Source organism: Semicossyphus pulcher, unplaced genomic scaffold, assembly GCF_022749685.1.
Source record: "Semicossyphus pulcher isolate SPU_LCO1_2020_fin unplaced genomic scaffold, fSemPul1.0.p SCAF_3, whole genome shotgun sequence".
NCBI classification, from domain to species: domain Eukaryota; kingdom Metazoa; phylum Chordata; class Actinopteri; order Labriformes; family Labridae; genus Semicossyphus; species Semicossyphus pulcher.
In genome coordinates, this window is record NW_027211704.1 from 33,084,198 (window position 1) to 33,228,376 (window position 144,179).

Consider the following 144,179-nt stretch of genomic DNA (forward strand, 5'->3'; position numbering starts at 1 on the left):
AAACTGTTGGAATGCTGCAAATTAGACGCAGATGCCGAATTCCTATAGCTCCTCTGTTGGAGTAAACACATAATTGGAAATGATGTTTAGATTTATAGATCAAATTTCTTATAAATCATGCATGCAATAAATCTGGTGATTATTATCTGGAGTAATTGATGAGTTGTTTTGACCAGAAAATGATGAGAATGTCGATTAGTGTCAACCAAAGCCCAAGACGACGGCCTCAACTGTCTTCTTTTGTGCACGAGATATTCAGTTTCCTGCCACAGAGAAATAAAGAACATCCACATTTAGGAAGCTGAAAACAGAGAATTAATCAAATATAAAAAATAAATCATATTTGTTTAACAGCTGAAAACGAATGATTCAGCGAGTATTTGTTGCAGTTCTGATTTTAATGTCAGAAGAAAGTCAAGAACTTGATGTTCAGACTAAATATTTCTCGTATTATATTATAAATATTTCTCATATTATCATATTTTACTTCTACGACGTCAGTTTTTCCGATGAACTCTGATGTGGCTGCAGTCAGGTCGGTCAGGGATGCTGCCAGACTTTCTGCCAGAGCTCAGCACAGAACCAGATGTTCTCTGTGCGCTGTGAGAAACATCTGCCAGCTGATACACACCAGGTTATCCCCTCACACACACACACACACACACACACACACACACACACAGGCGCACACACACTCTATCCATATTGTGTGTGTGACCTGTAAAAGCGTAGGTGCTGGCGTTGTGTTATAACGTGTCAGGTGGTGATAATCAGAAATATGAGACACAGAGCAGACGGGCGTGTGACAGCTGAGGAATCCTGCTTTAATCTAATCACTGTGTTTTTATCTGTGAGAGATAACGCGCACACACACACACACACAGACACTAACCCTCCCTCAGCATGGGTGAGGTCTCTTTCACTCACATAGTCGTTGGTTTAATTGCTGACTTATAGCTTGAGGGAGTGTTACAACCAATGGAGTGACAGGCGAGGACTCAAATGCACGACTTGACACAAAGCAGCTCAGGTAAAAGCCAATCTGGGATCCCGTCAGGTACAGTCTGAGACGATATAGCCTCTGGGGACACCGGTGAACGTGAACGCGGTAAGCGATAAACAACTTCCCGTCAAGACTTCCTTTTCCGCGTGCTGCATTGTTACAGAAAGAGAAACCGTGTTCTTGTGATGTACTTGTTATCAAGCTTTGTCAGGTCTGTCCTCAAGAGGAGAAGAAAACTTTTAAAATGCTCGTTTGTTGAGCGGAGGTCAGATCGATCTGATGCTGAACGGCTTTATGACACATCGTCAAGAGAATTCATCTCAAGTTAAGATTTAGATCTAGAACAGATTGTTAGCTGTTAGCTGTTAGCATGCAGATGTCTGTTTATAGAGATTATTAAGAAGATACTCATAGTCAGATCACGCTGATGGGAGCTGGGATGTCATTACGGTGGATTACGTTCCGCCTGCTTTTGTTCTCCTCACCGACTTTTTTTCTTGCATACGTCGCAGCCTACTGATACGTGGTCAATATTACTCGGACTACAAGCATCCCTGCGTCCCCTAAATAGAGATTAGGTAAAAGCAGATGTACTCTTTAATGTTCAGTCCAATGTTCGGTACAGTCAATCAGTTCCACAAGCAAACTAATCCACAGCAGCAGGCAGAGGCAGAGCGTACTGCAAAATACATTTGAACAGCTCCGGACGCAGTATGTAGTATGTAGTATACAGTATATATTAACTACAGGTCCCTCCCTACCTTTCTAAAGGAAATATTTTACTCTGCTGGCTGTTTTATGGGAACATTAAAGTTATAATTACTTACAGTGACAACTTTGGATGATTACATAAACCACTTAATCCAACTGAGAATGTTTCTCACATCGTGTAAATATTTGACCTGAAATTATTAAGCATCGACTCAATCAACAGTTAACTAATCAGTCATAATCAGCTGAAGGGGAACTCCAACAGTGAAGTCTGTTAAAGGTCCTCAGGTGATGTCACCTGAGTCAGCGTTGGTTCGGGCCAAGGCCACGAGTTTGAAAATGAAAACAATCTGTTTGTGAGGCAAAGAAGAGACCGGACCTCTGTACCCATCTCTGCTGCAGGCCCGGAGCTCAAGGCTACATGAGCTGCAGATCTCTGACTGAACAGGTAGTTCATGTGTTGCATTGTGGGTAATGTAAGCGCCAGATTTCACTAAATAGAAGACTGTGTGGAATATTACTTCATATGCATTTATGTCTTTCGTTCAGTTGCATCAAATTCGATCCCTTTGTTAACTGCTCATCATGAGTCACACGACAGAGTCGGAGCAGTTTACACTTCAAACCTTTAAAGTCACTTTTTGCCAACATCTGTCCTGAATTTAGTGAAATTTCTTCTTTCCGAGTCTAATATGATATTAAAAAGAATATTTTTGTACTGTGATTCAAGTGTGAATTTTCACCACTTCAAAAATGAGAAATCAGTGACGATAGCGGTTTGAATGCGTTAGCGGGACGAGCTCCAGCAGTTGTTAAGCTGCTCTGAAGCTTCTGTCAAACCAGAGACGTGAATCACATTTTAATGTCCTCATCATTCACTCAAACTAAACCTTTTATATGAGACAATAAGCAGCGTTTGAAGCTTGAATAAATAGCAGGCCGTGTTTTCTCGAGCTGTCCGTACATGTTTTATAACAAAGTTTTAATTTGAAGGAGCTTTGGAGGAAGTGCTTTCAGTATGAAAGCTCTGCTGCTGTTCTCTGTCTGCTTGGACTCTGATCAAACGCGCTTCACTGAAGTCAGTTACACTGAACAGACTCAGGCGCTGCGAGCAGACGTACTGTAACTGCTTTCTTCTGCTAAATGTTTGAGAAGAGAGTGTTTGCTTTACAATATGTAGAGCACATAAATCTGTGCGTGCATTAAACGTGTGTATGCTTTTGTGATTTCTGTTTACAATTATGTGCATGTTTGTGTGTGTGTCTGTGCCAATGTGTGTGTGTGTTCAAGAGTTTAAGAGCTGTGAAAGAAGAGATCATATCGACCGGCTTACCTAAAACACACACACAATCACACACACAAGGATACAAACTGAGCAGAGGTAGAAATAACCAAATATGGAGTTAGATTGAGTCTTATTGTTGACTTTTTAATGATATAATAAAAACATGTAACAGTGCTGGCAGAGAGTGAAGCCACACATGCAGTGATTTAATCCAACCTGGCTCACAGTGCAGCTCCCTCAGGCCTTTCATTTAATGATCAGGGTTTTCCTTCACTGAATGACTCATTTACTGCAATAAAAAGACCAAATCTGTATTTAAGTACAGTATGTGTAGTTTGTTTGACAAGAGAAGTCTGGTTTGAACTGCAGCTAAGAACAAGGAAATGCTGGCAGCACACAAACTGTACAAACAGGGCAGTTTAAGGAGGGAAATCTTCCACATCATTACGTCCCAATAAAGATTCTCTTTTACTCAATTTGTGCTGCAACAAGCAGTCAATCAAGGAAAAGACATCTTGCACTGGTGACATTTAGAGCCAGAGTCTGTGCAGTAGAGATCAGCGTGTGGAGCCGCGGGAACAAAACACACATTTAACTTACAGATAAGATGTCAAAGATCCCACACGTCGGCGTGTTTAACAGCAGAACAGCTTCTTGTGTCGGTCTGAAGCAGATATTCACGCTGATGGAAAGTTCAATGACTGTAGTGTTAGTGTTAGTTACGTCTCCTCTCGCCGTTCCTCCTCTACTCTGCTACTCGGGAACAGAACGCTGCAGGAGTCCCATTTGTCAACAGAGCTGTCAATCATGAGGCCACACCCCCTTTTTATAGCATCAAATAATTAATAAAAAAAGTAAACCTGTCAGAAAAATGAACACTTGGACATAAATCAGCATGATAAGAACTAACTATAATGACAGAAACCATGTTTGAGAAAAGTTTATTTGACGTGTATTTTTATTTTATAGTTAGACTCATGTCCCATCTGTTAACATGGAGGAGGCGGGCTTTATGAGCTATACTGCAGCCAGTCAGCAGGGGGCGATAGAGAGGGTTTGGCTTCACTTTTAGGGAGCTGTCATGTCGGCCATCTTTTTATATAGAGTATGTTTAGTAGTGGTAGAGTCATTCCAACTGGACACTAGATTGACAGGAAATGGAAATTGGGAAGCGTGCTCCCACATTTTCCGTTTATCACCATGGGTGGCGCCCAAGAGAACGGAACTGAAATCTTTAAGATTGTCAGTTTAAGAGAATAAAGTTTTCTATAAGTTGTTTTCCTCCTTCTTGCGTTTTTGGCGTGAAAAAGAAACCTTCTACCTGTCACCTCCAAAACACACACAGACACGCAAACTGTTTGAAGCAAATCCAGCTTTAATCACCTTCGTGATTGCAGCCAATCAGTGTTCATCACAGGGAACAATAACACACACACACACACACACACGCACAGATGCAAGACAGACTTGTATTCCCTCCTCTGCACTTTCACACTCGCATACCTCACACACAGTCAAGGTCTTTATATGGCTCCCTCTATATTCTCTTACATTTGCAGTCTCTCTCTCGCATTTACACACACATACACACACACACACACACACACACACACACACACACACACACACACACACACACACACTTATGCGTGTGCTGTACAGGTGTTCGGCACGCACCCAGCTCTCCCGGAGCATTTGTTCTGCCTCAAGTCTTTACCAAATGTTTGCCATTATCCAAAGCTGTCTCCTTACACACACACACACACACACACACACATTTAGACATTCACGCTCAGTTTAGTCTCCGCTCTCTGAGTGGCTGGTGGAAATGATCCTGTTGATTAGACTGTAACAAGTCGTGACTGAGTAAACGAGCTGTCAGTCCTCAGGCTGCATTCAGATCGCTGTGAGGAGACAAAGATCACAGTTAGCGTGCCACCGGTCGTTAGACAGGAATAAATACTGATGATTTTACTCTCCGTGTTCTCAGATCTCTACTGTTCTTTCGTAACGAACAAAGAGACAGACTGTAAGTTTGTTAATTCCTTTTATGGATGTCTGACTTGATGCTGGAGGACGGGGAGCAGCTCGTTCTTCAGCTCGGCCTTCACACACTAATCATGCTGCACTTTGTGATGTTTTTTCAGCTGCTTCAACAAGTTAGCCGTGTTGCTTTGTGACGCAGACGCAGGTTTCATGACCTCTTTGCTGATTTTTTTTCTTCTAAATATCACTCGCCCTAAACCTGAAATACCTCCAAACAAAGGTTGACGAGCCACTTCAGGGGGACCGGTGTTAAACGAGTGACTCGCTCTCTTCCTGTTTTAGCGTAACAACAAGCAACATTCAAAACGCGACTGAGCGTTAGCAGCCTACATGACACGTTTGCACAAACAACACTTCAATGACGTAACAGAGAAGTATATTTTAACAACAAAGAGACATTCACGAGGACAGCTACGTATTCTACAGCTGCTGTAACCACGACAACCACAGACGCATTCGGCTGAAAGTCACCAGTTAACATGGTCACTCGTTGAGCCGAAACACCGTCTCTGTTGTTTACTCTTCCACTCTAAACTGCTGCTGCAAGGTAGGTGCTCATCACATGACATGCCAGCTGCCCTACAAGTGAAGCCCAAACCCTCTCCATCGCCCCCTGGAGGTGGGGCTGTTAGTCTAGGGAGCGCTTGATTTGATATGCAGCAGAGTTTTCTACGGGCGGACCATTTTCAACGTCAATTTTACCATCAATCATATTGATTAATCGTGAGAAGCTAAATTGTCGATTAATTGTGCAGCCCTTCCCTTAAAGACATAATCTCAAAGTTCTCAGTTTTGTTCTCTTCGGCGGCCCCTAATGGTGATAAAAAGGAATTACTGGAGAATACGTCCTAGATAACCAGACGCCCACGGTTGGCTCCCTTTGCTCCGGTTGTAACTCTTGATTTTCCTGGCTGACGGTCGCTTTCCTTTTCAGACTGTTTGCTTCATCTGAGCGTCGAGTTTGTTTCTTCTTCTTTGGATTTTCACTTCTTGTTGAAGTTTACTCACAACACTTGCAGAGAGCGGAAAAGCAGCCGCTTAGCTCCGCCTACCCTCTCTGGCACAGACACACAGTCTGTAATACTGCAAATGCAAAGGCTTTCATCAGTGGGCCATAGGCTCAGTCACCACTGTGTTACCTCATTCGGTGATAAATTTAACAGATATTTATTTACATGAAAATCTTTGAGATTCTTACTTTAACTAATTTCAGCCTGTATGGACGTCTCTGGACAATCTGTTCTCAATCACTGTTCATACTTATACCTACAACATGTAATGCACTATAATTGGTACATAATTCACATAATCTCCTCATATGTCAGTGTCAAATACAAACGCACAATGCACCCCTTTGCGTCTGCACGACACGCACCAGGCTTTAAACTAACTCCAATGTAAACACAGCCTGCGCTAAATGAGACGCTCAGATCAGCAGCTCCAGCTTGCAATGTACACGATATCATATGAACGACTGCATGAAGGCATGTTAAATAAAATAACCAAAACGTACAGGAAATATGTGCAACAAGGGGAAATATGACAATCTGATGGAGTGACCGCTCTGTCGGGGGTTTTAACGGGGTAGAAACTGAACCTAAACTATTGAACAGTTTTTTATTCTTAAACTGTGAGAACGTGAAGAGCAGACTCACTGACCTGTAATCAGTTCCTCTTCCACTGCTGACCTCTGGACCTGACTAACCCTGACCTCACTGACCTCACTCCTAAAAGCTGTACCTGAATCGTCACTGATCAATCAGCAGAAATCCAGATCCCCCCTGACCAATCAGAAGCAATCAACATCAGCTCCACGCTGTGACGGAGAGGAAGCGCAACATTTAGCCGTGTAACTGAAGTACATCCAGACGCCCTGCAGCTTTGACCAATCAAAAGATCATCACGAGGCCGACTGCACCCCCGATTAAACGCATTTTATCTTCGAATACTCTCCTCCCCGCGGTCAGAATTGATTCTCCTGTGGAAAGTTTGATGCTTAAGCACATTTTTAATGCTTATTTCTAAAGGACTGCTTGCTTCAGATATGTGGGAGTGTGTGCAGGCTATCAGGAAAACTAATGGAAAAGTTGAGAGCAGAAACATTTGAACACACAATGGTTCTGTGTGACGTAAAGCACTACGTCTCCTCTCATCTTTAGGGCTTCATGTCATACATTTCAGCGCGTCCCCCTCAGGGCGAGCACTCTGAGATATCTCCTGCTAAGTTTTCTTTCATCGCGTGCTCTATTTCCCGTCGTTGGATAACATGACGGATGGGATCTATAGGGATCAGCGAGGCAGAGCCAAGTGCAGCAGGTCCATAAAATGAAATCCAGCTTACTTTTATTGCCCCCAGCTCTATCCCACCCAGAGCTCACGCTAATACCCTGATATGTAAGTGTACATGCGCTGGAACAAGGGTCCAGAACCTGAACGTTTCCCACTGTATTCTAAGAGAAGTGATTTTTTAAGTCGTGCAAAGAGACACATATATTTTTAAGTGCAAACATACAATAATATAACAAAACTAATTCTGACTGCCATTAAGCTACGGCTCTAACTCTAACTGAGGTAATGCTATGAGGATTTAAACCTGCTCTCGTTGATCATGTTCTCAGAGGTCTTCATGGGTGGACAGGATCCCAGTGGACCTGGGGAAAGGCTCCCTAAACCTTCTATTCAAACCTGATCTGAATGGGACCCGAGCACAGTCACACCTGATTTGAACCTAGCGCTTCAAAATATGACTATCGAGGTATCTCTCTACCATCATTTCTGGACACTCTCCTCTCGTCTACGGGCCGCTGTTTGAGTCCCATGGGACACCATTCACTGCTTTTAAAAAATAGAGTTAACTTTAAGTTACTAAACATGTTAATCGGGGTACAGACTGCAAGATAACCAAGCCGAGGATTCCCTCCTTCAGACAAAAGTAAGCAAAGTGTTTTGATGGTTGTAAAGACGATCTCTCCAGATGTTCCTGTGGTGTGAGGGATGTTAAGAGTGATTTTACTTCCCCCGATCTGCTCGGATGAACGTCATGGCTGCACAGATTTCAAATCGTAAATATTAAAGGAGAAGTTCTCCCCTGTAAAAAGCCACTGTCAGTCAAACCTGGTGTTCTCTGTGAACGATGGAAGCAATAATGTTTGAAATTGGCGCCATAGCCATGGAGAAAGTTGTACAAACAGCTTGTGGTTTTGCCCATTCCTACAACACCCAGCATGCATTGCGCCCCTCCCTCTCAAAGGAAAGGCCCAGCGAGAGACGCTGGAGTGAAATACTTACGTTTTCACTGCAGGCAACGGCTCAGAGCGGGACAGAATCTGAAATACGACGAAAATATACCGGTGGATCCTCTGACAATTCTGACCGAGTCATGACATCAGAGGCGGCGTCATAGATTGAGGAAGTGTAGTTTAGCGAGCTCCCCGGCCTCCACCAGATGGCGCGTTTTACGTAGTCTGGCGGAGGTTTTCCAGGGCCCACTGGAGAAGCGGATAGCGTCCTCTAAAGGCACAGATTCTTTTTTCTTCCATCATGACATTAGCTCCCCATCATAGCATGATAGGACTGAGGTTGAAAATCGGCAAACTTGCCCTTTAAACATGTTCAATATTTATGATCCGATATCCTGTCGTGTAGGGGGAACCACGTGGTCAGCCGAGCACGCACTCTGTTGATTGACATGTGGAACAAAACAATTTTCAGCCAATTAGGAAGCGAGCTGACTGAAGAAGCAATTCTTCCTGCCCGTCGTCCGCCATGTTCACTCTAAAGTCTCGTTTGACCGCGTGAGATTTAGTGAGATTTCCAGCTGTGAGAGTCGGACTCTGGTTGTTGGAGAATGACTCTGTTAGTGTGTGGTGTGCTGTTTGGGTCACATTGTTGCTCTTCACACACTATAGGAACAAAACTGTTCAATCTGTCGTTAATAGTCGTCATGTTTTCAACATCTGACTCTAGCTACATATCTAATGTCTCAGCCACCAGTCTCCAGAGTTAGGTGTTTCCTGGAAGTGATTCGGTGAGGGGATTGCATTTTAAGAAGTTTATCAGGGAAAAAGGTCAAGAAAAACTGTGTAGCCTGAGCAATAATAGATAAACATGAAGGAAAGAGTGGCAGGTGTGCAGAAGAAAGTCTAAGTTACAGGTTACAGACCGGCATAATTTGTGTGTGTGTGTGTGTGTGAGAGAGTAGGTTGTCTCCATGAGAAATGAGCTGTGAAGATCTCATAACTGCACCATGAAACAGGAGAGGCAGCAGCTGTTTGATCTGATTTCAGAGGAAGAGCTGGAGGATTGACCTACACTGCGGCTGTGTGCTGTGGGATTTCATGTACAGTAAAACATTTGGAACAGTTTACAGCTACACCTCAGGGTACACGTCAGCAGAGGAAGTCACAGTGATGACAGTGAAGCTGCTCTGTCTTTCATTTCGAAGGAGAACAGTTGATGTGGTCTCTGAACAGGTAGTGATCTCCTGTGCAGAGCTGTTACTAAATATTAGCCTTGTTTTTAAGTGATGCACCGAATGAGGTAACACAGTGGTGACTCAGCCGATGGCCCACTGATGAAAGCCTTTGCATTTGCAGTATCACAGACTGGGTGTCTGGTGCGACTTTTGCGGAACGAATCCCAAGCAGCGCCCAGTTAGTGACGCGTTTTCCATCAGCCAGCAGTGGTTGGTCTGCCAGAGAGGGTAGGCGGAGCTAAGCGGCTGCTTTTCCGCTCTCTGCAAGTGTTGCGAGTAAACAGTAATCTACTATGGCTGAACAAACAAAGAAAAGATGGATGACTACAGATACAACTTCAACAAGAAGTGAAAATCCAAAGAAAAAGAAACAAACTCGACGCTCAGATGAAGCAAACAGTCTGAAAAGGAAAGCACATATGCAGCACTGTCTGGATATCTGGGAAGTGTGCTCCTGTAATTACCGTTTATCACCGCAGGTGCCGCCAAAGAGAACGAAAGATCTTCGAGGTGACCACTTTAAAGCAGTCCATCTTCTCTGAAAATGCTGTCTCAGTGTATCATGCAGCGTTGTGATTTGTGTGTGGTTTGGGTTTCCGCGCACATCACTGCATCTTGTATGAGAACGTTGGCTTGTTTTTATTATATAATTGTAGGATGGAACTTTGGTACGTCTTTCTTTACAAGGCGATACTCCATGAACTGCCTTCTTACTCGTGTTCTCTACTGTCTCCTAAAACTTTCAGCGGCTGCAGCCTTCGGTCACATGGACACATCATGTCCGTCATTCCTCGAGCTCAGTCTGTCTTCGGTAAAAGTGCTTTTAATGTTTGTGCTCCTTCATCTTGGTCTGAGCTACAGGGTCACCTCAAACTGGAACAGTTGTAAATATAGAGTGTGCAAGTGATCAACAATGTGTGGGATACTTTTGTGTTCAGATTTTAACTCCCTTAAATGATCATGAATACGGGAATTCTAAATGAAAGTTGAAATTAAGTTTAAAAATGCGAGAAAAAAAGCCTGTGTTGCTTTAGGGCGGACAGTTTTAAACTCCCACTCTTAATTTCTGGTCATGTTAGTCAGCAAGAGGTAGAAGCCCAAAGATAACCCAAAGATGTGTTCGAGGAGTCACTTCACTCGTGTCTTCAGGTTTTGTGTTAAAGCATGTGATAAGTATGATTAATGAGCGCTCACATAAACCTGACCACATCGCTCTGCAGCTGAGGTTTCCCATGTTTCCTTGCTGTGTTTCCCTCGGCTGTTGGCGAGCAGAGCCTCTGGTGTCAGCTCTGATGAAAGCGGTGAGATCGACAGAGCTGCTATGATTTATTCCTTTTTAAGTGTTTTTTCGCTTGTGGTGAGTTGTAACAAATGCACCGTGCTGCATTCAAAGACACGACTTATTTTAAAGCCACCATGCAGGACACACAGCGGCGTCTCTGTAACCATTAAACCAGAGACGCACAGTGTGGGGTCGGCCTCCTCAGAGCTGAGCTTCATGACAGTCTCTTGGAGCTTCACGGTTAATTTCCTTCGCTCATTCAGGTGATTATTCGCAGCACTGGCGGGTCAACTGAGCTGACTCACGGGGCAGTTCCAGCGGCAGGACGACTTCGAGAGCTTCAAGGTTAATTAGTTGCTTCTGCTCAAGTTAACATTTACAGCTGGAGTTCATGGTTTTACCTTCAGTCGACCCAGATTCAAGTAATCTTTTGCAGATGGAGGACGTATATTTTTGCATAATGGTGACCAAGATCAGACCAAGTTTAAAAACTGTTTTATATTTAAGACATCCCAACAGAGATATATATATATACAGTTATATTATTCTGCTTTTTCAGTTTACTGTCACATCAAACAAAGAAAAGCAACAACTCATAACTAGGGCTGCAACTAACGACTACTTCTATGGTCAACGAGTCGTCGATTGTTGAAACGATTAATCGACTAATCAGATAATGAATTGCACAGTGACTTAATGGCTCTTATTTATCAGCTTTTAAATGTAGTTGGAGGTTCTCTGAAACATGTGCTAACTAACAATAAAGACAATACATGTGAGTACTTCAAACAAAAATATCTTTTAATAAACTTTGCTGCTGATTTGGCTCCGACTGATACAGGAGGGAAATTAAAGTTTTTGTCTGTTTTAAACCAACGACAGACAAAGTGCTGATAGAAAAAGAAATCAAATCAAGAACATTACCACGCATTACAGACGTGCTCACATGTTAAGTAAAGTCCGCTCTACAAATCCTGCAGGCGTGAAATGCTCCAGCTTCAGGATGCGATGGCGTTGCATCGACTGCTGCCATTTTGCGATGCTTTGTTTACCTGTCGCTTACCAATCGCTGTTTTGCATGAACAACTCTCAGCAGAGATAGTAAGGATGTGCGATAACAATAACAATAACTTTATTGATCCCATAGGGAAATTCACTTATCTGGCATCTCATCTACCACTTACTGAAGAATTAAACAGTAGGATGGCTGTGGGTACAAAAGATATTTTATATCTCTCCGTCCTGCAGCGAAGAGAGAGGAGCCGTCCACCACTGTTGTTTCTTTGGTCCATCAAGGTGCATCTCTCCACCACATCCCCCAGTGAGTCCAACCTGACTCTGATCACAGAGCCAGCTTTTGGCTCACCCCTCAGTAACTCAGCTCCGGAAAACAATGTCATGTCTGTGCACAGCATGAAAAACACGCACAATGACGTAACCAACTACTTATTGGCAATTAAATTTGTTGGCAACTAATTTTGTCATCGATTTTTGCCAAGAATGTCGACTTGTCGTTGCTCCCCTAATAACACCTAAAAAGTTTGGACCAGAGAAATTTGAGTGTTTTTGTTCCCATGATGACTTTGAAAGTGTCAATTATAATTATGGCCGACCGACTTTGAAAAATATCTTGCGATTATTTTGACTTATATTTAAATTTTGATATGATATGGGATATTAAAGGGAATGATCATGTTTACATCATTATTCCCATTTTTATTGAAAAACATATTAAAAGGATTAAGGTGTGATTTTTGCAGGGATCTGTACCAAACAAGGATATCTGATACTTACATCTGTGTCTGATGTGTATGCTACAAATACTCTGCTGCACAATATTTACTGGTGACAGAATTTATTGACAAACATTTTACCTTTAACAAATGTTGCGCCTCCTGCGATTAGAAAATTGCAGTAAGCCATATTGTGATTTTGATAAAATGTTTATGAATTTTTCTTTTCTACACTGTGGATATGTTACAGAATTCAAGTGAAGTGTTTCATCTTGAATCTATAATTTGAATTTGACTCAGAACTAGCAGATGAGGCTTCAAGTAACCAGAAAAACTTAGGGCATACAGTACAATTTACAGTACAATTTTGATTACTTGTTCAGCCCTATTTACAATTTTGAATTACTTATATCAAAATAGTTGCAGATTATTTTTGGCATTCAACTAATGATCAATCAAATCATTTCACCTCTAAAGTGGACAGCAGTGAGGGGAGAAGGTGAGGTCAGGAAGAAAATGTGAAATGAGTCAATAGTAAGAAAACATTAAACTTCATCTCTGCAGGAGACTTTTGCCAGGAAAAACATTTTTTGGAAATACATTGATGGTATTATTATTTTATAAAACGATACATCTTCTCAGTTGAGATGTGTTGCATATTGGAAAGAAACCCGGCCATTTTCCCTCCTCGCTCCAGTTACCGTTCACAGCCCTGGGAGGCCGAGCTGACAGCGTTACAGAGTAAACAGAGCGGCGGGCGAGCAGCAGGGCCGAGGCAGAGCTGCAGGGTTAATGTGCTCTGCTTGTTCAGGTCGTTTTCTGCCTGCTTTAACACCAGCTCCCCAGAGAGGCAAACGCTCTGCAGCCCGACTGATGAACTGTGGCTGGTGTGTGTGTGTGCACAATGGACAAAGTGTTACTCATGGTATAGCTGGATCAGTATAATTGATGGATTAAAAGATCAGACTGCTTTAAAGTTGTAGTGAGTCGTCATCTTATTTTAGATACTTATTGCTTGTTCAGTACTTAATCTGAAATAATGCATCATATTTATATCAGTGTCAAATTACTGAAGTTGGCCCACAGACTGTATAAAAAGATGGCTGACATGACAGCTCCCTAAAAGTGAAGCCAAACCCTCTCTATCGCCCCCTGCTGACTGGCTGCAGTATAGGTCATAAAGCCCGCCTCCTCCATGTTAACAGATGGGACATGAGTCAAACTATAAAATCAAAATACACGTCAAATACATTTTTCTCAAACATGGTTTCTGTCATTATAGTTAGCTCTTATCATGCTGATTTACATCCAAGTGTTCATTTTTCTGACAAGTTTACTTTTAAAAAGTTATTTGATGCTGTAAAAAGGGGGTGTGGCCTCATGATTGACAGCTGTTCTGTTCCCAAGTAGCAGAGTAGAGGAGGAACGGCGAGAGGAGACTTAACTAACACTAAATCCACAGTCATTGAACTTTCCATAAGTGTGAATATCTGCTTCAGACCAACACAAGAAGCTGTTCTGCTGTTAAACACGCCGACGTGCCGTCTCTGCTGTTTTATCTGTAAGTTCGATGTGTGTTTTGGGTAGAGGATGGGATTGGACATCAATACCACGGCTCCACCAGCCGATCTCTACTGCACAGACTGAAGCAAATAAATGCCGATTCTTTTTCTGTTCGACTTATGTCTCGTCTCTTTTCCTCTCAGATCTGAAGAACAGTTCAGCCATCTTCTGGGAGGGCGGAGTCAGCGGAGGATACCAGGTCCTGCTATTGGACGAGGATCAGGGATGGCTGTTGGTCGGAGGAAAAGACCACATCTACCTGCTGAGGCCCGACAGCTTGGACTCACCTACCAGCACGGTGAGGCGATAGATCACACAGCTGATTGGAGCTCATCACTGTTTGCTGTACTTGTAGTAAATCTTCCAATAAAATACAGTTAAGCAATCAAACACACAATTAACCTTTTTCTTCTATGTTTTATCTGCCTATCAGATCCACTGGCCCGCTGCCAGAGAAAATGTGAAGCACTGCCAGATGACGGGGAGAAATCTGGAGGTAAGAGCCTTTAAATCAGGATCGTAGAAGCAAAATATAAAACATTTTCCTTTCCTGTTTTGTTCACGATTGTTCATATTGTACCCACAACATTTGTATGCAGGCTGTTAACCTTTGTTTTCATCTTCCATGAAGGAAAATGAGGAAATGCACTTATATTCCTTTTTGCTTGGAGTTAGATGACTGATACCACATGCATGTCTGTTTACTGAGAATGAAGATACAGCTAGCTTAGCTTAGCATTAAGATTGGAAACAGAGGCAAACCAGCTAGCCTGTCTTTGTGCAAAGTTTAACATGTTATATCTTGTGTGTAATCCATAGTAAAAATGTAAAACGTTTTAAGAGGGGGATATGGTCCATGACTATTTCTTGGCTGCTCCCCATATTCGCCTGAAGTGTTCACTTGTCAAGACTTAGTTCTGCACGTAATCCATGAAGAATCATGTTGCCTTTGTTGGGCTGAGCCAGGATATCGGTTTACCCTTCTTTTCCGTTTTTCCTCAAGCTAAGTTAGGCTGTAGGAAGTAGCTTTATACTGTACAAACATGAAAGTGGTGCTGAACCTCTCGTCTAACAAAGAAACATGACTGTGTTTCTGCATTATTTCTGTTTCATGATGAAGTAATGTAAAAATAGCACATTAAAACAAAATGTTTTATTTATTGTGTTTTACTCTACTTACAGACAGAGTGTGCAAACTTTGTGAGACTGCTGCAGCCTTTTAACAAGACCCACGTCTACGCTTGTGGAACTGGTGCCTTCTATCCACAGTGCACATACCTGCAGATAGGACACAACACAGAGGTAACAGAGCACGAATATGTTCATTTATACTTTTGATAATACCACAACCTGAGTTTACACATGCTCAATCGTAGAGCATTTTATCTTATTCCTGTGGATTTCTGTTAAAACAGAAATGTTTTGACAAAATCCAGATGTAAAGGTAAAAGAAGAGAGAACTCCTGCAATGTGTCCTTTTACCTGCAATAAATTGACCATCATTAGGTAAAGCTTAAACTCAGGTAGAGCTTTGTCTGATGAAGGTGTTGCAAGTAAGGACAGAGAGCTCTATTCTCTTGCCTTTAGATATTTCCTTTAATGCACTTTTCTGCTACAAACTGAAGCTGTGCATCAGCCTTTGCAGAAGAAATGCAGATATTTCAAATGCACCTACAGCGAGGATTGATCACAGAGAGTTCTGCAGACATCTCGAACTTCAGTGTCCTTTAGAATAAATCAATCCCTCTTTGTGGAGCGTCCACTGTGCAGAGACAATAAACAATTATACATGAAGGAATCTGTCAGAAAGGTTCAAACAGAGGGTCAGTTTCTTCTTTGGCCTTCTGTTTATGAGTCATTTTCTGTCTGTGTGTGGTCTCTCTCTCTCTCTCTCTCTCTCTCTCTCTCTCTCTCTCTCTCTGTATGTCACTCAATCTCGATTTCTCTTCTCTTTAGGAGACGGAGTTCATGCTGTCTCATGAAGTGGAGTCCGGCAGAGGAAAATGTCCCTACAGTCCGAGGGAGCCTTTCACTGCTAGACTGACTGGTAGGTCTCATCCAGTCCACCCACACAAACTCACACATGCACACTCACACACACACACACACACACACACACACTCACATAAACACAAGAGGATATATTAAATCACTGTGTGTCGTTCTCTAACAGCCATATTCATATTTCTGGTGACACTAATGTTCTGCAGCGTACAATCCCTCCTCTGTCTCGTTCCTCGCAGCAGATCGTGTGCTCAGCTGTGGTGTGTGTGGTCCCCTCACTTATTTGACATGCTGACGTCAGCTGCTGCCCTATGCGGCACTACAGACATAAAACACATCAACTTCATGCGCCGTAGATCCCCCATAAAGTCTGCTTTAAGATTTCAAACTTAGATTTTTAAATCTGATAGTTTTGCCAGTGTTAGCAGCTAGGGAGATGACAGCAAACTCACAAATCTTAACTGGAGATGTGAAGATCTAAGGATCTTTTTATCCATGGAAGTTGCAATTTGTGTACAAGTATTAGTGGTTTGAGGTGAAAGTAGTTAGCTAGCTGAGACGCTGACTTTATGCTAGCTACTTAGCAAGGAGGAGATTTTTACCAAGCACCAAATGTTAAAAATAAAACATAGAGCCCCTTAATTGTTGAGGTAATGTAAGCTAACATAAATCTGTTTGCTAATGAGTACAGTTAATGTTTGGAAAACAACCTTAAAAATTAGCTAACTGTTTGCTTGCTTAAATATTAACATTTTGCTAGCTAATATCAAGCTTGACTGTAAAAATAATGTTAGCCATTGTTTGCTAATAAGAAGGTAATAAAACTAATGACAGTTGTTAGCTAGGTAAGAAACAGACCTCATGCTAGTTTATTAGCAAGACATGGAATTTAGCCAAAAACATCAGATTACAACTAAAATCTGCTTGATTTTAAAGGTAATGTTTGCTATTATTATACAGTATGTTTGCCATGGAGGAAAGAAAATACATGTGTACAAAAATACTGTTAAAATAAGCGAACTAATAACAATTGTTAGCTAGTTAGCTGACATTATCCTAGCTTATTAGCAAGCCTAAGAATTGAGCCTAGTATTGAGTAATATAAATAAACAATAGCTGCTTAATTCGTAACGGTTACCATTAACTATTCTCTCTGCTGGTGAATAAAGGAAGTATTTTAGTTTTAGTTTTTAAGACAGTAAACACAAGCTAACTAATGCCTGTCAGCTAGCTTAGAAGTCAAGTCAGAACATTTAAGTTTAACAGTTAAAGATGTCTAAGGAAGTGTTTTTATTCATGAAAGTGGTAAATTATGTAGGCTACAAGTTAGCAGTGGTTTAGTTTGTCCATTTGTTATTGGCAGAACTAACTAATAAACATATTGTGGTACTTGTTATTCTGATTTAGTTTGTGTTTTGGGGTGAAATACCTTCAAACAAACTGTGTTGCAAAGTGTCATTAAAGGGACAGAACAAAAAAAAAACATGTTTAAAAAGCTCACAAGATCACAAGTCATATTTTGAAAATAGTGAGGAGGCGTATTCAGCATTAAAGAGGGGATTCAGACAGTGACATCGCAATTGCAACATGGATGTAAAGTATGTTTTCCTGTTCAAATCAATATAGTATTCTTCCAAAGTAACTGTAGACATAAAAACATAGCCATGGTTGAAATAAGATAACTGTAAAATTCTTTCTCCTGTATATTATTTTCATCAGCAAACAGAACTGAGCCCTCTGATACCAGCAGAAAATGAATCCTCGATTAATTGTTTCGGTATTATTTTAAACATAAATGACAAAACATTTGCTCGTAGCATTCAACTTTTGTGGGAAAGAAAACATTACTATGGAGAAAGGGGGTTTTGAGTTATTGAGTGTGATTTATGACACATTAGACTTTTAATATGAAGTAATCATAACTTGATGTGCAGGACGGTTGGCTGTCAGCTCCCACAGAAAAGCTCTGAAATCTGTGTACGTATAAGTTAAGATATCGTGTAGCTACATGTTTCTATGATGTTTACAGCCTTTACAGCCTCACTGTTGTTTTCTTGGACTCAGAGTTTAATGAGAAAAGTCTGCTGTTCAGTCACTGTACAAGTTAATAAGAGCTGTGGAGCTGCTTTCAGGGAACATGCTGCACTGTATGTGCTGTAATTGGATGTGTTTAAATGTCTCAGAGGCAATATGATCTGTGTTGTGGGATGTTATATTGGATGCAAAAATATAATCAAACAAAGATGTTGTCGTTTTAGCTTTAAAAAGAGGAAAATAGGCATAAATGTACACAGGAGAAGTTTAACATTAATACATTTAGTATAAAAATGGGCTAAACATAACACCATACATTTATTAACAAGTTCTTTGGAATCAATTTATCATCGTGACAGAGGCAGTACAAACATGTGTTACCTGTGTAGGAGATGATGTTTTTGACAAATAGAGCATCACCTTATAAATGAGTGGGTTCTGGGATCCCTCCATATTTACAGTGATTTTTCTTCATGGTGTGAAAACAGTGAAGGAGGAAAAGAGAGAAAAATGTGCGTTCATTTTCATTAATCACCTTGTACAACTGACTGCTTTACTGTGGACCATTGTGAGGAATAATGCAGGGAATAAATCCGACCATTGTGCTGTGAATATTGCAACACTCTCTGCTTTGGCCGACTAATGAAATGACTCCCTGTAGGAATATATATATATATCCCACAAAAAGATTTATTGTTCTGTTCAATGCAAACATTGTGATTGTCTGCAAGAAGTTATTGTTTTTAATAGTGAGAACGAATTCACAAAGTATGTTGTCTGTTCTTTTTTTCCTTCTAGATGGTGAACTGTATTCCGGTACCTCCGTTGATTTCATGGGAGCCAATGCAGCGATCTTCCGAACATCCGTCCAAGGCAGCAGTCAACATTACATCCGGACTGAAGCTTATGATCAAAACTGGCTCAATGGTGAGAAGCTTCAGTCCAATTCAAGAGTTAATGTTTCACCTCAGTCCAGCATTGAATTATTTCAACATGATGCACCTTTGTCCACTACGTTGACTCGAAATCCATCAAAGTTTATTTTTTATAATACCTCTCCCTCTCAGAACCAGAGTTTGTGGGCTCCTTCTCCATCCCCGACACTCACAGTCCGGACGACGACAAAGTGTACTTCTTCTTCAAGGAGAGGGCGGTGGAGGCCGGACAGTGGGACAAGAGGGTGTACAGCCGCGTGGCTCGAGTCTGCAAGGTAAATGTGTTTGTGGTGTGCTCTATACACGTCTTGATATGTTCAAATCTAGGTATCATAACGTCAGAAAGAATATGCTAAGGGTGGCAAGTTATTGTTTTCCTTGAGAGTATACTATGTTTGAATAGCGGTTTAGTTTTTTTAATGTGTTTACCATGTTGTTCATGTGGCATGTTAATGTGCTCCATCGAAGGTTGTTTCACGAAGAGTCAGGTATTTCAACCTAACCTAATAGGGCTAATTTGCAAGCTAGAGATTTTCGCTACGCAACTTAAATTAAAGTTAAAAATAGTTAACCAATAACCACTTCACTGAAAGGTGATACTAGCTTTGATTATATTTCGACACACTCTGGCCTCGTCGCCTTCATCAGAGAACTAGGCTGAAACATTAGCCTTTTGTTTGACAGGGCAAGTCAACTATGTCCTGAAGATCTGTGTGTGTGCCAATCTTTACCTTTTGGTATTCAATGGTTGAATTATATAACTTTAAATTAGTACAAAAAAGGGACTGTGATCCTTCTATTCAACTATTATTATATCTGTTTGAGGACAAGTAAAGACATTTAAGATAAAAAAGAACACAGTAAACCTAAGCTAACTAATGAAAGTGGTTAGCTAGCTGAGACGCTGACTTTATGCTACCAAATTAGCTGGAGAATCACTCAAGCAGTAAATGTTAAAAATAAAACCAATAGCCGCTAAATTGTTGAGGTAATGTTAGCTAATACAAATCTGTTTTACTAATGAGTGTATATAGTTAATGTTTGAAAAACAACCTTAAAAATTAGCTAACTAATGACAGTTATTTGTTCACTACATTATCAACATATAGCTAGCAAATTAATAGGTTCCAGAATTGAGCAAAGCAGCAATTGTTAAACATGTGAAAAAAATATTAGCTATTATTTGCTAATAAGGTAATGTTTAAAAAAGTTAGTAAACATAAGCAAACTACTGACAGTTGTTAGCTAAGTAGGAAGCAGACGTAACGCTAGCTTGATGCTAGCAAGACAGAACATTTTGCCAGAAACAGCAAATGAATACAATTAAAATCTTCTTGATTATAAAGGTAATGTTAGCTATTTTATGTTTGCCATTGAGGAAAGAAAATGAACGTGTAGAAAAAGATTATAAGAATGAGCTAACTTGTGACAATTTTTTAGATAGCTAAGAAGCTGACATTATGCTAGCTAATTAGCAAGCCTGAGAATTGAGCCTAGTGTAGAATAATATAAATGTAACCAATAGCTTCTTAATTTTAAACTGTTAGCTATAACTATCTGAAAGAACAGAACATGAAAGAACATGTTTTCAAGACAGTACGCTAACTAATGACAGTCAGCTAGCTAAGAATTCAACATTATTAATAAAAAAATAATAGCACAAGTAAAACAGCGCCTTATTTGATTTATTTAAAATGATTAATATTGACATTTTTCAAGGCTTTGCAGACGATTAACATGTCAATGAGAAAGCGATAAATACAATTTATTTATGACTAAGGTATTATGTGGCCTACAAGCAAGCAAGTTATTATAATAAACCCATATATGGTGTTGCAGGACCCTGTAGTCAAGCGAAGTTGTCCTCTGTCTCATTGTACTCCACCCATCTCTATCTTTTAAACCATCTTATTTCTCTCATCCATCCAGAATGACGTAGGAGGGAAGAGGAGTCTGATCAACCGTTGGACCACCTTCCTCAAAGCCAGGCTGGTCTGTTCTGTCCCCGGTCCGTCTGGAGTTGACACACAGTTTGATGAGCTAGGTAATACTCGTCCCGCTCCCTCCTTTTCCTTCCTTTTTTGCGCCCTCTTCACACCCTTTATTTAACTCATAGACCTTCACTGATTAAATGTCCCAGATGTCCTCCCTAATGCTTTCTAACTTTATCTTCCTCTGCCTGAACATTGAAAGAAGTGCAACGTTTTATGAACAAGAACCGTCCCCTCCTTTCCTTTCCCCTGTCGTCCCTTCTTCTCCACAGTCCCCTTGAAACAATGCACAATTGACTGAGCTATAAACTCTGTTTGAATAATTCTTTGTGCTCTACTTGTGACAAGTTATTTTTATTCTGTGCTAAGTTTTCTAAAGTAATGCATGCATGTGCAACAATGTAGAATGAATGCCATGTACTTCCTGTTATTATGGCTCTGTTTTATGATGGTTTGACAGTGTCTACTCCACGCTAATGATAACATTGTAAAAAACTAAAAACTACTGAAGAAAAAATGGCTTATAAGTGTGTAACTTAGACACAGACCTGATATTGATATTGAAATATAAAGCTTTCACTGTGTTTTTCTAGAGGACATCTTTGTTCTGGAGACTAAGGACCCTCAAAACCCGACCATCTATGGCGTCTTCAGTACATCCAGGTGAGAAAACAATCATACCAGTATGCATACTTTGCAGAAGCCACTCATGATAAAAAACCTTTTGATTGAAAACAATTGATTGATTTATTGATTGATATCTTTATATTGAAGATGTTAAATAAATAGATCATTAATTAAACATAAATAACGATAAAAATGAACACCCAGCGTCAATAGCAAAGAAAAGACAAAGAAAAAACTTGATATCACAACTTTTCCCCCTCTCTGTACCTATTAAAAATGTATATATATATGTATATTTTTACACTTTAATCAATGCAACTTATAGTTTAGCAAAACAATAATTCCCAGCTTGGGTTGAAGAACCAAGGATTAAACCCTTAGGAGCAGTCTGGTATAAACCTGTTCATTGTGTTTTCATTTCGCTGAGTAATTGTTGCACCTGTATCTTTTTTTAAATCTATTTTTTAGGCCTTTTATGTCTTTAGAGAGAGGTCAGGGGATAGTGTCGGAAACAGGGGAAGAGAGAGTGGGGATGATACGCGGCAAGGGGCCAAGGGTGGGAGTCGTCCCCGGGGCCGCTGCATCAACGACTGTAGCCTCTGTATATGAGACACGCGATTTCAACGCTGCGCTAAACCGGTGCCCCCAAACTGTATTTTTTTACCTAGTTTAATTGTCAGGTCCTGCTAGCATAACGTTTGGTTAATGCATAACAATATTACCAATTTAATTTGCTTATTTAAATAACATAAATTAATAATAATTATTCAATAATCTTAATTTTCAATTCCCCCTTTTGGGATTAATAAAGTTTTTGGACTGAATAAGAACAAAACATGACAAACTTTAAGACCAACCTGCCATTATTAATCTAAATTTGATCGTAATTAATAAATTAATTCAAACTTATTAGTTAGTTAGTTTGATTGCATCGTCAAGTCTTAAAAAAGGTAAAAAGTTAACTTTTTATGACTCAAAGAAGGATGTGAAGTTTGAGAAAGGCCACTGGAAGGCTCCTGTCCAACATGCACACTAATAGCAGGGCCGGCACGTGCACGCCCAGCGGGATGGAGGGTCAGAGGTCAGGTGAGGGTGGCTGTCAGGGCTAAAGGTGAAGAGGCCCAGCTGGTTGTGTTATTATAGCCCTGATGCAACAAGGCAAACCCACCTCTGTCTTCTCTTCTGTCCTCCCATCCCTCCTTCCTTCCTTCCCTTCCATATTATCCCTCCTTCCTGTCCTGTTCACCTGACAAACTTCTCACCCTTCAACCTTTTCGTGTCTTTCACTCCCATTCTGTCTTGTTTTTGAGAACAGCATCACTGTACAACATGAACAGAATACTGAACATTGTGGAGAAACTTTACTCTTGCCTCCTTTGCTTTTATTTGTCTCTTCCTCCCTCAAGCCCTCTTCTTTTCCTTCTGCACTTTTCAACCTCGACCAGCATCATAAAATTTCTCTCTTTCTCCTGCAGCTCCATATTTCGTGGTTCAGCAGTGTGTGAGTTCACAATGGCGTCTATACGAGCGGCTTTCAATGGACCGTTTGCCCATAAAGAAGGTCCTGACTATCGCTGGGTGGAGTACAAGGGCCGCATCCCCTACCCCAGACCTGGAACTGTAAGTACATGCTTTAGCTATCCTGCGTGTGGGGAGTCAGGTTGTAACACAGGACTTTTACCCAAAAGACCAAGGTTTTTGTCCTATGTGAACCAAAAATCATTGTTGAGTTATCTAATCAATTACTTTTGGTGCCTCAGTCTAACAAAGAGCTTGAAAGTCAAAATGTAAACCATGTGTTAGAAATGTTTTCTGGCAGAAAGAGGCAGAAAATAACAGCTTAAGGGTATCATATACTGTATAAGCGAAAGATACCTTAATAGTCATTGAAGATGACTGAAAACACACACTAAAGGGTAGCATAAAACGGGCGCTATGACCTACCTTAAAAGAGACGGTAAAAAGAAAGCTAAAGGGTGCAACAGTAGCCAAAGTGGACCTTATCACAGACTCTAAGGGGTACCATAAAACCGATGCTAAAGACTATCTTTAAAAGATGCTATAGATGCTTTAGGCTACCTTCAAACACAAGCTAGAGGGCATCTTTAAACAGCAGTAAATACCTTATAAAGTAATTAAAGGGTACCTTAAAACACACTTAGGGTACCACTAAATGGATCCTATGGCCTGTCTGACAAAATGAGACTTTAGAAATTGAGCTGAAGGGTACAACTGTAGCTAAAAATGACCTTATATCGGTATCCAAGGGGTCCTTAAAAACAGACGCTTAAGAGTACCTTTAAAATAATCTATAGATGCTTTAGGCTACCTTAAAACAGATGGTCAAGGACCCTTTAAAACACAAGCAAGAGAGGATCCTAAAACGGGACAAACACCTTAAAGAGTAATTAAAGGGTACCTAATAACACACACCACAGGGTACCATAACACAGACGCTATGGCCTACCTTAGGTATATAGTAGATAGTAATGGAAACTTTAGAAAGAAAGCTACAGGGTACAACTGTGGCCAAAGGGAACCTTATAACAGACTCCCAAGATGTCCCGTAACAGATGCTTAAGAGTACCTTAAAAAGACGCCATAGATGCTTTAGACTACCTTGAAACAGATGGAAAAGGGTACCTTAAAACACAAGCTTAAGGGTATCTTAAAACAGATACTAAAGGCAACCATTAAACAGACATGTAAGGGAATCTCAAAACAATCACCATTTTAAAAAAGATGCTTAAAGTTACACTATTGGCTACCTTTTAAAGTGTACCTCTAACAAGACACGAAAGAGTGTCATAAAAAGATGCTAAAGGTTAATTTAATGCAGATTCCAGAGGGTACTTTTTGAGTCTTTATCAGATGTCAAAGAGGCGTAACAACCTGGAAAAAAACATGAAAATAAGTAGGTGTTACATATTTAAGATTTAACAGACTTATTGTTCTGACAATACTAATACGTTTTGTCTTTGGTAGCTAGCTGGTTTCCTTACCGAGTGACAGGTTCTTTTTGTGCTTTAGGTGAACTGATCCTTAAAATTGAGGGGTAAGGTGTTGGCCACTTGCTTATTAAAGGTATCATGGTTCTCTGTAAATAAAGTGATGACAGGAGGGTATTTCTATTTGTGTGAATAACTAAGAGTTTCCTGTGAGATCAGACTCCAAACACTCATAACCCTCGTAATGAAAACAAGCTGATGAAGCTGTGAGAGGGTTAAACCCGGGTGATTTAACACCTCAGCAGTGAACTCCTCTGGGAAACCTCAACTTGTCAGGAAGGCGGAGGTTTTAGTGTTTGAGTGTGTCAGGTGTTATTTCATTCTCCCTGCAGGGGAATTCACCCCTCTGAGCAGCGGTTCTGCATCATGTGGTTGATTGCAGAAGAGGTCAGCCACGTCAGTGTTTGTGCATGTGTGTGTGGAGGGCGGGGGGACAGGTTTGGGGCAGGCTGAATGATTAAAGGCAAAGTGAAACAGTCACAGAGATGAGGTGGTCACAACCTCTGATCGCTGACTAACATTAGTACGCCCTTCAAAAATCAACGATTCCTTTCATCGCTCAAAGGGCCCAACCTGCTCATTGCCTTTTTTCTCATAATATCTCTCTGACTCTCTGTCCCACAGTGTCCCAGTGAGACCTACGACGCTCTCCACAAGTCCACCAAGGACTTCCCAGACGAGGTGGTGAGCTTCATGCGGCAGCACCAGCTGATGTGGGATCCCGTCCTGCCTGTGGGCGGCAGACCCATCCTAACCCAGGTCAACGCGTCCTACATGTTGAAGAAGGTGGTAGTGGACAGGGTGGACGCCGAGGATGGAACTTATGACGTCTTGCACTTGGGCACAGGTGAGGAAGGGGAGGGGTTGGAGATTAAGGGCCTGTGTCCACTAACAGCGTTTTTTGTGCAGGCAGCGCTCACAACCTCATTTTCGGAGCGCCTCTCACTGGCGTGTACTGTTGCTAGGTTACAAAAGCTGTTATTGCTCTGCTTGCTTAATATTTGATTTTATTCAAGGAAATTTTACAAAGAAAACATAAAAACAATGGAAAGGAATCATCGCGATAGGAGCAGCTCTACACCTGGAAATTTGAAAAAACAAAAGGATTAGCTTCTCCTCCACCGACAAAGTTGATGAGAAGAAGAAGTCCCGCCCCTTCTTAATGATGATTGGTCGGTGCGGGAGAAGTGACATGGACAAACGCTGCGGTGTTCCAAAAGCTTAACTATTTTCAACTGAGAGCAGTGTGAGTGCAGCGACAAACAACAGCTGACAGCTTTCCTCTGCATTGGTTTTGTATAGAAAATAGCTGCCAGCACAGAAAAATACTGTTGGTGGAGACAGGCCCTAAAGAGAAAACAAGAGGCGAGAAAAGGAAAGGTGAACTGCATGAGGAAAGATATTCTGTCGAAGTTGCAAGTGTGCTTGCTAATGAAGAAAACTGAAGGTGTACATTCTGTGAAAGGCAAAAAATAGTTTTAAACTATAAAAAACAACAACAAAGAAATATTGAGACAAAAAGGAAAAGTAATAATAAGACACACAGCCACTGTTGATGTGTCGAACACTGATCACCCTAAACACAAATATCAGGAACCAAAAGTCCGACTCACTTTGGTTAAACAAACAACTCACACTGTTTTAGGTCTCAGGCTGGCAGTTTAGAGGATAAGAGATACTGATGTTTATAGAGTGTTTAGCCCCAGTTTTCACCTCTTGTATATTAAAATTATTCAAGTAACCACCTGAATGATGTAACACTTAGTTAATTAACTGCAAAATAAAAACAGAAAAGGTTTTATGCATTAATCACAAGCTTGCAATTATTATTTGGTAGCCAGAAATTACATTCATCCAGAGTTGAGCCAGACATAATGAACACAAACATTTTTTTCAGTTAAACCGTTAAATTTTTTTTTAGGAATTCAGGAAATATCTTCAAATCTGTGATAAGTTTTATTTTAAAAATCACCCTATAAATAATTATTTTGAGTTTTGTAACTCTGGTTGAAAAGTAATTCATGAGAGGCAGAAACCAGAGCAGGACAGCAGGGAGGTTCAGCTGACAAGAAGAGAAGGTTAAGGCATCTTTCCACAGCTTCACATTAAACCAAACTGTTCACATCACATCCCAGATGACTGTGGTTCATGTGTTCATCTGTTGTTTGTGTACTTTGTGCGTTCATTAATTATCTCTTTGAAGACGCTCTGAAGGTGAAAAATAGAGTTTACTGTTTTATCCCAAAGCAATACTGACAGGGTGAATGGGTTCTCCAGTGTGTCTGGTCTTTCTACGTGTATGTGTGTGTGTGTGTGTGTGTGTGTGTTAGGTTGTGTGTGTTTGATAAATGGTGGAGATAATTTAGCTGCTGCTGACAGGCTGAGGGTTCAGAGGTGCTCGCTCGGCCCCATACGTCTCCTCTAAGTGGATTCCTCTCCAACATCTCTCATCCCCCCCTCAGCTGCACATTTACCTGCATGATAAATGCTCCTCTGCTCTTTCAAGTGCTCACATTTTCACTTTGTTATACCAAGATGAATATCTGGACTCATCTACCTGTCTGAGGCACACCTTCTCGTCTGATGGATCATCATTTTTTAGTGTTGTTAGTAAGGGTGGATAATGTGCTCAGCTACGTGCTAGTGACAAGGTGGTTTATTTTTAATGTAAAATATACTTTTAAAAAGTGGGCATGTTACTCAGAGGTCACGCTCTGAGTTGAGTTGTAGCTTGCTAATGCAGCTTAAAGCACGTGTTAATGTTGCTTATTTAACCCCACATTTTGTCCCTGTCGAAATGTTTCGCAGCTCTTAAAGGTTTAAGCAGATGATATTAAATTTAACATCTCGTTCAGACCGACAATTGTCTTGTTTAAAGTGGAATCTCTTACAGACAAGACTAGCATGTTCAAACCCTTTAGAATTTGTCGAGCCGCAACGGCTGTGATGGCTGCAACAAATTCCTCATGTGCAAATGAGCAGATCAAAGTTCATCTGCTAAGGTGCTTGTTTTTGCCATTGTTTGCTGCAGAAAGAATTAAGAGAGCACTCCAAACGTTCCTTAAATCAGCATCTCTCTCTACATGTCACGGCCGCTCAATCCAGATCTGAACCATTGAAAACCTCCTGACTGTGATCAGGAGGAAGCTTGATGTCCACAAGCCATCGAACAAAGCCGAGCTGCTCCAAGAGCGGCCGAACGTCACCCAGCAGCACGGTGACAGACTGGAGGAGAGCATGCAGAGATGCATGAGAGCTGTGATTAAAAACCAGGTTATTCCAGCAGATACTGATTAGTGAACTCTTCCTGAGTTAAAACATTATTCTGTTGTTTAAACATGAACTTGTTGACTTAACCTGTCGTCACTTTCTGCAAATTAAAGACAAACATTTGATGTGGAAGTAGGAGAAATGTTGTTTACAATAAAACAAAAGTTCACTTTACATAAACACAAACCTATAAATTGCAGAACCAGAGAAAGACATGTTTTTGCAGAGGTTTCTTATTTTTTTCGGCGCCGTGTGTAGGACCTTTAATATTAGATCCTTAAACCAGAAACAGCTGTGACTTTGCTGTCGTAATAGAAACCAGTCTCTGTTTACAAAACCAGTTTTAACTGAAGTTTAAGCTCCCAGAACATGAAGCTGATTGTCGACCACTGCCTCATTAATTATCTGTTTGTGTGTTACACAAATATTGTGTTAGAATTTAGCTAAAAATACAAAACACAAATATCACACAATAACAGAAACAAACGTACCTATTGAGGCAGAGGTGGAGAAGCAACTTTATCAAGTCTTTGGACAACAGGTGACCTTTATGGCACGAGGGAAACAAGACTGTTTCAAAATGTCAGGTAGAGATGTCTTTTCCTGCAGAGCACCAGATTAGTCTTCCTGAGGTTCCCAGAGCAATGAAGCCTGACCTCTTCTAACTTAAGGTCCTAAATATTAGCCAAAGAGTCACGAAGGTCGTGCTAATTAGAATTCAAATGTGGAACCTGATGGCCTCCACGCTGGAGTAGTTTCACCTAAACAGAGAGTTCAAACTGAACGTTAAGGAAACGATTCAAAGCAGGAAGCTGGAGGATTACTGATCACTCAACCATTAACATTACTGCGCTCGTGAGAGAAGGACGTTCACCTCATGTGACTCCTATGTAATATGCATATAAACAAGGGGAGCTAGTATGGCTGGCCGTCTAACAACAACAGTCCATGAGGTTTTTACAGATTCTTATCAAACACTTAACCTCTGACACTGTCCTTGAACTCTCCACAGCCAGGCCTCATCCCTTCTTCTCTGCTGCTTGGAGTATTTTGTCATGCAGTTATAAAACCAGAATATAAACAAACTGTATTTCCTCTCTCTCAAACCGGCCGGACACTGGAGAGCCTCTGCTCTCACGGAACTGATCGGCTGCAGGAGCCGAATTTGTCAACAGAGCTGTCAATCCTCATTTTGACAGCATCAAATAACTAATTAAAAATAAACTTGTCAGAAAAATGAACACTTGGATGTGAATCAGCATGATAAGAACTAACTATAATGACAAAAACCATGTTTGAGAAACATTTATTTGACGTGTATTTTGAATTTACAGTTTGACTCACAGGCTTTATGAGCTATACTGCAGCCAGTCAGCAGGGGGAGATAGAGAGGGTTTGGCTTCACTTTTAGGGAGCTGTCATGTCGTCCATCTTTTTGTACAGGCTATGGTTTAGACTCAGAGAAGAAGAAATGCTGGCCTGCTGCTGGAGAGAGCAGAAACAGAAAGCTAGAAGATTTTATCTTGAGTCTTGAGTGAAGTATTGCAAAGGTCTCTGCTGGCCACAGACATCTACATATATCATTAGTCCATGTAGGGTTGGCTTGTTTGACAGACTCATCTGTAGACACGCACATGCATAAACACACAGGGAAACATGTACACTACACACACACACAGCATTCTGGTACCCACATACAGCTGCAAACACACACAAAGGAGGTTTCCCACAGAGAGATCTCTGAGGTTTATGAGGTTCCTTGGGAGCATCATAGTGTTCTACGTGTGTGTGTGCGTGCATGTGTGTTTGTGCTCCTGTGTATGGTTGTAGTCCATCACATGCTTACATACAGTGTGTAACAGCTGGTATCTGTTGTAGTTGTAGTCGGCCTAAATCCTTCCTGAGGTTACTTACATTGTGCGCATTTAGTTTCTGGATTCCTCCCTTACTACTGTTACCAATATAATGTGTTCTCTGTCACTATGGAAACAGTGCACACACCAAAGTTTCTTTTATTTCTTTAGTGAAAAGATTAAATAGTGTGTGTTACAATGTGTGGTACATTATGTGTCTACAGACATATAATTAAATGTTTGTCTGTTTTTTATCAGATGATGGGAAGGTGATAAAGGCCGTGTCAGTCAGAAAAGGCAACGAGGAAACTGAGGAGATCATTCTGGAGGAGCTGACTGTGTTCAAGGTGAGACTCAGCTGTCAATCAAGTTATTATAAGGAAGCTACTGTTCTTCAAGTCACAGTGAACACTTTCAATCTGGAACGTCTTTAGTTTATTTCTGCGCATTATCCCACAAATCCTTAAAGCTTCTGTCCCACAGACAAACACACACATGAAGCTTCTCAGGACTTTTATGGCTAAAATCACAGAGCTTCTTTTGGTGTCTCCCCGTGCCCTTCTGCCAGCCCCAGCACCATGTGATGTGCTGCACTTGGCCTTTGCATGTAGTTTCCAATGGAACATTACTCAACTAAACAGAAAAACAGATAGCAGGGCACATATTTCCCAAGGTCCTCTATGAAAATAAGCTAATGTGAAAGACAAGAGGGAGGAGGAAGAAAAAAGATGAAGGCCAAAATACAGAAATACAGCTGGTCAAGAAATAGAAAGAACAGAGGAGAAGACACATAAATAGAAGTGAACATGTGGAGGAGAGGACTTCCAGTATTTTTAAACCTGGGCCCTATTTTTACACAATTCTGAGCGTATATGACTTATATGTTAAAAAGTTTTGGAATGGCTCCAGTTGATTGTTTAAGCTGGCAGCTTCGAGACGGGCTGTAATGGCTACAATGTTATCCTTAGGGGTAACTGTACGTCCACTAGAAGTTGTTGTTTTGCCACTGACAGGCTCAGATTGTTATAGAATCCTTTAAGGTGGCTGCACACCGCCCAGACAAACAGTGTACGCCGACAGTCTGTGTTTGTCGGATGGAGTTGTTCGAGTTTGACATGTCTTTGGTGGAGTCGTGGAAAGTTGGTCCGATGTGCGTCCTTTCCCAACAAACCGCAACATTCTGAGAGTGCGTTCCCTTGACAACTAGCCTATACTCATGTGCAGAACATCAGTACGCACGACCTTTGTCCTTGTAAAATAAAGCACAAAGTTAAATAAGAAAAAGAAGGCAACAAAAGTCCGTCCTGTCAGCTAATGTCTGGACAGTTAAGTGACGGGTGGTTTTCGGAACATTCTAAAGACTGCAAACAGCAACTGCCAACTTAAGAATGCTGAGGTGAGTTGGGCACTGTCTGGGCTGTGTGCAGTCACCTTTAGACAAAACCAGTTGCTATGTGGCTCTCTTCAAAGCTACCAGACTCCAATGACAAAAACAGTCATTTCCCTTTAAGAACATGGGAGTTGCTGGTCTACCGCTGCCTCGATAGGTTGGGTTGTTTGTGTTATTGTGTGACTTGTGTTGTAAACGGTTAGTAAAGATTCAACACAATACTTGGGTGCTGGTTAAGGTCAGTCAGTAGAGCAGGCGCCCCATATTCAGAGGCGACAGTCCTCGATGCAGCGGCCCAAGGTTTGACTCATTCCCCACTCTCTTCTCTCGATATTTCCTGCCGCTCTTCAGCTGTCCTCTCAATATAGGAAAAAAAGGTTCAACACAATATTTGTGTTATATTTCAGCAGCTCCAGTGTTCTACAAGGTTAAATTACTTTTTTTTTTAAATGGAGTCTGGTTGTTTTTTAAGGAAAAGAAGTGACAACTGGTGCAGCATCTTGCTGCAGCAGTGTTGGGTAAAAAGTAACTTGTTACGTTGCTGCGTTACCTCCTGAGAAAATGTGTTAGATTACTTTTGTGCTACCAGAAATGAACACCCTCTGCGACTCGTTCCACACGTGTTATATCATCAGGGCGGCGTGTAGCCTGCTGCACGTCTACCTTCTAATGTATCGACTCTACCGTCTCTGCGTCGCCTCGTTTACGGCCCATAATCTGTAACTCTGCAGCCTGATAACAGGACTGACAGACGCAGTATAATCTTTACAGCTCTTTATTATGCTAACAGTCTGACAGTGAACTGGACAGAGGCACACAGTATTAGGCACAGCTGTTTCCATGACAACAATACAACACAGGTTCTTAGTCCCACCAGTGTTGTGGAGCTGTGTTTAGCTGCAGATGCTTCTTCACGTTTGAAGTCGAGCTCTTCACAGCTGACGAGCACTTCTCCTCCAGACACAGCTTACATTTCACCGTCATGTTATTCTAACAGATAACTTTATAACGCGTCACCCCCAACACTGGTTGTCAGACATTTCAAATCAATCTGAGCCTGTCATTTGTAAAAAATAGAAACTATTGTATTGAAAGACTTTGAGTGGGAGCATCTGCCCCCAAGGTTTACATTGCAATCAACAGGTGTCTTTTAGACCTCAAAACATATAAAGAGAGGGCCCTGGTTTAAAAATAGTTGTATCAATCTTTAAAATAAGTGAGAGAAAAGGAAACTGCAGGAGGAACTCAGACTGAGGGAGCTATAAAACAGAGCACAGGCGATGGGAAGGAAGAAAGACAGAAAACCATAACATGTGGATCAGCCACAAACAAACAGGAAACCAGGTGCACAATGTTTACATATAACTGAGTTTAAAACAGGAACCAATCCATGTCCACCAGCTTGACACAAATACCTGACAGGGGTAAAACAGCAGACATAAAAATCACATCAGTGTTTATTTCATTTCTTAATGCTGAGCTTGAGCCAGAGGAGGCAGCTGTGCACCTCACTGGGTTTTAAAGAAGACTCACTTGAATGGTTGTCCTTCATCATATTCCCTGTCTCCTTTATCTCCTCCTCCTCCTTTTCGACCCCTCCGCTCAGAGCGGTCAGGGGTCATTTACTCCCTTTGTGAAATGCTGAAACAAGTCAGTGAGCCAGAAAAACGGAGCTGTGGGGTAATTTAGCCCTCTGAGGGAAGAAAGAGACTCATTAGATTTGTAATCTCAGTAGCTGCTGTGACCTCAGAGTCAACCACAGTGTTAGGCGTAACTCTGAGGCATTCCTCCTCAACCTCTGCCGGCCTGAAATATCACTTCTGTTAGAGAGCAACACTAATGGTTTTTAAAGCATCCTGTCTGCCTTACATTATCTTTCTGCACACCAGTTTGAAAAGTTTGGTGCTTCAGGGTAGAAGCAGTTGTTGCTCATTTCCCATTTTCAATCAGAGTAGAAAAAACCGAAATATTCATGATTTACTAATCAGATTTATTTGCACATTATGTGAACATATGTATTAGAATATTGTTCTATTGTGGATTTTCTGTTAAAAACCACCTCTTAAGCATGTACAGGACAAAATCAGTCCACAGGGGGCGCCAAAATCAACACAAGGAAAACGTTCCTCACAGAAGCCTTAATAAACAAAGAGGCAAAAGGCAAAAAACAAAGGACTTACTGTAGTTCAGGCAAACAAACACACAATACACTTAAATCCAATCAAAACAGGTGAGAACACAAGGTTAAAAAACACCGAGAGCCATGAGGACAATCTAGAAACACTAGGAACAGGGTTGCAGGAAGAGAATAGGTCGACGAAGGTTTCATGAAGATAGGCGCTTGTTTCAGACACAGGTGACACTAACAAGACACAGGTGAAAAATATAAGGGCGGGGCACACAATTACAAAGGTGGGTAAACACACGGAGGCAGAAGTCAAGCAATATAAGGGAAGAGAATAATAAAATAAAACAGGAAATGACTCTAAACAATCAAATCAAAGGATCATACATGACGTGTGTTTAAAAAATAGATGCATATATAGATATATAGAGTGAGAGAAACTTTAATAACATACAAACCTTTTCAGAAAATGTCAAACTAAAATAAACTTGTGAACTGTTTCACTTTCATGGATTGCTGAGCGCAGTATGCAGATTGAGTCAGATTAAGTTGCTGTTAGATAAAAACAAAGGTTGTGTCTGACTCTCTTCACCATTCTTCTTCTTTTCATTACAATGCATCTATAAATTTCAATATGTGCTCTCAGACCAAATGTTTACATGCTGTTGTATGTTTTTATGTAATGCATTTTGTCTTTTCTCCCTGCAGAGTCCCACTCCAATCCTGAGCATGGAGCTGTCAACCAAACGAGTACGTCCATCTGTCTGCCTGTCTGTCTCTGACCTTTCTGACCTGTGTACACCAGATATACATCAATTCATGATATGCGCTTAAAGATCTTTTCAAAAAAATGTTTTTCAAAAAGACAAACACAGACTATGGGCTTTTTTCAATTCATTAAGACATATAAAGTAGATCAGATGGGCAAAAATACCATAGTAACTGTGGTTATGACTTAATCATTAAAAAAGATAACATTAATCGTAAAATCTGGTAGATAAAAGTAAGTAAAAATAATGAAAAGGCATCAAAATGTCTAAAGAATTAACTAGCTAACTAAGAAACATCAAAATCAAAGGGGAAATTGTTTAAAATGTAATTGTTTTGTTGAGAAACTCATCTAATATCTCAAGAGCCGAACACCTAAACGTCAGAGACGGACTGTCTGTCATCTCTTCTCATCTCCCTCAGCTTTCTGTAACATTTGAAGGAGCTGTAATGAAACAGTCTTTCTCCCTCTCCTCCACAGCAACAACTGTACGTGTCCAGTGAGCTCGGTGTGGCCCAGCTGGGGTTGCAGAGGTGTGAGTTATACGGGACGGACTGTGCTGGGTGCTGCCTGGCCAGAGACCCCTACTGCTCCTGGGACGGACAGACCTGCTCCAGATACTTCCCCACCAGCAAGAGGTAAAAACAGGCACAGGGGGAGGGGGGAGGGCTATCAGGAGGAGCTACCGTTTTGGTTTGTGCATCTGCTTCCTCCTCAAAAGCAGATGTCACCATGATAGTGTTATGATCCTGGGGTTTGGGTTCCAGCCTATTGTTTTGTGTTGGCTGTGGTGGGGCCTCACCGGAGGTCTGTGCTAGAACGTCACCTGCATCACGGAGGGATTCCCTGCTCGGCTCCGCCTCCGGACCGCCCAACTGCGGCTGTCGTCCAGCCTTCCCCAGTTACGCCTTCCTCCAGCCCTGCGCCTTCATCCTCCAATCATCAGTCATCTGTCCAATTCGTCAACTCGTCCTTAAAAGAGCCACAGTGTGCGCTCGCCGGGGCAGCTGTGATTTTGACTTACGCCCCTGTGTCTCTCATGTATTACATTAACTCTGTTTGATAGTAAGTCGACATGAGGCCTCTAGATTTTGGGAACTAGGCATTAGGTTTAGGCTGTTAATTCTTTTCACCACGAAAGGCAATTTCAGTTGTTGTGCTGACACTAGTTTATGAGTGGCCAATACTTAAGGTAAGCTTAGAGTAACCAGAAGGATTTTAATTTCATTCATTAAGCTAAGCTAATTATTAAGCTAATTCTTTTATTGCAGTGAGAGGACATAGGAAGAGGTTCTGTCTTGTTTTTTTATGATTTGGCGCCATCTGCAGCCCTTCCCTCGTTTCCTGCCTCAACTGACTCCTCCTTATGTTGTATCTGTGTGTCAGTGAAGCTTTTAAACTTTCTGCACTTTTCATTTACGTTTTTTTTTCTTTTTTAAGATAATTTTTTTGGCCTTTGGCTTTATTTATAGGACAGCTTGAAGATAGACAGGAAATGTTGGGAGTAGAGAGTGGGGGATGACATGCACCAAATGATCGGCAGACCGGGAGTCGAACCTGCGATCAGTGTGACGAGGACTGCAGCCTCTGTACACCGGGGGAACCGCTCCGCCGACCGAGCCAAACAGCGCCCCAAAAAGCACTCATTTATGGTTTTTCAACATTAAAACATTCAAACAAATGTCTTTGTTTGCATGAGTACACCGGCAGAGTGTTGCTTCCCTTATCCGTAGTCCTTTACTGGGTAGTACGAGAAAAAAGGGACTCATTCGGGATATAATTCACTCCATGAAGCTAAAATCATGAGTCTTATTGATTATTAGCCGACTGTTTTTTCTTAGATGCGCAAATGTCCTAATTTAATTTGGATCAGCTCACTGAATCCCCCACCTTTGAACAAATTCATTCTAGTCGGAAAGATGTTCTCTTAATGATTGCTGGCCACTTCAGCGTCTCAGTTTCTAAACCGCTTGTAAAAAGGAGCTTAAAGCTCTGACTTGTGTTGTCACTGCATGTAGAGTCTATTACACAGAATGCCAGCGCACTGGTTGAGGGTAGCCACGTAGCCATGTGATGTCACCCATTGGTTTGCGACTGTAAATGAAGCCTTGAGTTCAATATTTGGCTGCCGGGAAGTTGTTTTTCTGGAGCCAGAAATGAGCATATTTGGGCGAGAGGGTGGCGCTGAAGAGGAGAGAGGGTTTGTGAGCGCTGAGCTCCTTTTGTAGGTGTATGAGCTTACCCTCTTATTTATCACAGAGGAGATTCTTATTGTCACTCAAGGAACCCTGCCCCTGTTATTTAAGGCTTAATATATTCATAACAGGCCTGTTACATATATACATTCACCCCCTGTACAGTTCTTATGAAGAGAGAAATGAGCTATATGAGTTGTTTTCACCAGGCTGTAAACATGTTTAATTGTGCTGTAACAAAAGTTGTTTAACTTGGGGCTTTAAGGGTTTTTCTTGGCTGCTGGAGCCTCAAGTGGACACTCCAGGAACTGCAGTTTTTGCACTTCCACATTGGCTTCATTTTTCAACACTCAAGGTTGCCGCTTGTTGGAAATGCTGGTGACACTTCCTCAGCATGATCCCTTCTCTCCTACTTCCTAAGGGTCTCGAGAAGAGGCTCAGGAAAATCACATGATCGCCAAACCCAGCTTGAGTTCTGCCTACAAGTGACGAAGCTGTATAGAGGCAGACAAAGCTGTGACGCTGCCTCAGCTTAAGCTTAATTAGTTCATATTTCCAACCCAAATATATGATATAATAAGTTGGAAGGAAACTTCAGTTTGTAGACTAGCGTACCGATTAAATTAGGTTCTGTTTTTAGCCACACGTCAGGCATGTCTCTACTGTTATGGTCCTGACAGAAGTTTGAGAAGATCTGGTGATAAAGGATAGAAAGAGAGAGAGTTAGTGAAGAACTTAACATAAATAAGTGACTCCAGAGACCTTCAGATACGTAACAGTCTTAAGGACACACTGCAAAGAAAGGCAGGGGGAGCAGGGTGAGGAAACAACAGAGGAAGGTCAAGCCTGAAGGAGAAGGAGACATGAGCACACTCTTTACCCTGGCTGAAACAACAATCTGTATTTTCATAGCCTGTTCTTGCTCCGGGGCTCCTCATTCATAATCGCAGTAGCTTCATATTTTCACCTCGGAGGAGCCGGCAGACACCCAGCAACAACAGAGAGGAGGAGGGTTTGATGCTGTCATACGACTTTATCTTAAGACAACTGCATTATCTGCTGCTGTCAGCTGCTGTTTAACTGATGAGTCTACTGTCTGCGAGTGCACGCACACACATCAGTCACAGACAATCACCTACTGTACAATATCAATACCTTTAGCATGTTTTGAGAACTATATGTTTTATTGCAAGTATACACAGGAAACATATTCTTACGATGTGTACGTGTGTGTGTTTTAGGCGGGCGCGGAGACAGGATGTAAAGTACGGAGACCCCTCGAGTCAGTGCCCGATCACAGAGGACGGTAAGGATTTCCTCCCTCTGATATATACTGTCTCTGTTTTAAAGTTTTTCCTGTTGTTACATAATGGACAACCTGTGTGGTTAGTATGTACTTAAAACAGAGGATTTCCACTAACATATACACCCTGTTCTTGATTACATCTTTAAGTGGACCGTCGCAGGGTTGAAATGTAAACACAGTAGAAGAGCGCCTGAAGAAATCTTCATGAATCCCCTTTATGAACTCAGAAACGTGATGAGGATGTTGACAGGATGTACGCAGAGATTCAGCTTCAAGATTTTCTCCATCTTTTCTTTTTTAAAGTTTTAGTTAATTGAATCTAGAGTATTAAAGGTGGAGTTTTATTACAGGTGAATTGCTTATAACAGTCTTAATAGTACACTGGCTCCTGGACCTTGAGTCTCTTCAGCTCTACTGCAGTGCCTACAGTGCTAAAATTAGCTTAGAAATGGAGGCTGCTTACCTTAGCACACCACGGGCAGCATAATACAGAGCTCAATATAAAGCACAAAAACACCTGTCTGGTCAAGTGTGAATGTTACCAACAGAAGGAAACGCTTGGGTCAACACTGGTAACTTACCTCTGTGTGGTTTTGTTAGCTACTGCTAGCTTACATGCTAATTTGGACAAATTGATAGTTATCCATCTATTGTATAACAACAGCTAATTCATCAACGTACCAGGGACATGCTTAGTAAATTGGCTACCTTTTTCACATTACTTTAACAGCTATCAATACGAAGCAGCTAACACCACATCCATGTTATGTTAGCGTATAAGTAATTCAGCTTGCTTTCCAATAACTTAGCTAAGGTTCAACTATACGTTAAAAATAGGTCTGTGTTTAGAAATTACGGGAGCACCAAAGCGGACATGCTTCCATACATTTTATTCACTCAGTTTTCCTGTGATAACGAGTAATATCAGTAGTTTTCTCGCTATCTAAGGCCATTATAAAAAAGTCGAGATCTCGAGAAAACAACCACAAATGAATCGTTATCATAAGAAAACAGAGTACATAAAATGTATGGATGTATGTCCGCTTAGGGCTGCCGTAAGAGATTACACTTTAAGATAATGAGTATACAGTATAGTACACTGTTTTCTTTCTTCCTCCTCTTGAATATCTTCAATGCTCTCATTTTAACATCATTTACATTTGTTCTTCTATTATCACTTTTCGTTCATCCTTTATTTTATGCAAGATAGAATCATTTACCATTTCTGAACTACCCTTATATTGAGAACATAGTAAAGACTAAAGAGTAAAATGCCTTATATGACCCCTCTGGTCTGCATGCAGAAGTAGGGCGCACTCTAGAGGTCAAACTATGCACCTGCAATTTCTGCTGCTTTCCTTAAATCCCTTCCTTTATTAGATTCACATCAACACAAAGACAATTTCATGTTTTTTTCTCTCCCCTGTTGCTCCGTCAGATTCAGCCTCTGTGGAGGTGAAGTCGGTGTACGGGGTGGAGGGAAACACGACCTTCCTGGAGTGCGTTCCTCGGTCGCCGCAGGCTGAGCTCAGGTGGACGGTGCAGCACGCAGAGAGCCAGCAGCAAAGTCTCAGTCAGACACAAGAAACCAGAGAGGTTAGTTCTCTAAGCAAACATCATATCACTCGCCTTCATCCTGTGTGAGTATAAGGGAAAAGTCTGAGTGTTACATATTGATTACTATAGCAACAGTGATTTTTGGCTTTATGACAAAAAAATCTTCTTTAAGGACAGAGATATCATTAAAACTTGGTGACTTACTGTGTGAGGGAAACTGCTGTGATTATCCGCGATTATCTACAACAGAATCAGAGCCGTGATGATATTCAGAACATCACTCCCTCTCATGTGATATTGCTTAAGTAAACTAAAAGCTTGAGCATCATCCTCTTGTCTGTGTTCTTGTCACCTTTTCCCCTGTCCCAGATCCCCCATAGCGATGACAACCGCTCCCTTCACATGAAGCGTGGGTTGCTGATTCAACGCCTGGAGCTGTCTGACACCGGCCTCTACACCTGCTCCAGCCATGAGCACTCCTACAGCCAGGTCCTGGCACGATACCGTGTTCACATCATCCCCAACAACAGCCTGTACCCGACACGCTACCAGCAGAACCACAGCCCAAACCACCACGTGGCCCTCGGGCAGATTGGCCAATCTCAGGTCGGGGTTGCTGGGTTTCTTGGCCGCTCAGTGGCCCATCATCCACCACCTGCACTTCTGCCTGGACACAGGAACTCGTGGCTGCCCCAGCATCCTCAGCAGCTTCCTCTGAGGAGCTACAAAGACCTGCAAATGGCGGGGACCAACAGTCTGAGCGTGGACGAGTACTGCGAGCAGCTGTGGTACCGCGAGAAACGCCGCCAGCAGAAACTGCGCACTCTGAAGCTGAAACAGGAGAGCAGGAAAGCCCGGGTGAGGAGGAACAACCCTCCTGAGATTCCCCTTTAGTCACATGCAGAATAAAAAAGACTGAGTATGGACAACAGATCCTGTACAAGCAGAGGAGAAGGAAAGGTTCCATCAAGAAGAATTGCTTCTGGAGCAGATTATGCCAGCTGGGAAAGTGACAAGAACCACATGTGCCATTAAAGACTGACAGTATTTTTTATCCTGAATATTTTAACATTTAGACACAACACAAACACAGAAATCGATGTGTAGAAAAACTAACTTGTCTCTGAATTTATATCAAGAGCAATATTCGTTATTGTTTATGACATAAGTGTCTCCAAGCTGCAGCGAAAATTAAATATGTCAATTTGTAACATAAAATTTAGACTAGCATGTCGGCATCAGTTGTTTTTAAGATACAGCCGCCCATTACAGCACCGCAGACTCACCAGTGTGCCAAGTATTACCTGTGTAAAACATAAAAGTATTCACATTTGTGGATGACATTTTAAAACACAATAAACTATATTTTTCCATCATACACAAACAGACACGGTGAGCATATATTACTTACTTTTGCTGTCAGTGCAGGTCTCTTTGGGAGCTCAGTTAGTTAGCTATGGAAAGCCAGTTCATGGTTCATTGACAGGCTGAGTTTTTGAGTCAATGGGAGACATTGGTTTTGGATTAAATATACATACAGTCATCATCCTGTTTCTGCAGCAGCCATTTGTTTGAATTATCAAGTAGCGTCTCTGCTAAGGGTGCTAAGACAGTTATGCTAGGCTAGCTTGTGACTCCACATAATTATTCACCTTCAAGTACAAGCTACCATTTGTTGTGGCTCCTACCTTAACATTAGCATTTGATGCTTTTAGCAATAAATCAACTAAGCTAATTAGCTTAGCGATGCCAATAACTGTTTAAATGGGAGGGGGGGGTATTATGCTAACTTCAAGCTTCATATTTCACTCTGTGATACCTGTGGAGTAGCTTAGCATAATTTACAGTTTAAAAAACTCACACTGGTGCTCAGTGCAGGCCCTCATACAGCCTCTGCCTGAAACGACTCAGTCAGCTCTGTCCCTTTAAGAAACCCCGCCCCTACAAGCCCACTTCCTTCTGATTGGCCAGCTCTCTGAAGCCTGCTGAGGCCTGTAAAAATAACGGTGTGAAACCTGTCGTTCACAGCAGACTGAGCTGAGCAGCCTGGGGATTACTCCAACATACTTTTACCTAGAGATTTTAAACCTCACCCACGTTTAGTCTGGACATCCAACATTGTAACATTACATATATGTCTTAAAATGTGAAACAGCATAATAGTCCCTCTTTAAGCTAAGTGATCTGAACTTTAGAGAGACTTGTCCGCTAAATTCAGAAACTATATCAGACTATTAACTTTAATTTAGCTGTTATGGATTTACAAATATCAACATTTAATACCCCCTTTTCTAGTATTTTAACATATTCTGTCCATGTAATCTATTTAGACGACACTAATTCTGCAGTGCACCTGCAAAATGGCACCAGAAAGCTGACATGAACTTGTTGTATAACAGCAGATAACAGACTGGCATACAGGTGAAATGTCTCAGGATCTCACACACAAAGTACACAGAAATACACATACTATATATACACTATAAATTAATGACAGAAGACTAAAGAAGCAAAGTGTTTGCCCATTATACTGCTACACATTAACATGTATTTATGTTTGTTCTGTGATGTCATGGATGAGGCTTCACACACACACCTGGTGGAGTGAACAAAGGCCTCAGTGGAAAACGCACACATGCCATGGACTTGCTTGAAAACACATCATGTATAGCTCATTAATTCTGCCATGTAACTAATAATTATTATGTTTCACATCATTGTATATTAAAGAACTCTATTTTTGATAGTTTTCTTTCTCTGTAAACTAGAATTTAGTTCATTTCCTCAATGTTTATAGAAAGGTGTTTTTTATAAGCAAATGAAAACTTTTTAAACTAACTCTAATAAGCTTTGAGAACAAAAACTGACTATGATATTGTGTCATACTGTATGTGAACAAGCCACTAAATGATGTTAAATAAACTCATAAAATATTCAAAGGTTTTAATTATTTGTGCAAAATATATCACTCAGTCAGTATTCATATTTTCAGAAAGTTGAATGACACAAACTAATTTCATTAAGTTTGATTTATCTTAAGAGGTTATCCTACTCTTAGGGTGATTACCTAGTTTTCTGGGAACACACTCAGGGATCTGTAAAAGTGGTTTTTTATTGTTGAATATGGATTGGCAGGAAAGAGGACATTAAGTTGTTTATAAGTTGCAGTTTTTGAGTTGTTGTAGCATATTATATCTTTGATATACAAACTCTTAAGATACTCTTAGGTTTTGAGTTAATTCAAGTTCAGTTGAGACAATGCTAATTTATTAGTCAGTATAAAGAGAAGGGCTTTTTATGTTGATTCAAGTTATAAGTAGTTTTAGTTCAAAGTCAGAAGATGATCTTTGTTAGGCACGAACAAACCTGGTCATATAACTTGTGGGGCTTCATATATAGAATCATTTTATATCTGAATAAAAAGGCTACACTGAAGTAACATCAGTATTCTGGTTAAGTTAAAAAAGAAAATGTAGATATAAGGGCTGAATATACATTTTTTTATGAGGATATTAAAATAACATGTTGACACAGGTGCCTTTTACAAGGCAGGGCCTCAAGATTTAGTTGAACTAAAGAAGCTGCATTAGAAATGTAATTAATAATTGTATTATTGGTGTAAACTCCCAACAAATGTGCAGTACATAACATTATTGAAGTTCCATTCTTTGCACGGTTGGTAATATTAAATATGTAAATATTATATAAAAGGTGCACATTTAACTTCTTACTGAGGAAGTAATTTTACTCAATATTCAGACATGGTCATTGGAACCTTACACTGGATATTATAGAAAAGTTAGGTGATGATAGCATGCAGAAATTGTGTGCTATTATTATTATTATTATTATTATTACAGACAGTTGGAATGAATCTACAGTGAGCATGTTCATTGAAGGACTTAAATTACGCCAGAAGGTGGCGGTAATCTGCTACAACATGACTACCGACCAAACCACCAAAGAAGAAGAAGCTAACGGCTGCTGCACGCTCGTTCGTGTTTGAATCACACTAATGGAAACGGAATTGGTTGGAAAGTAGTTGGATTTTTTTTTATTTTTGTCAACGGCAAAGGTAAGGTCTTGATAGTGTGAAAGTTTAATCAAACTTAGTAGTTCATGTTTATAAGGAACACCTGGTATGGCTGTCCGTTAAGGTCTCTTTTCTGGCTAAGTTAGTTAGCCATCGCTAGCTTGCCCGCTCCTGCTGACTTGCATGGTTCACTGACTGACTGACTGTCTGCTTACTGAGTTTTCCAGTCAATGGGGGACATTGTTGTCGGATTAACAGTACATACAGTTATCATCCTGTTTCTACAGCATCCATTTGTGTAAATGATGAACTAAGTTTTTTGCTGACAGGGGTAATGAAGTGCTGCTAGGCTAGTTTTTGTTGCCAGCTAACTCCAACTGAAGAAATACTGCAAAAAAGTTTTGTGTGTGTTTACAACATTCAGATAGCATCCAAGTGGACTGTACATAGGAAGAAATCAACATAAAGGTCCTCGATGGCTGCTCCAATATTGCAACAGCCCAGTTTCCTACTGGTGAGTTTCTTAAAACGCCACTGTTTCTATTTACTTTGCAGTTTACAAACTTTACACTGTGATTAACCAAAATATGCTCATCTATGTGTTGTTATTGTTGCTTCAGGCCAATCTTAAAGCTGATTCGACCACCAAACCTCTCCTCCAGCGATGCCAAGATCTGGTGAAGATCATTGATGATTATCCCGCAAAGGTACCGTTAACTCTCGCACATTTAGTCTTTGCAGTCTTTTTAAAGCCATATTTGCTAAAATGACCGATCACTGTTAAGTTGTTGGATGAAGATAAGTATTAGAAATCGGCTAAATTGATTGTCCTCCCAGTGCAGTGCAACATGTTCTGTGTACTTAATAGTAGATGTGTTTGAATACTTTGTTTACTGTGTTTTAATTAACGGACATCCTTGTTAGTCAGCACGTTTTGTTTGGACAAGCTTATTGGCCAGAAATATTTGGAGAGGAATGTCACTGGATTAGCACATCATCACACAACATTGCAGACTCAGTCAGCTGCTTGTCTCTTGACTGGATACACATGGCAGGGCTGACCTAACCTTCCATGTTAAGTGCAGAGACAGCTGCTGGTACTTTGACCTCCGAGTTTCACTTTGAGTATCTTCACTTTCCTTTACTGGGAAAATTGTACTTGTACACTGCTATTTGTGCTCTGCATACAGGAGAAGGTGCACAGAATCAATCAAGCAGCTAAATGTGCGCTGTATTAGAGAAACTCAAAGTGATATTGTTCCTTCTGGACTTTTTGTGTTCACATGTCAATTTGTACAATGAATCATTCACTTATGTTAGAGATATTTGTGCACCAAAATAGCACAGTTCTGTTGTAGAGCAGCTGCTGTTGCTTCAGTGAGTGACACAAAGGATGGGCAGCAGATATGCATTCTGTGTGAGGAGCATTGTTCAGTGTCTACCATGTAGACTGTGGCCGCAGAGACACTACAGCACTGACCCATAATAATCTGTGATAAACTTCCTCTGCTCACGCTGCTGACCAGACATTTCAGACATCCTGTCACTGATGTATCTGATATCTGGTTTTCCTGTTAGAAATTAAAACTTTGCTATTTTAACAACTAATAGTCCTTATTTTGGCCGCTACAGAAATGTCTAGTTTTTTTTGTTGCAGACAGTTCTGCTAAAATGCCTGGCCATGACTCACTGCTTTCTAAACGTGTTGTATTGTCTCTTATCTTATGTGTCTTATCTCCAAAAAGTCAGAGGCTCCTGTCACATTCAACACTAAGTATAATGTGTTTTCAGTGCAGCTCTGTAATATTTTCCACTGCTGGTCATTAGCACTGAGGAGCGTTCCACAACAGTCTAAATCAGAGGCTCCAACCTATTTTTTTTTATCTGAGAGCTACTTTGAAAAAGTGAAAGTGGCCGAGAGCTGCTTGCGTCACATCACTGTAATCGCTGGTGGCGCCTCATGTTGGTTCTTTTGTCGACTGAAACGTTGGTACCACAGATGAGACACACGCTTCACTCCTTCACTCGTGAATAAAAGCTCGCTGTCACACTCCCCGTGGAAATACAGTTTTCTGCTCTTTCTTAGCGTGGCCGCCTTCACTGTCCATCATAGATCTGACTAAACAGGCTAACAGCACCAAACTCCTCACTTTAGCTCAACTAGCGTACAGCATAACTGACCCGACAGCTGCTCCTATTATTTTGTATTTGAGGGGGTGGGACATCTGTGTATTTGATTAAAGTGAAGTGAGAAGAGGCTTTCAAGGTGCATTTATTGTCGTCACATTTTCTGTCTGTGAACCTCTTGGCGAGCTACTGAAATCCAGGCCACGAGCTACCTGAGACCCCTGCTCTAAATATTGTGTTGAAATGTGTATTTACTCCATAATTACTGTTTGTGTGCGTTTCCCTTCAGGAGCTGCACTTGATCTTCCCCTGGCTGGTGGAGTGTGTGTTTGGCAGTCTGGACGGCATCATCGCTGGCTGGAACCTGCGGCTCCTGCATTCACGGAGCAACGAGTACAACATCGCTATGGAGTTTCTAAACCCCAGGTACTTACAGTTTATCAGAGTGAAAAAGTGTTCATTCATCGAAGAACAAAATCAGACCTCGATCTTTTTCTTTTGTTTCAGCGGGCCAATGATGAAGCTTGTGTATAAACTTCAAGCTGAAGAGTACAAATATGAAATACCCGTCAATTATCTCCCGGTAAGAACATTTTTCACCTTCATCGTTTCCACTGGATATTAGTTCACGCTTGGTGTGTGTTTTAAGAGCAAGTCCCATCAGCAGCCTGATTGATTATACTGTATAAAGCAGAAGTTCTGAGGAGGATTAATGGCTTTATCTAAAGTTACAGTGAAGCACAGTCAGCACTGAGATGCTGTGAGATGATTAGAGCCTTTGCTGCACACACAGTTTCTGTTCTATTTACCACAGTATTTAGGCGTGTGTGTTTTGGTGTTTCCTACATATAAATGTCATATACGTTACAATACGTCTTCTCTCTAAAAGATTCACCCGTCACATTCTCCTAATAAACTTTTACTCATACACATCTATAATTTAAGATTATAAATGTCAAAGTACATCATTTCATTTGTGTGTTTTATGTAGGATGTAGTGCAGGACAGAAGTGACTAGTGCGTCATAAAGCTTCTCAGATATACAGATATCTGTTTTGACTAAATGTTAGCCGTGTCCAACTCAGATTGGATGTTCAACATGTGAGCTTATATGTTCATGCCTGGCCTGTGTTTCAGGGTCCTGTGAAGGCCTGCATCCAGGAGGGAGTTCTCCCCGACTGTCCTCTGTTCCACAACAAGCTGCAGTTCCCCCTGTCGGGTCTGCTGACTCTGAACCTTGCCCTCAGTATCCTTCCCAACACAAACACTTGTCTGTCTGACTTCTCTGTATGGTGTTAGTGAGGGATTCCTCATCATGACTCAGCCTGCATTACTGTTTTCCCCTGAGCAGTGGTCAGGTCTCAGTGTTCTTTATGTTGAAGAGACACTCAGCTCTTTAGTCTTTGATTACAAGTCCAACTAATGCCAGTCCCAGTTTAAAAATGTAAAGCTGCTGCCGATGACTTTCATAATCACTTAACTTGCATAATTTTAGGATTAATTTACTGTTTTCTCTGATGAATCATCATAATTTGCTGTTACTCTCAAAGATAATTAGTTTATCAATGCATGTGATGAAGAAAACCAGCAAGTCATCACGTTGGAGAAGCAGGAACATGAGGTTATCTTGCTTTTTTCTCAGTTTCTGCCTGAAAAATAGAACATCCAAATGGAACAGTTGACCTGAAATCATCAATTCTTATTATTTCCATCACAATCTAAAAAGTAGCATGTAACCACGTTGATATGTCAGACAACAGTAGGGTTCATAAGGCGTGGTAGGGAACACTTTACATCACTGTGCTGTTCGGCTTTGTCCTTAACGTTCTGCAGATCCATTTGAATTCTTCATGTTCAACTTCGCCTACTGTCTCATCACGCCAAAGGTGAGTTTACCTGCCATCCTAGCAGCCATATTTGGAGTTAAGTGCTGCTTGAAAATTGGGGGGATAAGTCCTTATTGTCTGCTAAAGCTTGGGCCAAGTGGTGATGATGGTGATTTTGGTGAAGTTGTAAAGTCATGACATTTTCCCTGTGCTTGTATGATTTACAAAAAACATTGTTTAAAGGAATTAATGTGATGTAAGTTGTCTGCCTGCCTTTTCTTCAGAATAAGCACAACCACTCTGTCTGTGTTTAGATCCACCCTCCAGGCTATCATGGGAGCTCCACTGACAGCGCCTACTTTGTGCTAGTAGACACCTACCTCAAGTACTTCCTCCCTAGTGAAGGAGTTGTACCCCCGTCCCCTTTCACAGACTCCAGAGGGTCTGTCACTGCACCTTCACCAAGGTATATAAGGTCATATCTGCTACATTAGTATTATTTTAACTTTTAAACGAACCTACTGATGAGGAAAATCCTGGTGCAGGTTGATAAATGGAATGTTTGACACTTGTACTTCCTCAGATCTTCCAGTGTTTCTTTCGCTGGTTATGGCGTCCACAGCCCCAGCCTCCTCAAACATCACATCTTCCATCAGCCGTCAGTGAACGCAGACCCTGCAGCCCAGGAAATCTGGAGGTCTGAAACACTTCTACAGGTGAGACACAAACATCTAAATGTAACAAAATACAAATCTACTGAATATATTTCAACAGATTCAAGTTATTTTGTTTTGGCTTTGTGCTTCTTTTTAGATGTTTGTAGAGATCTGGCTCCATCACTACTCCCTGGATATGTACCAGAAGCTGCAGTCTCCTCAGGTGAAGGTAAGAGAAAAATCCCCCCACCTCCCCTCTTCACTCCTTTGCTCTGCAGCACCGCACAGCAGGCTGTTAACTGGCTGACCACGACCCACCCCTGCCCCCCCCCACACACCTCCACCATCCCAGGTTCTTCTCTAAAACTAGGTTGTTGTTTTATTTCATTATGAGTGTGCTCAGTTTTAGGATGTACATGCTGAAGTGGTTGGTATAGAAGAGAACTGTGTTCACACTGCAAGCAGCCACATCTTTTCCATCCATCAGGAGTGTTCAAGATAAGAAACATATTGTTAAATATCACATGTTTGCACAAGCTTAAGTTCAAAAGTCTTAAGTAGCTTGCAGTGTAAATGCACAACAGACAACCCTGTTCCTACCTTTGGATATATTACACTTTCTTTAGTTCTTAAGAACCCTTTAGATTTTATGGCAGTTGCAGAGTAAAGCTACTGCATTAAGGACTCTGGCATGTGCTCCTGGTAGTAGTGCTTTTGCTGCCTCTCACACCCTTTGCATGCTGCATGTCCATAACACTACGTTTTTGTTTTGTCCACTCACTCTGCGTGTTTGGGTGCACATCAAACACCAACATAAAGCCACAACACGGTGAAGGTTTCTGGGGGATCTGTAGAGTGTGCACAGTGAATTGGATCTCTCTCAATGCAGAGGGTGCAAACGTTTTCATGTCAATTACCCCCAAGCAGAGATGCTCTACACTACCGCCTGTGTGAATATCTTTATCTAAGGTAAATGAAATTAAAATTGAGATTTTATCTGTGGAAACGCCCTCGGACAAATGCCATTTCCTTTTGAGTTGTGTGCAAGAAAGTATAACCAGTGAGATGTTCTGGATGCAGATTTTTAATGCACTTAGCAATTGCTGCAAATTCCAGCTTTATGTTATGTTTCTGCAGGGACAATGTACAAAAAACATTAACCTCATACAAAACAAGGAAAGATGTATTGTTCCGGGTTTTAGCAAATTGCTATTTTCCGCCCGTAGTGCCTGGACATTGACTTTCAGTAAGACTCAGAGCAAAGTCTTTGTTTTGCATGAATCCTGTGAATCTTTTTTTTCTCATTGAGTCACATAACGCATGTTTGAAATAAACCTTAAATCTGAAACAATTTCAAAGAAACACATTAGCCCTTTATTCATTGCGGTTCTAGCACAGCGCTCTAATGAAGCTCCGCCGCTGCTGCCTTTGTTATTTTACATCGGACCAAACCACGCCGGCGTAAAGCCGCCCTAATGTGTGTTTTTACTTCTGGTAGCAAAACATGCGCGAGCTGTAAACAAACAGTGCATGCTTCACATACACACTGGGCTCTGTTCCGCCCTGCCAGCTCTGGTGCACAGACGCCTTTTCGCCTTGGTTTCACCTCTGCTACTACCTCTGATGCTCAGAGGCGGAACGACTTCGCCCCACCATTGTGCCTTTTACTTAAAAGACATAGGGTAACAGAGGCGTAGTAATCCCGCCTTGAGCTGTCAGTGTAAAAGGGGCTACAGACTGCACATGAAGATGACATAAACCACCTCAAATTTTTCAACTGGCCTTGAAGGTGCCTTCAGAAAGGCATGTAAACACCATGGTGCTGAAATACAGATGCAGCTCAAATCAGGCCTAAAGCTTAAAGCAACTTTGAGTCATGAGTCGAACGTGTCGTACTGCACTACTTTCTCCCTCTAAACCTGTCCACCTGTTACAGCTGTACCTGATAATATGCAGATTACCCACTCTGAATATGTTGAACCAAGTGTTGGTGTGATATTGAATACAGGTTAGATTGCCTCCTATTAAAAGCAGTCACAGTGAGACTTTATGCTGGTGTTGATGGCCTCTTTAACCTGCAGAGTACATACAGTGTTTAATGTTTAAAGCCCTTCAGTCATTCAAACGCTTTCGCCCACAGCTTTAGTCGATTGCACGGTTAGTGTGATGCCAGGATGCAGAACACACCTGCTCATCCACCTGACAGCACTGTTTCCTCAGTGTCTTATGAAGCAGTATTGTTGTCTGTTTAATATCTGCAGAACTAAAGTGCTTTTCATTTGTTGAGCTTGGGGCTGAGAGTTGTTGCAGTTACTCCCTAATCTGACAGTGAATTTCTCAGTTTTTTGCGTTATAAAACATCAAAATAACAGCAGCCCAAATCCTAAACACTGCAATGTTAATGTTTTAAGGGTTTAAGGTTGTTGTGTGTCCTTCACTTTAGTGTGAAAATAGATTAACTAAAAAATGTGACAGTTGCAAATCTGTCTCGGTTTACAAGCTGAAAGTGTTAATAATCAAAACAGCTGCTGATTGAGTTTCTGTCAGAAGAATTAACTAGCTGTTGCAGCTTTAATAAGAGATGTTCCAGGAGTCATTATAAACACTTAGGCTCCATTACTGCTCCATAAGGCTGCACAGGAAACAGTGAAGTAGCCCTTTAACCCCTTGTGTAACACACTGACCATTGTCCTGCATTATTAACTTTAGGCAAGTGTACCTATCTTATGCTAAATGTTCATCCTTCAAATATATTAACAACTGTGTTTAGTTATCGTGTTGTGTTTGTGTCCATTCTATTAAGAGTGAATTTAAACTGCAAGATTATTGCCAAGACAAGCACAGCATAGATTTTACAAAGGATATCATTACTTCACATTTATTCACAGTATAAAAATGTATTTTGAAATTTCAAAAACTCTGTAAATCATCTGCTGTGCTTCAGTTAACACTCGAGACCGTGACAGTTTTATTAGCACAATAAAGTCTTGCAGTTTTGGGTCACTCTGTGTTAAAGATGTTAAACATTAGGGATGGGAATGATTCAAAGCTGGCCTGCAAAATTACATTTAAATGTTGCACTTTTGTAAAACACACAAACAGGCCCATCGCTTGAAGTTCTAATCATTGTTTTTTACTTTTTAAACGTTTTTCAGTTACTCATGTTCTAGCTGGTATTGCTTATAGCTAATTGTAATTTATTAATACAATAGTTAGAGTTTAAGTATTTCTAATATGCCAACAGATAAATATTGCCATTGAAAACAAATTGTAAGCAGTTATATTTTTTCATAGGTGTGAAATGATTCCCATCCCTACAGCCATGTAATCCTCTTTGTCTGGGGTGTAGGACAGGCCTCTGCATCGACCCCTGCATTTGCAGCGTTGTGTTCCCACAGTCAATATTCTTTTTGTGTTTGTCTCCTCCACTCTCTCTGCTCCTTTCCTCCTCAACATGTTTTGGCCAAATGTTTCTGTCTGGTTGCACTCTCCTGTTTCGCTGTCTCCTTTTCTCCTGTTCTCATGTAAACCTTCCTCCTGCCACCTTTTCTTTTCTGTCCTTCTCTTCCTCACCCTCCCTGCTTCCTCTCTCTTCACTCTTCCTCCTCCTCCACCTTTTGTCATGTCCTTCCTCTTCCTCTCCCTCCTGGTGGTTACGGGTGAACAGCTGGCGCTGCTGCAGTACCGCCTCAGTATGTCCAGCATGCCGTGCCAACCCCACGCCCCACCAGGCTCTGGGACCCTCCACACCTACCAAGTACTTTTACCTTTTCATTCACCCCCGCCCCTCTGGGGCCTCCTGGAGGTAAACCTCAGTCAGTTAAGTCAGAGTCAAGGATACTTCTCTCATGTTGACAAACACGGTGAGACTGTACGTCCAGTCACCCGACTGAAGCTGCCAGGTATCAGCTACAACTTATATATTAGTGTCCAACTTTTGCACAAAATGTTCTATTTATTTAAATAGTTTCTTAAAAACACAGATAAATGGTGGAAGTGACGGGTGAATCAGGATGCTCAGTATATCGTCACCTGCAACCATAATAACGAGACATCCAGCCTTATTGAATTGCAGTAGTTGACTTTTCCTGATGGCCTGATTTGAACCCGGGGTCAGGGATTATAGCTGACTGATTGAACTGTAGCCAGGTGTAAGGACTTTTGGCTGACTGTTAGGACCAAACACTTCTGCTAAATGAAAAGACTGACTGTAGTCCTGTGAAACCAGAGAATCCACGGTACGCCCGTCCTCTATGTTGGACAGACTTCTTTAGTTTGTAATCTGAGGCCTCCAGTCTGACTGTAAGTTGTGAATTTGTGCAGAGAAGTATCCTTGACAGGAAAAGTAATCCTGGAATGAAGCTTTGGAGTTTGATTCTTTGGGCAGACTTTTGCTGGTTTGGGTGTGGTTCTCTCTGCTGTTGTATGTAGGCATGCTTTGTTACACTCAGTCTGGTGTGCTTTGTCGCGTTACGTGTTTACATGGTAGTTAAATGTTCATTTCTACTGACACTGCTCTGCTTTATAAGCAAATGATACATTTTAAACAACCTTTGTTTTACACGTTAGTCTGAAAATCATTTAATTATTAAATTACATTGTTTGTATTCTGTGCTTAATACATATAAGACACACTACGCTGAGGTAATGCTTGTGTTTGCTGGCAGCCAGAAGAGGAAGCGTTGCATCCTTTTTACAAAGCAGCTTTGCTATAAGCAGTTTATGGAGCACTGAGGTCCCACCTCTGTTTCTGTTACTTATTAATATGTTATTTGCATTTTAATAAATAACAGCTGCGATTAAGTGATCATTTCAAAATAAAATATTGCTTTTTTTAAAACTACATATCAAATAAAAATACGTCCACTTCAGGTTTCAATTTACTTTACATATCAGATGTTTCCTTTCCTAAAGCTATTTGTTTTACAACCTCATCGTGGAACAAGAACAAAAATAAGGATAAATTCAAAGGAAATATTTGGTTACAGAGAAAATTGTCCTGCAGAGTTGCTCTGGCAAGAAAAGTTACAGACTGAAGATTAAATTCTTTAATACAAAAGAGAAGAAACAAACTTAAAACTGGATTTTACACAGCGAGAAAGCTCAGATGCAATAACCAGAGCTGATGTTGATATCAGCAGCAGTTCAGCCTCTAACTAAGTCAGTGCAAACTGCCATTTTGATATTAAACAGAGCAGAAGCAAACTAAACCCTGCAGAGCATGGAACTGTCCGGGGGGCTCACTAAGTGGTCCAGTCTCTGTAACTGGTAATATTAGAAGAAGCGACCCCTTGATAGGCGTGAGACCTCTGTACTCTGGAAACAGAAATCGCTCTGAGCCTTTGGTGATTGTTCGGCTGCTTTTGATCTGGGATGCATTATGATTGGCTGCTTCTTTTAAGCTGGGAGCTGATTGGGTGCCATTTGTATATGTGTGTGTAGCACTTTGTGACTGGTTGCCTTTTCAGGAACCCTTCAGCCCGACAGAGGAGCACGTGCTGGTGGTGCGTCTCCTGGTGAAACACCTGCATGCCTTCTCCAACAGCCTGAAGCCCGAGCAGCTTTCCTCCTCACCCTCGGCCCACTCGCACACTCACACGAGCCCGCTGGAGGAGTTCAAGAGGTCAGCTTCTGTATCACTATGTATCCATGCTGCCGATCTACCTTAAAGTTAAATTCTGGTATTTATAAAGCTGGGCCCTATTTTTCCACATTTTGGGTTCTTAATGAGAAAACTTTAAAATGTCTCCAGTGATTGCTCTAGATAGCAACCAGAACCGAGCTGAAATGGCTGCAAAATAATCTCTGCAACAAAGTTCTGACACTGAATTTAATTGAAAGTGTGTAACAACAAAACAGGTAGAATCCCTACCAGACCCCATTGAGAAAAACAGTAATTTTAACCTTTCTCTGCTGGGAAAGTTTCTTTGTTTTATGGTGTCCTTTTTATTAACACACAATAAATGGTTAATGGACTGTACTTGGCGCTTTTACACTTACATTCAGACACTGAAAGGAAGTGCATTCATAACCGATGGCTATGACTTCTGGAGCAATTTGGGGTTCAGTGTCTTGCCCAAGGACACTTCAACATGTGACTGTAGTGGTCAGAGATCAAACCCCCAACCTTCTGAGAGACTACCACTGAGCCACAGCCGGCCACAATAAAGGCCGTGGTAAACCAGCAACTCACATGCTCTGCACGGTTAAATTAGTCAGTGGAGTCTGGTTGCTTTAAGAGAGAGAGATGTAACGGCTGTTTCTAGTTTAAAGAAGATCTTGCTCTTAAAAAATGGTCTCTATCTGTCAGGAAATAGGAAAGTATTTCAATTTGCGCGCTTAACCCCAAGGGTTAAGTTGCAGCCATAACGGCCCGTTTGTTGGCTGCCAACTGAAGCGTTCATTTCCTAAACTTTATTTTACTTTTGCTTTGATTTCATGTTAGTCTGAACATGTTTTTATTAACCTAACCGTATGTCCCTCTCTTACCCACAGAGTGGTGGTGCAGCGTTTTGTTCAACAGAAACTTTACCTGTTTCTGCAGCATTGCTTTGGACACTGGCCTCTAGACGCATCCTTCAGAGCGGTTTGTCTACCCTAAGATAACATTGAAAAACATTTAATTTTTGCATTATCTCAGCATTATTAACATTGGGAGTACAACTGTGTTCCACTGTTAGCAGTTAAAGCTTGTGCTTTGGTTCCTTGTTCAACACTTTGTTTGAATCTCTGTGTTTAGGTTTTGGAGACGTGGCTGAGCTACATCCAGCCGTGGAGATACACAGGGGAGAAGCCCAATCCTCAACCAGACCAAAACAGAACAGTGCCTGACAAATGGTGAGTCTGATATTTCCTTTGGCTTAATTTCACCAACATTCAAACCTTTATTAACTAGTCGGAGCTTATTTTAATTGCCCACAGTATTTGGTAAAAGAAGCTGTAGTTTAAGGACTAAACAGGATTGAAGTGTCTTTGTTGTGTTGACTGAAGTTCTGTCCTGACGTGAACTTCCTCGTTCTCAGGGAGTCGTTTGTCCAGGAGAACCTGCTCATGTACACGAAGCTCTTCCAGGTGTTCTTGAACAGAACCGTGAGGACCGATCTGGTTAATGCCAAAAATGCACTGATGGTCTTCAGGGTGGCCAAAGTCTTCGCTCAGCCAAACCTCGCTGACATGATCCAGAAAGGTGAGGACAAATTAGAATAGATGTTTAGTGCCTTTTGCACAGGTACAGGACGGTGCTCTTAGAGTCTGCTTTATAACATATAAAGGATAGAAGAATGAAAGTATACACTATATAAGAAATATACACTTTCTAGATTATATAAGGAGACACTGTTTAAAACAAGACAGACATGAGGTGAAAACTGCTCTCACTGATAGTCAGTTAGTTTTATCGCTTACCACAGAATCTGGACCGTAAGTCACATGGGGAGATAAGACCAGTTTTCTATAGCTATTTATTAATAAAAACATGTATACAAGTTATTTCAACACTATTTCAATTTATTTTAATTTAAAACACACAAATTATAGCCATCTGTTTTCAACATGTCGAGTTTGCAATCCTGGTTGATCTCAGCCTACGGCGATATTGATTGTTGTGAGGATGGCGGCTGCACGGGCGATCATGACGGTGCGTGTCCGTGACAAAGCTCTAGTTAGATTATAGCGCCCTCATCCGGGTAAAATGCCCTAACACAATAACACACCTGTGTTTTATACTGGTTTATTGGTCACAGCGTATATACTGTAGGACGCAGCCCACTTTGTAGATGGAAAAAAAAGTATCAAAAGTGCATCTTATACACTGAATTTTGCTGTATGTTTTATTTTTGTAAAAGTGTTCTGCTCCATTCTAACAGTAATTACCTATTTATTTATTCATTTAATTATTTATTTATTTATATACATTTATGCATCATTAAAATATACTAGGAATTCAATCAAGTTCATGAACAACAAGCTGGCTCAAGCTTTTCACGCCTTTTAGAGCTAGCTAGGGTTTTTTTAATGTACGACTAGCTAGTGTTGATGACAATAAATAAGATTACATGTTAAGTACTAAAATAAATAATCAACTAGTTGGTGATTTCCTAATTAGTCAAAATAAAATTAATTTAAAAAAGGTTCTTTGGGATTTGGGCTGTTAAGACGTCGCTGTGGGATCTGTAAAAGTGTGATGGTTCTCTGTTTCTGTTCCTTGGCAAATATGAGTATGAAAATAATCTTTAGCTCCAACTGGAAACATTTTGCCGAGCTTTGCTTTGACTCAGTGAACAAAATGTTTATCTAGTAGAGCCTGACGATCCATCAACTGGCCGATATAGCTGTTGGATGGGAGCCATCACTCATATCTCAGTACTGGTGTATTCGTTTACTGATACAATATGAAAACTCTTTTTACACAACAAAGCTTCGGCATGCTGTCATCATGTGCCGTAAAATTCTCAGCTATAATCTAGCTCAAGCTTTGTTATGATCGCCAGTGGAGCCGCCGCCCTCACAACAATCAGCGTTACCGTAGGCTGAGCTCAACAACCGACAACAGATGGTAGGCTGTAATTTGTGTGTTTTGAATTAAAACAAATGAAAATAAATTAATAATAGTAGTGAAATGAGGGAAACTACAACTAACCCAAACGTCTCTCACCAGGGGAGCAGCTGTTTCTGGAGCCTGAGCACGTCCTCCACCACCGCCAACCACGCGGCTACCTGACGCCGAGCCAAGGAGGCAGCTTCCTGTCGTCACGGCAACGGGTGATGACAGACGTGGTGTTCAGGGTGAAGAGCCACGTCTATGCGTTGGAGGGCCAGGACTGCCAGTACAAACAGATGTTCGGCCCTGAGCTCAGGGGAGGGGTAAGTTTGGTCTTCATATCTAGGTTGTGCTGTTCTACTCACAAACCTGTCGCATGTTTAGTTTGACTTCTAACTGTATCACGGTTAACTATAAATTGCAGATTGTTGTGTCTAATTTTTTTATGTCCATTTTGCAGGTCATGAAGTTGATACAAATAATCGCACAGGCCAGACAGACAGCCAAGAGGATATCGGATCACTCCAACGAGGTGGCGGCCAACAACTCGTTCCTGTCCTGGTTCGGGATGGGCGCCTCTGATCTCAACAACACCTTCTCTGGGGCCGAGCCCGAGGAGAGCGGGGAATGTTTGAAAAAGACCCACGAGTTCCTGGACAGAGCTTTGGAGAACTTGTGTCAAATCTTCAAGGTCAGATTACTTTTGACTCCTGTTTAGATGTTTTTGTTCCAGTGTTTTTCCTCACGGTATCATGAGCTTTGTAGGTATTTCATCATTAATCAGACTTATTACGAGTCATCCAAAGGGGACATACAGTGGCAGAAGGCAATCTATCCAATGGTTGCATTACATTTGATTTAAAACCACATCTCAACTTCATGGTGGTGCTAGAGGAAAGTGTCGTCAGCATTAAGTCGTGTTTGAGGCCCAGAATGGCCAAAATTCAATAGTTATTCTTTATATGATATAATCTAAAAACTATAAACACAATGAGTCTAGTTTTTCTCTTGATTTTGCTTACATGGAAAACTTAATGTTTCTTTATTTCCCAGCTGAACCAGGGGCAGCTGAGTCAGCTTATAGCCAACCTGGGTTCCTCCCAGGACGACGGCAACTGCAAGCAGCTTCCAGACTGCATCCAGGGAGAGAGCGGACTCGTCCTGACCGACCTGGGGAGGAGGCAGGTCAGTACAATAGGAGGGCATGGATTAGAACAGTGGGCCGAGCTGAATACACTAAAACCCTTATACTGTGTGTGTCTCTTTGTGTTTGGCCTTTTGTGCAGATCATAAGTGGACTGCGCAGGTTCGACATTCACTATCAAGGAGACCCGGAGCTGCAGCCCATCAGGAGCTATGAGAACGCCCTGCTGGTCAGGCTTTTCTACAAGATCTCATCTCTGGTTAATGAGAGGGTAAGTCAGCTCCGCAAAGCGTCAAGCGTTTATGTTGCACGGCTGCAGCTGTTTGGTAGTTGGTAAAACCAAAACTAAAAGGAGAGTAATTGTTTGATTTATGTTTTTCCTTGTGGCCAAATGACTCCAAATAAAGTTGTTCTGTTACTGATGGATTTGTTAACCAGAAAGTGTTACATAACTCACTCGCCATATCAACTTAAAAGATGAACAAATACCCATCCTCCCTGAGGACTAAAACGACGTCACCCAGTTGGTGCGTGAGTGTTTAGTTTTATAAGGGCTTGAAATGGTATAAAGATGTGCGTCATAGTGACATCACACATTCCCTGGAATCGCCATTGAAGCTCAAAGGGAAGCCACACTTTAAGTATGTATTTTTGTATGTGACAAAAGTGTTTAGACCTTGAAGCAAACTACTAAGAGTTAGGAAGCCATGAACATATGAAAATACATAAATGTGGATGGTCAACTTAAAAAAACTCTACAAAAAAGGTCCAGTAAGTAAGCACTCTTTTTCTTCCTGAAGACGTCCATGCTTGCTTTGTGTAATTGTGGAGGAGGGAAAAGCAGGTTATACATGACCAATATTATGAACTGTAGTTAGGTAACTCATGAAAGTGCAGATATGCAGCCTCACGGAAAAGGTGCAATTTGGTAGGAAAAGTCTTCACATGAGCCCTCATGCACTTGTGAATTTGTGAGTGTAGAGATTGGGATTTGGCGTGTTGTTTTTCCAGCTCATTTATGCTGCTCCCAAGTGGCCAAACCATCAGTTATACCAGGTTTAGTTTCATACTTTTTTAAGTAACAAGGTGGCTTGGTCTATACCTGGATTTTACATCAAAGAGTCTCAGTTTAACTTCTTTATAACAACCAGGATACTTGATAAGTTCTGTTGCGAAATGTTACATAATGACGAATCAAACAGCCACAGACTAAACCTTTTACGCTTTCTAACCATAAAGAAGTTCATACCATCATGCTGTTGTCCTTTACAGTTCGGAGGACACATGAATGCACTCTGCTCACGTCCAGACTTCCTGGGTCGCCTGGGCCGTCACTACCTGGGCGATCACGATTCCACCGTTAAACTGAAGCAGAGCCCGATATCCCGGCGGACGTTGGAGAGGAACCGGCAGCCGAGGCTGAGCCTGCGCCCGCTGGCCAGCTACAGGACGATAGTGCTGCTGCTGCTCTTCTACGTGGTCGGAGCCCTCCTGTCGTTAGGCCCCATATCCAGCACTCTGCTCATCCTCACGGGGGGATTCCTGTACGGACTCTTTATGACGCTGTTTGGAGACAAACTGAAAACGCACTAGCAGAGCCACAGGGTTCCTACACACCAATTCAAAGCATGGATTTGATCAATTCTGTCTTAAAAAACAGCATAAAGTGACAACTAATGTTTTCATACTGGATTAACTTGCCTTCGTTATTTTCTCGATTAATCGTCCAAAACACCAAAGTGATGTCATCAAATGTCTTAAGCCCATATATTCCACGTACTGTCGTCTAAAACCGAGAGAAGCTGAAACTACTTAAAATATAAATCATGAATCAAAATGGTTGCTGAAAGTGTATTTTGATTCCTGTATAGAAATCTTTTAGCTTGCCACCTGCTACAGTGATCCAGTTATTCTCACGAGGTTTACACTTACATGGTGTAGTATACTTTAAGTGGTCTCTATCTGGACATTACATTTAATGTAGTATATTGCTTTATAAAGGGACATCAGCATTTTAACCCGCCTGTGTAGGAACCCTGTTGGCTGTAGTCTGGCAGCTTTTTTGTTCTTGTTCTTGCTTTGACTGCTTCACTTTTTAAAATGTGGTCCTTTAACGCTGTAAATAAAGACAGGGTGTCGCTGCTCTGTTAGTCGGGCTTTTGTTTTTCAACGAGCATCTAAAACAGGTGCAGGCCAAAACATTAAGAATGCCAGGCAGATGAAACTGACTATTTTTCTCAGTGAAAGCAGAATGTGTTTTTTGTCCGAAAGGCTCAATAAACTGTTTGCACTAGTGTTTCTCTTGGACTAATTCAATGACAGGAAGTTTGCCCGATGAAGGTCGAGCACTGAAACGTTGCAAGCAAATAAATGTATTTTCTGCAAGTTGGACAGTGTGCGGGAGTTTACTTGCAATATTGACAGAAAGTGTGTCGCATAATTAATCCTCATTTTAACAAACAGACAACAAATCAAAGTGTATAATTATATTGTGATGATGCCAGTTTGATTTTATTTCTTCAGTCTCCCATTAGGCCATAAGTTCCATTACTTGATGCCCTCACATTTAGACTCTAGTCTTAAAGGTTTCTAGTCCCTGGAATGGCTAATGCTGTACTTGGGTGTAAAGGTTCATTGTAGACATTGGAAATAATAGTTTGACCCAAAATACTCTAGCTCATCTGCTTATGAAGCCAGTTAGATGTGTTCAAATCAACCTTGATTCAAGATTCATTTTCTGAAAATACAATTTACAGGTTCTATCTGCATTGGTAATAAACAGCAACGAATAAGAAAATGATGTATTCTAACATTTATAACAGGATAAATTGTCGTACACTTAAACGAGATTAAAAAGAAAGGATTACTGTAATTTGAACTACAAGTCCCATCAGAAGGTTCGGCGCCTGTCGTCATCAAACGTCGACTGTCATTCTGTGACGTAGCCTGCAGCCGCCGGGAGAAGTTTGAAAATAATCGTGAAACTTTTTTTTCTCAAACGTCTGTATGTCAGCGTTGTTTCATTTGCTCTTTATTGCGGAATTTCTACCAAAACGTAATTGAGTGAGAAGCACAACACAGAGGAAGCTTGTCTTCAGGTGAGTACAGTCTAACATTTAAAACTCACGGTGAACCTGCTAGCTGAAGCTGTTTGTGTCTGACTCTGACATGAGGCAACTGACTGTCAACATGCTGCTGCTGTCACTCCTCGGGACTTTTTTACCACTTTAAATCGCTATAAAGTTAACCTGGGGCCGCAAATGTGTAGGTTTTTTTAATAACTCGAGAGAAATAAACCGAAGAAAGCGACGTGAATGAAGGAAAGTTAGCTTAGTTTGCTAACTGTCACCTTCTTGCCGCGTTAGCTGAGCTCCGAGCAGAGAGTGTCCTCAATGCAGCGGCTGATGAGCTGGGCAGCAGCTGTCCTGACCAGAGGACACCTGTTACTGTGGATTCACAGTCTAACACAGAGTCATTGTTTACGTTAATACTTCTTTATAGCATCTCAAGCAGGCAGCCCAGTGTTATCTAAACATCGACAAATGCTTGCAAGTATAAGGAAACATAACAATGATAACATTATTTTATAGAACAGAGGTGTAACGGATAAAGTGAAGCCACTGTCATTGATCTTCAATGTTTCTACTCTCACCTCTGACCTTTATGATTGTAACAACAACAATAAGATGAAAATAAACAATTATTTGTATTTATTCACCTTTCAGATTCTCTAAGCGGCATTAAACATTTCCATTTCAGAGTAAGCCATTACTGTTGGAGTCATAGGGTTTCCACATTACGGATGCACGATATTATCGGCATGTTATCGATGTCTGCAGATAATGGCTCCAAACATTTCTGCCGATGAAACGATGGCAAACATGGCATGTTGTACATAACCTAAGTTTAAATAGTTTTCTTATATTGGCCAGTGAATGTGTACATTACAGTACACACTGTATTTTGTTATTTCTGCAGGGGAGACTTGATGTTCTTTGCAATTAAGTGGGAAAAAACGTAAATCGAAATCGGCAATTGGCAAAAAGTGTTGGAAAATATCGGCATTTCGGATATCGGCAAAAAATCCAATACCGTGCATCCCCATAAGATATTAAAGCCCGACCGATATATCAGAAGGCCCATATTCTCAGATCGATATTATGGGCTCATCAGTTTATATATCTGTATCTGTGCATTTTTTCATTACACCTCAAACTGTACTTTATTGGCCACCATTTTGCTAATGTAGCGTGTCCAGTCTTTTCATTTGCACATCTGAGATGAATCAGTTTTATTCTGAAGTGAGCGACATCATGTCAGACGACTGGTTATTTTCCTGCATAACGTGACCTTAACAATCGTTATTGTAAAGGAAGGAAATTCGGAGTTTTTCATCCTGTGTAAAAATCACAAATACAAAAGAGTCAACTTTACAATTAACTACGAAGGAGCAAACAAACTACAACCTATGACTTATAGGAAACATGCACATGCTGATTGTTTGTAATGAAACCTCCTTTATTAAACTATCCCTCCTGCTCCTCTTTACTCTCTTCTTTTCTGCACTCTTTACTCTCCTCTTTTCTCCTCCTCACTTGTCCCTCCTCATCTTCCTCTCCTTGGTCTGTAGGCAGCGATGTCTTCCCCTGGAGAAGAACCATCAGCCGTCCTGTCGTCCGCCTTGTCAGCTCTGGTGTCGGCTGCCATGGCTGTTGCGACGGCCTCTGATGCTAAGGGCGATCTCAGGAAGCTGCTGGACGAATGGGAGGAAGTAGAGCACGGCACCACAGAGCAACTGGTGTCTGTCCTCACAAAGTCAGTAGTGATGTGTCTGTTTTCAGTATTTTAATTGATTGGATAGACGAGGATGGACCTCACTGTCTGTCTGTGTCTGTATGTATCTGAATCAGGTGACTGTGTCTCATGTTTCTGCAGAATATCTGAGCTGATTGAACGGGAGACTGAATATTATTACAAAGCAGATCCTGATCCATTTGATGACCGTCATCCAGGTGATCATTCATTTACACCTGCTGTAAATTATTTTTAATATTATTAACCCTTTACTTTCCAGGCAGTGATTTCTTCACTTTCTGACTGCTGTGTGTTTCTTTCAGCCCGGGCAGACCCAGGCTGCATGCTGGGACAACTCCTGAAGATGATCTTCATGAACGATGACTTCACTAATGCGGTGAGGACTGCTGAATGTTTGGATTGAAATGTTTGATGTGGTTTGTGAAGTCTGGGTGTGTCTGAGTTTTGATTTCAGACGGACAAACTGTAAATCTGTAAAAATAGATTTATTTTTTAGATGTAATGGTGTGTTTCATTTCCCATGTTTTTATTATAACATATTAGATTACAAACATGTGCAACTAATGTTTATTTTTATTTACATTTAACTGCCTGATTCTCTAAATGCATGGATTGGTCACATGGTTTGTAAAAATAGTGAATAATGTCCATCACAGCTTAAACTGAATTTTCTTGCTTTATCAGACCAAAAGTCCAAAATCATATTCAGAGGAGATATTTAAACCTTTACAAGGTGTAGAACAGAGAAAACTAAATGATCAAATCATCACATTTGTGACACTGTAATCTCAGAGCCCGTCGGCTACAGTCTGAGGACGATACAGCCTCTGGGACCAACGGTGAACATGTCCGGCGTGTACGGTTTAGCCAGCGGTTAGCGATAAACGACTTCCTTCTCCGTGCGCCGCATTGTTTACTGTCCAGTCAGCATCTTGAGAAGCGACCGTCTGTTTAGATTAAAAGTGAAGCGAATTACCCCCCCCCCCCCACCCCCACCTCTCCAGATATGTCTGATTTTCTTCTGATCGACTTTAATTAACGGCTCTAAAGTTTGCTGTAATAACAACATCATGATGCAGATTAGGAACAAGTCCACACGAAGCTTTTGTCAATTCGATTCCCTTCAAAGAAACGTGGTCCGGGTACAGCCCTGTTGTATTTATGAACATTACTTAATGAAGTTGAAATATTGCAGAGAGGTTGTTTAGTTTTTGTGTGTTTGCTCTCCAGCTGTTGGACACGTATATAATGACCAGCAGAGAGCTGAGCCTGAACACAGCGGCCTGTCGTCTGCTTCAGAACATCATGCCGGGTCTGGAGACCTCCGCCATCTTCCAGGAGAAGGTAAGATGAGACGAGTAGAATGGCTCTCCTGTTGGAGATGTTGCACAGTACAGGGATTTTTAAAGAAGTCGGTGGTTACATGGAAACTATTTTAACTTGTTAAACCACCAGCATGCTTTTGATATCATGCAAGGTGACTGATTTAAACATAAGGAAAGTGTTACCAGCGCTTCTTAATGTGTCTATGATAACCTGTGAATGAGTCAAATCTCTGTGTGTGTTTGTGTGTGTGTGTGTGTGTGTGTGTGTGTGTGTGTGTGTGTGTGTGTGTGTGTTTGACAGGAAGGTCTGGTTGAGATGTTGTTCACCTGGGCTCGTGAAGCAGAGCGACCGCTGTGCGTCTTCAGCACGGGCCTGCTGGCCAGAGCCATGAGCGACCAGGAAGTGGCGGTCGGCTACCGAGAGCAGAACGCTCAGCTGGTGGGTGTAACACACATCCTACACCGTACTTTAACATCTTTGTCTAAATAAAACTCGGCAGAAGCAGCAGAATCTTTGATCTCTGACTTGTCTCTGTGCTCACTGGATGTTCAGCTGAAAACGTGACATACAATAAGAGTAGGTGTAGATTGTAGTAGATTTGTACGTATGAATTTCACTGAACATTCTCTGTTTTTAGGCACATGTAATGTTACATATTCTGATCGATAATAATGTCATCTGTTACCTCCAAACATCCAGGTGCCAATCATGATTAAGCGCCTGCATGAGCTGCAAAGTGAAGAGGGCACGAGTCACATCACTCCCCAGAATCTACCTCACGACTCTCAGGTTGAAACAACCCAAACCTCAAGCATCCCAACAGACCAGCAAGACGAGACGGAGGAGGAGGATAAGGGAGAGGAGGAAGAGGGAGACGGCGAGAGCAGGAGGCCAGTGTCAGAGGCCACTTCCAAACCTTTGTCACAGCTCGGTTCGGCCCTGAAAAATGGCGGCTGTAGCAGCAGCAGCAGTGGACCCAGCTCCACCCGACTGCTCCCAGACTTTGTTTACCAAGCCAGCCCGGCCTCCAGGGGGACGGAGGACAGGGAGGGAGAAAGAGGAGGAGGAGGGAGAAGACGAGCAGTAAAGGAGAACGGCAGGAAGGCGAAGCAGAAACTCAACTTCACCTCCTCCTCCTGCAGGGCTGAGGAGGACGCAGAGAGAGACGAATCCAGCGACCAGCCAGCCAACAGCTCCTCCTGGTCTGAGATAGGCTCGATGGTGATCGGCTCCGAATACTGCCTGTCGCCGCTGAGCCCGGCCATGGAGCAGAGGCTCATCCTGCAGTACCTGACACCGCTCGGAGATTACCAGGAGGTGAGACTTCACACAAACCACAGAATGCTTTTAATGGGCTGCCAAATTCACAGTTTCCTCTAATAGAACCAGTAGTTCGATTAAAGCTGGGTCTCTGAAATAGATCTTGATACAGGAAGTGTTAAGTCTCTATTGAAAGAATAATGCAACAGGTTAAATGGGATTAAACGGGACAAGGCAACTTGTTTTCCATTGGATATCTGGGGAGAAATATGAAGGAAGGCACATTTGTTGACCAGTTTAAATACTTAGAGGGTTCTGGAGAAACTGCAAAAACATGTTTTTCTCTGGTTCTGCTATTTATGTGTTTGTGTAAAATGAACCTTTGTTTTACTGTAAACAACATTTCTCCTACTTCCAAACAAAATATTCTCACTGAGGTCTTTTATTTGCAGAAAATGACGACTGGTTAAAGGTTTAATAAGTACGATTTTTCTTTGCATTTTGTCAACAACACATTCAAACTGGGCCCCTCCTCCTCCTGGGCTCTTCGTCCCAAGAAGCTCACTCTCACTCTCTCGTGCGAGAACATGCCCACCCGGCCGAGCTAACACCGACAGCATCGCGGTTACCTTTGCGCTAGCATGCTAACCACCGGGTCTCACAAGGGTCTGCACACACACTCACCAACACACACGCATAGAGGCCCATAAGTGATGATTTATATTATTTTATATTTGTAAAAGTCTGCATTTTATTTTTCTAGGAAAATCCTACTTTACAATTATACCTTTTAAATAAAACCAAAAGATGCAGGAAAAATGTTTTTTTCAGAGCTGGAAAAATGCAAAGAAAACAACTTCCTGTTTAAACAACAGAATACTAAAGTTTTAACTCGGGAAGAGATCAGAGATCAATATCTGGTGGACCTGGTTTTTAATCACAGCGTTCATGCATCTCTGCATGCTCTCCTCCAGTCTGTCACAGAGCTGCTGGGTGACGTTCGGCCACTCTTGGAGCAGCTCGGCTTTGTTCGATGTCTTGTGACCGTCCACCTTCCACTTGATCACAGTCAGGAGGTTTATGATGGTTCACATCTGGATTGGGCTGACCGTGACAAGTAGAGAGAGATGCTGATTTCAGGAACATTTGGAGTGGTCTCTTTTTTTTTTCCAGAGCTGGATGTTTATCCCAAATCATGCTGTCATCTCGGTGTTGAATAATGTGACAGAGTTTTCTCCTATAGGGTCTAGTTAAACCTACTTCCAATCTTTCTCCCTTGTGCAGCTGCTTGCTGTCTTCATGAAGCTGGACACCCGGTCGTTGCTGATGAACTACATAGACCTGAGGAGGACTAAACATGTCCAGCTCACCTATGATGCCCTCCTGGTAAGACTGTTGTCACTGAAAGCCACCAAAAACATGGATATATGAGGAAGTAATGTTGATTTGTTTTTTAGGATAAAAATACATTCAGTAAATATACAGATATTTCTTCAGTCAGCTTGTCAGCTCCTCCCCACAGAGGAGCAGGTCTGTGTGTGAAGGATAAGCTGAACCTTTGTGGGTGGGACTGTGCTCCATTCAGATTAGATTGACCAACAAAATTGTCCATTTATTAACCCATTTTTTTTACGGTGGCCCAGCCAAGAAAGTCAGGTCATGAAAAGTCTTAAAAAGCATCGAGTTCAGTTCCCTCAAAAAGAAAGAAAGGCACTTAGATTCTATATTTTCATTTATAAAGGTCTTGCCTCTCGTACAAAGTGACTAGTAACATAGTGTACCAACATATACATTCTTTTGTGTGTAATTCTTTTGACAATGAATTTTTCTACAGGAGCCTGTTGAAGCTTTCTCTGTGGGAGTGTAAATTCAAGCAGTTAATAATATTAACCTTTGATTAATTATAATAATTGCTTAAAGCTCCTGTGAGGAGTTTTTTGGTGGTTATGAAACAGAGTGAAATTAATTCTGGTGACTCTGTATGACCAACAAAAGCAAACAGACCGTCAGCGACAAGATTGATTATTTCTATAGAGTTATTTTTGATGCCTGAAGCTGCTGACGGCGGGTAGGTGTCAGACGAAGTGATTAACTGCTCGCTGCCTTTGTTTACATTTTCCAGGGCAAAAATGTAAATAGAGTGATACATATGAGTGTTAAAGAAAGCAGGAGGAGATTTGTTGTTAAAAACCACTTAAGCATTTACAGGAAAAAATCAGCAAAGAGAGAAGAGGTACGGCTTTGTCCACAGGGGGCGCCAAAATCAACACACTCTGAAAGTTCCTCACAGGAGCTTTTTTACTGGGAATAATTGTCTTATGCAGCTCGGAAATACTGTCGATTCATGTACTTATAAAGTAATTGTAGGCGGCCTTATTTGTCTCTTCTTGTTTCCCATCACTTTTAAGCCGATGTCAGTTAAATTAAACGGAGTATGAAAAAGGTTTTACGAAGTTTTAATTAGAGCCTTACCGATTCATCGGTCTGCCGATTTTCGCACTTCGCAGATATGTCGGTATCGGCGTATATGTCCTCCGATATAATTGTCTTTAAATTGATCAGTGCTGTGGGAGAAAGTCCTTACACCTCCTGACAAACAGAGGGCACAGTGATAATTTGATAGCATGAGAGCCAGGACCTCAGTCTTTGCGACAAAATACAGCTGAAGTCAAGAAATGTAACAGCCACCTCACTCGTACTACAAACCTAACTATAAACCAGCTGATGGATGCTGCTGAAACTCTGGAAACGGACTCCTGCTTACATAATGAATAGACAACATGCACGTTTAATAAAACACATATGAACAGACATTTGCCCAAGGTGCTTACACTTTATGTAACAGACAAATGTAGACAAATATTTTCTGACGGAAGAAAAAAAAACCTGAATGTTCCTTGTATAGAAACGAGCGCTCTTTAATTTGAATTCTCTTCTAATTGTGTGATGTTAATGATCCCTTCTCTCTCCTCTCAGTATCTCGCCTCGCTGCTCCTCCACAAGAAGTTTGCAGCGCAGTTCATCGCTCACGGAGGAGTGCAGAAACTTCTGGAGATCCCGAGGCCTTCCATGGCAGCAATTGGAGTTTCACTCTGCCTGTACTACCTGGCATACAATCAGGATTCTCTGGAGAGGGTAGGTTAAACTCACAGGAAAGAGACGCACACAGCTGGTTTGAGTATAAGACCTTTGGATGAAGATGAGGTTTAAATTTTAGCTCCTACTAAGCCTTTGATTAAATGTTTTACCACATTTATCTCTTTGGATGCCGACAGTGTGGTGAAAAGTTTCATGTTATAACTACAAACGGAGACAGCTTGAACAGACTGAAGCTGAATTTGTTAAACTGGGAATGAGCGGTTGTGTCCTTTTCTCCACCTCTGTAGGTGTGCACCCTCCAAGACGGTGTGCTGTCAGACATGGTGTCCTACGCTCTGTGGCTGTTGGAGTCGTCCCACGCTTCAGGCGTCTGCCACGCCACCTTTTTTTTCTCCATCTCTTTCTATTTCAGAGCGATGCTGCAGCTCTTTGACGAACAGGACGGCCTGCGCAGGCTGGTCAACCTGGTCAGTACGAAACCTGTCCTCTTATTTATGATATTGTTAAAGCCATTGTTATCCCTGCTGTGAACGTCCTAATTGCATTTCCTTGTCTCCCTGTAGATGAGTACTTTGGAGATCCTTGACATAGAGCACAGGACGTCCATATTGGGTGATGACTTCACTTTCTCCAGCCGACAGACAGCCAAACACACCTGCATGGCCCTGCGCAGGTACTGCAAGGGATAGATGGTTGCTAATTAGAAGGGTAGATGTGAACAAATATATGCCAAGTCAGTGTAAGTTGGTCGCAGTAGCCCCTTTTACACTGCCAGTTCAAGGCGGGATTATTACGCCTCTCTTAGGTTCCGTCTTCTTTGTAGAACACATGGAGGCTGAATGGCGGGGTGAAGTCGTTCTGCCTCTGAGCCGGCATCGGAGGTAGTAACAGAGACACGGTGTCTGTGTAAACAGTGGAGCCGGCAGGGCAGAACAGTGCTGTGTGTGTATTTGAAGCTTGCTCTGTTTGTTTGTCTACACCTCACGCACGTTTTTCTTCCACAACACTGGAACACTGTAAAAACACACACTGCGGAGGCTTTACGCTGGCGTTGCTTGGTCCAACGTAAAATGGCAAAGGCTGCATGACGGCGAAGCTTTGTTACAGCGCTGAGGCGGAACCGCAGTGTTAAAAGGGCTATTGTGTCAGCTCAGCTGCTTGGCTGACACCCCAGGGTTCAATACTTGGTCCTCTTCTCTTCTCTGTTATGCAGACGATGCACAGCTATACTTTTATTTAAATCTGGTAAACTCTCCACTTTGTAACACTGCCAAGCAGCTATCAAGGACTGTCTGATAACATAACAGAAGTCCTTATTTTAGGCCTTGACAGTATTTCTGTTAACATACAGCAGGTTGTTTTTTGGTACATTAGCAAATGTTAAGCAAGCCTCGAAAATACCTTCGGTTTTCTTCTACCGACTTATGAACTTAAACAAAGAATGTGGTCCAATCCTGTTTCATGCAACTTCAAAACAGCCATTTAATCTGTAAGATCTAGAAAAAGACAATAATCGTTTTTTCTCCTCTTGTCTTCATTATTATGATACACTGAGTTACTTGTATTTGGGCTCCAGTTAGGGCTGCACAATATATCATTTAAACATCACAATTGCGATGTATGTGCAATAGTCACATCACAGGGCGTGCAACTGTGCGGCAAATTAAGAGAAACATGTTAAGCTGCTTCTTTGTTGCTCGTTCCGCCAGGGTCTCGTTTTTTCACGACTAATCTACAGGAAAAGTCTGACTGATATCACATTAGTGCAGCTCTTCACCAGAGCACAGAGTGAACTGACCGCTGAGCTGCAGAGTCTCAGTGTCACCTGCCTGTAAACTGTAAACATGGTGCAACGCTGCTGCCGTGACGCTCCGTTACACGAGGTTATAAAAGCACTGAAGAAGAAGACAGTTTATATTGTTTTTAATTTTGTAATTTTCTCACATTTTTAAGTTTGCATTGTACAGCACTTTGGAAGTCTGTTTTCTAAATGCGCCCTATAAGTAGTGTTTACTTACAAACATTTGTGTCCCAGCTTGAAGGTGAAGAGGCCAGTTTTCCTTCTAGTTATTAACAGTTACATTTTTAGTTATTAGTCAAATATAGCACAAGATTATATACATTTTTAAATGTCCAACAATGCTAAAAGTTGTAGGGTAAGGTCCCGATCAGACAGAATGCGTTTTAGCAGCTGGGGGCAACTTTTATAAAGTTGTTTTCAATGAGAGGCTTTTTGCGCGCTGCTTTTGCGTTGCAGAGCGCCTCGCCTTTTTCCGCTCTGTGCGCTTCACGTTTTTGAGGAAACGCTCCGAGCGCCTCGATATGAAAAAACTTCAACTCAAAGCAGAAAAGCGCCCGACGTCATGGGCGTTATTTCTCATTGTCCAATTGGATGAATGTAGAGGCGGGCCTTCTGTCAGTTCACAGTATAACGGTTAGGTTAATGACAGCTATGATTTGGTGGTTGCTTAAACAATAGTAGAAAAAAAAAGGCGCAGCGAGCTGCTCTTGTTTTTTTAACCGTAGGCTTCAACAACAAAAGGCAGTGCTCATTATACCTTGAGCACTTTTAAGCGCCAGGCATCACCGAATACACAAAGCATGAATTGATTATCTTTGACTTTGTCCAGGTACTTTGAGGCTCACCTGGCAGTGAAGGCGGAACAGGTCAAACAGTCCCTGCACACGTCAGACGGAGGTACCATTGTTCCCCAGCAGCCATTTTACAAGGTATTTGTTGTATTTCTGATCATTTGAGACACACAGTGTGTTCATCCTCTTACTTGTAAATCCTTTATAAGAGTGTGTGGCTTCCTGTTCCAGGCCTACACATACACCAGAGAGCAGGTCATTGAGATGATGGAGTTTCTCATCGAGTGCGGACCTCCTCAGCTCTTCTGGGAACCAGTGGAGGTTTTCTACAAGTTGTCCTGTGTCCCTTTGATGCTGCAGCTCATATCTGCAGCCTGTGACTGGAGGACTTACTATGGCAGGTAAAGTCAGACAAACATGCGCACATTCAGTATTTAGTAACAATAATGACATATTTCCATGTGTCCTGGTAGTTTGTTGTTTTCTTCTGTTTTAAAACATATTGACACATTCAAACATAAATAAGTGACCCTTTTCTTCAATGTCTGTCTGCCTCTCTCTCTCTGTCTGTCTGTCCAGGAGTGATACAGTGCGTTACGCTCTGGACATCCTAGCCATCCTGATGGTGGTTCCGAAAGTCCAACTGGTGCTGGCCGACACTGTGGAGGTTCTGGATGAAACCAATTCCCCTGTCTCCACTGTGGGTCAGTAAAACTCTCTGTTTTCACTTTCAGTTCTGCTTAACTGAGATTTTACAGCCTTTTGATCTGTTTCTGTGGATGTACCTCAGTGTGACTGTTCTGTGTGCTGCAGGTATGAGCATCATTCTGGGTGTCGCAGAGGGCAAAGTGTTTGTCAATGACGCTGAGATCCAGAAGTCTGCACTACAAGTAAGCAGCTTTAATCAGTGACTGATGCTGCTTGTTAGCCACACTAGCAGTCTGGCTGTGTTAGTCCGCCTTCCCACTCCTTTGGTCCAACATGGTTTGGATGGATTGCCATAACATGTAAAGTAGACATTAATCTTTCTATCAGGATCAGCTGTCATAACTTCGGTGATCTATTGACCTTTCTTTTAGGGATGCACGATATTATCGGCACGTTATCGGTATCTGCAGATTATGGCTTGAAAATGACATATCGGCATCAGCAGATATGTCTAATCTCTGCACCCTTTCTGGCACAATGCTTTGCTCCGTCGGTAACTTCTGCGACTCCTCGTCATCTCAGCTACAAATTTGGCCCGTCTCCGTCCGAGCAGCGTTCGAACATCGTTCCAAATTTGTTGGAGTTAATAGGATGATAAACAGGCTGAATGAGTAATAGATGCAATAAAGACCTAACCACCGTCACATCTTCACTGGTTACTAACCCTGTCTCCGGCGCGTTTGTGACGTCAGACGGTGACGCAGCAGAAAAGAGACAAAAAGGAGGATGCTTCACTGGCAATGGGAAAAGAGACAATCGTCATTGATTAGCGGGTCTTCCCAGGTCAGTTTGTGCACATGAAGAAAAACAGACTTGGAATTGTTTTCCCGTCTGCTATTGGCTGAACTTCTTTGCACCATATTACGTGACGTTACCTCCTCATCATTTTGTCTGCTGACATTCTGTGGGAATTTACATTTCCCTTTCTGGAAGATCTAGGACTCTTAGATAATGTTTGCCACACTGACATCTTTTAGCTAGCTGCAGACATTTTGACAAAGTTTCAGTGCTTTCCCCAATGAGTAAAATCCCTTCTGACAAACACAATATGAGGCAGAGGGGCTGTTTGAGTTATTATATAAATCTATTAAAGAGAAACACAGCTCGGCACATTCCAGCTTTAGCAACAGTCTAATTCAAATTCTTTGTCTGTCACCCCAAACTCACCTCTCATCTTCTCCCCTGTCCCACCGCAGGTCATAAATAACTGTGTGTGCGCCCCAGACCAGAGCCTGAACACTGTGGGTGCTTTTGCTGTCACCCCCCTTAGGCCCTCCCTCCACCTCAAGAACCCCCCCGCTCCCCACAACAGAGTGCTTTCCCACATGTGGCAGGTGGTGCAGAACAACAATGGTATAAAGGTAAGAAAGAAAGGAGGATAACATTTAAAGAGGAGGTATTGTGTTTCACATTTTAAGACATACAGCGTATAAAATGTTTCAATGTTGGATGTTCAGACTAAATGTGGGTGAAGCTTCAAATCTGTAGGTGAAAGTATGTCGGAGTAATCCCCAGGCTTCTCAGTTCAGTCTGTGAACGCCAGGTTTCACACAGCTGCACTTTGTGACGTCACAAAGTGCAGCCTCAGCAGGCTTCTGAGAGCTGACCAACCAGAAGAAAGTGGGCTTATAGGGGCGGGGCTTCTTAAAGTGGCAGTAAGCAACACAAACATTCCAATGTAAAAAACCTTCTGCCTCTCTGTATCTCTGTGCCATGCAGCCGTTGTGCGGTGCGTCTCTCTGCAGCACCGAGGCCAGGAGAGAGAGAGAGGAGAGACACTGTTTATTAAGTACACTTTATTACTGGCAAAATTCAAATACTACTAAAGTTATCATTATTGTTATGATTCTTGGTGTGGACGACCTTTTAACTTCTAGGCGTTGGAGCTTAGTGCTACCGCTAGCTGTTACCGTAAGAGCTACCTGTCAGGAAGGAACAGGGCAGCCTCTGCATCGCTTCTCTTCAGCCCCTGACACTCCCTCTCGTCTGATCCCTCTTCTTATTTCAGGCACTCTTTGGAGCTTTTTGCTCCCCCTTCCGTCTTTTTGCTTCTTTAGCAGTGTATGCCGTTGTCGGCAAAGAAGGTACAGGAAATTTAAAGCAAGTTACCATGGCTCCTGACTGACACAACCTCTGCGTGGGTGCTGCTGACACAACTCACGTGGAAGCCGGATGAGGCTAGTTTGTACAGAGTCGATGTGATTGGCTAGTTACGTGGAAAGCTAATTCTGATTGGTTGTTTGATTCAGACCAGATTTATTTTTAAGCAAACTAAACACAAAGGGGTGGGCGCTCACAGCTACAGATCAACACTCTCATATCCGTATCCTCCAGGTGCTTCTGTCTTTGCTGTCGGTGAAGATGCCGATCACGGATGCAGACCTGATCCGATCTCTGGCCTGCAAGGCTCTGGTTGGACTCTCCCGCAGCTCAGCGATCAGGCAAATCATCAGCAAACTGCCGCTCTTTACCAGCAGCCACATTCAACAGGTGAGCACACGACCTGAACCACTGCCACAAACATGCCCCAGTTGCAGAACTAGATCCAGATGCAGATAACATTTAGAAAATGTATACTGTTCACCCCCAAAATACTGATATTCTTTTTACCTCCGCAGCTGATGAAGGAGCCCGTCCTGCAGGACAAACGAAGCGAGCACGTCCGTTTCTGCCGATATGCCGCCGAGCTGACCGAGCGAGTGTCGGGAAAGCCTCTCCTCATGGGTACCGACGTCTCACTGGCTCGTCTGCAGAAGGCGAATGTGGTCGCCCAGTCACGGATCACCTTTTCTGAGAAGGAACTCCTCATGCTGATCAGAAACCACCTGGTGACTAAAGGGCTCAATGACACAGCTCACACACTTGTTAAAGAGGCAAATCTACCCGTAGCGTCCCACTGTCCGAACTCTTCCTCCGGTGTCACCCCTCCCCCCTCCTCGGTTATCCCCAGGACTTGCCGGTTAGCTGGTGGGATCGCAGCTCGTGTCGGACACTCTCCCGTGTCCTCAGCCGCTGCAGCCTCCTCCTCCACCACTCCCTTTCGTTCCCCTATAATTCCTCACGCTTCATGCTCCTCTTCGTCTACCTCAGCCGTGCCCACTCCTCCTACCCCCTCCTGTCATCCCGCACCTCATGGACAGGGCTCACATCTGGTTGGGCGGATTTTGTTCACACGGGAACGCCCAGCGACCCCGTGCAACTCAGGAAAAAAACTTCGCGCTCTGAAACAGAAGTCTGATCATGGTGCTTTCATACAGGTCAGTTACACACTTTGTTTTACTTTTTTATGTTTTTATTGAAGATGAAACTGTTTCGTGTTCGGTGTGCTGCACAAAATGATTATTATTTTTCACTAAATCAGTCCGAATGTTCATGAGGCAGAAATGTCCGTTTCCAGTTTCTCCGCTTTACACACAGATAAAACAGTCGACTTAGCCTCTGCTCTTAAGAGTGATGCAGAGCAGAATTGTTTCAAACCTGCATTCTTTCTCATGACCAGTAGGGGGAGAGTCCACTGATTGGAAAAAGAGGTCCGACAGTATGAGACCAGACAGGAAAGGAGACTTCTGTCCTTTTGTGTAGAATGGAATAGAATGGAAGTGGACTCTAAGGTAGCCATCGATAAAACCGTATTTTCGATAAAAGATCTTAATAAATATGTTTCCTATATTTCCTCACATAGGCTCAGGGTTAAAGTTGTTTTAGCTCAGCACAAAACAAAATGTTACTTAGTGTTGACGTAGGTGAGTAATAGGTAACAGGATGAAAGAGATACAAGGTAGTTGGTAGCGTCGGGGATAAACTGAAGGATCATAAATATTTAGGTTTTGCTTTCATGGGGTCTAGAAATTACTTTTACGAATCGGGCGCTGTTAAAGGTATAATCTCTACTATCTATCTCTGAATGAGGTAACACGATGGTGATTGAGCCTATGGCCCACTGATGAAAGCCTTTGCATTTGCAGTATATAGTATTATCACAGACTGGGTGTCTGGTGCGATGAGAAAATCCCAAGCGGCGCCCAGTTAGTGACGCGTTTTCCATCAGCCAGCAGTGGTTGGTCTGCCAGAGAGGGTAGGCGGAGCTCAGCGGCTGCTTTTCCGCTCTCTGCAAGTGTTGTGAGTAAACAGTAATCTACTATGGCTGAACAAACAAAGAAAAGATGGATGACTACAGATACAACTTCAACAAGAAGTGAAAATCCAAAGAAAAAGAAACAAACTCGACACTCAGATGAAGCAAACAGTCTGAAAAGGAAAGCGACCGTCAGCCAGGAAAATCAAGAGTTACAACTGGAGCCGACCGTGGACATCTGGTTGAATTGGGAAAGTGTACTCCTGCAATTACCGTTTATTGCCACTAGGTGCTGCTAAAGAGAAGGCAACTGAAATCTTCAAGATTAGACCTTTAAGTAAACACAGAAACTGGTGGCCTACTGAAACCAGTTAGTGTAGCAACCAGTAGGGCTCAGTTATTAGCAACCACGGTCCACGCAGGGCAGAGTCAAACGTTTGACTCGGCCCACATTGAGCTCCGCCCCGACTTGCACATTGCAGTGAGGGGCTTCTCCAGTTAGAGTAAAACAGTACATAAAGCAGGCTATGCTTTTGGTGGGGGTCACACTCAGGACCATAGAAGGGGCGGAGCTGTCTGAAAAGAGAAGCCAATGCCAGAGTGCCTTAAACCTGCATTGTTTCTAGTGGCCAGAAGAGAGCGAACATATCAGTGAACATTTTTCCAAATGAGTTTCAGGTCGTAGTTTAATGTCCTGTGAACCAGGATAGAGGTGTTGACATGCTTATTCACCCTCTTGTCTAAGTATGGTCACTTCTGGACCTCAAAAAACTCAACCAAGCTGACCTTTAGGCTTCAAACGTCACTCCACAAACTAACACAGTCTCTGCTCAGGACGAACTCACTAGTTCTTCTTCCCTTTTTAGACTCCAGCCATGAAGAAGCAGCTGGAGCGCCACCATCTGCCCCCCCCGACCCTCGACGGCATCATCACAGAGTACCTGAGGGAACAGCACGCCCGCTGCCCCAATCCTGTCACCACCTGCCCCCCCTTTTCTCTCTTCACCCCCCACCGCTGCCCTGAACCCAAGCAGAAGCGGCAGGCATCGCCCAACTTCACCGCCCGCCTGGGGAGCAGGGTGCTGTACCCCAAATACGGAGGTGTGGACAGAGGGTGTCTGGATAGAGAACTGATATTCAGCAGGTAATCAAGCTTTAGCCGTGACGCACCGTGTGTGGGGAGGTCTTTCCTGATCTTTGCGTGCAGTTAATTTACAGCTGGGCAAAAAATATAGACTACATATTTGTCATTTCTCCCGTGGTATTTTTGTCCCTCTCACCTTTTTCATCTCCGTTCAGATTTCGTCCGATGTCGATCTTCCACGAGGGCGGTTTCACCTGTTGTGCCTTCTCAGCCCGCGAGCGCTATCTGATGCTGGGAACCTACTCGGGTCACCTCAAGGTCTTTAATGTCTTCTCTGGTCAGGAGGAGGCCAGCTGCACCTGCCACATATCAGCCATCACACACCTCGAACCCTCCAGGGTATGTTTACACACACGTTTCAAATCGCCCGCTGTGGTGTTTGTTGACAGGCGGGGAGCAAACTAAATAATCATCAAATAATGTAGTTTGTCATTTTATAAAAGGAATTATTCCAAGATTGAAAAGAATGATTAAAAAACAACGTCAGTTTTTATCTTCTCTACTAAACTGTGAGGCACGTTTTGTTATGAAAATGTTATAAATATTGGAAGTGTCAGCAATGAATCTGCAGAAGATTATCAGCCCTTTGTTTCGGTGACTCTCAGCGCTCTTATTATGCTGTTTTGACAGTAACAGCTGTAAAAACTAAACATTAACCTGCTCTACCTAAAAGTAGCAGAGCATTTATCAGCTAAAAAGCCAGAAATTTTCCTTATTCTTTCTTGTGCAAGCTGAGCACAACACAAGTTGTTACATATTGTCAGATAATATTGGTTTTTAACCCTCTGAGAAACACGGGCCCGTATACGGGCCACAATTTCATGTTGTCTTTAGAACGTCATGACTCTCGATGGTTTGACAGAAAGACGTTTTTTTCTGCATAAACTAGAGAAATAGAGCTTTCCAATAGAGCTTTCCAATTGTTGTAATTATTTATACCCTCGTCTGGATAAGGGACCAAAATTAACTTTTGTTATAAAAAAATAAATGTATTCAGGCCTTCATCAGACTCTTTGAGAAAGCAGGAATTCAATCTTTTAAATTCACAATACGTCTTTTTTTTTCAGCTTCTTTCACATAAAAAAGAATAAGTGCCTGAAAGCGTCTTTAGCCTGTTTTAGAATCACCTGGTCGTAGTACGAACATTTTTCAGAGCTTACGTAGCCTAACAAAAATCTTTCTGAAAACATAAATACTTGAGTTTAATTTACTGCACAATTAAAGCAGTTATATAATAAAAACATTGCATTTTGCCGATGTCTGTCAACACGGCTGATATCAGCAGATTCCAATGTTCAGCCGATGCATCGGTGCATCCCTAGCTCTGACGCAAACATCAGAAACAAGTAAGTGATATAGTAAAAGATTCCCTCAATGTTTATACAACATTGCAGACCTCAGGGGATCAATATTCTGAATATCAAAGAAGCGAGTTTGGTGATGTACATGGCTTCACGCTTGCAGGGAAACACGATGATTGGCCAAATTTGTGGAAAAGTTGCGGCAATTGGTAGAATTTTTTTTTAATTTGCAGGAACGCAATTTAAAAAAGTTCCTGCAGGAACTGAAAATGGCACGTCACTCCTAAATATGTCTTATCTGTCTCGTGTATTAAAATGTATTCAACTAGATGACAACGAGGGAGGCAAAAAAGACGTACTTGCAAAAAACAGTCTGAAAAAGAATGAGGGTCTTAAACGAACATAGAGAAGTCACAGAAGCCTTCTCCTTCCATAAAACACGAGCATCACTCCAGTTACATTTATGTTTATGTTTAAACTGTGATTACTCTGTGCTGTGTATTGATCCAATACTGACGTCTAACGCCAGAACTCATGTTCAGCCCTAATGACTACATCTGAAAATTGATTGGGCCCTTTTTTCTCGTGAATGAAAGTTATTTCAGTGAAAAGATATTAAATCTTGTGTTTGTCCTCCAGGATGGGAAGCTGCTGCTCACCTCTGCTCCTTGGAGCGAACCCCTTTCTGCTCTGTGGAGTATAGACGGTGTCTTCAGCAGGAAGTAAAACTCTCTCACACACACACACAGAATTGGACACAGGTGTTTTCATGGTGTATTGATTGCTTGTGTGTGTTGCTGAATTGTTTGCTCTCTCTCGCAGACACTCATTTGTAGACGACAACTACGTCGAGTTCAGTAAACTCTCTCAGGACAGAGTCATCGGCACCAAAGACCAAGTCGCACAGGTATGTAACATCTCCCTATTCTTTTAGCCGTCAATAATTCAGTGTTCATAACCTGTGGACTCTTTTTTTTATCTCTACCTCTTTCCTTTATTTCTCTGTTTCTTTTTAAGTAATTAAGTTTAATCTTCTTTGTCTCTCCTCATTTTTGGAATGCAAATCATCAGTTTTTAATTTATATTTTTTTAATATCATGTTTCCTTTTTGCGCTGCAGATCTATGACGTCCAGACAGGTCAGAAGAGCCTGACCCTGAACGACCCCGCCCTGGCCAATAACTACAAGAGGAACTGTGCCACCTTCAGCCCCACAGACGACCTGGTGCTGAACGACGGGGTGCTGTGGGACGTGCGGGCGTCTCGGGCCATCCACAAGTTTGACAAGTTCAACATGAACATCAGCGGGGTTTTCCATCCCAACGGCCTGGAGGTCATCATCAACACTGAGATTGTATCCTCTGACCTCTAGCCGGCTTTTATAAAAACAATTTCGCAGAGATAGATGCCCCTTTCCCAACAAAATTAGCGCCTTGAGGCAAGTTTAGCTGTTTTTTTGACCAGTGGGAAAAGGGCTAGAGATATAAAAACACAAGCTTTGCGACTATGAAAATTAGAAACAAATACATCCATTTCACTGTACCCTCTGTCAGATTGAATCTCGACACCTCAGTGTTGTTTGGTCTGTGAGCCTTGACAGCAGGTGTCAGTGGGACCTGAGGACCTTCCACCTCCTGCACACCGTCCCTGCCCTGGACCAGTGCAGACTGGTCTTCAACAGCAACGCCACCATCATGTATGGAGGTACGAGAGGCTCTTTTTCATCACTACAGACTTATACTCTTGCTCTCTGTGTGTCTCCCTGGTTATCGACACAGTGACAGACATCTTTAATGCTCAGTGACGTACATGTTTTGGTGCGTCTCCCACAGCGATGCTGCAGGCCGATGATGAGGATGACGTCATGGACGAGCAGATCAAGAGTCCCTTTGGCTCGTCCTTCAGAACCTTCGACGCTACAGACTACAAGCCCATTGGTAGGATGCACTTCCTGTTTATTGCAGACTTTAAGCTCATTGGTCTGCCATAATATTTAATTTCTAAAGCACTGTCAAGTCATGTGTATTGGCTGCTGAGGACGTCCTGGATGAGGCACATGTGATACTTTGTTTTTAAACAGGAAAAAAGTAAATCCTCTGTGTTTGGGACTTAAAATCTGTGTGGAGTGTCCTAATGGTAGAATTGTTCTCTTTAACTAAGTTGATTGAAACATTCCTGTTCTTAGGTACATGTTTCTTTTTAATTGTCCTCGGCTTCAGTTTTTAAATGTACTGAATTTAATTACGTCTTTGTCTTTTCTTCAGCCACAGTGGACATAAAGAGGAACATCTTTGACCTGTGTACCGACAGCAAAGACTGCTACCTGGCTGTCATTGAGGTACTTTAATTTGAATCTCCATCTTACCTGTTTTAATGCGGTCTTGGTAGTGTCCTAAACAGTGGGCATGTTCTTCTGTCATCATGGAAGTCCAGTGAAGCGCGTGTTTAACGGTGATAAAAATCACGTAACATTAAGAGTTAAAATATTTGAATTAAACATTTTTAAACAGGGCTGCACGGTTGTGCAGTGGTTAGTGCTGTCGCCTCACAGCTAGAAGGTCCCTGGTTTGAATCCCGGTTCAGACGTAGTGGGCCTTTCTGTGTGGAGTCTGCATGTTCTCCCTGTGCATGTGTGGGTTCCCTCTGCGTACTCCGGCTTCCTCCCACAGTCCAAAGGCATGCTGGTTAGGTTCCTTGGTGACTCTAAATTGCCCGTAGGTGTGAGTGTGAGCATGAAAGGTTGTCTGTCTCTATGTGTCAGCCCTGTGATTGGCTGGCGATTGGTCCAGGTGTAACCCCGCCACTCACCCAATGACAGCTGTAATAGGCTCCAGCCCCCTGCCACCCTGAACAGGATTTTCTAAAGCACAATCCTCAAATTGTTATAAAATTCACATCTACAATTCATATCTGTGTAGATATTCAGTCTAAGATCCCCAGTCTGAAAAGGAAAGCGACCGTAAGCCAGGAAAATCAAGAGTAACAACCGGAGTCAACCGTGGACTTTTGGGACACAGTTGCCTTTTATCACCATTAGGTGCCGCCAAAGAGAGGAAAACTGAGATCTTAAAGATTATCAGTTTAAAGAAATTAAGACTTCTGGCTGTGTAATGTGTGTGAATAATCAAGTATCAACATAGTTGCTTCTAATTATTTTTAACTTATTAATCGGTTGACAAATTGTTTCATATTCATTGTTCATTTAACTTATTATTACTGAACAATAAGCGGTTCTTAAAGAGCAGTTGGTTTTGTTCTTTTGTCATATTTGATATAATAGAAAGAATCACATGAAACCCCACAAACAGTGACTCTGTGTGTGTTCCTCACACTGACTCTGTAGAACCAGGACACAGAGAGCCTGGACACGGTGTGTCGACTGTACGAGGTGGGGCGACAGAAACTGGCAGAGGAGGGAGACGACGATCAGGTGAGACACACAGAGCTGAACATGGTGTTGGCTTTTACATTAATGAGTGGTTGGTGTATTTGGCAGGTGAAGGAAGTACATTTTAATCAGCAGTTTAAAGGATAACAATTCAAGGGTGTTTGTTTGCATGCGCACTGCCCCCTGTGTAATCATATAAATCATGATTCTGGGCAACACAATAGGAGTACTGACACATATTATAAGGCATTTTTAAATGTTCAATACACTCAGAACATAAACCACAAAACACTCTTGCACAAATTCTAACTTTAATGCGTGTGATGCTCCTCCAGGATGACGAAGACCAGGACGATGAAACCTCAGACACAGACGACGACGACGACGACGATGATTTGGACACAGAGCCGCTCATAGAGGAACTGGCCAACATCGATGATGCTGAAAACGAGGACCAGCCCAATTCACCCACAGATGAAGAGGTAAGACATTTTACTCACCTCTCTGATGTGCAGGAGCTGTTTGTTTTTGGCAAAGTAGTGAGAATAACATTACGGTTATCTTTTAACAAGACGTCAGGGTTACATCGTCTCTCTCACGATTATGTGTCCACATGAACAAAAGTTAAAGACATATCCGTACAAATTCTTCTCTAGCTTTACCCAACTAAGCATTATTTGCAGAAACACACTGATGTATTTTGAACCTAACTCTGTGTTGTCATTGGACAGCAGAAAACTAATTCAATTAATTAATTGCACTGGTTTTGAAATTACTCTGCAAAAAGGAGGTTCGATGTAAATGTGTTTGCATTAACGAAAGCATCGATGAACGTTGACATATAAACTAATTAATCAAACCATTTAGAATTAAGCCTCACGTCTAGTCTGATAATATCGGTTTTTATGTGTTTATGATGTGAAATAAATATTCTTGTGATGTGGATGTCTGGCTACGTAACAGCTGCTCCAGATAACACAACGGCTAAGGCTCTAAAAATGAATATATATAATATTATTAAATAATTTACTCTCTATGCAGTGCCTTGTCCGAATGTTTCTTGTGATGTCCAAGCTGTTTCTACTTTTTCCCAATGACTGTATATATAGATGGACGACGCGTCTCCATCTGCTCTCATTGTACGAATGTGATACCAAAATAGCCCCTGTGATAGGCGCTGCCATCTTGCGATGGCGACGTCATATGGAGCCAGAGTCTGCGCAGTAGAGATCGGCGAGTGAAGCGACCGTAGCCACTTCCACTAACCAAAACACACAATTAACTTACAGAAAAAAACAGCAAGGATCCCGCACGCCGGCATGTTTAACAGCAGAACAGCTTCTCTGTTGGTCTGAGGTTAAAGTTCACAGGTATGGAAACTTCACTGACTGTAGTGATTGTTTTAGTTACGTTTCCACTCGCGGATCGTCCTCCGCTCTGCTCACCTGGAACTGATCGGCTGCAGGAGCTGTATTTGTCAACAGAGCTGTCAATCATCATTTTGACAGCATCAAAAAACTAATTAAAAATAAACTTGTCAGAAAAATGAACACTTGGACATAAATCAGCATGATAAGAACTAACTATAATGACAGAAACCATGTTTGAGAAACATTTATCGGGCGTGTATTTTGATTTTATAGTTTGACTCATGTCCCATCTGTTCAAACTCCTCTCAGATTGCAGATCTTCTGGGCAGCAACAGCGATGATGACAACAGTGACGACAATGATGGCGATGACTCAGAGGACTCGGACCGCTCATACAGAAGTGATGATGGATCTGAATTTTCTGACCCGTATAACCATTATGGTGAGTAACACTGCTGCTAAAGAACAAGAAACACAGCTTAAAAAACTTGAGGGCGCTGGATCCAGAATGTAGTTGTGGTTCTTAATAGTACAAGTGCAGCCCAACAGGAGGAGCCACAACCGTAGAGAGGATGTTTGAGGATAGTCGAACTAATAACCAAATAAACAACACAATTTTTGCCCCTGCTGGGCAAAAGGGCTTCAAGTAAGTGTACCCATAATACCTCTCTTTGGGTAAATAACAATCCTGTCTTCAATCTGTCATTTTATCAGACTTTTTGTAGGAAGTGGTTGTAATCACCATGACCTCACCAATTGGTTAGTGTACTACCGTTTTGGAGCCAGAGGGGGTGGAGCTGAGGAGGAGACCAGGTAGGGCTGTACCATATCATATCGTTCAGATTATACCAGTATAATTTAGTGATAAGAAAGTGTCATATCGTGATATCAACCATGTAATTTGCAAGAAAATAGTTACGGCTAACAAGTTGCGTTTTGCTTTTCCTGTTTATTTTTAGAAGCACTCGTCACCGCTTTAAATCAACACGAGCATGTGCGATGTCCGTCTGTCCGTGTAAACCCCGCCCCTGCATGCTCAGAGTGTGTGGAGCCAGGGGCGCTCAGCTGAGAGCAGAGAGCAGACGTCAGTGTTTGATAGATATTAGCAAAAGAATTGAAGACAAGAAGAACAGTTGCATTTTAATGCACAGAGAGCCGTCGTCGTCATCACGTGCTGCTTCAGAAAACACCGGTGGCAGCGACGTGACGCCTGCACATTAAGCATTCAAACGTTTTTCCAAATACACCACACAGACGTTGATGGGCTTAATGAAAAAACAGATCTATGAATTACCTTTATAGAGCCTAAATTTTGCTTTTCTTCTTAATTTCTCTCACAGATTAACATATAATTAGCATAACCATATATAGAGTAGTAAAGCGGGCAGCTTCGCTATTTACTGATTAAAATAAATGACATACAGGGACGTTTGATGCAGTGGCAGATCAGAAACCTCTTATTAATAAGTCAGAAAGTCTAAGAATATCACAGCTTGTCGTAGCAGGCTGCAGCAGTGTACATTGTTTTCTATGTCATGTAATAAAATATGCAAACGTGAACACTGACTGGGTGGGCACAGAGTGGACTAAAACATTCCACGGGCCTAATGCTCGTTTGAAAATGTGCCAGAAGCAACAAAATGTGGCCTTTTATGGCCAAACTTTCCCCCCAGACCCCCCGAGCTCATTGGAAGAGAAGGGAAATTGTCAAACCACTTTATTTTGTTTGCATGAATAAATGCTGCTGCCTGAAATCACAAACAAAACATTATTCAGTTTTCTTTTTTTTATATCGTCGTGAATATTATTGCAAAATGTTGTGAAATATCGTGATATCATTTTTAGGCCACATCGCTCACCCCTCAGGTTGGACTGTAGTTGTTCATTAATAAGACTTAAGGTGCTAAGAGAGCTTGTAGAATGTGTTGACCTCTCTCTTGCACACATCTCTGGTGGAAGAGCGAGTGGAGGGCCTTTAAAACAAACCGGGTAAATTAACATAATAATAATAATACTGGTTATATTTTTATAGCATTTTTCTTAAAGCTCCTGTGAGTCATGAAACAGGCTGAAATTAATTCTGATTAATCTCTGGTTTAATGTATCACCAGCTCGCCCCCGACATGTGGTACAATAAGATACAATGATACAAGAGGACGTGAGAAAGGATCATTGCGTGCATAAACATCTTGTCTGCTTCCAAAGAAAGACCGTTTTTAATGTGTCTAAAGATTTGCCAAATTGTATTTGATTGTTTTCATTATTTTTTAGACATGTTTCTTGAAATTAAGATTTGGATCTAATATTATATAAAGATATTTAAACTCACTAACTAAATCAATCTTTAATAAGTCTGCATTATAGATCATGCCTTCATGTTCATGATTGGTCAAGCCTCTCTGTGATCCTTTCCACCGCAGTTGTTAGCTGCTCAGCTGCTAACTCAGCTGTTTTTGCATGTGTGTATACAACAGTGTCATCGGCATACATTTGCAGATACATCCCACGACTCTGTTGTGGAAGATCATTAATATATAGACTAAAAAATAAGGGCCCTAACACAGAACCTTGAGGTACACCCATTGTACACTTAACAGTACACTATTAACTGTAACACACTGACACCTATCAGATCAATATGAAAACATCCATGCCAGCGATCTAGATGAAAAATTAAATATGTTGCATATGTTGTGTGTGTCTCCTCTTGCTGCAGTGCACCCAGATGAGCCTCTGCTCATTGAGGCCGACAGCGACGGCTGGTCCTCCTGAGAAGAGATGATCCTCTCTCTTCTGACAATGTGAACCTCAATATTTTTTTTTTTCCTTTTTTACCATCAAATTCTCCTTTGGCAAGTTAACTGTGAACACACGGATCTGAACACCGGAGTCCTCGAAGATAACAAGAAAAATCTGTCTGACTAATAAATATTACCCAAAGTTCACGGGGCTCAGATGAATAACTGACTTTTCGTTCGACCTGGAGAGAGCATTTCTGATGATTTACTTCATTTGGAAGGAAAATTAAATACATTTCTCTGCTCGAGAGAAGAGGTTTTTCTTATTTTCTTACACAAATTTTCTACTCGCTCTTGAGTGTTCATTGAACATGACCTTCCAATCAGCCGAGGAGCATTATCTTCTGTCAAGGAGAGTCCGTTATATTATCATAGGTGAATCATTCAGGTTTAATCTGAATCTCAGAATACTTAGAGCCAGGAATTTAAATTAAATAGTGTTCAATCAACTGGCCACACTTTCTGTTAAAACTAAATCCCCCTACTTCCTTTAAAAACGGATTGACAAGGTGCTTAGAGTCCAGTCAATTTGTTTCCACAGTGCAGGTGTCGGCAGTCTTCCAGATGTAGTGATGCTATAGTGATGTGAAGCTAAAAGCCAAATATCATATAAAGTCTGTGGACGATGTGAGACCACAGAAACTTGGTTACCAGTTACATATTTGTTTACCTTTAATATTACGTCTGGACATGAATCTGATGGGCTCATTTATTCTAACCTCTAGCCTCCAGATTTTACAGATTGTTTTTTTTTCACTGACATAATAAAACCACCAACTTCTGTGTTAGTTAAAGAATTTAAAGGCCCACTTATTGAAGAACCAATAGTGCACAGAATCTATGACCTTGAATGAGCAATTTGTTAACCCATCAACTGTTCCTGTTTCCACCAAACTTGCTTTAGTTTTAACATTCAGTCACTATGAGCCACTTTTCCCAAACTGCAGCATTTTATGAGGATAACCTAGACGTGGCATGGAGTCAGTCTTCTAATTTAGATTTATTTAAGTTTTCTTGATTGCCTTTTGGTTTGATTTAATTTATTTCTGCTTGTCTAAAAAGGGGTTTGACAGCTTTTACATGTTGGGAGAAGTGGAAGGAGTTGTTCTATAATTGATGCTTTTACCGCCTGTGTCCTCCAGGTCTCCTATTGTTTGGTAAAAGACTGTGAAAGCACAGGCCGAGCCTTTCAGAAGACTGAAAATCCATTAAATTATTGGAGTGCTTTTTGGAGAAATGAAAATGCCTTTAAAGTGTCAATTTTTTTTGGGAGCATAGAAAACCTGCAGAGCTCTCCGTGTGTTACGGAGAACAGTTTGTGGACTTTCAGGGAAAATAGTTATAAGGGTTCAAAGCAGTGTTACAAATGAGTCATGGCTGTCTGTTTGAGGTTTGCAGCAGCTGATAATGTTTTCCAACAATAATATCCCTCTAAAGGAAATAAGAATACAAAATACATGTCAATTTAGTACATTTATATAACATTCTTCACGGATTGTTCCTTTAAATGTAGCTTTAAACCTAAATTAACATGTAAAGATGTGAAAACTTCATCTGTTATTTTATATCAGTCAGGCCTGTCATGTTTCCCTTTATGAAGGAAAGCACACGGTAAAGGTGAGCAGGTATTATTGTTGTGAGAACATTTCTTCTGTTTAAATATGTCAAATTATCCAACAACTATTTCATTATCAGCTGCTTCAAGGTTTCAAACACAAGGTGGGAAATTTATATCTTGTAATTGTACAGTTTTTCAGCGTGCTTACCTCATTACTGACCTGTCAACCTTTGACCTTTGGTGGGTTTCATCGTTACGGGTTAATAAAACAGCGTGTATATAGTACATATATACACACACACACACACCTGTTATCAACTATACGATCCCCAATGTTCTGGGTTGTGCTGTATTAAATATTTTGTAACTGCGTCAAACAATCTGCAGCAGATTTCACAAAGCTCTGAGCACTCTTGATTGTGTCTGTAGCATTTGGGAGTGTTTTGTTTTTTAATTTATTTTTCTTTATTGCTAATTGTTCTGGCGGTTAACTAGTCAACATTGCTGCTGTTGTGTGAAAACTTTACAACTCCAATATCTCAACCTTTGTTCACAATGATCCTTTGTTTTGGGTGTGAATGTAAGCCTGAAAGCCAGATGCACATACCTTGTGTGTGCATTTACAACCGAGAAAGTTAAAGATTTTCATGCCACAGCAGCTTTTCAGAGCCATAGAATCTACATTTTTACAATACATTATTTTGTATATAAAAGTTTAAATGACCAATTCAATTTCAATTTATTAGTTCTACTTTGATAATAAAGACCCTTCTTCCATCTTGTAACTCTTGCCTTGTCTCATAACAGTGGTATAAGTGTTTGTATTGGTATACTCTTAGTAAGAACATTTATACAGTCATTGCAGAGGTATTTTTACTTAGCTGATTCATTGCCTGTGTCCACTAACCGGGTTTTTTGCTCTATCAGCTCCTATTTTGTTTACAAAACTAATGCAGCTCTGCGTCCTCAGCTTAGAAACGCCCTCAGTGCGATAGCGCTCGAAATTATTGGATCACCATTGCCTCTGTCAATGTCACTTCCCTCTCGCCGACCAATCAAAATCAAGAAGAGGCTGTATCCAACATCAACTTTGTCTACAACTATGGCAGAGGAGAAGCTAATCCTTTCATGTTTTCCAGGGTACAATTTCCATGTCTACAGCTGTTGCTAATGCCAGGACACGATTCCTTTCCATTGTTTTTACGTTGTCTTCGCAAATATTAAGCATATAGAGCAAATTAAAACAGACGAAACGGTCACTACCAAGGGAAGCGGAAGTGCTGCCAGACAACTTTAGTAACCTAGCAACAGTAAGTGCAGGTGAGAAGCGCTCTGAAACTGAGCTGCCGTCACAGGCCCTTACTGTTTTTACTTAAAAGAGAAGTTCGGCATTTTTAAACCTGGGCCCTATTTTTTAAGAATTTGGTTGTCGGAATGACTCATAGGAACAAAAACTTTTGGACTCGGTCCAGTATCTAGCCTCCGCCATAGCCGCGATATGGCCGCAATGGCTGCAACATAATCCCCGGGGGCAATTGCACCCGATCAAAGTACATCCACTAAAAGTGCTTATTTTTGCCACTGACAGGCTCAGATTGTGACTCCAGGTGTCCGACAACATTACAGAAATTATCCCTACAAAATCGTCCATCCTTGACACCCAAATTTGTTAAAATAGAGCCCAGGTTTAAAAAGACCAAACTTCTCCTTTAATGTGTTGTTTGAAAAGTCACATGGTCAATATTATCTTCTCATTCAGTCTTTTAACAGTCAGAACGGGAGACAATACATTTTACAAACTTATTTTTCCACAGGAAAAAAACAAGTGTCGGTGAAGAAAGTATTCATTCTTTTTAAATCTATGAATGGGAGTCTTGTTTATACTCTGCTTGTCCAAAAACGTATGATTCGGGAAATAAGAAGTATCTCATTGATTTGCATTTGGCTGTATGATGTGCGGTTACCCCGATGAACCACTAGATATCAGTATTGAATTTGATCGGGTAGATATTATTTATCACAGTTGATTATAGTGGTGTTACATATTTAATACTGCTCATAACCTTAAGATCCTAGCGTTTGGTGCAGGGACTTGACAAAGCAAGTTAGTCGTCACTTATAGAACCTACTAACCATCAGTCAGCTGGTTCTCTGGCTGTTGTTGCTCACCAACAAATTCAATGACAGAAGATCTGATAGTTTGCACAATTCTGCTCCACTACAGGCATGTGAGAACAAAAAATAACAGTGTGCACCAGAAATAAACCACACCAGAATATTGAAAATTCTGTGATTCACACGGGACAACATGGTTACATTCAACAACATGGCATGACTACAGAGTGCATTTAATCTTTAATCCAGTTTGACCTTCAGTGTTCAATAGACATTTTGTATTAGAAATTACTTTGCATAACAAGACCATGGCGCTGTGTAAAACTGTATTGCATTTGACACTATTGCTGGTGCTAAGTTAATTTCATTGGTTTTAATATTTTTAAGATGACATGGTTTTATCTAATTTGTCACAGGGACATGACCAAAACAAAACTTTCTTTACATCAGATACCATATGCACTAACTGTGTTGGTAGGCCAAGGCTATTTACAAAGTGGCGGGGTGACGAAGGCAGATCCGAGCTCAAACTGGTCTACAGTGTTGCCAACTTGGCGACTTTCCAAATCCTCTTGGAGATTTTTTTTGTCAAAAGCGACAAGCGACAAATCGAGCCACTTTTTCTGGTGTTATTGGAGACTTTTCTGGTGTTTTGGAGACTCTGACGTGAAAGCACGTATCGTTCTGAAGTTACTGTCCTCAACAAGCAGCAGTTGCTGCCGCGAGCCCCTCCCCCGTCCGAAAGGACTCACAGGCGGTCAGTCTCAGTAGCCTCGCGCAGCAGTCCCAGCTGCAGTCAGGGCGTAATGCAAATGAATCGCGCGTGCGCAAAAGCCGCCGCTGATCCCGTCCTGGCTTACAGAGCGGGATGTAAATGGAAATGACTTTTTAAAATTTGATATTCTAACATTAAACAATACAGTAAAAAAATTATTTATGTAATGTGGGTCTAGACAAAGCATTAGTCATGAAGTTATTTTGAGAACTGATGGCCTATTTCAATGGCAAAATAAAAAAACAAACAAACCAAGAATCAAAAGAAGAAAGTTCATTTATAGTTCTGAACATATTTAGGGTGTTTTTTACTAACTTTCTGTCTCTCCCATGACGTTATTCCTCTCTCCTACAGTGTCTATTACAATAACATGCAAATTGACGATTATGCAAATTAGGTGATGACGTCATTTAGCGACTTTTAGGACAGCCAATAGCTACTTTCCTTACTGAGGAGTTGGCGACACTGGCGCGCAGCCGTTAACCACTTGAACTTTTGAATCAAGCGGTGACTCAGCGTCTCAACTCCTTTAACTGCACTCATAAACGGTTTTATTTAAACGGCTTCTACGGTTATGTCGGTAAGTGTCGAGATTTGATGTGATATTGGCAATTATTCAGTTGTTATCATAAATTATACAGAAACTAAGTTAGAGCTAAAGTAATGCTAGCTCTTACTCTAGTTAGACTAGTTGTTTCTGTGACAACACAGCCAAGGAAGAGTGACTTTATTCAGGTAACATTTTGGAATGTCACTTATTCAGCCTGGCTTGTTAGCTCTAGTTTTGTACAAGCATTCAAATCGTACTCTTTTATCTTGGTTAAGTTAGCTGGCCAGGGCTTGAGCCAAACGACCTTGCGTGGTCTGTGGCCGATTAAAAAAATAAGATCTGGGAGGATTAAACGTAGGGTGAACTTGTGCGCGTGTGTGCGTGTGCGCGCGCGCTAGTGTGTATGCTTATGCGTGCCTGCACTCTACGTGTAAAGTAGCAAGAGTAATGCGATTTTATACTTAATTGTAGAGTGTGGATGTAGCCTGTGTATGTTAAGGGAGTGGAAAAGACAAATAAAAGAGTATTAGGTGAAGAAATTACATTGTTGGAGGCATTCATACTTAATAAGTTTTGCACTTGTAAGTAACGTCTGTGCAGTAATTGGTATCTAAGCATAAATGGGTGATGCTGACATGTGTGACAGAAAATTATTTGAATGTTGTCCCTGTTGGGTTTTGGATGTAACCACTTGAACAACCTGCCTCCGCTTACTGTGCTCTTTTTAGTCATACTCAGCTCATTTCCTGTAAATGGAGAGGGGAGGAGCAACCTGACCAGGTGATCAAGGCTCATAAGAACAGGGAGTGTAACCTGAATATGAGGTGTTCAGTCCGTCACTTCAGACGACGGAGCAAAAGGAGAAAAAGCTGAGGCAGGGTGAGTGTTAATAAACACATCATTTCACTGGTAGCATCTCTCAGAGTCACTTTTCTACATGTGGACTGTAGAGGAAAAAGTTTGTTTCACCTGTGGACACAAAGTCTTGATCGGCTGAATAATTTATGTTAAACCTTCAGTAACTCACAAAAACAAGCAGAGATATAAAGAACACGGAGCAGGTGGAGTGCTGACTGGATATATTTAACTGTGTTTGTGTGTGTTACCCTCTTTTGGCGCATTCTTGCGTGTGACTTTGAACAGACCTGTTTTTTCTTGATAAGATGAGTGTTTGTGTGGAGGAAGAGGAGGACAGAGCAGAGTCTGCAGTATCCGGCTGTCTGTCTCTGAAGAGTGAACGGTCCAAAGGTCATCCCCCACACTTCAGTAATGAACCTGGACCCTCAGACACAAAGTAAGAGACTGTTTTTACTGTAAACTGACCTGACAGACGATGATGCATTGTGGATGAATACTGAATGTGTTGCTAATAGATTTATATTCATGATGCAGAATTATTACTGCAGAAACTGTTTCAAACTAAGGTGGATATATTTTAAAGGTTCATATCCACATGCTGATGTTTTTTTCTGCAGTAAAACACTTGAAACCTTCTTTTCAGAATTTACAATTTACAGGAAATATTCACAACTTCTGTCCCTCAGGTTAGAGTCCCTCTAATGATTTTAACTTTTCCAAATCTGCTTCAAATGTTTTATTCATATTTTCATGCTTTACTCGGAATATTTTGTTTGTTTGGCTCTTTGTCAGATGAGCCATCTTGGATCAGGTCATAAAATAATTGTACAACATGTGCGTAGAAAACCTTTGCTCACTTTTACTGTCAGTGTTTATGGTCTGTCTTTGCTCTTTGCACTGTGTTTCCTGAATTATGGCTTTATGATTTAAACTCTAACTTGTCTGTCTGTGCATTTAGAGCGTCTGTTTTACATCACGAGGGATGTGTAATGTTTAATGTATCTTTTTCATGGTTTATTGTTGTGTCGTTGGCGTACAGCTGTACTCTCCTGTTGGTTACATATTGTTTTAAATTGTTTGCAGCTTTGTGTAGCCCTATTACCCAGGGTGAATTTCCCCTCTGGGACAATAAAAGTATCTTATCTTAAACTCTAACTCTTAACTTTTGTGTAAAACATGGTGAATAAAAAGCAGCCTCACAGTTACCACTCAGTTATTCTGCAGTGGGTCAGGTGTTGTTAGGCCATTAAATGGCTGCTGTCAGTTGTCATCTGGAGGGAGATTTGAGGGCCGTACTTTGACTCCTAGTGGACAGAGTGAGCTCTATAATCTACTGCTGAGGTGAAATCATTATTATAACTGTTGTCGTGAATCGTGATACTACTACTACAACAACAACAGTTGTAACATCTGAAAACGTCATGTTTTCTGTTGATTTAGTTTTTTGTAAATTAAACATTTAAACATTTGTGACAGAGAGAATTAATTTGTTCTTAGTATCAGTGACAGCTGTCAGTCACCTTAAAAAGCCGTCAACTTATCTAAGAGGATCAAACAAACTTTCCATCTCCTTTTGTTAACAGCAGCAGTAAAATTTAAGGAATTTGTCAACGACTCGTGACATGAAAAAAATCATCTTGTGTGTTGCAGATTTCAGCCCAGCAGACAGAGAGCAGAGTCTGCAGTATCCGGCTGTCTGTCTCTGAAGAGTGACCGGTCCAAAGGCCATCCTCCACACTTCAGTAATGAACCTGGACCCTCAGACACAAAGTAAGAGACTGCTGTTACTGTAAACTGACCTGACAGACGATGATGCATTGAGGATGAATACGAAATGTTTTGGCTTCACTTTGTCATGTCATCCATCTTTTTATACAGTCTGTGGTTCATATAATAAAATTGTAGTATGCTGTGTTGCTTCAATGATCAGATGAGAGAGGTGAACACACGTCTTTACTTGGAAACCTTTTTGTTATTTTTTAAGAGAAAAAACGAAAGAAATTAAGAACAGAACTAATATTGCTTTATTTTCTGAAATGTGAAACAAAAACAATTATTCACAGCAAAAGAAACGACAATGTTTATTGTCGATCACTTTTATAGACTCCCATGTTGTTATGATGGAAATATAAAACAAATTTGGCTGGCTGGTAGTGGGCGGAGCTTATCAATTAACCCGGATCGTCACATGTACAAAGTTTGCTGGGTAACAGCGTCAAGTGAGAAGTATGGCGCATGTCTCCTGTCTGCCTGTATATGATGCACTTAGGCAGCTTTTTGGACAGATTGCTCGCATTTCCGCCCTTAAAAGCAAAAGTGTTGTTGCTCTTGTGGCAACGAGCATTGTTGGCTTCGACTCTGGTGAAGTGTCACCACTCTTTTGAACGCTTAGTTCTCTCGGGCATCGTCACGAGCAGGATCTCTCGTGTTGGAGAGAGCTGGAGCGTGTGAGAAAGAGAGCTGCACTCGCCCCTCGCACACAGGCTCCGTGAGAGAGATCTCTTTTCTGGATTGGAATATGCATCATAGATAATCTTGTTGCAAATCAGAAACGGTTGCTGAGCTTAAATGTGCAAGATAAAGTTTTTGTAGCAATAATAGTAAAGTAAAATAGTGAAGGACATAATCAGCTGTCTTAAATGGAAGGCTTTTACTGTGAAGGTGTTTCTATGAATAACAAACTACAAGCGGATCTCAAAATATTTAATAAGATTGTCATTTAATTAACTGCTTCTTATCTGGTAAACTGTTACTGCTCTCTGTGAGCTATCAGAGCTTCTAGACAGTGTTGATCACATGGTGATATTATTCCATCAACTTCAACAAATCATGTTGGTCATGAAGAAATGTGTTCACAGAGAGAAGAAGAGGAGTCGTGTTTCTGTGGAGGAGCAGCCGTCCTGCTGTGCTGTGTGTCAGGACGTCCTGAAGGATCCAGTCTCTACCAGCTGTGGACACTGGTTCTGCAGACAGTGCCTCCCCTCATACTGGGACCAGTCTGGTTCATCAGGAGATGCCTCCTGTCCCCAGTGTGGAAAAAGATCCAGAACAGCACCTGGACCACAGACAGCCAGTGAGACCAGCACTTTACAAAGTAAGACCGTCCATCAGTCTGCTGATGTCATCACGTCTGAAAACATCTTGTTGTTTTAACACAGAGACATTTGATGTTAAGATCTTTATGAATACCGTTTCATATTAACTGATTTGTTCTGCTGCAGCGTACATATCTGCTCTGTGTCCCGTGTTCTCCTTTGAGGAAAAATCTGAACCCAGAAGAAATCCGTTTATATTTAACATGTTGTCACTGTATGGCAGCGCCCCTGTGTTTGCTTAAGAATATCAGAATACTGCTTGTTCTCCACCAGGATTGATGGAAATGAAGAACTTCTGAACTGCTGATGTTAACTACAGACTGTATATGAGAAGAGGAACATAGGCAGTGTCATGTCAGCGTGGACGTGGACAATAGTTTTGAGGCCTTTAGTTTTCGCCTTCTTGGTTTTTGGATACAGAAGTGACCGTATTTGGACGAGAGGGGGGAACTGGGGAGGAAGGAGGGACTGGCAAATAGTAAATTATTAGTTATTTAACAAGCTAAGCTAACAAGCCAGGTGTTGTCCAGACAAGTGGTTCCCAAACTTTTTCTGCAGGGTCCACTTTTTGTAGATGAAAATATTTTCAAGCACCCCCAACCCCTCACCAAACTCATAAATAAAACATAAACATACATCCATATACACGAACACACGCTATCAGACTTCATGCTGTAAGAAGCTTGTACTTTGAAGTACCCACCATTGTACAGGTGAAGCCGAGGGATAGATGTGATTCTTCATATTTCCTTGTCTTTGGTTTAGTAAGTGTGACGTTTGGTTTTCATCGTCACACCAGATTCATCGTCAGCCTTATAAGAAAGGCCGTCCTTTCACTAAAGTGCCCAAGCTTTGCTAGCAGTGCAGAACAGTTTGCATTGTTTTTATTGAGCCTTTGATTTTAATTATCAGCTCCTGAGGTTTCTGTCTGATATAAACGCATCATTTCCTGTTGCTGCTGCTTCACATGAAAGTTCTCCATCAGCAAACCAGCGCGAGACTTTTATTTTGGAGCTGCTATAGGAAGTGGAGTGTATTTGTTAAATTTCTCGCTGCTTTGTTAGTGGTTCTAATCAATAAAAGGTCTACACAACAAGATCTGAACATGTTCTGCAGGATTTTATCCGTGGATCAGTTTTAAATATTGTAGTGATGAAAAAACGGCCACAGTAAGCTGTTGAGGTGAAGCGCTGCAGACGAGCTGCTGAGTATCGTGAGGCTGATTTGGACTTTAAAACCTTTAACACTTTGTTTTCTTATATTGCTCTTATTTTGGAAATAACATAATCACCAGACTGTCAAATGTTCTTGTTTCATCTCACACTTTTGTCTTTTTTGTGAAAGGTGGTCAGCAGGAGGTTTTAGATCAACATAAGATCAGTCTGAGGACGAGATGTGAACGTGTGACTGAAGGAAGTGATGAACCAGGAAGTGGAACCCTCCTCAAAACAATCTACACTGAGCTCTACATCACTGAGGGTCAGAGTGAAGAGGTTAACACCCAACATGAGGTCAGGCAGCTTGAGACAGCTTCCAAGATGAAGACCCTCCATGACACTCCAATCAAGTGCCACGAAATCTTTAAAGCTTTAAAACCTGACCAACAGAGACGCATCAGAGTGGTCCTGACGAACGGCGTCGCTGGTGTTGGAAAAACCTTCTCAGTGCAGAAGTTCACTCTGGACTGGGCAGAGGGCTCGGAGAACCAAGATGTCAGTGTGCTGATTCTGCTTTCCTTCAGGGAGCTGAACCTGATCAAAGACGAGCAGTACAGTCTTCTCAAGCTGCTCCATGTTTTCCATCCAACATTACAGAAGCTCACAGCAGAGACGCTCGCTGTCCGTAAACTGTTGTTCATCTTTGACGGCCTGGATGAAAGCAGGCTTTCACTGGATTTCACCAACCATCAGGTTGTGTCTGATGTCTCTCAGAAGTCATCAGTCAACGACCTGTTCATGAATCTCATCAAGGGGAATCTGCTTCCCTCGGCTCTCGTCTGGATAACTTCCCGACCTGCAGCAGCCAATCAGATCCCTCCTACGTGTGTTGACAGGTTAACAGAAGTACGAGGCTTCACTGACGCCCAGAAGGAGGAGTACTTCAGGAGGAGGTTCAGTGATGAAGAGCTGTCCAGCAGAATCATCTCACACATGAAGACATCCAGGAGCCTCCACATCATGTGTCTAATCCCAGTCTTCTGCTGGATCACTGCCACAGTTCTGGAGCACATGTTGACCACAGGCCAGAGAGGAGAGCTGCCCAAGACCCTGACTGACATGTACTCACACTTCCTGCTGGTTCAGACCAAGAGGAAGAAGCAGAAGTATGGTGAGGGACATCAGGTGAGTCCTCAGGAGCTGATGGAGGCTGACGGGGAAGTTCTTTTGAAGCTGGGGAGGCTGGCGTTTGAACATCTGGAGACGGGAAACATCATGTTCTACCAAGAAGACCTGGAGCGCTGTGGTCTGGATGTCACAGAGGCCTCGGTGTACTCAGGAGTTTGTACTGAGATCTTTAAAAGAGAGTGTGTGATCTTCCAGAAAACAGTCTACTGCTTTGTTCATCTGAGCGTTCAAGAGTTCCTGGCTGCAGTCTACATGCTCCACTGTTACACACACAACAACACACAAGTACTGAAGGCTTTCCTAGGAGAGTACATAGACATCTTTGATAGCTATGACACATCCCTGAATAACTTTATGAAGAATGCCATAAAGAAATCCCTTCAGAGTAAGAATGGTCACCTGGACCTGTTTGTTCGCTTCCTTCATGGCCTCTCCCTGGAGTCTAACCAGAGACTCTTAGGAGGTCTGCTGGGCTGGACAGGCAACAGTCCAGAAATCATCCAGAGAGTCATCAACAACCTGAAGGAGATGAGCAGTAATTATATCTCTCCTGACAGAAGCATCAACATCTTCCACTGTCTGATGGAGATGAACGATCACTCAGTATATCAGGAGGTCCAAGAGTTCCTGAAGTCAGGGAGCAGATCAGAGAAAGAACTCTCTGTGATCCACTGCTCTGCTCTGGCCTACATGCTGCAGATGTCAGAGGAGGTTCTGGATGAGTTGGACCTGCAGAAGTACAACACATCACAGCAGGGAAAACAGAGACTGATTCCAGCTGTGAGGAACTGCAGAAAGGCTCGGTAAGTCCAGATGTGATTAACATTAAATATCACAGTAGATTAGTAGTTTAGTTCTACAAATATTAACACTCAAAAATGTGCATTACTCTTAATGTTATAAAAATATTTCTTTATTGCAAAAATGATCTATTAGTTGTATTCTGACAAAGATGTTCTTGAGCTGTTTTGTAAAAGTTTGTAAAATGTTATTTTTAAGTCCGTTTTTTTTCTAGCTGTCATGTTATACATACATAATAAAACAAATTAATCCAATTTTGGAGGCTTAGACCATGTCTACATGTACATGGTTATTATTGAAAACAGAGTTTTTCCCTCCTTTGTTTCCAAAAAACCCCGTCCACACAAGCACGGTTATAAAAAATCCCCATCCAAAAGACAACAGAAAAGCTGTCATGAGAATGCCACACCAACAGGCGGGGATATAACCCGGTCATGCAAAGAAGAAGAAGTAGAATTTCGGCTAGTCAAAAGTCTGAAAACATCTATCCCGACGCCTTTGTTCCTCAGATGAGTAACTGTACATATATATGTGTAAACATTTAAAAAGTCCTGTTAAGCATCACTGCTTTTGTCACGTCCGTCATTATGTAAGGATTGGCGCCTCATTACTGACGCGCCACCATGGCGATAACGACGCACAGCCTAACGTCATGAGGCAAAAAGGCTGTTTACCACATCTACATGTCTCCTCATAAACAGAGTTTCTAAAAGTCTTCACCCTGGCCGGAGTTTCACAAAAGATCAAATGGTGTTTGTGTAGACGAAAAGGCCAAAATCGAGAGAAAAAGCTACATTTTGATAAGAGTCCCGACCTGAACTCATCTGTAGATAACATTTCTTAAATAGTCAAAGCACCGCCTACTGGCAACAGGAAGCAAGTGTTGCTATATTTTCATATACAATTCCTTTGAGATTTGGTCTTAACCCCCTCAGATTTGGTCAGAAACATCCCAAGACCTTTGCCATGCTCCATTATGAAACTCAGAAGTCTGTGTCCCATGGAGTTCCCATGGCGACACGTTGTTGACAGGAAGTTATTTTGTCAGGGTCTTAAAACTCTTGTACAGCCATGAAACTGGGTACTACAGTAGCCCCTGCAGCACATTAAACCTTACGAAATCGGCTACACATATATATGATGTCTAGACCTACAGAAAAGCCTCTTGGACCCATATTGTAAAACTAACGGGTAGTCTGCTATTTTACATATTTTTTTGCGCCATTTCCAGGGGTCATACTCTAACAAACTCCTCCAAGGGCTTTCATCAGATCCACCTCAAATTTGTCCAGTATACAGAGGAGACATTAGCAATGAAAAGTTATCAAAAACTGCATTGCATGTTCTGCCCCAAATCCTTTTTAAGGGCATTTCCAGGGCTCATTCTTTAACTAACTCCTCCTAAGGCATTAATCAGATCCACCTCAAATTTATTGTAGAGATGGAAACAAACTTCCCTATTAAAAGCTATCAAACACATGTACACAACTCAAACGGCGTGGCCATGGCGGCTCATCAAAGTTCCATGCCTCGTCATGAAACAGGAAGTTGCCGTAGGTCAATCATACAGGGTCTTATCTGCCTTAAACTTCATATGTTTGATATACTGTGTTATGTCATGTATGTGTCATTACAGACTTTTCAACAGTGAACTGTCAGAGACTCACTGTGAAGTTGTGGCCTCAGCTCTGAAGTCCAACCCCTCCCATCTGAGAGAGCTGGACCTGAGCAACAACAAACTGCAGGACTCAGGAGTGAAGCTGCTGTCTGCTGGACTGGGGAGTCCAAACTGTCAATTGGAGACTCTTCAGTAAGTTTACTGACTGTGTCTTATTTTTTCTTTTAATATTCAATTCATATCTTTGACTGAGGTTTCAAAGTTGTGGTTAAGTATTTCCATGATTTGAATCTGAATAATTGTTTTTTCAAAATGTTCTGTCCAAATGGCTGAACAAAAAAAGGAAGAGACATATTAAATGTTTGAAAACTTCTGCTCTACTCACATTGGTGTCGATCAGACAGTGAAGATGATGTCAGCACTGACGAGGCTGTAGTGTGTATGAGGGATGTGAACGATGTCGTAGATCTGATGATAGCAGATGAAACCAGGCTGCAGAGAGTTTGAGCGTCTCTGTAAACAGACAGAGAGACAGGGTCGATAAAGAAAGAAAGACATGAATGCAGAGCTCAGTAAAGGTGAAGAAAGGAACTGTGATGATCTTCATGGTGTCAGAAGCTGAAACCCACACAGCTGCTGTGGTGTGGTGTGCATCTAACCAGAGCTAAGAGTAATAAACAGCAGCCTAACACCAGCCAAACAACACAACAGAGCAGGATTCAAGTCTCTGATGTCAGTCCGACAAAATATCAGGCATAGTGTTTGATAATAATAAGGTCTGTTCATGTTGTAAATCATAGAGTTCAGTCAAACTTTAGAAGCTCCATAAAGATTTAATTCCACATCAAACTCATTTAAACAGGTCAAAAGGTTCAGCATCCTTCAGATAAAGTACTTCTGGTTAAAGCCACATTAACGGATGATTCTGAGTGACAGCATTAAGTTTGGGTTATCTTGGGTTCAATGTTATTTCCTATTATTCTTTATAACAGATCAAGCTGACCTGACTCCAGTGTTACGAGATGGAGGACAAACATTTACAGTCTTTCACTTTACAAAAATGACTTCTACAGTTAAGCTTAAACTGGTGAGATGCTTCAGCAGACTGAGCTACACATATCAAGTGTTTCGTGTTTGACTGTCTCCTTGTTGAGCTGCAGTGGAGGAACAGTGACTCAAAGAGTGAATGGTTCTTCATAGTTTGAAACGTTGGTCGACACAGACTTGATTTGGCTGACTCAGACTGTCGAAGCTTCAGATTAATTTCAGTTGAACCCTCGGAGTTTATCCTGCTGTGTAGTTTTGTTAGGAAGGGACCACTTCACACTCACTGGGGACAGTAGGAATCATTAGTGCCACTAATGAGTCTTTAGTGTGCATAAAGACTTCAACAAATGTGGACGTCTCCTTTTATTACATAGACCTACTAAGCCCCAAATACAGTAAGAAGGGCATTTAATAAACGCATTAATGAACCGTATTTAGTCCCAACATGTGTGATGTGTTATTGATTCTCTAATTACAGACGTGACTGAGATCAGCAGCATGTTATTAACCTGTGCTGACATGAAAAGGTGTATGACTGTTCTGTTGGATGCAGAAGGCTGACGTTATGATGATCCACATAACACGATGGAAAAGTCACTCCACTCATTCTAAGGAAAAATCTGCATTTTATTCCACATCATTTATTCAGATTGAGTGACTGCAGATTGTCGGACATGAGCTGTGCTTCACTGGCCTCAGCTCTGAAGTCCAACCCCTCCCATCTGAGAGAGCTGGAGCTGAGCGAAAACAAGCTGAAGGATTCAGGAGTGAAGCTGCTGTGTGGTTTTCTGGAGAGTCCACACTGTAGACTGGAGACTCTGAGGTCAGGAACCATGTTTTACTTCTGTGCTGAGATTAATATGATGTGAAAGTTGTGTTGACACTAAAGTGCAGACATAAGGCTGATATTATACTGATCCACACTGAGTATCTTAATGCTGAAGTCTATTTTCTTCTTCACTGCTTTAGTCCATTGACTGTAGCAGAGCAATGTTGAGTTCCACATTTGAAACCTTCATAGAACAAGAAAAATCCTACACTGTATAATTCACTGTGAAGCTCTCGAACACCTGATTTCATCTTTTATTCCACATCATTTTTTTAAATAAATCAGTAATGGATGCATTTATTAATTCTATCAGTTTGTACGAGCAGACATAAATATATTCAGTGTTTTCTATTTTCAACATTTTGATTTAAATATTTGTTTCTTGTAACGACTGAAAAGTTTAATGTAAAGATGCTTTGAGTTTATGGCTCCACTATTTCTAAAAGAAATACTGTCCATGTCTTTGTTCACATTCACCAAAATTCATTCTGACATATTCGGCGTCTTGGAAACTTTACTATTTAAGTCGACTCTTATTGTGTTTGGCTGCACAACATGAGTTTGTATAGATGGAGCCACTGGTGCTTCTTGTGTTACGCCCCTGAAACATGAGGAGAAATAATCACACAGTGATTGGGTGATGTTACCTCAGCGACCTCTGTAGTTAAATGAGGAAAGTGCTGTGATTCCCCACCACTACTAAAAGACCACTTTGACCATTACAGAAGACTAGGGCTGCACAATTATTCAAATATTAACCTCTATCACCATACTGGCTTCCCACGACTATAGAATTGATTGACGGCGACGCTCACCTTTTAAAATGCTCCTTCATAGAAACTCTGCTGCATATCAAATCAAGCGCTCCCTAGACTAACAGCCCCTCCTCCGGGGGGCGATGGAGAGGATTTAGCTTCATTTGTAGGGGAGCTAGCATGTCATGTGATGAGCGCCTACCTTGCAGCGACAGTTTAGAGTGGAAGAGAAGAAAACAGAGACCGGTGTTTTGGCTCAATAAGTGAACATGTTAACTGGTGACGGTCAGCTCAATGTGTCTGTGGTTGTCATGGTTACATCAGCTGTTGAAAACAGGAAGATAATACGTAGCTGTCCTCGTGAATGTCTTTGTTGTTTTTCATTACGATCGCAAAAAATGCTTCTCTGTTACGTCTTTGACGTGTTATTGGTGCAAACGTGTCATGTAGGCTGCTAACGCTCAGTCGCTTTTTGACTGCTGCTTGTTGTTACGCTAAAACAGGAAGAGAGCGAGTCACTCGTTAAACCGAAACAACGGTCCCCTGAAACAGCTCGTCATCGCTTGTTTGGAGGTATTTCAGGTTTAAGGCAAGTGATGTTAAGAAGAAAAAAGAATATACAAAAAGGGTCATGAAACCTGCGTCTGCGTCGCAAAGCAACAAAACTAACTTGTTCAAGCAGCTGAAAAAACAGCACAAAGTGCAGCATGATGAGTGTGTGAAGGCCGAGCTGAAGAACGAGCTGCTCCCCGTCCCCGTCCTCGTCCAGCATCAAGTCAGACATCCAGAACATCACGACACCCTGTCCGCCTAGCTCCCAAAGACACACTGAAATTACCCATGCACTCACATTCCGTTACCTTACAATTATGATATATTTTTCTTCTAGAAGATTCACCAAATTCAGGACAGAATCTGATTTTAAGTCTTAGTTTGATGCAAAATTATATCTTTAAATTCAACAATAAAGATGAAGGTGAAACATTTCACCTAATTAGCATTACTACCATTTTATAAAAACAGTCAAGAAGCCCTAAACTTTAACTTGTATCAGACTGAGTGTATTATACTTTAACATGTCACACTTGCAGAGTTTAAGAGGTGAAGTCACTGTGTCTGTACTGAAGTAGCAGCATGTTGTCATTAATTTTAATGAGATCTCTTTTTCACTTTATGTATTTCACACATTTTAACCTGAATCCTGTTGTGTTCAGGTGTTTGGACTTTCCATTTTATAAACTTTTACCTTCAGCTCTGAACACATTAAACATTCAAATATTTCATGCAGGAACATTGTATTCTAAAGTCTCATTTATTCTTTATCCAGATTGACTTACTGCAGGTTGTCAGAGGTGAGCTGTGCTTCTCTGGCCTCAGCTCTGAAGTCCAACCCCTCCCATCTGAGAGAGCTGGAGCTGAGTGCTAACAAGCTGCAGGATTCAGGAGTGAAGCTGCTGTGTGGTTTTCTGGAGAGTCCACACTGTAGACTGGAGACTCTGAGGTCAGGAACCATGTTTTACTTCTGTGCTGAGATTAATATGATGTGAAAGTTGTGTTGACACTAAAGTGCAGACATGAGGCTGATATTATACTGATCCTCACTGAGTATCTTAATGCTAAAGTCTATTTTCTTCTTCACTGCTTTAGTCCACTGACTGTAGCATTAGTAACCTAATCACAGATTTTAACATCATAACAGACCAGAACTTTTATCAGACTATGAGTGCATTATATTTGAACTTGTCACACTTGCAGAGTTTAAGAGGTGAAGTCACTGCGTCTGTATTGAAGTAGCAGCATGTTGTCTTTATGATGAGAGCTCTTTTCCACTTTGTGTATTTCACACACTTTAACCTGCATCCTGTTGTGTTCAGGTGTTTCCATTTTCTAAACTTTTACCTTCTTTACGTTCTTCAGCTCTGAACACATTATTAAAGGATTTCATGCAGGAACATTATATTCTAAAGTCACATCATTTACTCTTTTTCCAGATTGAGTTGGTGCAGGTTGTCAGAGGTGAGCTGTGCTTCTCTGGCCTCAGCTCTGAAGTCCAACCCCTCCCACCTGAGAGAGCTGGAGCTGAGCAGGAACAATCTGCAGGATTCAGGAGTGAAGCTTTTATCTGGTCTTGTGAAGAATCCACACTGCACACTGGAGACTCTGAGGTCAGTCTAAACACACTTAGTATCACAGCAAAGAGTCATGCTGTCTGCTAAACCTCCAACCCTCTCGGTGAAGTTTGTTTGTTTTTACAGTGAAATCATTTTATAATTGTACCATCAAAACTCCAGAAAGAAAACTATTCTCTAGATTTAGCTTAGCTTCATTTTTTATCCAGTTTCAAAATTGTAACTCCCAACTTTTTATTCTATTGTATTTCCTCCTTTTTACCTTCCAAAATAACACTTCTCTTTTTATTTTCTCTCTTTATTCCTTAGGTGGGACAAAATATGGCTGGAGAGTAAAAGATGGCCAAAGTTCTGAGGTGTGGGGACTCTGGGAGGAGACCACCAGAGCTCCTCAGAGCCGTTTGTCCTACTGATGGGACAGGCTCGAGAGCGAGTTTGTTTTGTGTGTTTGATGTGCTGTTTTTGAAGGAAAGAATTTGACAGTAATGTAGAAGTATCATAGAAATGTTGTTGATTCAAATTAATAAAAAAGTTAGTTATTTTACACTGTTTATTTGGAAAATACGCCTACATTTTGTTTATAGCATATATGTAGGCTGTGATTTGCATAATATTGGATTTATTTTGTAATAGGCTAACATATACAATTAATTTTATTTTTTACCAGACATGTAATGAAATGGCATTTACTTCTTTTCTATTTTTTTCTTTCCTCTCCGGTACCCCCCACCCCCCACTGTTCACACAGACCAGTCTTACTAATTTTACAATAGCCATTTATTACAGCAAACCTATTTGTTGGTATCCTGTCAACGACCTCACTGTTTTTATCTATTTATTTTTTTGGTTTGTTTGTCTTTAACGTCACTTTGCTCACTAGTTTGTCACGATTTTTCACCAATAAAAGTAAAAAAAGAAATGGCATTTTACATAGATTTTACAGTAATAAAACATGAAATTTTAATAACTTATGAATGAGTTTCAAACAATTTAAGCGGTAGAATAAACCCAGCATTTTAGTTTAAATAAAGCAGAAGTTGGAATAAAAGATAAACACATCTTGCAGGGTTACACAAGCTACCAGTCTTGCTGTGTTAAAATAACCCAGCATGTAGTTGGTCCAATAGATAGGCTACTGTTGAGCTAAGTAAGCAGTGTACAACATTATTATTGGGAGCTCCACACTGATAAATTGCTTACTTTTTAAGCAAAACCTTAAGGTGCTAATCTCAAAGATTTTTCTTCTCTTTGGCGGCACCTATGGCGATATTGCTGGAGCACACTTCCCAGATATCCAGACAGTGCTGCATGTGTGACGTCCACGGTTGGCTCCGGTTGTAACATCTTGATTTTCTTGCCTGACGGTCGCTTTCCTTTTCAGACTGTTTGCTTCATCTGAGCGTCGAGTTTGTTTCTTCTTCTTTGGATTTTCACTTCTTGTTGAAGTTGTATCTGTAGTCATCCATCTTTTCTTTGTAGATTACTGTTTACTCGCAAGACTTGCAGGGACCAGAAAAGCAGCCGCTGCCACTGCTGGCTGATTGAAAACGCGTCCCTAACTGGGCGTCGCTTCTGATTTTTTGTTAAAGTAAAAGTCGCCACAGACAGCCAGCCAATAATACTATATACTGCAAATGCAAAGGCTTTCATCAGTGGGCCATAGGCTCAGTAAACGTTGTGTTACCTCATTCGGTGATAGATAGAGACTTAACAGACATTTATTTAAATGGAAATCTTCGAGATTAATAATTTAATATACACTTCATATTTACATTGTATAATAAGTGTACTTGAAATATAGCAAAAAACACATCCATAACATGACTCCCACGTGTTTATTTGCATATGAATGCGATTGTAATTTAAATGCTAATTAACAACTAGGCTAGGTAGCATATATTGTTAGCATACAGTAATAAACTTGTAATCAAACATACAAACTCTTTGGCTGCTTATTAGTTTAGAGGGGCTAAGACTTGGTCACACTTCCTCTTCCTTGTCTTCCTTCTTGTAAGGAAAAAATGGGTTTTCACTGGAAGAGGGGGAATATTTGAAACCTTAAACGTAACTAAAGCTGCCAGACAAATGTAGTCTAGTATACAGAACAGTATTTACCTGTGAGTGGTGAAGTACATTGTACATATTTAATATAATAAGTAGCCAATAGTGTTAAGTTTGGTGGCCCTGTGAACAAAGCAGTAAGTCCTGTCTCTTTGCTGATCCTGTCCTGTGTATGTATTTTCTTTTTTGTGATCAACTTTTATTTATTTTTGAAAAGGACTGCAGATGAACATCTTCAAGTAACCTCTGCCAGTAAAAATACAGCTATACCATAATGACCATAACGATGAAGAAATCAAAAAGTATTGACCTGCATATAAACACTTTTATTAACCCCTAACCTTCCCATGGGTCTTTCCCTGAGTTGCACATAATAAGGATATCTCTTAACAATGATTTTCAGTGGAAGTAAAACAAACAAACATAGAAATTAATAAATATTTTGACTCTAACATTGCTTGTAAAAATATTAGTTAACTATTAAAAAGAATTTAACAGATACGTGTTAACGTAAAAATTCTATCCAAATAGTCGAAAAGGGTTTTGGGTTAAAAGATTGTTCCCGGTTTATCCTTTCGTGCAGTCAGGCTCAGTGACTTGGCCTGGGGCACGTGAATGGAGCACGGTTATAATTAATGTCATAAATTCAACGTGTCTTTGCTGCTGTGACAATTCAACATTTTTAGAGAATCCTGCTATTAAAAGAATGCATGATTAATAATAATCTAATGATGTAATATATTGTACCAGAACAGTCACACGGGCTATTTTCTTCTTTAAAGAACATTTTCCTGATTATTACTTAATTAAATATCTTTTGAAACAGTGTTTTAACAGTGCGGTTTAGAAGGCTACTGCAATCAAAACTAACAAATTAAAATATGCTCCATTCATTTATAAATATTTATGCTTCATAAAGAATAGAGCTTGGTTTCCTTGAGATCACCATGGTTACCGTGTGAACTCACCATGCGGTGTGCAACAGGATCATCTGCGTGATAGAATTTAAAACAGTGTGTTGGCCGAGAACATACACACGGGGGCACAACACACACAAAGAATACTTGTGCTGCTTCTCTCTGCGGAACATCGACACAGACGTCTGTGGCTACTGTAAATCACTCAACGCGACAGGAATGATGTCACTGTGATGTCATGTTGTGGAGTGACGATGTGTGTCAAGTAAGGTCGTGTGTGTGTGTGCATGTGTGTGTGTGTTGAATCAGGGCGTGTGGAGCTACATCATATGGCGTAATGTGTGTGTTTATTATCCATAGTTTACTGTCATGTTAAACGCGTGTATTCTGTGTTTGAAACTGTTAAACACTCACGTGACCGGTGCGTGTTTATATTTCCAGCGTTTCTACCTTGTGCGTAATCGCCGGTGCGTAAATGTGTGCACGCGTTTATCCCGTGCAGATCAAGTCAAGTCGTGTATGTGCCATGTCCGCGTGTCATGTGACCAATGCTAACCTTTGAGGATCGAGTGGCGCAGCGGACCAACACTCACACAAACAGTACCTCCCTCTCTCTGTAACCCACTCTGTCTGTAGGCTTTTCACTCGCCTGATCCTCTTAAACTGATGTCAGGCTTCCCTGCTGCTGCTGCCTGCGCACGACTCCCCCCCTCCTGTCGGCTCAAACCGACATCGGGCACAGACAGGACCGGACTGGACAAGTTTGACAGCTGCAACGGGGGGAAAAACGACGCTACCACTGAAGACATGCGTGCGTACATATGAAGAGAAAAACATCAGAATAACGGGAGCTGGAGATATGCTGCTCTGATTGAGGTGAGGTCCCTGCGAGGCACGAGACTGACAGGACGAAACTTGACGGAAAACACGATCAGGATTCTCCGATATGGACTTATGGACCTTCGTTGTGCGCACTCGGTAGGATAACATCATCATAGCCTTCTAGTTTGTCTGCTGAAGTTATGAAACAGAACTGAGGTTTCATTTAATTGTTTAATATCCTACAGTCGTTTAGGGATTTGCTGCGTTTGTGGTACAGTAGCCGAGTCGCAGCCTTTTGCCCTAACCTCCTTGTAACATCCATCCCTGGATGAGATAACTGTTCCCTACGTCTGTTTAGCATCTGTACACATATTGTATAGTGTTGTTGTGCATGAGGACTTCTCCGGTGCAGCAGTAGCAGAGATGGACACACACATTGCGCCCTGCGTCACTCCAAACCTGACGGCATTTGACACAACACATCACCTGCTCATCATCTAAAACAACTTCACCCTGCTCGACATCGACACCCGAAGAGTGATTATCCTTTCTCTGCCGTCATCCTCAATATTTGAAGCAAACTTTCCTCTCCAGTCCTCCTCCTCTGTCTCTCCTCCTCTCCGGTGAGACCTCTGTAGGATTCCCATGAAGCGACGCATCCTGTGATTATATTTATCGTTGGGATTTTGCTCTTTGTGCACCGGGATCATGTGGACCCCGACGGAGGACGAGAAGATAGGAGTGGGTGAGTACATCCATGATGTTCGCCTGTTAATGTGTTTATTCTGAGGATGCTGGGTGTCCTGCGCACAGGAGCAGCTCGACTGAGTGAGTCAAGCTGCAGGTCAACAGACGAAATGTTTAAGTTGTTATTATAACAATACAGTTGATGATTTAAAATCCCTTCTGCTGCTTCTGCACTGTAAAGCACCCTGTGAGATCCCAGCCTGCTCCCTGTGTGTGTGAGGAACTCTGCAGGGAGTTTACAGCACTTTATGTTGTTGCCTTTTTCTGCTGAGTCTCCGTGCTACTGTACACACTCAGAAGTTGGCCTCTTGTGACATTATGGTTGTTCATGGTGTCATCAAGTGCACCTTCATCTCTAATCTGACTCCATTTGTGTTTATGATATTGGTTTGTGCCGCTTCAGGTGTGTGCATGTGTCGATCTAAGAGGTGCAGAAGGCCCTTTCATAGTCTTGTTGGAATAAAGCAGCTCTGCAGCAGCAGCAGATGTGGCTATTTAATATAAAGGAGCTTGTCACAGTGTGTTCACAGTGCAGGTGCCTCCACAGCACTGATTTCTACATCAATATTATATAACAGTATAATGGGAGTGACTGTTAGCAGATGAGGGTTGGTGGTTTCGGGGCCATTAGCCAATGATCCACCGTTCAATATCTCTCTTCCCCCTCTCTCTCTCTCTCTCTCTCTCCCCGCCCCTCTTGTATCTGTTACTGCACACAGTCATTGCCTCACACTTGCAGGCTCGTTAATGACACTGCTGCCTTTCTTCAGTGCGTCTCTCCTGTATTGTTTTGTGCTGTGTTTTCTCTGTTGCACCTGCAGCACATTTTCTCTTTATTTGCATGTTTTTCTTCTGTTATCCCGTTAAAGACGCTTAGTAAAAGTTTAATCATCAAAACAAGTATTTTTGTTCACATTCCTGACAATCATTTCTCAGGGTATCTGCATACCTGACGTCTGCTGGGTCAGTGTTCTCCTTCTGTTTTCCGTCTTCAGACTCGGTGTGTCACACAGTGTGGAAGTCACTGGGGATATTGTTACATGAGGAAACATGAAGCCATGGATAACCGTGACTTAATGAAAGTGATCGTTTGTGAAGAACTGTTGTATCCTCGTGTCTGACACCAGAGGCCCAGATAATTGGACAAACAATACCCAGCTGGTGCATCATACGTTTACACTCTCTGGACACATTACTAGGTAACCTCACCTTTACCTACTAGGGAGGGGCATTTCCAGTCATCTTAATATTCAAGTAATCGAATTTCCTTATGAGCGAGTAATCAAGTACTCACAAATTATATATTTTTTACCGTTAAAAAAAAACACGTCGGACACGGACCTCCCGGCCCGGAAGTAGTCGGCTGTATGCCTGTAAGAGAACATTACTATCGAACACTTTCACATTAATGTAAATAAATGGGCAACAATACAAAGCAAGTCCAATTTCAAATGCATTGAACAACGTTAACAGGCCCTTCAGTTAACGTAGAAACATTTCGTTGTCAAACGTCACAGCGGTAGCGGACTGTATGGACTTCTGTTCTGTGTTGCTTCACATGTAACTCACATGTTTTCCACTCTCGTAGCTGTTGTCCGGCGTGATGGTGGCCTGTACTCCGGCTCAACAAACGCCATCAGCTCACAGAAGCCTTAATAATAATAATAATAATAATAATAATAATAATAGATTTTATGTATAGGCGCCTTTCAAAGCACTCAAGGTCACCTTACACAGCAGAGTTCAAAAACTAAAAACAATGCAACAATAATACAACAAAAGTTTACAGTGTATAAAATCATGTGCAGAGGTTTAGTGTGAGGGATCAGACTGAATGAGCAAGTTTAAAAAGATGCGTTCTGAGCTGTGATGAGAGAGAGTCGAGGTGATGCCTGTCGGGTGGGAGGGAGTCCAGAGGCCGTCAGGCGGGCGAGTGGTGCAGCGAGGTGAGTGGATGTGGGTGTGTTGATGTGCAGGAGCTCAGAGAGATACAGAGGAGCGAGGTTATGGACGGCCTTAAAAGTGAGGAGCAGAATCTGGAAATTGATGCGATGTTTGACGGGGAGCCGGTGAAGCTGCTGAAGGACAGGAGTGATGTGATCAATGGACGGGGTTCTGGTGGTGATGTGACCAGCAGAGTTCTGGACCAGGTGAAGTTTATGGAGGGACGTAACCAGGGTGTGAACGGGAATTCTCCTTCCACAATACATAATGGGACCATCTCTGCATGTTCGTTATTAACAGGCTAATCTTCTCCGCTCTGGTGCTAACAGGGCTAGCAAATGATGTGATGCGAGACTGCCTGTTGTCCGTCTCCGCTGGCTTCTCCTTTAAGCTTTACGCGCGTGTTGTTAAGCATCAAACTAGTATTTGTATGATCTACAAATTTAACACCACATATCTTGCACAGCACGTTATCGGATTAGGATTAACAGGTGTAACTGTTAAAGTCATGAGTGGCTGTATTTCCATCACCAGAACTTACTCACATTAAACCAATCAGATTTCATAACAGCTGCTCTCAGCCACTCGTGCTGCAGTGTCAGATCTTGAAGCAGCTCCCTGACCACCTTTTCCAGTGTAAAGTTGAAATGACTTTTTAATGAACACTTTATCGTAAACTATCAGGCACATTCTGATTAACGGGCGTCTGCGACCTCCTGTGCAGTGTAAGCATGGTGTGAATAACAATCCTAACCTGCACTGTCCAACAAAATTGGCATAAAGATTTCAAATGAGGTGGCGGACCTCGCCCTCGATCGATTGACAGCTGCCGGGTCTTTTCCACGAGACCGACCGGGCAGGACTCCACACGGTGTCTGCAGCGGGAGGGAGCAGGGACTCCGCTGACAGGAAGTCAATGTGGGGAATCATGACTCCGGCACTCTGTTAATTGGAAGGAGACGTTACCTGAATTTGAATGAGAGGCTGCTTTTTTACCGCCTGCTTGATACCTTCATTAGACTCGTGCAGCGGCTGCACGCTGAGGCTCCCTGATTCTCTCGGCGAGCGGCCGTTTAACATTTAAAATCTGAGTCGCTTCACAGCTTTGAAGGTTTCACAGAGCACGCTGATACGAGGACAACACCGGCGTAATGTGACAGTGACTCAGTGTGGGAGGGAACTATTAATGTTGCCCTTTGTAGACTGTATAACTTTACACAGTTCACATGGAGCGCGATGGATTTCACAGCAGGTGACTTGAAACACTGTAAAGGAAAAATCACTCTGAAGCACAAAGATAAATGCTCACAGCTGCACACACAGAGACCGTGTGCACAATCTGTCTGTGAACTTATTGATCCTCTAGTGAAAGCAGAAAGTCCCTGTGAGAAAGACTGTGGTCGCCGCCTATTCTTCTGGCATTACCAAAAGGAATTATGGGAAATGGCTAAACTCAGCTTCGGTGACAGAACAAGTAGCAGGAAAGGAATGAAAATTGTGCTCCCTTATGATTGTGCAGAACAAACAAACTAACCAACGAATACTCTTACACTACTTCTACTACAGCTCATGTCCTCTGTCCTAACTGATGAATGATCATCTGGTGTTTCCTGTTTAGAATATCGTGTTGTAATGTGGCTGGTGTAGGTGGAGAGGTAGTTAGCAGATAGCTGGTTAGCTTAGAGAGTAGCAGTAGCAGTGAGCACACACACAATGCCAGGTCTCCACGGCACTACGTTCTCGAGTCATACACGAGCAGTAGAACATAGACACGTAACCTGCACCAGCTCGAGACTGATGAGACTCTTCGCTCAGTGGGAACATGCAACACAGGCTCTCTGCGTGTGACGCGCTTCACTAGCCAAAACAGAAGGAGACACCACCTTGTGGCACTATAACTTTACACAGGGACGCAAAGTCCTCACCTTTCCATCAGAACAGGTCACCTACGAGACTCGTGTAGATCCGAGGAGAGGAGGGACGGGGCGAGATGCAGTATTGGTTAGGAGCACAGTATTGCCAGGACCATTTGAGGTGATCCACAGAATTCGAACTATGTCGCTGGAGCCTTCTGTGAACCCCGAGAACCGCCTTGAAGGGCGTCTTGTGCCTGACGCTGGGGACACACACGCGCTGCCCGCTCCCTTGTTAACCAATCGGTCTGTTCGCAGAGGGATGGCCCAGACACGCTGCGGTTGGCTGGCGATCTGCAGCGATGGTTTCGGCGTCTGTTCTATTTTCTCCGCTCGCCGTGAGCGAATCTGGCAAGAAAACACAGCGACAAGTGGATAAACAAACATGTTTTTATGGCCACTGACTGAACTACACCATACTGGTAACAAACACTGAGGTATTCATGTCCATATTTAGAGTTTGTCACGTCCTTGAAAACATAAAAGAGGTTATAAAAATGTTAAATTATTCTACATTTGGGGCGGTGTAATATTTTTTTAATCCAATGACCGGTCACATTTGTTCCCTTCCCCATTGATGCACACAACCTGCAACAGGCCAGCAAGCTAACAGGTAAAGGTCATCTTCACGTCTCTGTCAATGTTAATCAATATCTAAAATAAGTGCACCCTGTGTTTTTAAATGAAGACTGCAGAGTCAAAAAGCACTCCGTCTGCCGTCACATGGGAAATGTAAGGAGGAGAGGAAGCAGGTTTTAAAGGGACTTTTATTTTGAAAGCACTTTATCATGTGTTTCTCAACCATCCATCCCTCTGCGTGGCATATGCAAATTGCAGCTCTGTGTACTAAATCATGTGTGGCACATGGAAGTCGAGTAATGGCCGAGAGCACAAAGGATGAAAGGAAACAGGAAATCCATAATCTGCTATTAAATAAAGGGGTAAGAATAGAGGGTCCTTTGAAACAGGGGAGTCACGTATCCCTCCAGTGTGTCCATGTAGCTGTGTCCTGTGTCTTTTTTTAATCCAACCATTTGTGTTTCTGCTGGACGAGGCTTTGCATACCAAGGCAGGGAGAGTGGTAACTCATAGAGGCCTTCCAATGGAGTTGGGATGACTGGTGCCTGGTTGTAGAAAACAGCTATTCAGTGGGATGAATGCAGCTTTGTGGCGCCCATAGAGGTTCCTGAATGCAGCTTCACCTCCCCCAGGGCTGCACAGCACAGCACTCAGTTCTCACACTCACAGATAACACAGCACACACACACATACAGACAGACAGACAGGAATACAGACAGACAGACAGACATCCCAGACCCACTCTTTATGAGATGCACTCGCTTAACGGTGGGAGTTTTACCCGCCACAGTCCTTCTTTCCCATCCAATATGTTACATCAGCTCGTTCTCACTCTCAGTTCATCACATACGGCTGCTTGCTCACGGCCCGACACATCAGTGTAGGTTTCACTCTAGCGCCATTACAGGACGCTTTCATCCAGCTTATTGTTTTTGTGTACCGTTGAAGTCAGGTGATGACGCAGAAGGAACACCAAAGGCCAGCTGAGATTGCGGTGGCAGGGGATGGATGGGTACGAAAACCTCAGGTTCATTTTCTCCTTCTTTTTATTTCTTTTTAAGTTGCCTAATTTGTGTACGTACCTTACCTGCGTGTTGGTACTTAATAAAACCAAAACCATGACTCTTTTTCCTGATTATAACCAAGTTGCTTTGGTGCCTAAAATAACATCAAAGTTATGCGCGTGAGAAGTGTCTGAGTAAGCTTTATTTTGAAAGTCTAATTAGAGGTTGCATGCAAACTTGACTCCAGAGCCCTACAGAACTGACACTATAGAGGGCTACCTCGTCATACGCTGAAGTGAAGGGCGACAGACGGAGCTGTCGTGTGTTCAAACCAAAGCAAGACTACACATGGGCTAAAATTCCTCCATCCATCCGTCCATTATCTTCACCGTTTATCGTGTCCAGGGTCATGGGGGGGCTGGAGCCGATCCCAGCTGTCATTGGGTGAGAGGCGGGGTTACACCCTGGACCGATCACCGGTCAATCACAGAGACGGACACCCTCTCACACTCACACACCTATGGGCAATTTAGAGCAGGGGTCTCCAACAGGTAGCTCGCACGCCGCCTGGATTTTAGTAGCTTGAAAAGAGGACAATAAATGCACCTTTAAAGCCTCTTCAATGCAGTTCAATCAAATACACAGATGTCCCGCCCCCTCCAATACAGAATAATAGGATAGGCCGATCAGCTGTCAAGTTTGTCAACATCTGAACCGAACCAATCACAGCAATGTTGCAGCAACGTCCATCGACAGGTCGGGTCAGTTACGCTGTACGCTAGTTAAGCTGAAGTAAGGAGTTCGGTGCTGTTAGCCTGTTGAGCCAGAGTTATGATGGAGAGTGAAGGTGGCCACGCCAAGAGAAAGCAGAAAACAAACTGTTTCAGCGGGGAGTGGGAAAGATTTATTCATGAATGTGAAGGACGAGTGTGTGAGCCTCATCTGTGCTACCAACGTTTCAGTCGACTAAAGAATCAACACGGGGCGCCACCAGCAGGTACAACGATGTAACGCAAGCAGCTCTTGGCCACTTTCATGTTTTCAAAGTAGCTCTCAGGTGAAACCCTGATGTAGAGTCACCACTGAACCTAACGAGCATGTCTTTGGACTATGGGAGGAAGTTGGAGTACCCGGAGAGAACCCACGCATGCAAGGGGAGAACACGCGGACTCCACACAGCAAGACCCACTACATCCGAACCGGGATTCAAACCAGGAACCTTCTAGCTGTGAGGCAGCAGTGCTAACCACTGCACCATCGTGCAGCCTGGGCTAAAATTGACCCACCAGATTTCTACTATGTAAATATTAAACTAAAACTATTGATAGTTTTATTGTTATTTTTTAATCAGTAAAAGTCGAAAAGGGACAAAAAACATTCAGCAGATATTAACAAAACACACACACACGCGCGCACACACACACACACGCACACACACACACACACACAAACACACACACAGACAGAGTCTGTCAGGTCCGTCGCAGGAGAAAAACACTCAAATTGACAAAAACAAACAACAGAGCAACTTTACTGACTTAACTTTAAAACCTCTCACACCAGCGTACGCAGAGATGAAAGCGGGTCACAGTGAGTGACAGCTGCGTACAGGAAGTCCTTCTCATGTCGAGCGCTGCACCTTTTCTTTTTCCTGCCATGTTTTTTGTGTGTTTTTTTCTCCTGACCTATTTCTCCTGAAGCGGCTCTTCATCCTGCTGCCGTCGCCTGCGCTCGTCTGTCACTGTTGTGTCCTTCTGCTGGAGACATCCAGTCAGAGGAGCTGTGGGTTTCCTCTTTGATCACTGCTCCTCCTGGATGATGGAGCGTCCCGCAACACGCCTTTGAACACGCTTTAATGGCCTTCCTTATGTGTCACTTGTTCCTCCTGTCTTTGTGTCACGTCTCTGTCACGTCTTGAATGAACTGTAAAAACTATCGCTCTTTTTTGGACAGATGATGCTTTTTTTTAAACTGTAAGTTGGTTTATTCTCCAAATCAGCTGCTGTATGTTATTATAATTCAGTCATTGTCTATCTTTACTTTAGCATGAAAGCCGTTGCTGTAAGACTGCCTTGAACCTGTTGTGCAGATTCATAAAAGACATGTCTAACATCTATATTTTTTTCCCCCCTTCAAAGACAGCAGAGCCTTCTTTTAGTGTCTCTGCCTTCGCCCAGTGTTGCTCCTGCCTAAAGCTAGAACAAACGTCTCTGAGGAATTAAACTCCTTCTCCACTCTCCCCTGACTCGCCCACTGGCAAACAATTAAGAGGAGAAAGAATCCTCGAGTCGTACTCGCTGAAACATCAACATCTCCGATGAAAACTGACAGCAAATCTAGTTGATTGCTTTTGCTCCCAGCCCATCACTCCTCCTCAGGGGGCTGGCTTGGCCTTTTAATCACATCTCAGAGCAACGAGTTAACAAGCTCACATCACACAGTTCCTTTTTGCTTATTTTAACTCTTTGTGTTGTATTATGCAGTAGTTCTCATGTCCCCTGCTGACACAGAGAGCAGGAGTATCCCTCTCTCTCTCCTCGCCCCGCGTGAAGCTTCACAAAGTCTCAGATACATTTCAGTCCACATTGTTTCGCTCTGCTTCCTAATTCAGCCATTAAAATGTATAAAGCAGCTCAGAGGCGTCTGTTCAGATTGAACCTTCTGTTTAAGTTGACCAATACAGTCCTGGTTCTCCACACCTCCCTGCAGGCTGCCGGGCCGTCACAGGGGTAACACAGTCAGACAAACTTATTATCACTTATGTTTCCAGGTCGACTTATAAGAGACTTTAATGTTGCAGCAGATAGTTAAATAAAAATCCTGAGGCACGCTCCTGTCGTTTCAATCTTTTGCTCAGACTTTAATCTTGAAGTTTCGATAACATCAAACGAGTTTTAAACTATTTTAGACGTGGCGAATGCAAGAAGTGAAGTCCAGCGACGTGAACGTTGTTAGCGCTCTCACCAGCACCGAACAGGAAGCAGCAAACTGGGTGGAGAGTAAACGTTTAGGGGAGGGCTGCTGTCACCGTGTCCTGACTGAATGTGAGCTAGCTTGCTTGGGACGGTGTTAGCGCGGCGGGGCTTAGCTCCAGCAAACAGCAAAAGTTAATTAATATGGAGGTAGGAAATGCCTCACTAGCGGCATAATAGCTCGGTATGCTAATCCAGCTAACATTACAGCATCAATCGAAGTAGATAGCGAACACAAATCAGTGCACACAGAGGGGCAGCTGTGTCACTGAAAGCTTCTGTTTCTGCTCCTTGTTTTTTTCTTCATGTGAATTTTCACCAGGAGCATGATGGGAAATAATCTCAACAGGAATCTAGACCTTTAAATAGTGACCCTGCAAGACACCCAGTCTTTGCAAAACCTTCAAAGTCTTTGTAAGTGTGGGAGGAGTAACCTGTGCAGTAGCCAGAGAAGACCCACAGGAAGAACTTGCAGACGCCTCTGTTCCCTCATTTGTGGGGAAATGGCTGCACGGTGGTGCACGTGTTAGCGCTGTCACCTCACAGCTAAAAGGTCCCTGGTTTTGTGTGGAGTCTGCATGTTCTCCCCGTGCATGTGTGGGTTCCCTCCGGGTGCTCAGGCTTCCTCCCACAGTCCAAAGACATGCTGGTTAGGTTCCTTGGTGACTCTAAATTGCCTGTAGGTGTGAATGTGAGCGTGAAAGGTTGTCTGTGTCTGTGTGTCAGCCCTGTGATTGACAGGCGATCAGTCCAGGTGAAACCCCGCCTCTCGCCCAATGACAGCAGGGGACAGTTCATTCTGCCAAATATGGATGGAAGGACATAAAGACTGAATTTATCACTGTGATTGAATCGATTCTACAGATTAAAGGTTTGATGCTTTGAAAGGATGTTTTATATAAATGTTTATATTCACACTGACCCAGTTAACATCTGGACACACACAGGTCAGGTCGGCTGGGTCAATCTGATTACCTTTGATACCTGACCGATTGATGAACCTTCTGTGTATCCAGTAAAGTTCTGTGTCTTAATCCATTAAGCTTTATCTTAATGAACAGGATTAAAGTTGCCAGGAACTATTTTCATAAATAAAACTGTAATCTGCGTCACAGCTTGTAGCGTCGATGAAACTCGGCCACTATAAGCTGTGTGTGTTTGTTAATCTATAACAATCACAGAGATGCATTACAGAACGTATCACTCCCGTGAGCGTGTTGTCTGACCCAGATTTACAGCTTTAATCGTACAGCTTCTGTAAAATAAAAGATGCTCTCAGGAGGAACATCTAATTGGGAGGAGATCCAGCAGGTTTCCCCAGACACTGGAATCTAAGCAGGTCAGTGTTCTGCAGAGGAAACTTCTGACAGTGTGAGTCTGCTACAGGAGAATATAATGTTAATGTTACATATGAAAGCAGCCCATTATGGAGGGATTTAGGTCACCGTATAACTGCTGCATTTACATTTCTCTCTTCATGTTTGAGAAGAGAGAAATGGTCACACATGATGCAGATACGTTAATGACTTTTACCTCTCAAGACCGCCTTTTGTTGCATCACATTGTTCAAGCTAACGGCTTCCCGTAGAGAGCCAGTGCAGTGCCTTTCAGTTACACAAAGATGTGTGACCATAACATCATCGTTGTACACACAGATCAGAGAAGCAGAGAAACAGCAGAATCAAGACAGACCTCAGGCAGGCCGGAGACGTAGTGAAACAAACGGACTAAGGGAGATGCCGAGCTGGTAGTGTGATGTTGTCTCCAGCTGAGGATTATTCTGCTAAACAGAGTGAAGTCATCCCCACAGACCCCGACACACACACACACACACACACACACACACACACACACAGTACTGAGCTGGCCCCTGTGTTTCTTCATGTGTGTGTGTTTGTGTGTGTCGCCGCACAAAGAAACTCAGGAAACAACAACTCAGTTTTTAGTAAACACTGCTGTCTTGTAGTCCATCCATCCATTATCTATACCGCTCATCCTGTTCAGGGTCACGGGGGGCTGGAGCCGATCCCAGCTGTCACTGGGTGAGAGGCGAGGTTACACCTGGACCAGTCGCCAGCCAATCACAGGGCTGACACATAGAGACAGACAACCTTTCACGCTCACACTCACACCTACGGGCAATTTTAGAGTCACCAATTAACCTAACGAGCATGTCGGAGTACCCGGAGGAAACCCACGCACGCACGGGGAGAACATGCAGACTCCACACAGAACCTGATTCAAACCAGGAACCTTCTCGCTGTGAGGCGACAGCACTAACCCCTACACCACCGTGCAGCGCTGTCTTATAGTTCCTAACAAATAATTGCAGCTATCAGCTAAACTGCACTTTAGCCTGCACTCATTATCTTAATCCAGCTGTTTGCACTAGTTTCACACTAATTATTAGCTCTGACTGAATCTATTTAGCGGGTAAGGCTTTCATAAGAGGCGCACCACTGAGTCATTAGTTCCTGTTTTATAATTCTGCATATAAGCAGTAATATAATTGGGTTTTATGAGTGCATGCTGGGAAATGGAAGAGAGATATCCTGCTTAAAGTGATCCGTAGGAAATGGAATATAGAGTAGAGCAGAATTCAAGAGAGCCTTTGAGATCATCGCGGCTTTTTCACAAGCTGTAATCAGGCGCTGACGTGACGCGCAGGTTACTGAAGCCTGACTGAGCTTCTTCATGTTTTATTCTCTGTGTTGGCAACGCACAGCACAGGCAGCGCGTGAGGAGCTGCGTTTACAGCACATGTATGCAAACAGGCCCAGACCACACGCACACAACAGACTTGAATATGAATTATTTACCTGGTAAAACTCGCACTAAAAGGCATTTAATTATAGTTTTAGATGATGTTCCCCCTTTTCTGTTTACTAAAAGTGTAAAGCATGCAAACAGGAAACAGCAAAAGCTGGATTAAATCGACTGCTGCAGGGACGGACGGATGGTCAAGGTGAGAATGTTGCTGCTCTTCTATTGGTTAATACCTGTTCCATCAGTCCCTGCAGCTTTGCATGAGATGTGACATTGAAAGTATGATGAAGCCTGAGAGCTGCTGGCTGCTGTCCGTGGTGCTGAAACACACCCAGCCGAGCAGTGACTGAGGTTACTGGATCCTCGCCTCCACTCTATGCTCTCTCTCTCTCCGGTGGAGCTGCGAGAAAGTCACGATGAAGAGGCTGTGAGGTTTTAAACTGTAGGCGGAGAGTTCATCACGAGCAGCAACAAGCTGAACTACGCTGCGCCGCTCATTCACTGAATGTGAACCACCGACTGTGAATCGTGCAGCAGATCCAAACCTGAAATGAACCCAGCGGCAGCCGTGCTGAATGTTGAACAGCAGGAGAGAAGGGAGGGAGACCGAGAGCAAACAGTTCCAGGAGCTTTTTACTTATTGTCTTTCCTTGCATGGCAGTGTCCTTTAATTGCTTTTGTCCATGATAAACAGTATTCACACATTTCACGTAAAGTCACACATCCTCTCCTTGATCGAAGTCTGCTCTGCTGTGTGTGCGTGCCTGTACTCTCACTTTCTGCAGTTTCCTTCCGAGTTTGTAATCTTGCTCTGTGTATTTTGTTTATGTGCGTCGGTCTATTGTCAGTGTGTTAGTAAAGCTGCCCCTCTGTTCTGACACACAGTGACGGTTTGTGTTAGGATAGCTGAGTCCAAAGCTTTGATACGCAGGAAACCCCGTGGAGTTTTTCTTTTTCTCCCCTCTCAGATTCTCTTTAGATTTGAGACTCTTACTGTGCTTTGAGATCTTAATCAGATGTCCCCATCTTTCTCTTGTTTGTCAGAACATCTGATTTACAGGATGCTTTTGGGGTGAAATATTTGTTTATTTGACAGGGACAATGCACAGCTTCTTAGCGGTACCAGAGTTAGCTACAAGCTAAGTTGCATCTGTAGTCCCTGGGCAGGAATCAGAGAACAATTACAAGTAAAAAGAATAAAAAACACAATTACCAGACAGCACATGTTCACTATACAACAATAACATTCCACAGCACTACAGCTGTTTGCGTTCATGTGTGATGGGTATATGATTGGGTTGATTTTAGTCGTGATTTCATCGTACATTTAAAATCATTACAACTGCAGCGCTCTCTTATATAACTTGGTCCTGAGTTCTTTGTAGCTCTGATAGAGAAAGCTGACCTGCCAAACTCAGTCGATCTGTGCTGTAACATCTCTCTCGGTCGTCCTCGTTGTCCTCCCGTCATTTGAGCGCAGTGATCTGAACTCTTTCTGTGGGAGGAGCCAGATTCAACAGATGTACCAACAAATGCTTCTTAAATAAATACCTTACCCTCGATTTAAAATCATATTATGATCATACATAAGATTTCAACTTGTCACAGCTTACTGACTCAAACTGCAAACTTTTTTCATCTCTAAAAAAGCTTTGAAATTCTCTGCGTAACGATCTCTCCCTCTCTAGTCTGCTTCCTCCCTTACCCCCCATGGTTCTTGTTTTGAGGGGCTGAGTTGGGTTGTGTGTTAAGCGCAGACTTTGGTCTAGTTTATATGCACAGAGAAGTTGTTTTATCCTTTGAACCCGCAGACAAAGTTGTAAAAAGTGCGAGTTTGAAAGAGAATAACAATCATAAAGTTTTAATTTGTGGTTCATCGTGTCAGGGGAAACTTTCTCTGCTGCTCTCAGTGTGTCGAGTTCTGGTTTGGATGTGGGCTGCATCTCTAGCTGGCAGTCAGCCAGTGTGTGAGTGTGTGTGTGTGTAAGTGTGTGCGTTTGTGTGTCTTAAACACAGCAGCATTCTAGAGGAGAGTTCCGTAGTTGTTATGGTTACACTCAGTTTCTGCAGACACCCTGGCAACTTCTCAGCCTCCTTCCAGAGGAGGGAGGAGCATCGCTAACAACCCTCATCGACACCGCACCCTGACAGCACAGACACGCTGCATTTAAAGACACTAAAAGAAACAAATGTAACCAATCAATAGTTTCAGTGTTTCCATCAGTTTAAAGTAGTTTAATCGATTAATTTATACTGATTATTGATTTTCCCAGCTTCAGCTTACATATAGAAATAAACCAGAGAACACGACTCTGCACATATTTCTTTTAAAGCATGTAAGTACATTTTATTGATACAACACATATTCTTTTGGGGGCTTTTCAATCAGTGCATCATCTTCTAACCTCAGAGCCTCGACTCAAGGAGGATGGAAAGGGTCAGAGGAACAGAGAAAGGATCCCACTCCCAGGACTGACAGACAGGAAGTAGATGTCATGTGTGCTGAAAAGGCTTAGTCTGATAACACTTAAAGCTCCTGTGAGGGGTTTTTTTCTGGTTATGAAACCGACTGAAATTAATTCTGATGACTCTGTATGACCTACAAAAGCAAACAGACCATCAGCAACAAGACTGATTATTTCTATATAGTAATTTTTAATGCCTGAAGCTGCTGGCGGGGGGGTAGGTGTCAGACGACGCGATTACCTGCATGCTGCCTTTGTTTACATTTTACAGCGCAGAAGTTTAAAGTGAGTGATACATATAAGTGTTAAAGAAAGCAGGTTAAACACCAACACTTAAGCATGAGCAGGACAATATCAGCAAAGAGAGAAGAGGTACGGCTTTGTCCACAGGGGGCGCCGAAATCAACACACACGGAAAGTTCCTCACAGCAGCTTTAAAGATAGATTGTTAACATATAGGTTTAATATAAGGTTTAAGCTCAATCACAAACTGGTTATGTTTGAGGAAAATTCATTGGGTGAAAATAAGTCTTTTAAAGTTGAGTGGAGCTTCACTGTCATGGTTTTAAATTAAAAAGACACCATGTGTTGGAAATATCAGCTTTAACTGTCAGTATCCAAAGAGAAATTAGATTTTTGTTGACTCCATATTTGGGCGTCTGCCCGAGACTCAGCAGAACTTCCTGCCACTGGCACAGTTCAAGGACACGCCCACGCAGCAGCTCAGCCTCCACCGCTCTGCTCAGCGGCTCTGCTCGTCAAGTCGGGTAAGAACGTCTTGGAGAAAGAGTTTCTTTGGCTGTGAAGGAAAGAAGTCAGTGTTTACTTTTCCAAAGGACAAGAGCTCCACACTTTCATTTTGAAACAGAGTTCTGCCCTTGGCAGGCTTCAGAGAGCTGGCCAATCAGAAGAAGGTGGGCTTGTAGGGGCGGGGTTTCTTAAAGGGACAGAGCTGACTGAGTGGTTTCAGGCAGAGGCTGTATGAGGACCTGCACAGAGCACCAGGGTGAGAAACATGAGGAGGTTTTTTTAAACTGTGAATTATGCTAAGCTACTCCACAGGTATCACAGAGTGAAATATGAAGCTTGAAATGAGCTCAGTACCCCCCTTTAACCTCCCCACCATGCCGTCTTTGTCACTTTATAATAAGGTTCAACAAATGTGCTCACATCAGAGGAAGATCATCATGGAAGGCAGCGCGCTTTGTCACTTCATCATAGTTGTCAGGTTTCATTACTCGCTGAAGCCGCCCGCTGCTGTTGTCATTCTTCTTTGAAGGACAGTCTGTCATTTTTATTTTTAGAGACAAAGTTGACAAAGAAGGCATCTTTCAAATTCAGCAAATCCTCGTCACACAGTCACGTCGTCCTGCTGTTCACCAACCTGCCAGTTAGCATCCCGCTTCCCTCCTGCTGTCGCTGCTTCTTGGGTCAGTCCCACGAGTGTTTCTGCTCTTCATTGTTGTATTTCATTTAAACTGAATGAGGCAAAAGTGATGATGTTTGGTCGGTGGCCTCTTTATAGGACTCCAAACTGAACAAGCTGGTGTCCAAAAGAGTTTGCAGCTGAGTGACGGCACCAGACCCTGAACCGCCTGCCTCTGTGGTGCACATTTCATGATTTCTCTTTAACCGTTTTGAACGTTTTATCTGTTTTATCTTGAACTCTTTCTGCCATCATTTGTGCGATGTTTGTTTTACTGTTTGAATCTTGTAGCTGTTCGAGTCTTTTCAAATTTGAGCAACATTTTTTTTCAAAATTTAGACACAGAACAAAATAACAAGACTTAAAACAAACTAAAAGTATATAAATCAACTTTTTAAACTTCTTCCCATCTCTTACCTTTCATCCCCCTCCCTCCTCTCTGTTCTACTCTCTCTTGCTCTCTTCCAACCTTCTCTCTCTCCGTCCCGGGATCAGAATAGAAAGCGGGCGTCAGCTGATCTTAACGTCTCTGAGCAGCACAGTTTCCTGAAACGCAATGCCAGCCCGCCTGTCTCTGTATTTATTGATCAGTGGTGGTTCGATGGGTCTGCAGTCCTGCAGCTGCTTCAAAGTACGTTCAAGAGAGTCATGGTTTGTACCATGTCAACAAATTCATGCTCTCAAGTTTATTGATCCCAGCTGCAGACAGGGCTGCTTACAGAGTAATGTTGTCTATACAGAACAAATTCAGGAAAAATGGACAAAATGTGATGTCAGAAAAATTAAACGATGTCATTGAAAGGCTAATTACTCTAAACCAACATGTTCCTTTAAAATACTGCAGCCTGGTCACTCGAGAAGGAAGCACTCTGTGGTTAGTTTGTAACATGCAGGGCTCGGCAGTCAAGTACGGAACAATAAAGAAGCAACTTCCCTTTTTGGACGTGCAACAATCATTTAACACAAAGCAAAACAAATAGTACAAATGTACACATGTTAGTACGGTTAAATGTGTAAGATACATATGTAATTTATATAACTAACTAGTGCATGTACATAACGTAACTTAAACAGAAGTCAACTTCTTCTAGAAAGTCGTCGTTGCCTCTTTGTCTGGCCCATGATTTGAAACCCTGATCTCCTGGATGCAGGCCCTTTGTTCTGTCCCCACACAGCAGCTGAAGTTAACCCTCTCTGGTTCAGACTGCGTCTTCCGACTTCAATGACAGATCGAAACAAGAAGCTGGAGGACAGCATCCTGAGATGAGCCTCGAGGGGCTCCTAAATCTTCATATATTGAAGCACTGGGCCGCTGTCTGAGCTGCTGTATTTGCATGTTGGGAGTGACACTGGGTTGTCATTGAGTATACAGGAAGGTGTTAACCTGCTGTCGCACTACTGCCCGCCGTAGCTCCTCCCAATGGTCGGCTGGCTGCAGGGTCTTCAGACGGGTACCACCGATCACCAACGTTTCGCTCCATTAAACCCGGAACGTCTCCTGGTGGTGGAGCAGTCGCAGGGACGTCTCAAAAGTATGATGTTCTGATGGTTCTAAAGATGATCTCTCCAGATGTTCCTGTGGTGTGAGGGATGTTAGAGTGATTTTACTTCCTCCGATTTGCTCAGAAGAACGTTGTGGCCGCACAGACTTTAAAAGTTAAACATGTTCAATATTTACGATCTGATATCCTGGTGTGTGGGGGGAACCCCGAGGACAGCCAAGCACGCTCTCTGTGGATTGTCACGTGGAACCAAACGATAGCCAATCAGGAAGCAAGCTGACTGAAAGAGGAAGCACAACAATCGCAGCCATGGCGACAAAAGCAAACGTTAGGCTTAAAGTAACATGTACAGCCCGTGTTCACGCCGTCTCCACCACTTCATCTACAGTTTGTCCAAAAACTATCATCGCCGATTCTTCCTGCTTGTCGTCCACCATGTTTGTTTACTCTGTAAGTCTCGTTTGACCACAGGAGATTTAGTGAGATTTCCAGCTGTGCGAGTCGGACTCTGGTTGTTGGTGAATGACTCTGTGAGTGGTGTGCTGTTTGGGTCGTGTCGTTGCTCTCCACGCACTACAGGAACAAAACTGTTCAATCTATCTTTATCTGTCGATACGACCGATGGTCATGACCCTCCACGGCCTCTACACTCGGTCCACTGCCCACCATGTATCGACTCGTGCTGTACAGTATCTCGACACGCACACGCACAGGGCCGCATTTTAATGAACTGGACCCGAAGGTGAGGAAAACATTTACTGATTTAGGCAGCGGGCTGAGGAAAGTTGGCCGCCTCCTCGTTTCTTCCATGTTGTCTTTATTTCTGCTGCACGGGAAGATTTTCTGTCCTTGTTGTTTTTTTGACTGTTTTGCCCCGAGCGTCCCCGTCTCTGCACGGGAGAGGAGACAAATGGTGGATGACACAGCGTGCTGGGGGGCAGACGCCATGGCCCAATTATCTGTGTGTTTCCCTCAGACTGTTTTTCACTCTCTCTCCTTTTTCAGCCAAATCATCTCTCCGGGTTCTTCCCTCCTTCCTGTATCGTTCTCTCACTCTCTTCGATAACCTCTCTCACTCACGTCTCAGTCTGTATTTTCCTCCCCGTGCCCCTCCTCCCCTCCATCCATCCATCTATCTCTCACTTAGTCGAATGAATATTTCACATAGAAATGCTATTTATAGATGTGACACGGTTCCTCCGCTCCATCCATCAAGCTCGGCTTTCTCATCTGCTCGTATTATTCAGCGGTTATCAGATGGAGGTTCAGTTTCCCGTCACTCTCAATCATCGTCAATCCTCAGGAGAGATACGTTCTCCTTTCAATCACTCGTGCAGGACGGGGCTGCGCTCTCATTCATTTTGTCATGGATCAACTTTTATTAAGGTTTTTGTCACTGAGGAGAAACGATTTGATTTGATGTAACTGATGTGAGGGCAGCTTGTTTCTTTGGTTGTTGGTTTCTCTTCAGTAAGGATCCTTCGTTTCCCATCCTGGCTTGTTTTCCTCCGTACGGCACAAACGCATATTTTACAGGACCTCTTAGAGGAAGTCAGTTTTTACTTTGAGTGCAGAGAAGCTGCTTCATTGAATTCCCCTGATTCTACTTTTCAGAAAAAACGGGGAAATCATCATATAAGGGGCGGCCCTACAATCATCAGTCAATCAACAGGGCCCTAAGTCTCTAACTAGACTCTTCTCCTCAGTCGCCCCCTGGTGGTGGAACGAGCTACCAAACTCCAGTCGGTCCGCAGAGTCCCTTTGACCTATAAGAAGAAGCTAAAGACCCAGCTCTTTATGAACACCTCTGACCTTAATGATACTGATGCTACTGGTGATGATGACATCGAGGATGTTGTTGATGTTGATTAGGATATGTTGATGTTTGTTGGCTCTCACTGACTTCGTTCCCTCCAAATCTCGAGTCCGAGTTGAGTCTTAAGTCTTTAGGGGCAAGTCCAAGTCTCGAGTTTGGTGCAACTCAAGTCCAGGTCTGAAACTTCTCCCCCATCTCTGGCTTCCATTTCAGTGTCTGCTTTAAGGTCTGTTTTGTTCCTGTTTGGTTAACGTGAAACTGTCTGTATGGATCAGTTTAGGCAAAAACACAACTTGGTTAAGTGTAGGAGAAACATCATGTCATGTTACAGTAACTGAACGTCTGCTTTTTCTCTCACAAAGACTTGAATCTTGGTCTTCTGGGTGAAAGCCCCATGTTATTGACCTCATCCATCGCCCCTGACTGCCGACCTTAATCGATCTTTTACTACGTCACCTGACCTCCCACATGCTGGAAGCCGGAGCAGGTGCTCAGAGGGGTTTTACAAAAGTGAAAGTACATTACTTTTGTTGGTGTGGTGGTAATATTCAGCTGCAAACAGGCCGTTACTCACCACTAAATGCTCTTAAAACAGATCCATAAGAAACACCTGTCGGTTCGATTCCAACAAGGTATCCGTTTTATGAGACTAAAACCTTATTTGCCTCCTGGCTGTGTTTTTTTTTTCAGCTCAGAGGATGTAGTGTCTTTCCCTCCCCTAACAGACATCCTGTTGGTTTGGTTATTATTGAACATATTTTTATAGATGAGACTTTGTATGAAGAGCCTCCCCTCCTGTGAGGGCTCTAGGACAGCCTGAAAACCTCCCAGACTCTAAACTCTTCACACGTCGTCCTTTAACCCGTTACAGCTTATTCACCCCCCCGCCTGCTCAATCAGTCACATCAACTGGAGCGAGTGCATGCTCCACCACGAGCTGCGTTTGTCTGCCTCTGTTTTCCCCTTGCGAGTGTGTGTGTGCATGCAGAGGAGCACGAGCTTGTAGGCATGAGTGTGTGTTTGTCGGGCAGTTACAGAGACAAACTCGGGCCTCGGAGACATGGCTGATGAAATCAAAAGAAACAGCGGCATATTTCAGTGTTTGACTGAACAGAGATAAATATTGGCTCTGATTTGGGAAACATGCAGCGCTGCAAACTCGCACTTTAAATCTGTTTTGTCGCTCGAGTCCCAAAAGTGGTTTCACAGTTTTTTACAGGCTCGTGAAAACAATCAACACAGGAGAGGTAATTTACATCTCTGCATGCTGAAAGTGAAGAGTTGCACAAGCCACTACATCAGTACGTGGACGTGTAACTGTGGCTCATGTTGTTGACAAGACTGATGCAGAGTTTGAGTTTGATGCGAGCAGAAGGAGGACGTCTTATTGGGAGGAAAGTATTCGTAGTGTTGCCAGCTCATTTCATCATCTGCTCCCCGTCTTACTGTCCTCCTCTCTTCCTGTGTTTAATTAAACCCCTGTGCTTGATGGATTTATTAAGCTTTCTTTCAGTTCTTTTCCTGGGTGGTGCTGACTCATGAGTTTTCTGGCTGTGTGTGTTTTGGTGTGTGTGTGTGTAGAACAGGACGGTTAAACGTTTATAGATTCTGTCTGCACAGATTGCACAGTCCGCACACGTGTAAATTACTTTATTCTGTACATACGTGACTAACTGTGCATGTGTGTGTGTGTGTGTGTGTGTGCCCTGCAGGCTGCCATGCAGACATCATCTCATTGAATTACTATAATGGGCTGGTAATGGGCCTCTCACAGTGGTTGAGTGTGGGGGGAGCAGGAAGAGGCCAGAGGTCAATGTGCTGCTGTGGAGCTGCAGGTTTCTCTGTGTGTGGGTCCGGTGGGTTCTGCAGTAACGTCAGGTCTGATGGTGAAAGCTTTATGTGTGATCACTGCTCTGCTTAGCGGGCCGGGACTGTTTGAAACAGATGAAAAACAGACTGCTGAATGTTTGAGGGAGGCACGCCCAACAGGGAGAAGAGAGTTTCACTGTTCACTCATTAGGATACAAATGTAAGATTAAAGTTCTGTGATATTTACTGTGATATAAGAAAATACAGGAAATACTACCAGATAAACACAGTGTGTTTTTATGTCCATATATAAACAATGAACAATTATACTTTTTATTATTTCAGGCAATTTTCTTATCAAAACAAAACTCCTCCCTTTATCACTTGTGGTTCAGAGACTCTGACACCCCCATGACAAAGTGCAGAGAGTTCAGATGGAGCGCCACGTTTCATTATGAACTAAATACAAACAGACTTGTGGGCTGCAGTTGTGATACTTTACAGTACGTCATCAACCATTTCTAACAGTGTTCAAATGTATTAGCAGCGTGATCGGCTCGGTGATGGTAACTTCTGGAAACGAGAGCTCTTCGTCTCCTACTTCCTGTCGGCACACACATCCTCACGCCGTGTGTGCGCTGCAGGTTTAGCTGCTGAAAGTAAACACTCCACGGCACGTCCGCTCCGTTACCAGCCCGTGTATGTAGCCACAGCGCCAACGAGCACCGGGACGAGGTGCCGCTGATAACAAGAATACACTCACTGAAAAGCTGCCACGCGTAACTAAAAGCCTGCCGCGATCATCCTGCTAACGTGATCTGTGACAGCAGCAGCGTCGTGTACGTTTACAGGTGACACACAGAGTCTGCAGCTCAGCGGTCAGTTCACTGATGTGATATCAGACGGACTTTTGTTGTAGATAAGTTGTGGGAAACAAGTTGTGGTGAGTTTTCGTTTTGCACCATGCAACAATAAAGCAATCATTTTGCAGAGGTCTCTTCCTTTTCAGAACCAACTGACCCTCTGATTAAAGCCTGTAAAACACTGTATGAAGCAGTTTCATGTTTAAAATCAGGCTTTCTTTGATGCTATGCTAACGCCTTCAGGCTAACATTAGCTAGCTTGTTTTTATCTCTTTTAACTTCCTGATTTCCCATGAATACAATTCTTCATCTGGTGAAATGATAAAGTTTAAATCAGTTAATGACAAATCGTGACCCACATTTCTGAAAATGTTTCAACCACTCAGATATATGTAATTAAAAAAAGGGTGCGGTTTGGACCTGAGACGGCTACCTGACCAGCAGGTAACAGTGCAAGGAAAATATTCCCTCTACAGTTCATTCAGTGAGCGGCCTTTTCCCAACAGAAAGAAACTAAAAAACGGCAAAATAAATGCAACAACTGTTGAACTCATCAAGTTTCAAGAACGTAAACTGTAGCTGGGGTTACCCAATCAGTGGACACATGGAGCTATGGAACTGCACACCTGTAAGCACGTCATAGCTAACCCATGTCCTTCAAAATAAAAGCGCAGCATACACTTTTTGCCACAACTTATTTCTTTTTTCAAGCACACATCCGCGACCTACTGAAAAACATTGGGAGTGTGATTTACTGAGGAAAACCTAGGCAACAATTTCCACACAGAAATTCCTAGTAAGCTTAAGAGAAGAATAAGCATTTAGTTTAACCAAGAAATTCTTGTGAAGTTTACCAGCAAAATTTGGTTTTCATGAATACATTTTACTCGATCTTTGTAGGTAAATTTTACTCAGACTACCACTGCATGCAATGCTTATTGCATTAAAAAATACTTGGTATTTTCCAGGCTTTTAACTGGCTGGAGCTACTGTAGTTAAACGTTTGATTAAGTGAACTAATTTAAGTTTGAGTAAAAATGACAAAGAATTTGTGTGTGGAACTTGTTACCTAGCTTTTTTAGAAGTACATATTACTCAAAGACGAGCTCCAGCCACCAAAATTTGCTAGTAAACTTCACTGATGGATCATCAGTGATCATGGCGCTGTTTTGCTCAGTTGGTAGAGCAGGCGCCCCGTGTACAGAGGCTACAGTCCTCGTTGCACTGATCGCAGGTTCGACTCCCGGTCTGCTGATCATTTGGTGCATGTCATCCCCCACTCTCTACTCCCAACATTTCCTGTCTATCTTCAAGCTGTCCTATAAATAAAGCCAAAGGCCGGCGAGCTGAAACCTGCAGACAAACTGACTGTCGTTTATTTCTGATGTAGGAGAAACTGTTGGATCCATCTCAAGCTAACAAATATAAAATCTTTACCCACATTCATCTGATCACCGTCCCTGATTATTACCCAGCAGCATGTAATCAAACTGGTACTTTATATATTAACTCAAAGCCTAAAGAAATTCTTTGAAAGCTCACAGATGGAACAAACTGCTGTTACTCACTCAACCAAAGCGACGTCATAACCTGGAGGCTAACTGGCACAGGAAGTGGACGTGCTGAATCCGGGCATGAGAGCGTTTCCACATGAGTAGAGCTGAAACGAGGAGCCAAATGTGACATGTAAAAATTTTCTTTCAGAGTCACTGTCCGGTAACAGTGATCCACTGCGCCAGTTTGCGGCCTAGTGTATCCCTCCCATGCGGCAACAGTTGGAGTTAAGTGAGCGCCGTGCATGTTCAGGGGAGCGTGAGCGAGCGCGGAGGAGAGCAGCCGGTGAGAGGGGGTCAGAATTAACATCAATTAACATAAATTATAAACCTCCCATGTGAATCTTTCATCAGCGTGTGCTTCAGTCTTCACGTCATTCATTACTTCCCTCTCACTCGCTCCGTCTTAATCCCCCACCCATCCTCCCCCTCCTCTCTCTATCTGACCCCATCACGCGTTCCTTCTCGCCCTCCTCCCCCGTCACCCCCCCCACCCTCACTCTTCCTATCTAATTCCTGTTGATGGACTGATGGACGTTTCCATTGACCTGATTAGGCCGCTCTTTCTGCCAGTAATAGCTGTGGAGTGTGTTTGTGTGTGTGTGTGCCTCACTGAGAGATGTATGTATGCATGTACAGTACACTTGTTGTTTGTTACCACATCAATGTTCTGTATAAGAGCTAAGTGATTTATATGTGTGTTATATGATGCTTACGTCCTGTAAGTTGAGTTCATGCGTCTCCTCTCCCTCAGCAGCGCTTTAAGAGATGAGCACACCATCACTTCTTTCCCGCTGTGAGCTTTGATTGCTTCTTAACATAATAAAACCCTCACACGTCTTCTCTTTTATACAACAAACTGTCAAATATTAAGTTTAATATGAATACGAAAGAGGAGCTGTTGGATCCTAAAGAGTACTTCACGGATTTAGCTTTGAACTTGTGTGACATCGTCGGAGTCGGAGAGGGATCAAAATCAGTGCAGCAGAACTGCAGACACTTTCTCCTGCATGGAGAGTGCAGCAGAAGATCTTTTTACTTCAGCTTCATATTCCTCCCTCACCACTTCAGACCGCGCTAACAGCTCCGACATGGGCGGCTGGGTCAGAGGTTTGGATCTGTTTGGTTCTAAAAGTTTTAGACGAGTTTCTCTGCCTGTTTCATGAAGTTCTGGGCAGTGGCACACTCCCGACTTCATCCTCCTTCCAATCAGATGTCCAGGATTTAAGCTGCCAGACGGATAAGTAGAAGCTGAATCCCCTCCAGTCTCAGAGGTGCTGCTCTTTATCGCGTCTCTTTACTCGCGTTGGACGAGCTTAAGGAAGTCACAGAGTTTGACCTGAGGCATTACAACGCGATCGCTTTATTAAACTATAAGTACCGTCGCTGTTTTTTATCTGCACCGTCTCCTCGATATTTTATTTTCCTCACCACACATTCACTCAGAATTTAATCCTACATCAGCCGGTCTGAGCTTCTTTTCTGGAAACAGCTGCCTGCAGTTTAATAAGGAGTGAGAGAAACTCGGCTCCAGGCTTTACAGCAGGAACAAAAGTAATGAGTGAAAAGAGGCTGAAAGACGGTACAGGCTAATTCTAACTGGGCTTTGGTGCTACCAATCAGAGGCCTCGGATTCATTTCATAGGTGTCTGTGCACTTGTGGGTATAAGTTAAAGTAGAATTAAGACCGGCTAAACGAGGACGTCTTGTGCAATGGGAAAAATCTCTAATGTGCCAAAGGTCTGATTGAACGTAGCTAACGTATCTGGACTGTTGACGCAGCAGCTGAAATGAAAATGACTGCACCATGAGAGCAGAGCATAAGTGACGAGTGTGCTCCGCAGAGACACGCTCCTCTAACATCTCAATAGTTTTCATTTTACATTTTGATGCTGGTCGTAGCAGGTCCACAAATGGCTCATAAAGTGTCGACATGATTTTATGATGCTACCTGTATGAAGGAAATGACTCTGTGGAAGTTTGCACATGCAGCCCTTCCTATCAGTGACCTCTTCTACATCACACTTAGTCATTGTTAAGTGGTGATATTCAGTGGTGGGTGAAGTACCTGAGAGCCATACAGGAGGAACAGTACAGATATCAAACTACAAAGTGACTTTGGTAGAAGTGAAAGTCAGCTGTTTAATGTTACTCGAGTAAAAGTCTCAAAGTCTCTGATCTTTACTGAACTTCAGTATTGAAAGTAAAAATACAAGTGAATGATGTTTTTTTAGTTTGAATTGAGAGAGTTATGAACTTTATTTTAACTGTGAACCACATGAAAATGGAGTCACTTGGAGAAAAGTCTGAAGTGATGTTCGTCGGCCTGTTCCTGTTAGTCACCACCGTCATCTTTCACCAGAGTAGCTGGTGCTGACGCCGTTGATGCCCCAGCCGCCATCATGCATCCAGTATCACCGTCGGGTGGTGTTCTAACGCAGTCGCTACTCGCTCTCATCTGACAGGCCTGGGCCTGACTGAACAGCAAACCACGGCTTTGAAATCCCTTGTTACACGTTTGCACTTGATTTACCTTCTTCTCCTCCTCCTTCTCCTTCTTCATCTTCTTCTTCTTCTTCATCTTCTTCTTCTTCTTCTTCTCCTCCTCCTTCTCCTTCTTCATCTTCTTTTGCTTCTTCTCCTTCAAGGTTTTTACTTCAGTTGGTATCCACGATGTTGCATTACTGCCACCCCAATCTGTAGTCTGATGACAATACAGCATTTGGGGACAGCGGTGAACGTGTTTGGCGTGTCGCCAGCCGTTAGCGATAAACGACTTCCAGTCAACACTTCCTTTTCCGCGTGCTGCATTGTTTACAAAAAAAGGAACATTTTTCTTGTGATTGACTTTAATTAACAGGTCTTGTCAACATCATGATGCAGATTATTATTAATTTATCTCAAGTTGAATTTCAGATCTAGAACAGATTGTTCGCTGAAGTTGCTGCACATGTCCGTTGTCTATCCACTGTGGACGAATACATTTACTAAACTGGTTGGAAAAACTGCTGCAAAACGTTCTTTCCTGTGTATCGTCCGAGTCGTTTGTAGTTGTTTATTGGTGGCATCAGGGGAACTCACAGTCACAGTTTAACCTCCAGTGCATGTTTTATTTGTGCATGTTAGCTGAGCCAGGATGACAGACAGAAGCAGCACTCAGCATGAAGAGGAAACACAGACATGTAACAGATCCCACCAGAGAGCCGCTCATTATTCTGCCTCTGTTTTCTGTTAGTCGGCCCCGTGCTGATTGTCTCATTAACAACAAGCAGATTCTCATCAGGACCGTTTGTCGACAAACACTCCTGCGTGTCCCACGTGTTACACCGAGCGGGAAAACAACGACACAAACACGACACACTGAGGACATGTTGCCTTTGTGTGTGCGTGTGTAACCTTGAAGCTGAATGTACACACACTGTGACCTGTCTGTGTGTTTAGGACGTGACTCTATGCTCTCATCTCGTGTGGTGAATGAAGGAGCCTCATTCATGCTGATACAACACACAGCCTTTACACACAGATGTCCTCTCTGTGTCTGACTCACACACACACACACACACACACACACACACACACACACACACAGCTCAGCGTTTTACAGACAGACACACATGACCCACTGTGAGGTTTTCTAGGGCTTGCGTGACAGTGAAGTGTGCACCACCTATTTCTGTTCATCCAGTAGACAGCAGACTCGCTCGGCCTGCTGCAGGCTGAATGCTGCATGCTGCATTTCTCCTAGCTCTACTGTTTCTCCTTCCCCACTCTGTGCGTGTGTGTCTGTGAGTGTGAGTGTGTGTGTGTGTGTGTGTGTGTGTGTGTGTGTGTGTGTGTGAGAGAGAGACAGGAAGACACTACACAATGCAAGAGTGTGCCTAGAATATTGTGCTGTTAGTCAAAACCAGGATCAGCTTGTGGAGTTTCTACATCTTTTTTCATCAATAAGCAAAGCTTTTTCTTCATATGTCAGGTTTGACCAAAGCCCGCGGCACAGAAGAGTTTTGGTTTCTTACTGCAAGCCTTCACCAACACAGCCTTATAGAAACATCTAGATTCCTTCATGCTTGTGTAAACAAAGGTTTCACAAAGTAAAAGATCTTACCCTCAAATTCCTCAGGATCCGTCTCCGGCGCACTCTGTGTGCGCCGGAGAACAGAACAGAAATGTCTGTCGTGAATCTACCAGTGAATTAATCAGCCAGTTACGTCTTTATATTGATGCAAACCTGTCAGTGTGGTAACGAGGTGAAAGATAGAATGCTGCACACAGTAAGTCTACTCATGAGGATCATCGCCACTGCACAGGATTGTTTCCACAGCGAGTGGAATGTTGGTGTGAGAGTGGACAGCATCCAAACACAGAGTCTTCTTCATTGTCTTTATTGAGGCCGAACACACCCTGAGACATCAAAGTGATGCATACTGTGTGAAACAGTCAGTGGACACGTTTGCTCTTATATCTTTCTTTTGGCCCTGAAACATTGTGCTGTCTGCGTGTGCATGAGTGGAGCTGACAGCAGTTTAGAGCAGATGGCCTCTGCAGAGATGACTCCATCGTCTCTGTAACTTCTTAAGAGATAAACGTCAGAGGGATTAAAGTTTCTCTGCTCTTTCTTTTTGTTTCTCTGCATCTTTTAATCATCAAAATGTGACTTATTGTTCTGTTCAGATCAGCTGAATTCAGGCTGATAGCATTGTTAGCTTTTCCTTTATTTCATGTCAACTTCAGAACCAAAGGAGGAATCTTCTGAGAGTCTTGTGTGAACAACGTGTTCACAAATCTTGTGTTTTTGCAATTTGTCTGACTTCTATTGCCTTAATGGGATTTTAAGTTAAGCCTATAGTTTCTACAACAGGAGTGAAATATCCATACGGCAGCAGTAACACTGTTATTCTCTCAAAAAGGCGACACAAATGCACTGTGAGTTAGACCTGAACATAAAACAGTGCTAGACTAAATCAGTGGCTCATTTCTCCTTAATGTGGTCTTTATGTGCCGAGCCGACGAGCTGCACATTAAAGAGGAACAGACGATATTCAAGCAGATCCATCAAAGAGGAACGCACTCATTAAAACAGTCACATCCCAGGGAACGAACTCCGTCTCTATGAATGCAGGATTTACTGAATGCACATTAACAGAGCTCCGAAACATTTTAAAGCTACAGAGTTAAATGTTGAAGCTGATTTTGTTCCTTTTTATAACCGCACTGGTCTGAATCTATAACAGCTGGTGCTCAGAAAGAGTCTCAAATGCAGGGACAGAGAGGAGCAGGCGTAAAGTCAAACACTTGAAGCCTGGCTGCAGGTCATACATACGCAGGAGGTCAGTCAGAACAGCAGCAGTACAGATCAGGGTCAGGCCTTCACTCAGTATCCAGGAACAATCCAAGGTCACACAGTGAACAGACTCAGAGTCCAAAGGGCAAAGCAGAGGTCAAAAACACACGAAGACGGAACGCGAGGAAAAGGCTGGAAAGCTTGTTGCAAAAGAGCGAACACAATCTGGGAGAGTACAGGTGGAATGGTGGAGGTATATTTACTGAATGACTGACTGGAAATAGACTGCAGGTGTGGCTGATTGATAGGCGGGAAACTTACAGGAAATGACATCAGAAAATCAGGATGAAACTAAACTTAACAAAAAAAAAGTACAATCATGACAGAATATGACGACCTGAATATAAGACGACGCCCCTTTTCAAAACAAATTTTTGCCTAAAAGATTTTTCGAAGACAAAATTTGTTTGAATAAAGAAAACATTTTTATTTATCCTTTTCAATAAAATCACGTTCTAATATCATTTAGATTAAATTGTCACATTTAAATTAAATAAACTATAGAGCTTTAAACAGCTGGAGGACAGCTCTGGTGACGGGCAGACCTTCGTTCTGTCTGTCAGTAACACACTCACACACTCTCCTGTCAGTCTGTTGAAGCGGTCGCTTTGAGGACCACAGTACGATTTTCCTCTGTTAGCATCTGTTAGCTAAGACTGTTAGCATTTTCAGACATTACGCTCTGTGACGCTGTATTTCTCAGCTGCTTAACAGAATGACTCTGCTGCACTCATAACAATTATCTTAAAATCAGGCTCCGCCTCAGCTGTCGGTTAACTTGGACGACTTTGTTCCAGACGATCACCGTGTCTCTCCGTCTTTCATCCCCCCGGCTCTGTAGCTGTGAGTGACGGCTGGCCTCAGTCATGAGGGGTTCACTCGCTTTACAGATAAGTAGCGTTTACTAATGAGAACGTATATTGGCTTTTAGAAAATGCTCTGATATCATCACTAAAGTTTATTATTGAAGAACAAAACTTTTACTGTGGTCAAATAGCTGACAAAACTGCCTTTTAACGTCAGTTTGGTGCCGGTCAGACTTCAGTCAGGCCAAAGAGAACTTTGTCTCTACATGGTGACTTTAGAGTTAGGTTAGAGCACATAATGAGCGTAACAGCCCTGACAGCAGGTGAACGAGGCCTCTGTGCTCGTTATTAAACATGAACATAAAAAGATGAGTGAATCATTTATGTCCGAGCTCTTACTTTTAAAGCCCTGGCCTTTTATTTTGAAGGGCCATGTTCCTGAATGACTGATGGGACAGTGATCTGAACTGTTAGCTGACTCATCTGTGACCGCTAAGCTAGCCGCTCGCAGTAAGCTGACACCCGTCCGTTCCCCTCAGAAACATGACACAGCTGCGGTGGCTTGTGGGGAGAAGGACAAATGGAAGGTGACATCACCGAGCTGAGCTGACGGTTTTTCGAAGATGACACAGCTCGGACGATTAGACCTGTAATGTGCAGCAATCGTGCGTGCGTGGAGGAAGGTTTGACTTCAGACTGAGAGGCACAAAGACAAATGAAGAAGGACAGGACGGGAGAGAGGGACAGTCAAAACGGCTGCTGATGCAGACGGAGACGAGCTCACAGAGGAGGAGCACTTATTCAGACAGTGTCAACTTTAAAAATTGATTCATTGTGCTCCTGCTCCCACTGTGTGGTGTCTTGTACTGTAAGAGCTGCGCGAGAAGGATGGAAAACCCAGGAAACTAGTCATAAAACATTCATTCTTCTCAGCTAACGCCTCAGACACACAAAACCAACGCCAAAGAACAACGGAGGCAGACTGCTGCGTCGCCTCACGTTTCCTGTCTCTGGGGTTAGACTTTCCCTTTCTCTTCTAGTGCATTGATTCACTTTAGCCAATCAGAGTGATTTCCCTCATCGACAGGCTCAGTCGCAGATCCAACATGTTCACTCGGCTGTAAAGCCACAGAAAAAGGCCGACTAGTGCTCGATATGCGGAGCACACCTCAAAAGTAGGGCCACAGACACAGCCAATGATTGGTCTGGTGTAAGGCGCTAAATCAATAATACCACTTTCCCACCGAAATTAGTGCATTGACGCGGGTTTTTCAGACCCGGTAATAAATGCTGATTGTCTGTTTTCCCATTGCCAGTGGAGTATACTCCTTTCTGTCTCTTTTCTGCTGCGTCATTGCCTGATGTCACAAACGCGCCGGAAACCTGTTGCCTTATTTCTTCTTCCGCTCGGATCAGCTGTTGCTGTGTCTTGCACGAAACAGATTCATCGCTGTGTGTTGTTCGTCTGTATTTACGCGACAGCGGCCGGAATTTCAGTGCACGCCATAGCATCGCAATGGAGGGGGGTTAGCGCGTCGACCCGGATTTTGTGTTTCCATCATTGGCGATCGGAGCCGAGCCGATAATTACTCGGGTCTACTGCAGAGTCATTTGACCCGGGTCTGAATGCCGATTGTAGCCTTTTCCGCTAAGCAAAAAAGCCGGGTGTTAGCAGGTGTTAGCATGTTTTTTGACCACTGGGATAGGGCTAACTAAGACCTACTTAAAGATGAATAATCTGCTTTTTTCTGTCCAAAACAGAGAGAAGGGAAAGTTTTTGGAGTTTGACTTTGTTGTAGTTTTCAAAACTGTGTATCGGGGCATCTTAAAAAGATAAAAGGCCATCCTGACTATTTTTTACTGTACATCAAAGAAAAGTAGGCGTTCTATTGTGACTCTCTGGTGTCTGTCAGTCCCAAACCTTGAGCCTGCTGTCCCACACTAAAAGATGTTTAAAATCTTAACAGACGTGTAAAATCACTCAAACGAGACTTCAGAGAAAACAAACATGGCGGACGACGGGCAGGAAGAATTTGTGATGTTAATTTTTGGACTTTTTACTGAAAATTCAGGAAGAAAAAAGAACAAATGGATGAAGTGGTGGAGACGGCGTGAACACGGGCTGCACATGTTACTTTATGCTTCACGTTTGCTTTTGTCGTCATGGCTGCGGTCGTTGTGCTTCCATCTTCAGTGAGCTTGCTTCCTGATTGGCTATCGAGTGTGTGCTCAGATGTCCTCGGGGTTCCCAACCACACAACAGGATATTGCATCGATATTCTTCCGAGCAGATCGGGGGAAGAAAAATCATTCTCAACATCCCTCACACTGCAGGAACATCTGGAGAGATCATCTTTAGAGCCATCAAACAATCAGAAGGAGGGAATCGTCCCCAAATCGTCCTGATTATCTATTTAATATGTTTCAGTCACTTCCTGCTCCTGGTTGGGGCCTACAGTTTGCAAACGTGGATCTTTGTCTCATTAAAATCAGCAATAATTGATGTACATGATCTTTGGGGCAGAGTAATCTCTATAAACACATTTGAATGTTTGATCTTTAGGCAAGAGACTCGATGATTAGTGTCAGAAGCATTCTTGTTTTTCCATTTAAAGCCTGAGTGTTATTGTCCAATCACGTCTGAGCAGACTTTGGTTGTATGCAGGGAAACCATCCGTCTTTATGTCATGTTTGAGCACCCATTAATCTCTCTTCTTCTGGCTCTGCTTGGCTTTTCGCCGGAAACATCAGCCTTTTTAGGGACAAATTTTCACCCGCTCGTCTCTGACTTTGTCTGTGTGGTGTTCAGAGCAGGAAGTGTAGTGTTGCTTGATCAGAGCTTTGTAGCTGAAAGCAGCTGATGGGCACAGAGCTGAGGAGAGCCGAACCGTTAAGTTGGACCTGAAAGAGGCGGACATCTTTCTCTTTAGTGACTGTTTTATTGTTCTCCATTATTGAGCCCCTTTAAACATGAGGAGAGGATCATGGGTCAGGCACTCACACACACACACACACACACACACACACACACACACTCAAAGAGCTGAGTACAGTAGAAGCCCAGGAGACAGCTGGAGACAGAGACAGGTGGTTCACAGTGTGACTCATGCTCTGTGTGTGTGTGTGTGTGTGTGTGTGTGTGTGTGTGTGTGTGTGTGATCGGTCTGTAGTAATGTGTCACTGCAGCCTTTTCTTGTGTTCTCTGACCGTGTGTGTGTCTGCTGTATTGTGGTGTATTGTGGGTTATAACTGTGTGTATCAGCAGAGCTCGGTGCACGCTGGGAGGTCTGAACCCGCTGACTCAGGAGAGCGTCGACAGAGACGCAGAGCCGGAGACAACAGAGTGAACCAGGAGAATGAACGGATGCTCGGAGGTTGATTTTGGATTTTTAAAGATTATTTTTGTTCATGCAGAGAGAAATCAATATTTATTATGTGGAGCAGAGAGCTGAAGCCAAGAAACATCTCTCTGTTTCTGTCTTTCTTTAAAACATATCCTGAACTTTTTACAGCCCTCTGTCTCATCTGCAGGAGTGAAGATGGGCTGTTTATCAAAGCTCTTGGAAATTATGTAAACCAGAGATGGGAGGTCGACTCTTTTTACTAACTTGAGTTTGTATGTAACTAAAGAGAGTCGGGTTTTCACTCGAGTCAGTTACCCAGAGCTTGAATCCCCCACCGACCCAAGCGCCCATCGAGCATGTGCACTAGAGACTTCTGTCGCCCAGTCGGGCTAACTTAGATTAATGGAGATTAAATTTAGTCGTGCAGCTCTTCTAGACCTTCTGATTGTTTTTGGACCTAAATGATCAATTTCTGATATTAAAGCGAGTCATTTCGCAGGTCTGTGACGCTCGTTTTACCATCATTGTGTGCAGAAAAAGTGCTTTTTGTGCTCTGTTGTGTTGGGAGAGCGGAGCGAGTAACTCCTAACCCGAGTCAGGCAGGGAGTGAGCTCCGGCACCGGACTGTGGGAGCGAGTACCGAGTTGAAACAAGCACCAGAGTGGTTCTCAAAGGGCGGGGCTTGTACGGTACCAGGCTCGTTGGTGAATCCTACAGGTATCTAAGATTAGCAAGCCTGTAGCCTCGTGCCTCTCAGTACGTGTTGCATTAAATGTGATGTACACTTCTCTGTGTGACTGGAAGCTTTCCTTTCTGGGGTTACTTGCATTTGCCTCACCACTAGGCTGCTCGTTTGTATCCCGGGCGACTCCTCTGAACGCTCGTCAGATGCAGTTCCGTCGGTCGAGCTCGCCAGCCCGCTCTTCTCTGTAGTGTGTGTGTCGAAGTCTGCTTTCTCAGTCTTTTTCAAGAGATGTCTCGTCTTTGTTCTCTGTCCAAACCACACCAAGCCTTGCTCACTGCAGGTGCGACTGAAATCGGCTAACGAGTCAAAGCCACGACCCCCGAGTGTGACGTCAGTTCTGACCCTGCCTCCTACCTCCCTAATCCACCCCTATGTTAAGCAGACCATCATCGATAACCAACTACAGCTTATCATAACCCAACAACAGAATTAATTAATGCTTTAACTAATTTCTTAGTTAGATTTTTAAATTATAAGATACTTACGAAGTGCATGGTATAGATCCATCTGAGCCTGGAGGTGAGGGATTTGATGCCTAACTCGAAGTGAGATGCCATTTCTTCGCATCATGCCAAGATGTCAGGCCAGCCTTGGCACCTGGGGAAGCCCTACACACACACACACACAATTGGATGGCAGATGAAGGTTGGCAGTGCCAGCTTGTCTTCGCTGTGCCAGCAGGCCCTGCAGTGCAGAGCGGGTGTTTCCCTGCAGCATCATGTCTGCACTCTGACCTGCACCTTCAGCGATCTTTAAGGTGTTAATTGATGTCACGAGAGTTGACGCAGAGCCACGGATAGATGGCTTTACACAGCTAGTGTATAAGTTAAAACTAAAGTGCGGGACAGGGCAATCGGAGTGAGCCTTCTTTTTGTTAAAGAGCAGCTTCCTGTTTCCTCCCCGCAGACTCTGTGAAGGAGCCTCAGCAGGAAATCTTCTTGTGTTTATTGATAATTATTTACTGGAGAATTAAATCAAGACTATTTTTAAAAAGTCGCCGCATGAATGCTGGTTTTAAACAAATGCCCACTTCAATATTTAACATATAGCATAACAGCCTCCCTCACATACAGCATGTGGGACTAGCATGTTCCAGAAACACTGAACTATTAATGAAGAGATGTCGGAGCTGTGGGACATGCACGCTGCTCTCCCAGTACAGTCAATGATTGTAGCCGGAGAGACAGAGGGCTGTACTAAGATTAGACACACACACACACACACACACACACAGAGAGAGAGAGAGAGAGAGAGGCCAGTGGCGCCCTCTGAAAGCGGCAGTAGTGCAGAGTGCTGTTGGGTGATTAGTGTGTTTTTAAGCCCGTATAATGGAAGCTTAGCCCAGTGCTCCACTTTCAGGGCAGGAACAGCAAGCTCGGCCATCTGGACACCAGTTCACTCTAATGCTGCTGAACACACACACACACACACACACACAGAGAGAGAGAGAGGAGTGTGAGGCCACGCTGCACAACAAAAAGCAGCAACACAAAGTGACACGCGGAAACATGTTGGTGCTAACAACGCTAACAAGGAGCTAGGTGGTAAAGGACGGCAGGTTTTTCAGTTTAACTCTTAATATACATGAAACACACACATACACAGTACAGACTTTAGTTACACACACACACACACACACACACAGATACACAACATGCCAAGATGTACCAACAAACATCTGGCTGATCTGCCTGTCCCACATTATTATCATCGGACTGTGTGGGTCAGCGCTTGGGGGAGGGGCTGAGAGTGTGTGTGTGCCGTCAGATATGAGGGGAATTGTGCCAGCATGTGGCAGGTCTTATGTACGCACACACACACACACACACGCACAGTCGGGATCTTAATATCAGTCAACATGAAACAGTCCAGAATCAGAAAAATCCTCCAGAAGCAGTTTGAGTTTTGATTTCTGAACACTTCCTGTCTGCAGTAGTTCAGTGTCCGAGGTTTGAATGATAACTACACATTGTCTCTCTCTCTCTCTCTCTCTCTCTTTGATACATGCACACACACACACACACACTCTGACCTTGGAGTCGGTCCTCAACTTGTCACCTCATGTCTGCCGCTTCTGGAGTTACAGTGTCTGAGAGACGAGGGGGAGGAGAGAAGTAGAGCACGAGGGAGGGAGGGAGAGACGAAAACCTCTTTATTTACTCAATTTGCTCGATTCATTTCCTCGCCTCCTCTCCTTGAGTCTCAGTCTCTTGAACCTGAGATGTGAGAAGAGGAGACGAGGAGGAGGAGAGAGGAGTCGAGGGAACTGGCATTTAAACGAGATGAGACATCCAAGCTTCAGAGTCGTCGTTGTAAAGCTTAAATTCACTTTGACGTTTGGCACTGATTCATGATCTGTCCTTTGTGTTGTTCTAACCTTTAGCTTGACGTTATGACCTCTGTCAGATGAGCTTAACAGTGTTCATGACAGCTCATATTATTGTAGATATAAATATAGGGTTTGTACGAGGGGTGAAGGAAGCCTTGAGAAAGGAGACGGTTCATTTTCTAAACTTTTAAACATATTAAACTTAATGTTAGCTCCGCTTTAGGTTAGGATTCTCTCAGCGTTCTTCTTTTATGAGATATCCACAGGGACCCGGGTTCTTCGCAGAGGTCTCCTCCTCTTTAAAACAAACAGACCAGGTGATTTCAGCTGGTAGAAACAGTGAATGAAGCAGTTTCACAGAGTAAATCAGCATCTGTTCGGCGAGGCTTCAGAAGCTACAAGCTAAACTGCCACTAACGTCAGCTCAGCTCGTTTCTCTCTTGACTTCCAGATGTCTGGTGACTGTAATCCGTCATGTAGGCTGGGTAAAATGTGTCGTCACAAAATCACTAAACGGTGATGTGATTTGAACAATAGAAGGAAGTTTGATGGAATTTAAACTTCATTGTCCTCCGTGTTAGCTTAAAACTGCAGACGGTCTGGTTGCTGCTGTGCTTTC

The 144,179-nt window shown here is 42.4% G+C and overlaps 4 protein-coding genes across 7 annotated transcripts; all 4 read left to right on the top strand.

The window, feature by feature from the left end:
- The first annotated feature begins 14,386 nt into the window (after positions 1–14,386).
- On the top strand, positions 14,387–40,237 carry LOC138605339 (semaphorin-3D). The gene is made up of 16 exons (XM_069677518.1): positions 14,387–14,395; positions 14,531–14,593; positions 15,280–15,399; positions 16,054–16,144; positions 18,934–19,062; positions 19,203–19,345; positions 21,000–21,114; positions 21,655–21,724; positions 23,164–23,308; positions 25,321–25,543; positions 30,078–30,166; positions 34,043–34,084; positions 34,584–34,741; positions 37,540–37,604; positions 39,043–39,200; positions 39,531–40,237. The coding sequence occupies exons 2-16, from the start codon at positions 14,573–14,575 to the stop codon at positions 40,053–40,055; spliced, it is 2,094 nt and encodes a 697-aa protein (XP_069533619.1). The 5' UTR covers positions 14,387–14,395; positions 14,531–14,572; the 3' UTR covers positions 40,056–40,237.
- Positions 40,238–43,134: 2,897 nt separating this feature from the next.
- On the top strand, positions 43,135–59,779 carry smpd4 (sphingomyelin phosphodiesterase 4). 4 transcript variants are annotated; one of them, XM_069677977.1, is made up of 20 exons: positions 43,135–43,236; positions 43,619–43,708; positions 43,815–43,901; positions 45,611–45,747; positions 45,829–45,904; positions 46,459–46,567; positions 47,155–47,207; positions 47,462–47,622; positions 47,731–47,863; positions 47,961–48,032; positions 51,471–51,608; positions 53,272–53,426; positions 54,299–54,389; positions 54,543–54,640; positions 54,826–54,989; positions 56,460–56,665; positions 56,803–57,033; positions 57,396–57,527; positions 57,629–57,757; positions 58,759–59,779. In XM_069677977.1, exons 2-20 carry the CDS (start codon positions 43,670–43,672, stop codon positions 59,077–59,079), a joined length of 2,532 nt encoding a protein of 843 aa, XP_069534078.1. In that variant the 5' UTR covers positions 43,135–43,236; positions 43,619–43,669; the 3' UTR covers positions 59,080–59,779. The 4 variants fall into 4 exon arrangements, with proteins under 4 accessions (XP_069534078.1, XP_069534079.1, XP_069534080.1 ...); XM_069677978.1 differs by having other exon boundaries at positions 47,462–47,613; XM_069677979.1 differs by lacking the exon at positions 51,471–51,608.
- A 696-nt stretch (positions 59,780–60,475) lies between these two features.
- On the top strand, positions 60,476–87,680 carry LOC138605511 (DDB1- and CUL4-associated factor 1-like). Its single transcript, XM_069677818.1, has 30 exons — positions 60,476–60,584; positions 62,117–62,301; positions 62,422–62,498; positions 62,604–62,677; positions 63,532–63,645; positions 63,928–64,065; positions 64,327–64,944; positions 66,172–66,273; positions 67,864–68,022; positions 68,274–68,453; positions 68,550–68,659; positions 70,617–70,716; positions 70,810–70,979; positions 71,158–71,282; positions 71,392–71,468; positions 72,483–72,647; positions 73,621–73,776; positions 73,905–74,543; positions 76,228–76,505; positions 76,661–76,844; positions 78,446–78,528; positions 78,629–78,713; positions 78,926–79,159; positions 79,416–79,509; positions 79,638–79,742; positions 80,070–80,143; positions 81,149–81,235; positions 81,529–81,675; positions 82,873–83,005; positions 85,280–87,680. Exons 2-30 carry the CDS (start codon positions 62,123–62,125, stop codon positions 85,333–85,335), a joined length of 4,743 nt encoding a protein of 1,580 aa, XP_069533919.1. The 5' UTR covers positions 60,476–60,584; positions 62,117–62,122; the 3' UTR covers positions 85,336–87,680.
- A 3,842-nt stretch (positions 87,681–91,522) lies between these two features.
- On the top strand, positions 91,523–104,191 carry LOC138605274 (NLR family CARD domain-containing protein 3-like). Its single transcript, XM_069677421.1, has 11 exons — positions 91,523–91,653; positions 92,868–92,987; positions 94,076–94,114; positions 94,149–94,189; positions 94,228–94,311; positions 95,657–97,460; positions 99,095–99,268; positions 100,773–100,946; positions 103,035–103,208; positions 103,699–103,872; positions 104,146–104,191. The coding sequence occupies exons 1-11, from the start codon at positions 91,523–91,525 to the stop codon at positions 104,189–104,191; spliced, it is 2,961 nt and encodes a 986-aa protein (XP_069533522.1).
- The last annotated feature ends 39,988 nt before the right edge of the window (positions 104,192–144,179 follow it).

What these genes read in the sequence shown, in the direction of transcription:
- LOC138605339 (XM_069677518.1), top strand. Translation starts at nt 14,573, where the DNA reads ATGACGGGGAGAAATCTGGAG. An exon ending in TTTCACTGCTAGACTGACTG is followed by an intron (nt 16,145 to 18,933) that starts GTAGGTCTCATC and finishes TTTTCCTTCTAG; the next exon opens with ATGGTGAACTGTATTCCGGT. An exon ending in AGGAGCTGACTGTGTTCAAG is followed by an intron (nt 30,167 to 34,042) that starts GTGAGACTCAGC and finishes TTCTCCCTGCAG; the next exon opens with AGTCCCACTCCAATCCTGAG.
- smpd4 (XM_069677977.1), top strand. Translation starts at nt 43,670, where the DNA reads ATGGCTGCTCCAATATTGCAACAGCCCAGTTTCCTACTG. An exon ending in AGAACAGTGCCTGACAAATG is followed by an intron (nt 54,641 to 54,825) that starts GTGAGTCTGATA and finishes CCTCGTTCTCAG; the next exon opens with GGAGTCGTTTGTCCAGGAGA. An exon ending in GCCCTGAGCTCAGGGGAGGG is followed by an intron (nt 56,666 to 56,802) that starts GTAAGTTTGGTC and finishes TCCATTTTGCAG; the next exon opens with GTCATGAAGTTGATACAAAT.
- LOC138605511 (XM_069677818.1), top strand. Translation starts at nt 62,123, where the DNA reads ATGTCTTCCCCTGGAGAAGAACCATCAGCCGTCCTGTCGTCCGCCTTG. An exon ending in CCAAAGACCAAGTCGCACAG is followed by an intron (nt 78,714 to 78,925) that starts GTATGTAACATC and finishes TTTGCGCTGCAG; the next exon opens with ATCTATGACGTCCAGACAGG. An exon ending in ATTCACCCACAGATGAAGAG is followed by an intron (nt 81,676 to 82,872) that starts GTAAGACATTTT and finishes AACTCCTCTCAG; the next exon opens with ATTGCAGATCTTCTGGGCAG.
- LOC138605274 (XM_069677421.1), top strand. Translation starts at nt 91,523, where the DNA reads ATGAGTGTTTGTGTGGAGGAAGAGGAGGACAGAGCAGAGTCTGCAGTA. An exon ending in GGACACTGGTTCTGCAGACA is followed by an intron (nt 94,190 to 94,227) that starts GTGCCTCCCCTC and finishes CTGGTTCATCAG; the next exon opens with GAGATGCCTCCTGTCCCCAG. An exon ending in TGTAGACTGGAGACTCTGAG is followed by an intron (nt 100,947 to 103,034) that starts GTCAGGAACCAT and finishes TTCTTTATCCAG; the next exon opens with ATTGACTTACTGCAGGTTGT.